At 50.2% G+C, this 144,179-nt stretch overlaps 1 protein-coding gene across 1 annotated transcript; it reads left to right on the top strand.

The window, feature by feature from the left end:
• The first annotated feature begins 51,178 nt into the window (after nt 1-51,178).
• CPAMD8 (C3 and PZP like alpha-2-macroglobulin domain containing 8) lies at nt 51,179-143,120 on the top strand. Its single transcript, XM_063110065.1, is given in 43 exon segments — nt 51,179-51,420; nt 54,920-55,071; nt 56,635-56,657; nt 62,954-63,116; nt 63,194-63,246; nt 67,504-67,521; nt 67,954-68,008; nt 70,473-70,586; nt 71,752-71,836; nt 72,909-73,017; nt 74,748-74,975; nt 77,147-77,317; nt 79,533-79,661; nt 88,416-88,605; nt 90,734-90,906; nt 91,479-91,628; nt 92,036-92,197; nt 93,513-93,655; nt 97,608-97,670; nt 99,218-99,449; nt 104,322-104,475; nt 104,905-105,035; nt 109,688-109,739; nt 115,369-115,667; nt 116,359-116,584; nt 117,461-117,637; nt 120,962-121,043; nt 126,841-126,997; nt 127,111-127,185; nt 132,064-132,229; nt 133,344-133,430; nt 133,538-133,674; nt 134,054-134,209; nt 134,302-134,364; nt 135,121-135,335; nt 136,361-136,448; nt 137,421-137,495; nt 138,215-138,320; nt 138,404-138,514; nt 139,153-139,362; nt 140,076-140,211; nt 142,966-143,062; nt 143,064-143,120. Coding segments are annotated over 43 exon segments (5,712 nt in total).
• The last annotated feature ends 1,059 nt before the right edge of the window (nt 143,121-144,179 follow it).

Below are 144,179 nucleotides of genomic sequence, written 5' to 3'. Positions count from 1 at the left end.
CTCTGCAACCACCCCCATAAAACCAAAACCCTGGGCTTCAGCCACTCACTTGTTGTGGCAGGAGCTTAGATTTGGTGATCTTTTTTATGTGGAGCTGCAAGGCTGCCTTCTCCATTTCCAGGACCTGCAGCTTCCCCTTCAGTAGGGACTGGTGGTGGTTGAGGCTCTCATAGTTGTTTCTATGGCCAGAGGTAGTGGAGAATGGAAAGAATGAGGAACAGAAAGGACCACGTTTGTGATCGATGCACTGACTTTGACACACAACCGGAGGACCACAGCATGGGAAGGGGGCCCCAGGAATCAACAGTCACAAGTGGCAGTCCAAAGAGGGGACGTGAATTGCCTGAGGCCACACATGAGTCATTGGCACAGCTAGGACCAGAGCTTGGCTCTGCACACATCCAAACCTGTGCATCCACCTCATCGTGTTCACCTGTCCCCCCCCACCTCCCACCACATCGCTTGCGCTGAGGCCCCCAGACCTGCCATCCACCTTCCCCTCCTACTTGTTGCACTCCAGCTGCAGGTGCAGAGCCTCTCTCTCTTTCTTCAGGTCATGGCAGAACTACAAATACAGAAAGGTGAAGTCAGGATTCGGCAGGGAGAAGACGTGGTTGAGGCACACTAACACTGACAGTAACCATTCAGCAGTGACATTTCCTCCCCCTGAATCACACTTGGCATCTTTTTCAAGGCATTTCCAAGTTCTCAGTTGGTTTGACTAAGAACTCAATAATAGTGGAAGAGGCAGGGAAAGAGATCTGATGTACAGCTGGCTGACAGAGGCCCAGGGATATCGGGTCATGTTGCCATTGTCATGACTGTCATCACCATCGTTTGACTCTGTATTGAGCACATCACCAGGTGCCATGCTGACAGTCCATCGAATCCTCACAACTACCATAGGAGGCAGTTACTGTTATTATCTCCATTTTGTAGATGAAGTAAAAAGTATTAGAGGTTAAGTGCTGACATCACTTACAGCTGGGATGTGAACGTCCAGGTCTCTCTGAGTCTCTAAGGCCATTTTCCCCTGGGGCTGGAGGCACAAGCATGAGGGCAGGTGCTGGGCTCACCCTCTCGGCCCCCGTCTGCCGTGCGGAGAGGTCAGACAGGCTCTGCCGCAGCTCTTTTAGCAGCTGTTCACGGGAGCGCAGGCAGCTTGCCAGATGCTTACACTCCCCTGGAATGACAGAGGTTGAGATGGAGCCAAAGGACCCCCCAAAGGCCCACCAAGGCACCAGGTTGAGGGAGGAAGGGTGTCCAGATTCACACCTGCTTTTTGCGAGACCGCACGGTTAGCGTTCACCAGCAGGCTCTGTAACTTCGCCTTTTCAAATATCAAGGCATCAGTAGCCCAGATCTGAGCCTTGGGGAGAAAAGCCAAACAGGTGCTGAGAGAGGGAAAGGAAGGTTCTCTAGGGGACATGAGGGATGCCATACAGTCCACTCACCTGCAGTTGTTCGTGCAGGAATTCCATCTGCTGACACCTACTCTCCTGCTATGGGAAGAGGAAAGAAACACCTCTTACTGGGGAGGCAGAGATTCAACAGCAAGGGACAGGCCCCCAGAATGCCACCAATGGCCCAGGAGAAGCCCAGCAGTGAGCACAGATTCTCAGGGACCTTGTGGGGCTGAGGGTGGGGTGCAGGGGGGAGCCTTCTCCAGGTCGGGAGTGGGCAAGACGAGCCTGGGGCCTCTCCACCTGAGTCTTTCTCCAAACCCATCAGCCATGGAATGAGGGAACAAAGAAGTCATGTTCCTCTTTCCACTTGATCCAGAGTTTCCTGGTGCCATGTCCTCCATGTGGATAGGCACAGGAAGGTGACTGAGGTTGTCCCTCTCAGCTCCATTCCCCAGACTGGGAAGCGGTGGGCAGGTGCCAGGAATGGATTCTCAAGGAAAAGCTCTCAGACCCTATGGGGACACAAATTGACAAACTCTCCTCGAACTGCCAAGGAAAGAGAATTTGGGTGTTTGTTGCTTTTCACTCATAGCTACACAGCTGAACATCTGAATCTGGATTCTCTTTAAAGGACACCACAGAAACCTCTAGAAATGGAGGCTGAGAAAAGAAAGACTACCCTTCTTCCAGCGTGCGATTCAGAAGGGTGCATGCATTCACCATGACTCACACACCATGGGACAGGGACTGTTCTTCATAGCAGGGATCCAGGAATGAAAGGGACAGGCAAGATCCCTGTCTCCCTGACATCTCGTGTGCGCCTAGAAATCTTTCATTCTCAGAGCTAAAAGGGACTTTTGCCACCCTCTAATTCTATCTCACGACACTCAAGCCCAGGCAGGAGAGAGGGCTTGTCCAAACCAAAGACAGAGAAAAGCAGGAACTAAGTCGGGGTGGGAACACATGGCTCCTGACAACAGTCAGCCTAGTGTTTCAAGCACGGGGACAGCCCAGGGCACGTGTGGTGAGGACTCGAGCAGGAGTGTCTGGAGAAGAGAGAGCAGGCAGACAGGATAGCAACAGAAAGAGCCATGCTCCGTGGTCTGGGGTCCCTCCCGCTGAGACCCAGGCCCCCCAGCACCCCATTCTCCCTTGGCTCCAGGGGCCCCCAGCCCATTTCTTCAGAGCCCCAAGGGGAAATTGGAGCCCAGGATTGGCAGAATGGAATCAGGGGACACCACGGGACTCTTACCAATTCCTGCATCACACTCCTCAGGTGTTTATTGTGGGTGAAGACGGAGTACCGGGCTTCTGCCAGGTCTAGACACCGGTCCTGAGGTGCATGAGGAGAGGAGGAGTTGGAGGAGGGTTTTGGGGAGAGATCGAGCAATCATTAGGGGTGGCGGTGGGCGCTCAGCTGGCAGCGGGACACCCAGGCCCCAGCATGGGAGGTGGTCGGGGGACTGGCCTGCAGGGGCACTTACCTCCAGCTCCCTCACATAAGCTGCTGATGTGAGGTCCTCCCCATCGGGGTATGATGTGGGCTAGGAGAGATGAGAGCGCACATGGAGATGTTCTGTCCCCCTCAATGACTAAGCCCTCTGATGTCCTTTCTTCCCCGTCAACTGGCAAAAGTCTCTTTCCTGCCTCACCTGGACCAGGCCCTCCTCCTGTAGCCCGTCTGTGCCCACTTCTCAAGGTCTCTCTCCCCCATCATCCCTCCCTCCCGAGCAGCTCTTATGCTGTAGGTTTTTTTGTTTGTTTGTCTTGTTGGGGTCTTTGGTGGTGACCAGTAGAGGGATTGAGCCCTGGCCTTGGTGTTATCAGCATCGTCCAGTGCTTTCTGCAGCAGGACCCGATGGGGTAGCCAAGCTCGTGGTCCATCCTTCATGTGTACAGCATCAAGGGAGAAGCTCAGAGAAGAGGGGACGAGCCCAGCACTACACAGTGAGAAGGCTGGTCCAAGATCTTCCTCTCTCCTATAAATCCCTGCCTCAGTTTCCTTCTATCCTACTTCCCTTCCCCCTCTGTCCCCTTCTGGGCCCCAATTTCTGGGGTATCTTAGACACAAAACCATTCAGCCACCTCTGGATCCCTTGTTCCCAGGAGCCTGACCAGCCAAGACTCACCTCCTGAGGTGACTGGAAACCACCATGTGTGGTTGACTCAGAGCTGCCAGATTTTAGTTTGTTATTGGCTCTGGGGCCAGCAGGGCTGTTCCTTTCTTGGTACTCCCTTAGCTGTGAAAAGGAAAAGCGGTAATATTCAGAGCTCTATAAGCCCCTCTATTCTCATCCTACTTTACAGTGTTTACAAAATATTCTTATTTCTCCCATCTTGTTTAATGCTGCCAGCATCCCTACAAGGTGTTGCAATGATCACCAAGTAGCTGAAGAAATGGACTGAAAATATAACTAAAAAAAGGCAATAATGAAATTTAACTTCAGTCTTCTGGGTTTTCGTCATGAATCAGCAGCTGCCCGGGGGCAAAATACAAATCAGACATCAGGGTCTTCTCCTAAAGAGCTGGGGAGCTGCACACCAGTACTTCTCCAACGTTTATGTCAATGATTCCTAATGGCAGAAGTCAGTGAGGACACACCCCTAGGGATCTGGGGACCCAACAAAAAGAGGAGAACCCAAGCATCAGTTCAGAGAGAAATCCATTAAGATCTTACAAATCTCACCCCTAAGATTAGGTGAATGTCACCCCTAAGTACATTAATAGGCTTTTTCTCTCTCAAAAGAATCAAGAAAATCTGATTCTTCAGAAAGGTGCCCCCTCTGAGTCCTGTGGCCCCCCAGATTGAGATGATGTGGGCAAGAGTCAAGCTGTGAAGCTCAGTTGCCCAGGATCTGTTCCACAGGAGATAAGCACATCTCCCTCCACAGAGCACAGACCGAAAGGCGCTGTGATCCCGGAATCCTAGGGAATTGGAATGTCAGATACAGACTCAGAAATAAATTGTAAAGTGTGTCTGGAGAGTAGAAACCCGGGAGAAAACGAGACCAAACCCTTTCTCCCAATTGTCACCCAGAGATATTGTCAACACTTTGAGTTCCCTGGTGAAGTGTAGGCTTTTCAGATCGTCAATGTCTAAGTGAAGGGAGTAGGGAGCCAGAAACCTCTCGGTCCTGGGTCCCCTAGTCCCCAGTATCCTTGCAAGTGGAAATTTGTGTCATGACCAGAGAAGCCAGAAAGGGGGTGAAAACACTTAGAGGCCAGGGCCAAACCCAGGGTGGGGAATCCCAGGAGTCACCCTACCAGCCCAAAGTCACCCAGGAGCACCTGGCAAGGGCAGAGGCTGGGCTGCTGAGGGGGCAGGGATAGCTGAGAAGACTTTGGTGGGGGGAGTCAAGAGGCACAGAGGGGCACTCCCCGTGTGCCTCAGAAGTGACACAGACTCTGGCCACTGTCCCACCATAGGAAGGGCCTCGGGCTGTGCCCAGGGCCACGATCCAACATGTTATACCTTCTTCTCGGCCCTAGCCAATTTCTCCCGTCGGATTTCCTCCGACATCTCGGGACAGGGAAAAGGAAAGGAGAACCGCCGCCTCATCACCGTCCAAGCACTAGAGAATCACTCCCTTCAGCTAAAGTGCGCATGAGAGACTGAGCCTGACCAGCTGGGAGCAGGCAACAGTGATGTGGGCGTTTCCTCAATGCTCAGAGCCCATTGGTAGATGCGAAAAATGAAAGGAGTGGGGGCGTGGCCAGAACATAGGGAAGGGTGGAGTCACAGTGAAAGCCCACCCCAGGGGGGCCCCTTGGGGATAGAGGTGGGGCTCTTGCTTGTCTGCTTGTAATGTAACTGGACTTGCCTTTCACCTGAATGCCTGTACAGGGACCCCTCCAATTGAAGAAAAATGTCTGGTGCCTTCAAAGACACAGGTGACAAAGGTGACCCAGGGCAGTCCTGCAAGTCAAAATGCCTGGCTGGGCCAAGAAGCCCCCAGCCTCGGTAACTCTTATTTAACTCTCAGCTTAAACACCTTCCATGATCCTGCTGATCTCGCTTAGGGTCTGGTGGTTTTATACTCTCTTGGCACTCTGCAGGTTCCCAAACTTCCAAAAACGCATCATATGCTCACCACACGATGAATGGGTAAATAAAATACGGTTCATGAACACACTGGACTATGACTCAGCTGTGGAAAGGAACAAGGCTCTGACACACGCTACCACATGCATGAACCTTGAACACATCACGCTCAGTGAAAGACACCAGGCACAAAAGGCCACACAGTGTATGACTCTGTCATCTCTCCCCCACGGTGACAGAGATGCAAAAAGGATTACTCAATGCCCATTTCTTCTGAGCAGTGAGAAGCCCTGTAGGGGTTAGTTTCCATAAACCCTCACGAAAGAGGCGTTCCTTGAAAAAAGAACAACTAACTGTGGTCTTCTCTCAGTATTTATTCTCCAGGCCAGAAAGTTACAGAAGAGGAACATAGGTGGTTACAAAAAGAACAGTAAGATAATTGTCATGGCAACAGTCATTAGGTTTAGTTGCACCAAGGACATCTGCCCTTGGAGCCAGCAATTTTGCTGTGTTACAACTTTTTATCTACAACAGAGACTTTAGCCTAGGGAAATTTCCTGTCTTTTGCAAGCTCAGCACCACACCCTCCCAAGTGAGCCATGGGCCGGCCCCCATAAAGGCAGAATTTAAAAGGGAAGCAGAGTGTAAAATTTTAGAAAATTTGCAGCCTGGCCATGTAGTAAAGAAACAGAGAGCATGCAATGGTGCAGCCCAGTGACCCTTAGCTAAGAAGACTAGTGCAAAAGAAAGGGATTATCAGGAGAAGGGGGAAAAGGCCCTGAAGGCATTGCAGAAGCCTCTGGGGGTAACTCTTCCTTTTCAGGCCCAAAGGCCTAGGGAGACAAAATGGTCTTGGGGAACAGGCCAGAGGCACCCTCCATGGGCTCACTGCCCAGGACCACCTTGGGAAGCTACGTCCAGCACCAGCACCCCAGCAGCTTCGGCTGCTCCAGCCATGGCTAAATTGTTCCCAGGTATGGCTGGACCTGCGGCTCTGTAAGATGCAAGCTGGAAGGCTTGGCGGAGTTCACACGGTGTTAGGTCTTCAGGCTCACAGAATGCCAGAGCTGTGGAGTCTTGGGAATCTCCACCCCGATTTCAAAGGATGTATGGAAAAGTCTGGGGGCCCAGGAAGAGATCTGTCACAGGGACGGAGTCACCACAGACAACCTTCCCTAGACCAATGCCGAGCAGAAATGTGGGGTCAGAGTTGCAGCAGAGGAACCCCAACAGCGCCATGCCTCGTAGAGCCATGAGAGGGGGACCACCATGGAGACCCCAGACCTGTGGAGCTACCAGCGTGCAATGCCAGCCCCGGGGAGGAGTGAGATGTGAGAGTGAGAGGGCCCAGAGCTGAGCTGGGGAGCGGAGAGTCTGAGCGCTCTGCACACCAGTCGTGAGAGGTGGCGCCTCCGGAGACAGCTGAGGCCTGTCCTCGGGTGGCAGGTGGGGGAAGCTCAGGACTCTTGTCCATCTTTCTAGCTCCCCAGGCTCCCAGGTACGTGTGTGGGAGGGAAGGGTGGCTCTTTGGGGAAGCCCTTGTCACTGGGCTTTGGGCAGTTCTGGGGAAGGTGAGGGGTGAGGTTCTTATGCAGACCCTGTTGGGAACTGCCGCCAGGGGGGAAGCTCCTGCACTCATCTCTTGAGAATTCATCTCTGTCTCTTTTAAAGGGTTTAATTTCTACAAGCTCCAAACGCTTTATTCTGTAAAGTTATTCAGTAAAAAAAAATAATAATAATCCTCATTGGTGATTGCTTTATTTCTTCCTTTTCTCCCACAGGGACAAGAACTATCCAGCTAAGGGATCTGTTCCCTCCGTCCCTTCTCACTTTCCTCCTTCATTCACACATCATTTAGGTTACATTTGCTACATACCAAGGGCTGTTTACAAGTGAGTTCTTCCTTCCTGATGGATGCCTTTGCTTGCAAGTCCCCTCTGGCTGGCTGCCCTGTCCCCCACTGTTGCTGCTCACCCACCCCAACAGGGAACACCTTGGACACCTCTGGGGAAATACCCCCACCCCCACCCTGGCACAGGCATGGCCTGCCTGGCATTCCTTTTGGCCCTGGCCATGTGTAGGACCTGCCCTCCTGGTAGCAGGGGTGACCTCAGGCCTCCTCCTTTCCTTTCTGTACCTCTTCCTTGAGGATGTTTCCCCAGTTGCTTCAGCTGGTTCAGCCCTGCCTTCACACCACCAGTCCACTCGTTGAGGCCTGCTGCTCTGCAGGGTGTGTGTGTGCACACATGGGCATGTGTGTGTGTGCATGTCTGTGCATGTGTGTGTGTACATGCATATGTGCAGTGTGCATGTGTGTGCACATGTGCACTTGTGTGTGGTGTGTTCGTGTGCCCACATATATATGTGTGTGCAGTGTGTGCACGTGTACTTTGCATATGCAGTATGTGCACACATACGTGTGTGTGGTGTGTGGATGTGTGTGCGTGTGCGCAGTGTGCGTGTGTGTGTGGGTTTGTGCACATACACCCTCCCCATCAGATGGGGAACTCCCCAAAGGCAGGAGTCATTTCTCCTTCTCCCTTTGCACACTTGATCTACGGTCCTCACCAACTCTCCTAGAGTCACAGGTGAAGGGACACCATGGGCCCCAGGCAGGATTTCTGCAGGAGAAGAATCAGAAAGCTGCCCCCACCTCACTTCCTGCCTCCCTGTCATTCTCCCACTGCAGCCTGGCTTGTCCAGGGAGGCCACCTCAAATGAGATTGCAGGAACTCATTGGCACAGAGGGGTTGCTGAGCTAGACAAGGCTCCCCCAAGGCAAGGAACATGCGACCAGGAGAGATGTTCTCAAACTGTGCAACCCAGTGACCTAGGGGTTTCTTGCAGGTGACTCCAGGGCCTGGAGAGTGAGGGGTTCCCTTGGCAGGGCGGAGGAGGCAGGGCCCAGCCCCAAACCCATGTCACCCAGGTAGGTCCTCTGATTTTATTGGGCTGTGTGCCCAATTGCACTTGAAGAATGTGCTCTGTGGCCTCAAAGGTTAGAACACCTGCAGCCTGTTCTAAACACACAACCTTCTTCTGTTCAAAGCATCCTCACAGTCCACAACCAGAGCCATGGAGTTGGAGGGAGGCGCTGCACAAATCTTCCAGAGGCTGGGTCCCAGGGGCCGCGTCCCTGCAGGAATCCACCCTTGAGCCCTCTGCTCGTTGTCAGTCGGAGAAGGCAGCCCAGGGGCAGCTCAAGGCTGTAAGTGCTCACAGGAGCCACATCAGAAGAGTGGGGAGGGGGACCCTGTGCTTCCCTGGCCTCAGACTCAGGAGACACGGGGATCCCTGATGCATGACCTATGCCAGGAAGTCCCTCTTTCTGATGGAAAGAGCCTTTGCCTGAGCTCCAGGCTGGCTTCCAACACTGGTCATGGGATACTGGGACCCTGCGTAAGTGACTCAGCTTCCTCACTCGTGTAAATGGAGGGGACCCCTCTGCCTGTCCTTCCTCTAGGCTTATGCTGTGAAGCTGTTGGTGTGCTTTGAAAAGTGTTGGGTGCTGTTCACAGGCAAGAAGGTGCTGCTGCAGCTCTGCCACTGTCCCCCAGGTGAGGATGAGGGCCAGGGCTGTCCTGGGGTGTTTGGGGCAGCTCCCGGCCTGGTTCTTCTGAGCTGAACTTGAGAGGAACTGGAGAGTCACCAGCTCAGTCATGAGAAGAGTTCACTCGGGAGGTAACAGCGAGACCCACCATCCTTGGCACTGTATGGGCCTCTAGGGTTTTGTCAGGAATGGGTGGCCCTGGGAATCCTGAGATGGCTCTGGGGACTTTGGGGGCAGCCAGGCTTTTCTGTTGGGCATAACACTGGGCCTTTCAGAGTCTGCCCCAGGCCATGATCTGTTTATTTCCAACTTCTACCGGCTGAGCTGACGTGCCCGCCTTAAGCAGGGCAGGTGCAAGACCCAGGCGTCCTCTCGGGGGAAGCAGAGCAGCATGGCCCGCCTGGCCCCAGGACCGTCAGCTGAGCAGGAGGCCTGGAGGAAGGGAGGCTTCTACGCGGGAGAAGCTCATGTGAGTGGTGGTCTGGAAAATACCCCCTAAGAGATGGAAAAGAAGCAGGTTAGATTGCGAGGACCATGCCCTAGTGAATGGATTAATCCAATTGATGGTTTAATGGTGGTCATGGGCATGGTTGTGAGGGCTTTAAAAGGAGGGTGTGTGAGTGTCTCTCCCTGCTCCTCCATTCCCACCATGTGACACCTGCGTCGCTGTAGAGTCACCTCACAAGATGTGTTTCCTGCACTTTGGACTTCCCAGCCTCTGAAACTGTAAGCAATAAATTTTGTTTTTATAAATTACCCAGTCTCTGGTATTTTGTTCTAAGCAACAGAAAAAGATGGTGGCCTGCCAAAGGAATGTGAAAGAACAGGTTTGCAGGTCACAGGAGGGAGCTGTGGACATGCAGTTCCCCCACTAGCCTCACCTGTCACTAAGAGGCCCCCTCGAATGGCCTGCCCTAGGGCCCCCTTGGCATGCTTTGTGCTAAGGGACCCCTGGCCTGGCCTGACCTGCCTCTAAGACACCCCCCTGGCCTGGCCTGACCTGCTCTGCCACTAAGGCCCTCCCTCAAATAGCTTGCTCCAGGGCCCCCTTGGCCTGCCCTCCCACGAAGAGTGCCCCTGGCCTTTCCTGGCCTGCCACTAAGGGCAGACCTTACCAGGCCTACACAAGGGACCCACTGGCCTGGCCTGACTCAGGGCCCCTGTTTTAGTCCATTTTGTGTTGCTAGAACAGAATACTTGGAACTGGGTAATTTATAAAGAAAACAAAATTTATTGCTTATAGTTTCTGAGGCTAGGAAGTCCAAAGTCCATCTGGTGGTGGTAACAGTGACCCAGGGGTCTCACATTGCAAGATGGTGGAAGCAGAGAGAGCAGAGAGGGAGAGACTCTCATGCGCTCATCTTTTAAAGCCCTCAGAACAACACATCTGACCATCATTTTTAATCCACTCACTATGGCATGGTTTGCCCCTGGCCCCCCAGAACTCATGTCCTTTTCACATGCAAATACATTCGTTTCATCTCCACAGTCTCAACTTGCTTCAGCTCCATAGTCGAAAGAAAGTTCAAAGTCCCATCTGTGAAATCAATACAATTTATCTACTCCCAAGATACAGTGGTGGGACAAACATAGGGTGCATATTCCCATTCCAAAAGGGAGAAATAAGCCAAAAGAAAGGGGCATCGGGTTCTAAGCAAGTCCAAAATCCAGCAGGGTAGGCATTAAATCTCAAAGCTGGTGATCATGTAACTTGACTCCATGTTCAATCTCCTCTGCCCGCTGGTGTGGGGGTTGGGTCCCCAAGTCCTGGAGCAGCTCTGCTCCTATGGCTTTCCTGATCTCAGTTGATGCTTTAGCTCTTACAAGCTGGCGTTGCACTCTGGTAGCTCCACAAGTCTGGGGCCTCCATGGTGGCCCCACTCTCACAGCTCCACTAGGCACGGCGCTGATGGGGTTCCTCTGCTGCAACTCTGACCCCACGTTTCCGTTCGGCATTGCTCTAGCAAAGGCTGTCTGTGGTGACTCTGCCCCTGTGACAGATCTCTTTCTGGGCTCCAGACTTTTCCATACATCCTTTGAAATCGTGGCTGAGTCTCCCAAGCCTTCCCAGCTCTGGCATTCTGTGAGCCTGAAGACTTAACATCACGTGGATTCTGCCAGTGCTTCTGGTTTGTATTTTCCAAAGCTGCAGGTCCAGCCACACCTGGGGCCAAGTTAGCCATGGCTGGAGCAGCCAAGGAAGCTGGGGTGCTGGTGCTAGAAGCAGTTTCCAAATTGGCCCTGTGCAGTGAGCCTGTGAAGGGTGACTCAGGCCTGTTCCACAAAACCATTTTGTCTCCCTAGGCCTTTGGGCCTGAAATGGAAGGGTTGGCCCCAGAGGCTTCTGCAATGCCTTCAGGGCCTTTTCCTCCTTCTCTTGATATTTCCTTTTTTTTGCTCTAATCTTCTTAGCTAAGGATCGCTGGGCTGCACCATTTCATGCTCTCTGCTTGTCTACCACATGGCCAGGCTGCACATTTTCTAAACTTTTATGCTCTGCTTCCCTTTTAAATTCTGGCTTTATGTCATGCCTTTGCTGCCATAACTCAGAGTTGGCTATTGCAAGTAGCCATGCAGGTTTCTTTTTTTTTTTTATCCTATATAAAGATGACCGGTAAAGGGATCTCAACCCTTGGCTTGGTGTTGTGAGCACCACACTCAGCTAGTGAGCCAACAGGCCATCCCTATATAGGATCTGAACCTGTGGCTTTGGTGTTATCAGCAAAGTACTCTCCCGAGTGAGCCACTGGCCGGCCCTCAATTACCACAATAGGATTTCCCCACCCTCTTAACAGTCACAGTGGGCGCTAAGTTACTAATACACAAAGCTTGGGGGTCATAATTAAGCTTCAGTGAGTTTTGGGGGACATAATTCTATCCACTACAACCCCCAAAGTACACCCAAGAGCCTAGACCCTACACAACTGCACCCACGGCCCCCACCCCACACCAACTGCAACCATGGGCCCAGCACCCACACAACTGCACCCACAGGCCCACCCCCCACCAACCTGTACCCATGGACACATACCTCTGAAAGTGGACCCTTGGGTCCAGGCCCCCCAAAAGTGCAGCCACGAGCCCAGCCCCACCTCATCTGCACCCACAAGCCCAGTCCCCACCTAACTGCACCCACAAGCCCAGCCTCCACCCAACTGCATCCACTGGCCCAGGCCCACCAACTGCACCTGAGTGTCCAGCACCACCCGACTGCACCCACGGGGCCCTGCCCACCTCACTGCACTCATGGCCCCCACCCCGCCACCCAAATGTGCCCAGAGACACAGAACCCTCTGGCACAGCCCTCCCTCAAAACCACCCATGAGCCCAGTACCCTCCCAAGGATCCCCACGGGCCCAGCCCCTCAAAAGTACACCCAGGAGCCCAGGCCCCCAAAAGTATACCCATGGGCCCAGCCCCCACCCAAGTGCACCCACGGGCCTGGGCCCTACCCAACTGCACCCACAGGCCCAGCCCCACTCAATGGCATCCACAGGACCAGTGCCCCCCAGAGCACACTCATGCGCCCAACCACCACCCAAGTGCATGCATGGGCACAGCTCCAACCCACCTGTAACCACGTGCCCAGCCCTCACAAAGGTTCATCTGTGGGTCCAGCCCCCCACAAGTGCACCTGTGAATCCAGCCCCCCACAAGTGTACCCACAGGTCCAGTCCGCCTCAAAGCACACACACAGATCCTGCCTCCCAAAGCCTCACTGAACAATCAGAGGCCAGAGACCCCCATCTACCTGTGTCAAAAGGCAGTCAGTACAGGAGACGGCAGAGGTCCCTCCGAGCCTTCGTCAGGCTGTGGCCGTGGCCGGGACACCCTCTTTTACCTATGGGAGCCCCTCTCCTGACTCTGATTAGACCCTGTGTGAGTTTCCTGGGGCTGCTATAACAAATTACTTCAAATTGGGTGGCTTAAAACAGGGATTGATTCTTTCACATTTCTGGAGGCCAGAAGTCCCAAATTAAGGTGTCAGCAGGGCCACGTTCCCTCTGGAGGCTCTAGGGGAGGATCCTTCTTGCTTCTTCCAGCTTCTGGTGGCTCCTGGTATTCCTTGGCTTGTGGCCACATCACTCCAGTCTCTGCCTCTGTCTTTGCGTGGCCTTCTCTGATTCTCTGTCTCAAATCTCCCTCTGTCTCTCGTATAAAAACTCTCACCACTGGACATAGGGTCTAACAGATAATCCAGGATGATCTCATCTTGAGACCCCCTCACCAAATCACACCTGCCGAGATTCTTTTCCAAATAAGGTCACTCAGCTTCTGGGAGTCAGAACATGGACGTAACTTTTGGGGGTCACCTTTCACACCACTGCACTCCCCAAGCACACTCTGTCTGAACAGCAGGCTTCTGCCTGAGTCTTACAATTGTTTGGGCAAGTCTCATTCTTTTGTCTCCCTTCCAGATGATGCTCTAATCAGACCCGGCAGCCCCATGATGCAGAATTGTCTTTGAAGACTCACTACTCCACAGTCGAAACCATTGCTCCATATAACTAACGCTTGTGTGTTCACCATTACAGAGTTGGACTGACTTCACCAGACCAGGTGATGGATGGTCCAGAGAGCTGAGCTGAGAACCCAGAAGAGGGTCGGGGAATCACACCCTGCCCCGGAGAACGCCAGCGCAGCCCCTGGCCAGGGACTCAGAAGGGAGGCCACAGACCCACCTTCATGTCCCGCTTATGGTGTCTGTGCAAGATTCACCTCTCTGTTTCTGAAAATGTTAAACGTAGAATTACCATATAACCGCATGATTCCACCCCTAGGTAAAGACACTAAAGAATTGAAAACATGTCCAGACAAAAACCTGTATGCAAACGTTCACAGCGGGACAATTTACAATAGCCAAAAGGTAGAAATAACGCAAATGTCCATCAACAGATGAATGAATAAACACACTGTGGTCTGTCCATACAGTGGAATACTATGCAGCCATGAAAAGGAATGAAGCCCTGACACACGCTACAATGTGGATGAACCTCAAAAACATGCTGCTGAATGATAGAAGCCAGACCCAAAAGGCCACACAGTGTGTGATTCCATTGATATGAAATGTCCAGAATAGGCACATCCATAGAGACAGAAAACAGATTAGTAGTTGCTGAAGGCTGGGGGAGGGGCAGTGACTGCTAATGGGGACGGGGCTTCCTTTGGGGGTAATGAAAATGTTCTAGAACTAGATTGAGGTAGTGGTTGACCACTCACATGCTACCTCATAAGGAGCGATGACATTTGGCAATATCTAACATAAAAAGATGCCATGACATTGCAGATGAAAGACAGGAACAAATGTATATTCCCCTATTTTTGCCCAAAATTCGATCACAGTCATGTGCTCCAAAATGTGAATTGTGCTGATCTCTCAGTGAGGGCAATTCTGGATGATTTGTAAGTCTCCTCGTTTGATTATCTCAATTTTCTACAATGAGCCCATCCAAAGAGATCCGATAAAACATAAGAAATGCTGAAGTGCTGATGTGATCTGTGGGCATCGATACTTTATTTTTTGAAAAAGAGAGAGAGACTGCAAAGACATTAGCATTGCATCTACATGGATGGGGACGGTCGCTGGCATGGCAGAGACCAGAGGGGAATTGGCCAGAGGACGGGACACTGGTGAGCCTGGGGTTTGCTGCCGCCTAGAGTCCTCTGGGAGAATCTCCACTAGGGCCAGGAAGCTGCTTCCCACCTCCCAGCACCAGGACCCCACCATAGAGCATCAGAAAACCCAGACACGCAGCCTGGGTAAGTCTGCTCTGTGCAGCAGCCTGATCTCTGCAAGCCCCTCTTCGTCATCCCCTCCATGAATCCCTGGCCCCTCCAGAATTCTCTCTTCGCCCACCCCCAGCCACTTGGAGGTGACTATCCACATTGGGTCCCCAGCTCAACCGGGGTGAGAACACTTCTGAAAAGTGACTTTTTCAGAGGGCAAAGGCCCCATTTCACCTCTCAGTCCAGCGGGTGCCTGGTCTGGGGTGGGCACATCACAGATATTTTGAGGAACAAGGGACCTCAGGCCCAGGTCTCTCTCTCTTTCACCTCTTTCTTCTTGTCTCATCTGCCCTGCCTGCTTCAATCCACTCTCTGCAGATTAGGGGATCCAACATACAATCTTCATCGTGCTCCCCGATACTCCCCTAGGCCACATATTGGGCCTGAAAAAGAGAGTTCTGGCTTCACTCAGTGGGAATTACCTTAAACCAGGAGTTCTCAAGCTGGTCACTGTGTACCTCTGGGACCAGATCGTTTTTGCTGTGGGGTATGCGACTGTCCTGTACATCACAAGACTCTGTGCAGCATCCCTGGGCTGACCCACTAGGTGCCAGTCACACCCCCCCACCCCTGAGTCATGACAAAGCAACATGTCCCCAGACATTGTCAGTATCTCCCTGGTCATCGCCCCCAGTTGAGAAGCTCAGCCCTAAACGAACGCAGAACCTGCAGATTTCAGAGCAGAGGACTTCTGGCACCCCAAACAGCAGAGAACATAGAACAGAGGAGACCACAAAATGTTTGCTGGTGATTACCTCTGACATGGTAGATTACAGGTGACTGGGTTTCTGTACACTTTCCAGTATTTGCCAATTTTCTAAAGAGAATATATTACTTTGCTGGTCAGGAAAAACAAAGTTTTCATACAGGTATTAATCTTCAAAATTTACAAAAAATCAAGCAACACAGAGAGCAAGCACTGCCCTGACAAATATAATAACTAAAAGCAAAAGTAAAACCCCATCAAGAATAAGAATATTATGATGTAAAGACACCATTGCTATTCAACATCATGTTTCTCCTGCTTATGACAGAATACCTGAAACTGGGTCATTTGTACAGAAACAATATTTATTGCTTGCAGTTTTGGAGGCTGGGAAGTCCAAAGTCCAGCGAACACATCTGGTGAGAGCCTTGTTGTTCTTGGGTGGTGAGTCTTCACAGCAATGCAGGGTGTCACATGGCAAGAGTGGAAGAGAGGGGAGAGAGAGACTAACTCACTCTCCTTTTATTTATTTATTTAATTTTAATTTAATTTAATTTTTTTGCTGGCTGGCGGGTATGGGGATCCGAACCCTTGATCTTGGTGTTATAACACTGCTCTCTAACCAACTGAGCTAACTGGCCAGCCTCACTTTCCTTTTAAAGTCATCGGAACTATACCCATGACCACCATTAAATTATCAATGGATAATATGCCTGAAGGTCAAAGCAGCAAGTGCATTTAGTGGTGGGGGAGGGAAAGGGAGAGAGAACTTTCACTGAGAGGGAAGGGGTTGCTAATGCAGACGGGGCTTTTTGGGGGGGTAATGAATTGTCCTGGAATTGGATAGAGGTGATGGATGTGCAACCCTGTGAATGGACTAAAAACCACTTGAGTGTGTTAAATTGTACCTTCCCCCCTGAAGTATGTGTACCCGGAACCTCAGAATGTGCCCTCATTTAGAATAAGGGTCTTTGCAGATTTCATTAAGGTAAGGATCTTGAGAGATGAGATCATCTTGGATTTATAGTGGGTCCTAAATCCAATGGCTGGTGTCCTTATAAGAAAAGAAAAGGGAAAACAAACAGTGACAGAGAAGAAAGCCATGTCATGACAGAGGCAGAGATTGGAGTGATGTAGCCACAAGCCAAGGATTGCCAGCAGCCACCAGAAGCCAGGAGAGAGGCCTGTGACCGATTCTCCCTCAGAGTCTCAGAAGGAGCCAGCCCTGCAGACACCTAGATTTTGTACATCTGGCCTCCAGAACTGTGAGAGAACAAATTTCTGTTGTTTAAGCCACCTAGTTTCTATTAGTTGGTTACAACAGCCTTAGGAAACAAATATACCACTGAATGGTACACTTTACAGTGGTGAACACACGTGTGTGCACACGCACACACAACCTGCTTTTCGTGCAGGCTTCTCCGTCTCCACCAATGACAATCCAAACTTCTAGGACTCATTTCAATAAAATAAAAATAAAAGAAAAGAAACTGTAAAAGTAAAAACAAAAAACAAGCCAATTTCAACTCTATATTCAGAACACAAGAGTCTGATATTCCGTCATATATTTGTTTTGTTTTTCTGCTCTTTTCCTTCTCTCTGGCAGCTTTTGGGCAATTCATTTTCCCTAGAGTTCCTCCGTCTTTTAGCTTCCACTTATGATTGTGAAATTACACCTCACGCTGTCTAAAAATGGGCACTGGGATACTGCGGGCTTCAGTTCAGTCTGCAGAGTACTGCAGTGCCAACAAACGGTGAGTGCCATACACTGTCGTGTTGGGGACTAAACTTGAAACTTTTTCATGAACAGCTATGCATCGTGAAAATCAATGACATCGAAAGATTGTCATAATTTTCATTTAAATGAAAACAGGAAGGTCAAAATGTATAGAGAATGGAATGATTTGTGTTATAATTTTAAAAATTTTTTATTTATTCATTTATTGAGGTGGCTGGCCAGTGTGGGGATCCAAACCCTTAACCTTGGTGTTATAACACTGCTCTCTACCCAGCTGAGCCAACCAGCCAGTCTGTGTCACAATTAAAAAAAAAACCAACCTGGAAAGATAAACAAACACGTATTGAGAGAAGCCATCTCTAGGGTGGGGGTCTGGGGATCCTCAGGTGGTAGGGACATGCACTCATCATTTCTGGTGTGCTTGGTCTTTTTGGAACATTTTGGTCAAATATTTTTCTCATCTGTATGTATCACATTTCCACTAAGAAAACTAATGTTTTATAAATCCACACAACAGAACTCAAGCAAACAGGACTTCTAAATTATGATGCTTATGTGTAAGTTGTGGTTTCTCAACCTCGGCACCATTGATGTTGGGAGCCAGGTCATTCTTTGCTCTGGGGCTGTCCTGTGCATTGAAGGATATTGAACAGCATGCCTGGCCTCACCCGCCAGATGCCGGTAGCACCCCTCAAATCAAAACTCCAGGCGTGGCCCAGTGACTGGGGGCTGGAATGTCTCCATGTGAGAACCTCTATGAGGTGGCACTCCCACTCTCTCGTCCCCTTCGCCACTAGCTTTCTGATAGCTCTGTGTGGCTCCGTCTCAACCATGACTGGACTGAGAATTAGCACAAATTCTGACAAAAATTGAAGCCAGTGTTGCCAAACTACAGACTGCAGGCCAAATGCAGACTGGCTCCTGTGTTTGCACATAAAGTTTTTTTTTTTTTTTTTTTTTTTACCTTTTTGCTATTGTATTTTATTTTTATTTTATTTTATTTTTTATTGAATCGTAATTGATTATTCATATTTTTGGGATTCAATGTTGACTTCTGTTGATCAAATCAATATTACTAGTATGTACATTATTACAAATTGCACTTATTCTTTATGCCCCTTGTCCAATCTCTCCCATCCCCCTCTCCCTTCCCCTCCCCCCTCTGATAACCCTAGATTTCTTCTCTCCTTCTGAAAGAGTACTGGTTACCCTGTTGATTTGTTGCCTAGATGATCTGTCCAATGCTGAGAGGTGTGATCAGGTCCCCCAATATCATAGAGCAGATGCTTCTTCTGTCACTCTGGAATGGGTTTTGTGGAGAGAGACATCCTCTTCTTCCCTTTGGCCTCCACTGGTGACTCTCCTTGTGTCAATGCACCGCAGTGGCTGGTGGACCATCCGCGTGGCATCTAGCCACTTTTGCGGCAGCCACGGTTACTGTGGCGGCTGTGGTGGGCCACCCACATAGAGGTGATGTTTTTGGCATGCTCCTTGGCACTGGTGGTGTGCCTAGTTGTGGGCAGGGGGTCCGGTCCCCAGCTCCCTACCCCAGGCGGGGCCCTGCGGTGCTGGTAGTGTGCCTGTGCACATAAAGTTTTATTGGAACTTAGCCATTTCCATTTCCGTCTGGTAGTCTATGTCTGCTTTTGCACTACAACAGCAGAGTTGAATCTTTGTGGCAGAACCGTCTAGCCTGTGATGCCTAAAAGATTTACCATCTGGGGCTGGCTAGTTAGCTCAGCTGGCTAGAGCACAGAATTACAATGCAAAGTCATGGGTCCGGATCCCCTTACTGGCCAGCTTCCCCAGAACAAAACAATAACAACAACAGAAAAGGTGTACCGTCTGGCTCAGGAAAGGTTTGCTGACCCCAATTTAAACAGTAAAGTAGAAAATCTTTGTTGTAAAGAACATCCTTTTTTTCACAGTTGCCACCATTTTGAACAGAGGGAAGAAACCAGCAAATTCTTTTGCTTTTTCTCAACCGGCTATTGTGCAAAAGCAGCGTTGCCCACTATTGCTGGAAAAGCAGCCAGCTGGGGAGTTTGACAGAGAACCAGGGCAAAACACTGTGCTGTGAGAAGGCCACACAGACTTATTCTAGAACGAGCGCAATGACTAGGATTGAACACCAAATACACCAGTAGTGATGGTTTGAGGGGTGGATCATGAGTGAGTGTCCCCCCTCCTTGGCTACGTTTTCCATTTTTAAAATGATGAATACATATCACTTTCACACTCAGAAAAACTGAGGTTTCCATATCAATTTGCTGGCAACTTCTAGAAGGAGGGAGTAGGGGAGACCATGACAACTGCCAGTGCAGAAGACAGGAGAGGAGGAACCCAGCCCGAGGTGGGAGGATGAGTCCTCACATCCTCTTCAAGAGTCCTGTTCTCAGAATGCCAGTGGGGAAAACGTCATGGAAACAAGGAACAGACGCTGTGCTGGTTAATTTTATGTGTCAACTTGACAGGGCTAAAGGTTGCCCAGATGGTTGGTAAAATATTATTCCTGGGTGTTTCTGACAGAGAATAGCATTGGAATTGGTGGACTTAGTAAAGAAGATCCACCCTGCCCAATATGGGTGGGCATGATACAACCTCTTCAGGGTCTGAATAGAACAAAATGGTAGAGGAAGGACTTATCCACTTCCTGGAGCTGGTACATCCATTTTCTCCTGCCCTTGGGACATCGTCATTCCTGGTTCTTATGCCTTCAGACTCAGACTGCGAATTATACCATTGGCTCCCGATGCTTTTCAGCCCTTCAGACTTGGGTTGAATTACACTATCAGGTTTCCTGGTTCTCCAGCTTGTAGATGGCAGATTGCAGGACTTCTCAGCCTCTGCAATTTCATCAGCCAATTACCCATAATCAATCTCTCTCTATATGTAGTCATCCCTTGCTATCTGTGAGGGATTGGTTCCAGGACTCCCCATGGATACCAAATTTGTGGATGCTCAAGTCCTTGATATAAAATGGCATAGTGTATTAGTCTGTTCCTGCTGCTTATAACATAAATACCTGAAACTGGGTGATTTATAAAGAAAACAAACTTTATTGCTTACAGTTTCAGAGGCTGGGAAGTCCAAAGTTCAGGGAACACATGCGGTGAAGACCTTGGTGGTGGTGAGTGGTGACAGTGACCTAGGGGTCTCACATGGCAGAAACAGTGTAGCAGACAGAGACTCTCATGTGCTCTCCTTTTAAAGCCCTCAGAACCACACCCCTGACCACCGTTATTAATCCATTCACTATGGCATGGTCCTACAATCTAATCACCTCTTCAATGACCCACCTTTCAATCATCACAATAGGATTTCCCGTTCTCTCAACACTGTCATGGTGGAGGCCAAGTTGCCAACACCTGGAACTTTGGGGTATGCAATTTAATCTTCAATGAGTTTGGGGGGACAATTCAATCCTCAGCACATAGTATTTGCATATAACCTATGAACATCCTCTGTATACTTTAAATCATCTCTAGATTACTTGTAATACCTAATAGAATTTAAATCCTGTATAAGTAGTGGTTATGTTTACTGTTTGTTATGTTATTCTATTTTGTTTGTATTTTTTTTATTATTGTGTTGTTCCTTTTTTTTTTTTTTTTTTTTTTTTTTTTTAGTATTTTTGATCCGCAGTTGATTGCATCTGTGGACGCAGAGCCTGTGGATACGGAACACCAACAGTATATGTATCTCCTATTGGTTCTGTTTCTCTGGAAAGCCCAAAAGGCAGTGCCATCATAGGGGGACTCTTCTCTGGAGGCACATGGGGAAGGCAGTGACTGACTCTGTGGGGACAGGACAGGTTATTATAACATCCCCCCACTTCTTTTTCATCCTCCCTAACCCCCCCAACACACCCCACATCTGCTATTACAACCAAAATTCTTTGCTAGCTCCTCCTTGTGACTCTTCCCAGTAAGGAAGGAGAGTTTTAACTTTGCATAACCGGAAACAAAATTTACCACCATGTGCATCATTTCCTCGGGATCAGAGCTGTCTTGCTTCCTCACTTTATCATTCCATCCTTTTGCAATTTCCCTTGCAGATGTATACTTGAAGGAATTGAAGACAGGACCTCACACAGACACTTGTACACCAATGTTCATAGCTGCACTATTCACAATCACCCAAGGGAGGAAAGAACCGAAGTGTCCATCAAGGGTTGGATGGAGAGATACAACGTGGTCCATTCATACAGTGGAATATTACTCAGCCATAAAAAGGAATAAAGGTCTGATCCATGCTACAACTCTTAGGCCTCACAATCAGCTGAGCAGAAGCACAGCCATGTTAACCGCTTCCTCACCCTGCCCCCTGCCCCCTCCCTTTCTCTTAAGCAGGTGCTTTCCAAGAAAAACTGGATTTTGTGCCAAACAGAATTTTGTGCAGAACAGGAAAACCGCAGAGCCGTTACAAAGTGCTGAATGCTCAGAATAGCTACCAACCCCCTTCTAATAACTTCTGCTCTCCACCCAAACCCCTTCCCCTAATTCAAACCCTACAAAACCTCTACTAGTCTGCACTGGGGTGGAAACTGATCTTTCAGTCTCCTCTCCAGGTTTTCTAGAAATAAACTCCCTAAGGTAGTAAACGTTTGGCTCAGATTCCTTTGATCCCTTTGTCTCGCCAACCTAACAACAACATAGATGAATCTTGAAACTATTTTGCTGAGTGAAAGAAGCCAGGCACAAAAGGCCACTTAAAGTATGATTCCATTTATATGTGGTACCAAGAATAGGCAAATCCACAGAGATAGAAAGTAGAATAGAGGTTTCCAGGAGCTGAGGAGAGGGATGCTGGGAAGTTATCGCTTAATGAGGATAGAGTTTCTGTTTGGGATGATGAACATTTTTGGAACTAGATAGTGGTGGTCACTGAACAACATTGTGGGTATAGTAAATGTCACTGAATCATACACTTTGGTGAAAATGGGGTGGACCAGTTAGCTGAATTGGTTAGAGCATGATGTTATAACACCAGGGTCAAAGGTTTGGAGCCCCTTACCGGCTGGCTGCCAAAAAACAAAACAAAATGAAAGGTTAAAGTGGCGAATGTCATATATATTTTACCACAATAGATAACATACTTTTAAACTTGAAGTGAGTGTGGTTGGTGGAAACTGTGTTCCTCTGACGTCAGGAAGTGGAGACAGCAGCGGTTGGTTACTAATGTGCAGCTGGCAGTTAGTCAGGGACCCAGGGTGGCTCCAGGAGGGTGGGCTCTGTGTGCAACGACATGTCAGAGATGGTTAGAAGGGCTGAGAAAGGGGAAATAAGTGGAGATTCGAAAGTAGGTTCACTGTGCTCTGGTTACCAATTTGTCTGAGTCAAGTGAGACAGAACACCCATGCACACAACACATTACACGAAGTGGGCATATTACTTATAGACAGGCACCAAGGGTCCATAGAAGCAGAGGGTAAATTGCAGGCTGGTTCCGTGAGGTTTGGGACAGCTGCCTGGGGTGTTTGGAGTCTTGACTGCGTGTGTCTCACTTGCACCGCAGAGGGAATGCAGGAAGCAGCCTGCCCTGGCTTTCATACCTCAGGGCACTGAGAGTCACTGAACTAAAATATTGAAAGACATTCTCTTTCTAGAGGGAACTGAGACAGAGCCTGGGCTATCCCAGCTTGTCCCCCTTATCTCAGGATGTTGCATTCCCAGCACATTCTATAGTTATTCTTGAGAACTACAAGCAAGAAATGGGGGAGAACTGGATCGGTCCAAGGGCACCCAGAGAACTGTCCTGCATGCCTTTGGGCCGTGCTGTCAGACGCCTGTCCCTCCTCCTCCTCTACAAGTAATACAGCTCTTCGTCCAGAGAAATTTACACAGACAACAGGGGTGGATGCACGAAGCTGAAATCAGGGATTTGGTTAAAGTCTCCACCTCGGATTATGCAGCCTGCAAGCCCCATAGGGCCCCCTGCTTCCAGAATGACAGCAGCCAGCTTTCTGTCCCACTCCCAGGATTGAGACTGGAGTGTTTTTCCCTTGAGAAACTGGCCCCCGAGCAAAGGATTCCACCTACCATCCTGTGGGGTGTTCTCAGTGAAAATACCCACGTGCCGCTTCACTCCAAGCTACCCCTGGTTCATGCCTGTGCCCACACATAGAGCTTCTCATCAGCACGTTAGTGTCTCATTGTCAAGTATAGACTAATCGCCTGGGATCTCTGGGTCTCTGAAGGAAAGCCCCATGAAAGTTAAACAGAAAATGAGAAAGACATTCTCAGAGACATGGAAATATGTTTTGCATTTATAAAATAAGAACAGGATAATATGGGCCAAAAAAAGATGATAAATCTTGGAAATTTAAAAAAATGACCAAAACAAACAATTCAATAGTAGGGTTGGAGGAAAAAAATCACGAAAATCTCCCAGAATGTAAAATAAATAGGGTATAAATGGAAAATAGGGGAGAAAGATTTTTTTAAAAAAATTAAGATTCCATACAGGAGATTCTATAGCCAACCAATGGGAGTTCTGGACAGAGAAAACAGAGGAGGAAAGTACAAAAGAAATAGTACTAGAAAACTTACTAGAGTGGAAGGACACACATTTCTTTTTTAAAAAATTAATTAATTAATTATTATTATTATTTTCACATTCTAAGATGCAGAGCTGTTGGTGTGGAGGGAGAGAGGGGAATAGGGTGGGAGGATGAGGAAGGGGAAGGGGCGTGGTCAAGGCCTGTGGCACCTCCCTCTTTCCTGCAGAGGAGCCCAGGGGGCTTCTGGTGGCAGCTTGGTCATGGCTGGGCTGGATGTGGACATCAGGGGCTGGGGGCCATGGCTGAGGCCCTCGGCCCCTTTCACCCAGGCTCAGGAGACTGGGGCACTTCTGGTGGCTGCCTGGAAGGACGCACATTTCTAAGACTGAAAAGGGCCCACCAATGGCACATCCCAGTGAATTTAAAAAGGTTCACATCAGGTGTAGTAGCTACTTATTACTATGTAATTTACCTCCAAATTTACCAGATTAAAATAATACATGTTTATTACCTTACAGATTCTCTGGATTAGCAATCTGGGTGCAGCTTACCTGAGTCCCCTGTTTCACAGCATCATGAGGCTGCATCATGGTGTATGCCAGGGCTAGGTTTCATCTGAAGGCTCGACTGGGAATGATCTTCCTCCAAGCTCATTTATTTTTGTTGTTGGCAAGTGTCTTAGTCCATTCAAGCTGCTATAGCAAAATACTGTAAACTGGGTGGCTTATGAACAGCAGGAAATTATTCCTCACAGTTCTGGAGGCTAGAAGTTCGAGATCAAGGCACTGGCAGTTTTGGTTTCTGGTTAGGACCTACTGTCTGTTTATAGATAACGTCTTCTTGCTGTGTCCTCACACAGCAGCAGGGGTGAGGGAGCTCTGTATGGCCAAGGGCATTAATTCCATTCATGAGGGCTCTGTCTGCATAACCTAATCAATTCCCAAAGGCCCCACCTCCTAATAACATCACCTTCAGGGTTAGGATTTCCTTTTTGGGGGGTGGGTGGGTAGGTGGCAAGGCTGGCTTATACGGGGATCCAAACCCCTGACCTTGGTGTTATCACCACTGTGCTCTAACCAGCTGAGCTAACTGGCCAGTCCAGGGAGTTAGGATTTCAACATATGAATTTTGGAGGGACACACACATTCAGACCATAGCAGCAGGATTCAGTTCCTCAAGGGCTGTTTGGCTGAGGGCTACAGTTCCACACAGGCTGCTGCTGGAGGTTACCCTCAGCTCCTTGTCTCTCCAACACGGAAGCTTATTTAACTAAAGTCAGCAAGGGACGGAGTCTGATAGCAAGATGGACTGACAGTTTTTTGGAACCTGATCATAGAAGTGACAACCCCTCGAAGTATTCTTTTGCTTAGAAGCAAGCTCTTTGAGGGGAGGGGATAACACAAGGCCTAGAAAACCAGGAGGTGGAGTCAATGGGGGCTGCTTTGGGTCCAATGTGTCCCCCAAAAGTTCATGTATTGGAACTTAATCTCCATTGTAATACTGTTAAGTGGGTAGGAAATCCAATTACGATCATTAAAGGTGGAGCCTGTTAAGAGGTGATTAGATTGTGAGGACTGTACCCTCATGAATGGACTAATTCATTGATGGTTTAATGGGTGGTCCTAGGTATGGGGCTTTAAAAGGAGAGCAAGTGACCATGTTAGCTGTCTTGCTCAGCCCATTCACCATGTGATACCCTGCGTTTCTGTGGAGAGTCACCACCAAGGAAAAGGCCATCACCAGATGCACCTGCTGGACCTTGGACTTCCCAGCCTCCAAAACTGTAAGAGATAAAATTACCCAGTTTCAGATATTCTATTATAAGCAATAGAAATGGGCTAATATGGGGGCCATCATAGAAGCCATCTGTCACACTGGGACACGTCACCATTCATCTCAGAACACTAGGCATTAAAGGAAAGATTTTCAAACATGCAGAGAGAAAAATCAGGAATAAAAGTCAACAGACTCCAAATTCTCAGTAGCAACATTGAGAGCTGGAACCAGGCCTTATGCGGCTGCCATTTAGTTTTTCAAAAAATATCATGAGGGCTATACACATAGGTGGTGAAACTAATGAAAAACAGGACCACAATTTCTACACTCAAACTTACGGTTACTTTTAGAAAAGAAGTTAGGAAATAAAGTCAGGGAACAGCCCATCCCTTAATTTGGGTGGTGGATACATGGTAGTGGGTTTATTATTACTTTCTGAATTTTACCTATGTGGGATTTTTTTTTCTTTAATGGATTTATTGAGATATAATCCACCCACTTAAAGTGTATAATTCTGACCTGGCTAGTTAGTTCAGTTGGTTAGAGTGCAGCCTTATAACACCAGGGTCACGGGTTCAGATCCCTACCAGCCAGAAGCCAAAAAAGAAAAAAAAGAGAAAGTATATAATTCAATGATTCATACACCTCCCAATGATGTTTCAGTCAATGATGGATGGCATATACAACGGTGGTTCCATAAGATTATCATGGAGCTGAAAAATTTCTGTCTCCTAGAGACGTCATAGTAGCTGTTATAACGTCACAGGGCAACACAATATGTCTTCTATGTTTAGATACACAAATATTTACCATTGTGTTACAGTTGCCTGCAGTATTCACTACGGTGACAGGCTGTACAGGTTTGTAGCCAGGAGCCACAGGCTATGCCCTATAGCCCAGGCGTGTAGCGGGCTACACCATCTAGAATTGTCTACGTTCACTCTGTGATGTTCGCACAACAATGAAATCACCTAATGATGCACTTCTGAGAACATATACCTGTTAGTAAGCGACACATGACTCTATATCCAAAGAGTTATGCAGCCATCACCATAATCAAATTTAGAGCATTTTTATCACCCCCCAAAGCACACACACAAGCAGTCATCCACATTTTCCCTACTCACACAACCCAGGCCTAGGCAAGCAATATGTACCTTCTGTAGGTGTGAATTTGCCTATTTTGGACATTTTGTATAAATGGAATCATATGGTATTTGTCATTTTGCATCTGGCTTCTTTCAGCATGGCGTTTTCAAGTTTCATCCACTTTTTTTTTTTTTTTTTGGCAGCTGGCCAGTAGGGGGATCCGAACCCTCGACCATCGTGTTCCAAGGCTAGGCTCTAATCAACTGAGCTAACTGGCCGGTACCATGCATGTTGCAGCTCGGGTCAGGGCTTCATTCCTTTTCGTGGTTGACTAGTATTCCACTGTGTGGATGCACCACATTGTGTGTCTCCACTTATCCACTGACAGACATTTGAGTTGTTTCCATGTTTGGGCTGCTATAAATAAGGTTGCAATGGACATTCAAAAGTAAACTTTCATGTGGCTGTATGTTTACATTCCATTTGGGTGTATACACTTAGGAGTGGACTTGCTGGGTCATGACCTTTGTCAGGAACCGCCAGACTGTTTTCCAAAGACACTGCATCTTTTTTACATTCCTGCCAGCGATGCTGGAGAGCGCCAATTTTGATCCATCCTCGCTGAAACCTGGTACTCCCTGACTTTTTCATCATAGCTATTCTATTGGTTTCCAGGTGGTATCTCATCGTGAGTTTGGCTTGCATTTCCCTGATGATTAGTGATGTTGAGGATATTTTCATGTATCTTGTTGTCCAGTTGTATGTCTTCTTTGGAGAAATGATATCTTAGTTCAAGCTGCTAATCACAAATACACCATACACTGGGTGGCTTAAACGACCAGTGTTTATTTCTCACAGTTCTAGAGGCTGGAAGTCCAAGATCATGGTTGGGTTCTTGGTGAAGGTCCTCTTCCTGATTTACAGGTGGCTGTCTTCTAATTATAACCTCATGTGGCAGAGAGAGAGAGAGAAAGATTAGTGGGACTGGTGCTTTTTCTACGGGTATTATTCCCACTCATGGGGGCTCCACTCTCATGACCTAATCACCTCCCAAAGGCCCCACCCTCCAAATACCATCACATCGGGGAGTTTGGCTTCAACATGTGAATTTGGAGGGGACACAAATATTTAGTTTATAGCAAATATCTCTTCAGATCCTTAGTCCATTTTAAAAGGGCGTTGTCTTCTGATTACTGAGTTGTTAAGAGTTCATTACATATCCTAGCTAGTAGTCCCTTATCCGATATATGATTTGCAAATATTTTCTTCCGTTCTGTGGATTTTCTTTTCACTTTCTTGATGGTGTGCTTTGAAGCAAGGAGTGTTTAAGTGTGATGAAGTCGCATGTCCTATTACTTACGTGTTTTGTACAATCTGGGGTATGTATGATACATTTCACAATAAAGACAAGGAGAGGCCGTCGAGACCTCAGTATTTAGAATGGCCGGGCACACTCAGCCCGTGCGTGAATAATCAACAACTGGCATTTGGACTTGGCGCCTGGAGAGCAGACGTGCTACTCAAAAATGTGACCTAAGCACCAGGTCTCTGTGTTAATGAGATCTTCCATGTGGGAAAATTCTGGAATGCCACCAGCCTGGGAATGCCAGCACAGCCAGGCTGCATGGTCACCTCCGTCCTGGGCCAGGTCAGAGTGAACATTCAGGAAGGGTTTGCTGGACCAAGTGCCTTCCCACCCCCTGCTGATCCTTTCTCCTTTTATTTCAGAAGCAAAGAGAATGAGCAGTGAAAGCTGAGTCTTGGCCACAGGTTTACCATAAGCTCTTAGAAACCATGTGCTCACGACATACACCTCCCCGAATGTCCTCTAACCATCAAAGGCCTGCCTTCTCTGAATATGTGGGGAAAGGAACATTTCAGCTGTCACATCTTCTGATTCCAACGTGATGGAGAGGAGCCGTGTGCACTGCTGTAGGCTCGGGGTTCTGTCGTGAGTTCCCAGGGAGCTGCCCTCCCTGTGCGACCAAGTCTCACTCAGGAGTGGAAGATCCCCCAGTGCTGTCTGGAGTCAACATGTCCATTCAAATTCCTCCATCACCTCCCTGGTGTGGAAACAGAGCTCCAGGCGGGGCTTGCTCAGAGGTGCTGCCCCAAAGCAAGTATCACCTCCCGAGCCAGAGGCTGATGGTGTTTCTGGGGGGCCATTTGGAGGGCAGTGCTCTGCTCCGAAGTCTGTGTGTTTTGTATGATTAAAACAAGGAGATGATCAAAGTATGATTTCACAACCACATGGTTTATGGCCATACAAAGAGATTTTTTTCCTTCTTTTCCAGCACTTAAAGAGGTGGAGGATAAGGGCAAATCTTGCAGGAAATACACCCGATAGACGAGGTACCTTAAGCACAGAGTGAGTGACTTCCAATCTCATTAGAGCCTAATGACTGAAGTCCAGTTGCTCAATTAAGATAGAAGCAGGGCTCTGTGGATGTCAAGGCTAGTTGAAGTTTGCGTACCTTATACGAGAGGTTGGGAGAGATCGACTGACTGGCACAAGGGATCTGATGACACCTAAGGTCCCTCGGCAGTGGGGGACACTGCAGGTGTTGGCCGGCGAGGCTTTGGAGATTAGCGCAAGGGCTACAGGGTATGGAGCTGTCACAGCCTAATCTCAAAGTGTCTGTCAAACTCTTGGGTTTATATGTCTTTTGAAGACCAGTAATTGAGATCAAAAACTCACATATGGGGCCTGACAAGCTGTGGACGTCACATTCTCCAGAGGAGGGGGAGTTGACTCCAAGTTCTTGACACAGCAAACATGTCACTCACATAGCAAACTAGGAAAGTGTTTGGAATCATTTCACAGCTCCATAACACCATGCATAGCCCCCATCCAATTAGGGATGCGGTTCTCACCTGGGGGGATTCTTTTCCCCAGGCCAGGGGACATTGGCAATGTCTGGGGACATTTTGGCTTGTCATGACTCAGGGGTGGGGGGTGCAACTGGCATCTAGCGGGTCAGCCCAGGGATGCTGCACAAAGTCCTACAATGCACAGGACAGTCCCACACCCTACGGCAAAAAATGATCTGGTCCCAGAGGTACACAGTGACCAGCTTGGTAATTTAAGGTAATTCCAACTGAGTGAAGCTGGAACTTTCTTTTTTAGGCCCAATATTAGGATACGGTAGTATCAGGGGGGCATGATGAAGACAGTATGTTGGATCCCCTAATCTTCAGAGAGTGGATTGAACCGGGGCCGGGGGGGGTGGGGGGGAGACAAGACCAGAAGGAAGAAGTCACAGAGAGAGACCCAGGCCTGAGGTCCCTTGTTCCTCAAATAATCTGTGAGGTGCCCACCCCAGGCCAGGCACCCGCAAGACTGAGAGGTGGGATGGAGCCCCTGTCCTCTGCAAAGTCACTTTTCAGAAGTGTTCTCACCCCGGTTGAGCTGGGGACCCAATGTGGATAGTCACCTCCAAGTGGCTGGGGGTGGGTGAAGAGAGCATTCTGGAGGGGCCAGGGATTCATGGAGGGGATGACGAAGAGGGGCTTGCAGAGATCAGGCTGCTGCACAGAGCAGACTTACCCAGGCTGCGTGTCTGGGTTTTCTGATGCTCCATGGTGGGGTCCTGGTGCTGGGAAGTGGGAAGCAGCTTCCTGGCCCTGGTGGAGATTCTCCCAGCGGACTCTAGGGGGCAGCAAACCCCAGGCTCACCAGTGTCCGCATCCATCAGGGGCCGAGCCTTCTGGCCAATTCCCCTCTGGTCTCTGCCATGCCAGCGACCGTCCCCATCCATGTAGATGCAATTGCTAATATCTTTGCCTTCTCTCTCTCTTTTTTGAAAAATATTGATGACCACAGATCATATCAACACTTCAGCATTTCTTATATTTTATCAGATTTTGGATTGGCACATTGTTGAAAATTGCAAATCAAAACAGGAGATTTGCAAATCATCCAGAATTGCCTCCACTAAGAGATCAGCACGATTCATATTTTGGAGCATATGATTGTGATTGAATTTCAGGCAAAATGGAGGCGGGTGGAATGTACGTTTGTACCTGTTTGGTTTTCATCTGCAACATCATAGCCTCTTTTTGTGTTGAATATTGTCAAATGTCATCACTCCTTATGGTGTAGCTAGCTTTGATTCACATTTTGGTTGTTTCAAATATTCGCTACTGCAAAGAATGATCCAATGAACATCTTGCAGCCAAACGTATTATCAAAATTTCAGGGTTGCTTCTTTGGATAAGAAACTCAGAGCCCCCAGATGATGAGCTGTGTTGATGATGTAAAAAGCTGCATGAGGTTGGGAGTCAGGTCCGTTTGTGGGGCTTGGGTGGAGGGTGGCACAGAGGGGCTGGGCAAAAAAAAGGAAAAAAAAAAGAACAAAAACAAACAAAAAATGGCAAAAAAAAAAATGTACTCAACTTACTGAGTACATTCTCTGGACTGGAAATGCTGAGCATCTGCCATAATTTCATAAGACATGTTTATTATGCTGGTTTTATAAATCAAGAGACTGTGGCTTAGAGAAGTATATCTTTTCTTTTTTTTCCCCCAGAGATGAAATCCAAATAATATAACATTAGGTATTTTAAAGTATATGAAGCAGTGGCATTTAGTACATTGACAATGTTGTGCAACCACCACCTTTATCTAGTTCCAGAACATTTTCATTATCTCCCAAAGGAAACCCCATCCCATCAGTAGTCACTCCCCCTCCCCCAGCCCTTGGCAACCACTGTCTGCTATGACCTCTTGTGTCTTCCTTCTTCCACTGGGCATGATGTTTCCAAGTTGTAGCGTGTGTCAGAGTTTCATTCCCTTTTTGGGCTTTATAATATTCCATTGCATGAACAGACCACATATGTTTATCTATTCACCAGTGGACATGTAGATTATTTCTACCTTTTGGCTATTGCACATAGTGCTGCTGTTAACATTCACGTGCAAGTTTTTGTTTAAGTCCCTGTTTTCAATTCTTTTGGGTCTATCCCTAGTAGGAGAATCGTGGGGTCATATGGTAATTCTGTGTTTACATTTTGGAAGAACAGAGAGGTGGACCTTGCACAAAGTCTTAATCTAAGCAGTAGGATGTAAAAGCGGGGTGTAGCCCAAGACTTGAGCCCCTGGCCAGGGGCTGCACCCAAGTCCTCCAGGGCAGGGTGGGAGCCCCACTCCTCTCGGATCAGCACTCTGGACCATCACCTTGTCTGGTGAAGTCAGTCCAACTCTGTAATGGTGAACATGTAAGTGTTGGTTATCTGTGTCAATTTATTTTTAAATTGACAAATAAAAAGTGTATTTATTTATGGTGTACATGTTGTTATTAAATATATTTACATTGTGCAATGGATAAATGGAGCTAATTAACATGTGCATTATCTCACATATTAATCATTTTTTGTGATGAGAATGCTTAAACTCTACTCTCAGGGATTTTCAAGAATACAATACATTGTTATTAACTATAGTCACTATTAAGCCTCACAATCAGCTTAGCATAAGTACAGCCATGTTATCCCCTGCCCCCTGCCCCCTCCCTTTCTCTTAAGCAAAGTGCTTTCTGAGAAAAAACAGATTCTGTGCAGAACAGAATCTTGTGCAAAACAGGAAAATCGCAAAGTAGATAGAAAGTGCTAAATGCTCAAAATATCTACCAAACCCCTTCCCCTTTATTCAAACCCTATAAAATCTATTAGTTTGTATGGGGGTGGGAACTGATCTTTTAGTCTCCCCTCCAGGTTTGCTGGAAATAAACTCCCTGACTTGGTAAGCATTTGGGTCGGAGTCCTTTAATCCCTTCGTCTTGCCGACCGAACAGTCACCATGCTGTAAACAGATCTCTTGAACTGATGCCTCCTGTCAAATTGAAATGTTGTGTCCTTTGGCCAACATCTCCCCAACTTCCAACCATCCAGCCTCTGGTAACCCCATTCTACTCTCTACTTCTATGAGTTCAGCTGTTCTAGATTCCACACGTAAGTGAGATTGTGTGGTATTTGTCTTTCTGTGCCCGCTTATTTCACTTAACATAATGTCCTCCAGGTTTATCCACGTTGTCAAAACGACAGAATTTCCTCCTTTTTAAAAGCCAAATAGTATTCCATTGTGTATATATACTGCCTTTTCTTTATCCATTCATCTGTGGATGGACACTTAGGTTGGCTCCACATTTTGGCTATTGTGAATTGTGCTCGGGTGAACATGGGAATGCAGGTGTCTCTTCGACATATTGACTTCATTTTCTTTGAATATATACCCAGTAGTGGGATCGGTGGGTCCTATGGTAGTTCTATTTTTAGATTTTGAGGAACTTTCACACTGTTTTCCAAAATGGCTGTATTAATTTACATCGCTGCCACAACATACAAGGGTTCCCTTTTCTCAGTCTTCACCAACAGCTCTTACCTTTTGTCTCACATTTTATTTTGGCAGTTGGCCAGTATGGGAATCTGAACCCTTGACCTTGGTGTGACCTGCATCATGCTCTAACCTCCGGAGCTAACTGGCCAGACCCCCCCACCGCACCCCCGGCTTTTGTCTTTTTGCTGCTGGCCATTCTACAAAGCGTGAGATAATACCTCATTGTGCTATGACTTGGGGGTTTTTTTTCCCTCCATTAAATGAGGTCAGCGTGATGGACTCTTGGAGCCCTCAAGTGGGGCAGGAGGGAATTTTGTCGAAAAGGTTGGAAATCCCGCTGGAGTAGACAGACGGAGTTTCTCTGTCCTTCCTGTCCTGAGATGGAGCTTGCTTTGTTGGAGGCTCAGTTTATTAAGTGTTTATATCTGTTGAGCACATTTTCCCAAATGTTTAAACATTGTTCTGCAATGAACACATCAAACTACACATTTCATGAATCAATTTCCTCGAATGGTTACATGTTGACTTCAGACTTAGTCAAAATCTTTTTTTTTTCCGTTGTGGTAAAACATACATAACATTTATCATTTTAACCCTGTGTGAGCATACAATTCCATGACATTAAATGCACTCACAGTGTGTGTACCCATCACCACTGTCTGTACCCCCAATTTTCATCACCCCCACATAAACTCCAGGCCTGTTAAACACTTGCTCCCACACCCTGGGAACCTCTGTTCAACTTTCTGTCTCTGAACTGCCGAATCTAGGCAGCTCACATCAGCACCATCACACAATATGTTCCTTCTCCATCTGTCTTACCGAAATGTGGCTTTTTAATGATCTTGCCTCTGTGAGCGGAACCTCAAATTAACCGGGAAGTGTCGTGTCACTAGATCCCACAGCCCCGCAGCCCCCCTGACCAGAGAGACCCCACTGACCCGAGCCTGGGTCCCTCCCTTCCTGCCCTGGATGCCGCCGGTGCCCATGGCCCCTGCATGAGTGACGCGGTCCCTGGGCCAGGCCCGTCTGTCTCCTGCCGAGAAGCCCTGCGGCCCTGCTCCGGCCCTGCCCACATTCCTGCCTTTTCGGCTAATTGGACTTGACTGGGTTGCAGGGAGTCCCGGAAGCCCCCCTAGGCGATGGCAGAGACCCCTGATGTTGTCCGGAGGATTAGCTCAGCGACCCACTGACTGGAGCAATTAGGAGCATTGGCTGGGACTGTGAGCTCTCCCGCGGTGGACCCCGAAATCAGCCCAGGACGCCCCTGGCTGCAGCCCCCATGGGATTTGGCTGTGTCTGGTGTGTCCTGGCATCCGGCTCCTTCTCAGCACAAGGGGCCAGGCCAGCGTTCATCTTCCCTCGTGCTTGGTGGTTCTTTTTCTCCTGTGGGCTGAGTTGGAAGGTTCTGGTTCCCATTTGCCTGAAAGACCCAGTTAGTTTTCTCTCCCTTTTCACTTGTGAGCAAAATAGGTCTCCCCAAGAGGATCGCTATCATCCCCCTTAACCCCCTGTAACCTTTGCAGGTGCCCTTCTGTGCCAGGCGAGGTGGCCCCTGTCTCAGCGGGTGAAAGGCAGAAAGATTTTATTCACAGCAGAAGCCTATTCTTCACCTACGTCTTTCATTGTGTTCTAACTGAGATGAAATTCAAATAACATAAAATTAACCATTGTAAAGTGAACAACTCAATGGCATTTAGACATTCACTACATTGGGGAACCACCACGTCTCTAGTTCTAGAACATTCTCGACATCCCGAGCAACCCACTCGTTTTGTTTCTAATGCTGGTTCTTACTGAGGTATAATTTATGTAAAATGAAGTGCACATGTTTTAGTGCACAGTTCAACGAGATTTGAAAATGGCTACACCTGTGGGAGCCCCCCATCAAGATCTAGAACAATCCCATCATTCCAGAAAGTTCTCTCGTGCTTTCCCAGCCAACACCCACCTTCTGAAGAGGTAACTTCTGTCTGATTTCCATCACCATAAGTCAGCTTTTCCTATTCTAGAAACCATTGACAAGGACTCATATAATGCCAGCCCACCCACTTTTAATCCTTCTGCCTGCACCCGTGAACTCCTCCTCACTATGTGGCCATCTTGGGACTCGGTGAGTCTTTCCCGGCAGTGGTTTGCTAGCTCTCTTACTTGCCTCTGCACTAAGCCTTTCAACATGTTGCCCTGGACTCTGTTTCTCTCTCTGGCTCCTGAATCCAGCAGGTTAATCCACCTGGCCAGACATACAGAACAAAAGCAAAAATTTCCCAGGCATTTGCTGCAGCAGGCGAGGCCCCAGCTCAGGTGACAGTCCCCATGGCTGGCCCGGGGCACACAGCCTTCTCACCATGAATCTTCTGCTTGCCCTGCAAGGAAGACATGGCCTCTGTGATGGGTTGAGTTGTGTCCCCCACACACCCCAAAATAAATTTTGGAATCCTACACCCCAAGAAATACGGTCTTTGCAGATGGTGGGCCCTAATCTAATATGACCGGTATCCTTATAAAAAGGGGAAATTTAGACACAGAGACACACATAAGGGGAAGACGATGTGAAGAGATGGAGGGAGAAGCCATGTAAAGATACAGGTAGGGATTGGAGTGATATGGCCACAAGCCAAGGAGCTCCTGGAGCCACCAGCAGCTGGAGGAGGCAGGAAGGATCATCCCCTAGAGCCTTCAGAGGGCATGTGGCCCTGCAGATACCTTGGTTTCGGACTCCTGGCCTCCAGGACCATAAGAGAATAAATTCCTATTGGTTTATGCCACCCACTTTGTAACACTCTATCATGGCAGCCACAGGTAAAAGTCAAGTACACCTGAAGTCTCTGACCTTTCAGTTCCCACCTGTGCCGTCCCCTCCCCATTGGAGGTGCCACCCTGACTAATGATAGCGTCCCTCAGCCCAGGGACTGCCCCACAGAAAGGGGGACTTTGAGCATGCCGATTCCATCTCCCACTCTGAGATCTGCCCCTTGGGTTAGCCAGGGCGTTTTGATGCAGGCTGCATCGCTACGTGAACACTGACACTGAGAACAGGCTATGAAGAGATGCTGGCTATTATGTCCATTTTTCATGTCCTCAGGGATCTAACTAAAATATACATCCAAATTTAAGTGTGCCCTTCACGTACAATTTTTCTTTCTCTTTTTTTTGCTGTTGGCCGGTATGGGGATCCAAACCCTTGACCTTGGTGTTATAACACCACAATCTAAACAACTATGCTGACCGGCCAGCCTCACATGCAAATTTGTTATTGGTTCCAGACTCTTATAAAATATTTTATGCCTTTAGGAAACATTCTTGCCTTTTAGTTTTTATTGGAACACAAAACATGCTCATTGCAAAAAGTGTGTGAGATAAAAAGAGAGAAAATCTCTAGTTTTTCTCCAACAGTTTGGTGTGAATTCTTCCTGATATGTGTATAGACCTTTCCACGGACACTGGCACACACAGAGCACAGAGAACCGTCCTTCATTTAACCAAAAGGTAGTTAGCGATGCTCTAACATATGTAGAGAAAGATCACAAAGAGTCCTGTCCTGGTGGGGTTTATCTTGCGGTGAGGGAAGATAGACAGTAGATGATAAATGAACACAATAAAAAAGTTATATCATATATTAGAAGGTGATATGTATTATGAAAAAAGAAAAAACCTGAGAAAGTAGGAGGGTGAAGACAATGAGAGGAGGGCAGATATTCCAGGGTTAAGTAGAGCCAGAGTATGTCTTACTGAGAAGACGACGTCATGACGGTATCAGGCAGAGGGAAAAGGGAGTGCAAAGGCCCTGGGGCAGCAGTCCCCGGGGAGACGGGAGCCTTCAGGGGGTTTGCAACAGAGATGTGAGTACTCTGCCTTTGTTTGCTAGGGCAGGGGCTGGAAGACCTTGGGAGACATGTCATTCTCACAGGCGATGGCGAGGCTCATCTGGGCAGGGTAGTGGAGGTGTGGACAATCAGTCATATTCTGGAAGCTTCTGAAAGGTGGAGGCAGCATGTCCACCATAGCCACAGCAGGGAGCTGCTGTGCTCCAGTGTAACTCTGTGGCTTTTGTCTAGCTCTTTAAATTCCATACAAAAATAGTATGCTCATGTACAAATGGTGGGGTGTAACCAGGAGTTGGCAAACCACAAGCTCTGGGCCAAATCCAGCCTGCGGCCTGTTTTTGTAAATAAAGTTTTATTGGCAGGGCCATGCTTATTCATTTACATATTGTCTGTGGCTGTTTTCAGGCTATCATGGCAGAGTTGAATCATGTGAATCTCCTGGATTCAACTCCTTTCTGTTAAAAGACCTTGTATCAGTCTACTTCTGTTGCTTATAAGAATACCTGAAACTGAGTAATTTATTAAAAATGAAATTTATTTCTTACAGTTTCAGAGGCTGGAAAGTCCATGATCCAATGGGTACATCTGGTGAGGGAACTCGCCTTCTGGGTGGGAGCTCTCTGCAGGGTCCTGTGGCAATGCAGGGTATCACATGGTGAGAACGGCATGAGCAAGAGAGCTGACCATCTCACTGGCTCTCCTTATAAAGCCACCAGAACCATGCCTGTGACAATATTAAACCATCAACTCATGACTCCACGAATGGGTCAGTCCATTCATGAGGGCACAGTCCTCACAATCTGGTCACCTCTCAAAGGCCCCACTTTTCATTTTATTTATTTATTTATTTATTTGGGAGGGCCCCACTTTTCAAATACCATAATCGGATTTCCCACCCTCTTGACACTGTTACAATGGGGATCAAGTTTCCAGTACATGAACTTTTGGGGGACACATTTAGTTTCCCACCTTGATCCCTGGCTGATACATTACATTATGATACATAATAAATTGATACGTCCATAGAACCAGCCACGATCGCAGCCACGCTGAAGGATGAATGTGGTAGGCTGAATAATGTCCCCTGAAGATGTCCACTTTCTAGTCTTTGGAACTTGTGAATGTTACCTTATATGGCAAAGTGACTTTGCAGATGTGATCGTTAAGGATCTCGAAATAATGAGGAGATCATCCTGGATTATCAGGGTGAGTCCTAAATACCATCACAAGGGTTCTTATCAGAGACAAACAGAGACATCTGGCACAGAATTAGGAGATGTGACAACAAAACTAAGTGATTGGAACAGAAAGGAGTCACGAGCAAGGGGACCCGGGCAGACTCCAGATACTGGGAAAGTCAAAGACACAGATTTTCCCCTAAAGCCTCTCAAGGAAACCAGCCCAGCTAACACCTTGACTTTAGCGCGGTGACACTGATTTTGGACTTCTGGTCTCCAGAACCGTGAGAGATCGAATCTGTGTTGTTTAAGCCACCAAGTTGGTGGTGATTTGTTACAGCAGCCACAGGAAACGAATGCGGTTTCCTGACATCTCACCGTGCAGAGGTTCCATGATTTACTGAGCCCTTCTTGTCCCTGATGGGCGGTCATCTCCAAGGTTTCTCTGTCATCCCGTGTGACTTTTAAAGGCATTTCTTCACAGCGTGGCATGACAGCGTTCATTAACTGCATTTTGTCTCTTTCCTCTTTTTGATTGATTAAAAATGACTCATGTGTGTTCCTGCTGAGGAGGACCCTGGAGACAATCTGAGCACAGGCGGCTGAGGCAGAGGCCCAGCCAGAGCCCTGTCCTTCCCCGCTTCCTTGACACCCAGCCTGGGACGGTTCCCAAAAGGCTCCGGGAAGCAGCTCACTCAGCAGATGTTTGATGACTTAAAAAACAAAAGGGTCGGCAGGTCACATCCATCAGCTCCCCAAAGAGCCCCCCAGGACCGTGCTGCTGTGTCGCCTAGCACAGTCACCACCACGACAACACGACAACAGGGGCTTACTCTCCTCATTGTCTTTTTCATCAGTTCTGCAGTGAGTTAGCTCAACTTACAAACTGCGCAAACATTTCCCTCTCGGCACCAGACTTTCCCCTGGGGAGCTGCAAACCCAGCTGTGGTCTCTGCGCTTCTGACCTCTGGGTCCACAGCTGACCTGGTTGGGGGCCTGTGGCCACCCCAGCCTCCCAGAGCTGCAGCCAGAGGCACGGGGACCCGAGGCCCTTAGGACTGTCAACGTCCACACGTTTGGTGGGAAGGACCAGTGGGTTGGGAGGGGGCAGATATGTGGCTTTCCAAGGGGACCTGGGCAGTTGCCAAGGCAAAGAACAATGGTAAACCCAAATAAAATGTTTATAAAGAGCTACGAGGATATTTTAGGCAAGACAGTTTGTGAAATAACGTGGTGTCCCTTGCATGGAAGGACAAAGGTGTTTTCTCCTTTTGAGCCTCCTGTGATCTAATCGCTGGAGGGAAGATCTAGTCCTGGGGAGACGTTATTTGGGATGGGATGAGAAAGTGGATACACTCGATCCAGCGTCTCGGTGCTCTGAGGTGACCGTGGTCCTCCCTGCAGTCCTTCCTCACCCCAATGTCTTTTCATCTTATGTCCCCAGGGCTGAGTACTGTCCGGTCGCCGTGCATTCACACTTGACAGTGAGGCATCCAGGTGAGACTTGGGCCCTGGAAACTGAAGACCTTATTTCCAAATAAGGTCACATTCATAGATTCCAGGTAGAACTTGGATGTATCTTTTTAGAGGACACAATATAACCCACTGCAAAGCCCAAGCTCTCTGCTGGTGCTACTGTCACCCTGGAGAGCCACCGGGGAGGAACCAGGCTGAGAGGGCAGAGACAGGGCAGAGGGGAGGTTCATGGCTGCAGGGCGTGGGTGTGGGAGGACTGGGTTGGGCAGCAGTCGGGTGGCTGTGTCCGGTGGCATGGACTCCAGTCGGGCTGTACAATGCAATAGAGGTCACCAGCCAATATTCAATGAGTAGTGACGTGTGTGGACCCCGGGGTGGGAGAGGAGGCTGAGCAAGCTGAAGAATATCTCCCCCGGAGCTGGCTGACCTGCATTCAGATCCTAGCTCTGTCCCTGGGCGGGGAGTGTCTCTGGGCGGCAGACTCTTCATCTGAGGACTAGGGACAATAGTGGCCCCTGCTCAAGGTGGTTATGAGAAAAAAAAAACAACAACAACATGATTCATGCCTGCTAAGTGGTAAGTGGTGCTCATTGTAAAGGCTGACCGTTGTTATCAGTACTGATAATTGCTGTCGAGAGCCTTTTCCACATCAGAGACTTTGGGATCCTTTCCTGTGGTCTGCAGAGCCACAGGCTGGTTCTCTCCATCTGCTCCTTGCCCCTCACACAACCAAGTTTGATAAACAATGAGAGGTTCCAGAATGAACTTCAAAGACAACCGCTGATAGGGGAGGTTTAAGCCATGAGGAGGAGGGACCAGACTCAGGCCCCTTCAGTTTTAAAGTCAGAGAGAAATCAAGGATGCTGCAAGAGACCAAGGAGCAAGTCCAGCGAGGTGGGAGAAAAACCAAGTCTTCAGGCCTGGAAGTCAAGTGCGGAACGTCATCTCAAGGAGGAGGGCGCTGTGACCGGTGCTTCTCACAAATAAGATTGCCATTGGATTTTGGAGACGGTACGTCATGGATGACATTAATGAAATCAGATTTAGGGGAGTGCGGAAGAAAGGGCATGAGCCTGATCGGGATGGAATTAAGAGAGAATGGGAGGAGAGAAATTGGAGACCTCAAATTCATTACCAGAAAAACAAAGAAGACAAATAAACACACACACACGAAAACACAATGCTCAGTGAAAGAAGCCAGACACAAAAGGCCACGTGGTGTGTGATCCCACTGATATGAAATGTCCAGGACAGACGCATCCACAGAGACAGACAGCAGATGGGTGGTTACCAAGGGCTGGGAGAGAGGATGGGGAATGACTGCTAATAGGGACAGGGTTTCCTTTTGGGGTGATGAGAATGTTCTGGAACTAGACAGAGGTGCTGGTTGCACAACTCTGTAAATGTACTAAAACCATTGAACTGGACAATTTAAATAAGTGAAGTTTGTGGTATGTAAATCATATCTCAAAACAGCTATAAAACAATGAACAGAGTGCCTCAGGAGGGGCAGGGGGCAAGGCGTGGGCTCTGCCCTCCCGAGCTGAAGCCTGTGGGAGCCAGGGCAGGTGAGGAACTGAAGGGGTGGGATTGAGCCAGCCGGGTGGTCACATCTGGGGTGGAGCAGGGGTGGGAGAGGCCGTGGGCTGGACAGTGGCCTGGGGAGCCAGGATGACAAGGGAGCCTCGGAAGGTTGGCATGAACAAGCAACAAAGGGTCTCCTCCTGCAAAGTGTCCCCTATGGGGGTAGCCCCTCCCGTCCTAGGCCACCTGGCTCTTGCGTCCCTGAGCTGCCCTTTATGGAGCATTGACTACCTCCTGGGCTCAGAGTTGGCCTTACATTTGTAGGGGCTGGTCCCTACTGGTGGCTGGTGAGGTGAGTGCTGCTGTGGGAAGCTCGGGGATCCACCTGTTCAGAACCGATCTGCCTAAATACTGTGAGCCGGGGAGGGCCACCCAGCCTTGAGTGCCTGGTTTGCTGACCTGGTAGGCAGTTTCTGGAGATGCTGGGTGAGGGAAGGAAAGCAGGGAAGGAAATAGTCACCTCACCTGGGGACCATGTTCCTGTCCACCTTACCTGGGGGCCTGTGAACCCACCCCCCTTACCTGGGGGACCCTGCACCTACTCACTTCACTGGGGTCTGTCTACCCCCCCACCTGGGGACCATGCACCCACCCTCCTCACCTAGGGGCCATGCAAACCCCCCTCACCTGGGGGCTGTCTGCACCTGGGTTGGACAGGTGGTCCCATGCTCTGTTCCAGCAGACATCCAGCCTCCTGCAGGGCTGATGAGCGCCCCCAGGGGGACCAGAGTGTGGCAAGCCACCTCCTCAACCCCAGTATGTGCTTGGAGCTGTGGGCAGCCTGCTGGCTCTTCAGTTCCTTCCTGGCCCAGGATGTGTCTGGAACATTCCTGGCACTGAGCTGGAGTCTTACCCGGGACAGACACAGCTGGTGAAGCCGAGACAGGCCAGGGCAGCACTGTGGTGCTTTTATTTCCAGCCTGTTTGCCCAGAAGGCAGGACCCGCCAGGGTGCCTATTTGGGGTCAAATTGTCTGGCCCTCGGTTTTTCTCACCTGAGTGTCGGCGGAGGCCTTGTCCTGGCTGTAATCTCACAGGAGCCTCCAAGACAGAATGGTCAGCCCAGGATGGAGCCTAAGGGATAGAAGAAATTGCCATCCAGCAGCCCCCAGAGCCTGGAAGGGTCTGATTCCAAGCCGGGCTGAGGGCTCCAGTGCTAGACAGCCTCCAACCTCCTGCCAAGATGGATGCACCCCCCCCCCATATTGCTTCCTGCTCTCTACCTGTGCTTGCCCTGCAGGTGCATGCCCCCCAGGTGAGGTGGGCAGGTGTAGACAGCCCCCTGGTGAGGTAGGCAGGTGCAGACAGTCCCTAGGTAAGGTGGGTGGGTGCATGGCCCCCCTAGTGAGGTAGGCAGGTATAGACAGCCCCCAGGTAAGGTGAGTGGGTACATGGTGCCCCCAGGTGAGGTGGGCAGGTGCAGACAGTCCCTAGGTAAGGTGAGTGGGTACATGGTGCCCCCAGGTGAGGTGGGCAGGTGTAGACAGCTCCCAGGTGAGGCAAACAGGTATAGACAGCCCCCTGGTGAGGTGGGCAGGTGCAGACAATCCCCAGGTGAGGTGGGCAGGTGCAGACATCACACATTACAAGGATCCATTTGGAGGCATAGTCACCCAGCTGAGAAAGCCCCCAGAAGGGGCTTTGCAATGACAAAGCATCTAAAGGAGACCAGAAAGATAGGAGCGAGCCTCCTGGGTGCAGAGGATGTCAGTGAGTGGTCTCCAAAGGGTGGCCTTCAGGGAGACATCTGGGGTCCACCCCAGTGACAATGGGGCTGACGAGCAGGCTGGGCTGACTGTCACAGAAGGCGTTGTCTAGGCAGGACAGAGCCATCCCAGGCCCATGAGGTAAAACCTCGGCAAACTGGGGTCTTAGAGAAGTGATTCTGGAGACACCCAGTCGGACGTTTCTGCAAACAAGTCTAGATTAGTGAGGCTGCTGTGTGTTTTGAGAAGTGCAGGAGGGGACGGGACAGGCTGTGAGTCCATCTTCTATGACCAACTGCACACCCTGAGGCCACTGTGACACTGCCCCAGGCACACACACCTGACCCAAGAGTTGATGTGCTGTCTGCCCATGGCTGTCCTCCCAGCCCTGAGGAGATGACACAGGTAACATGAGGCCAAAAAAGGAACCTGGCTTGATCTCTGGGTACCCCAACCCCAAGAGGGACGGTGGCAGCCAGAGTCTCCCTCACGCTCCTCTGGTTCACAGTGCTATTTGGAGTGGGCACAGCTCCTTCCCATCAGTGGGGCTGTGTGTCACATTGATTGTGCTCAGAGCAGCATTTGGGGTCTGCTGTCTTCTCTAACACCCAGAGGGAGCTGAGTGCAAGAGGTTGGGGTCCCAAGGGCACTTCAGAACCCTTTGTCCCAGACACAGGGCCCTCTGAGGCTTCTTCATCTGCAGAAAGCCCCATCCCTGTGTCCTCATCCCTTGACTTATCTCTTGAATCTTTTTTTTAATATACATTTTTTGTTATTTTTTTAAACATATGTATTGAGGTAGAGCCATGTCTATTTGGATTGCTATGACAAAATAGCTTAGGCTGAGTATTTTTTTTGTTTGTTTTGCTTTGTTTTGGGCAGCTGGCTGGTAAGGGGATTTGAACCTTAGACCTTGGTGTTGTCAGCACCATACTCTACCATCTGAGCTAACCGGCCAGCCCTAGGCTGAGTAATTTATAAACAATAGAAATTTATTGCTCACAGTTCTGGAGGCTGGGAAGTCCAAGGTCAAGGTGCCAGCATCTGCTGTCTGGTGAGGGCTTCTCTCTCCTTCCAAGATGGCATCTTGTGGTTGGGTCCTCACATGGTAGAAGGGACAAATGCTATGTCCCCTCATGGTAGAAGGGCTAAAAAGAGACTAGCTAGCTCCCTTCAATCTCTTTTATAAGGGCACTGGTAATAATCACCTCCTAAAGGCCCCACCCATTAATACCATCACAATGGGGATTAAGTTTCAACATGAGTTTTGGAGGGACACATTCAAACCATAGCAAACTGACATACAATAAAGTCCACATATTTAAAATATTCAATTTGGTACGTTTTGACATGTGCATGCCCATGAAACCATGACCACAATCAAGGTAATGAATACACCCATCTCCCCAGAAGTCCCCTCAGGATCTTTCCTAATCCTGCCTGCCTGTCCCTCTCCCATGAGCAGCCACCAATGAGCTTTCAGCCATTCTAGATTAGTTTGCATTTTCTAGAGTTTTCTGGAAGTGGAATCATGAAGTATGGACATTTTTTGTTTGGCTTCTTTCACTCAGCATCATTATTTTGAGACCCACCCATGTTCTTGCAGGTATCATTAGTTTACTCTTTTCCCATTGCTCAAGGGTGGTTGGTATTTCACTGGATGAGCATAACCCCCTTTTTATCAGGTGCTTTTTATATGCCAGGCACCGTCCAAATGTGTTTACACACATTATCTCTTTTAATCCCTAAATCGGTCCACAAGAGAGTGTTGTGATCCCCACGTTACAGCTGAGGCGATTAAAAGGCTCAGAGAAGTCAAGCAACTTCCCGCAGCTCACACGGCTGGTGAGTGCAAGAGTCAGAATGTGAACTTACGTCTGGCTCCAGAGTTCACTCTGCTGGACTGTACTGCCCTGCTCCAGCGTTCTCTCTCTGAGGTCTGGCCACTTCGGGTGCCCTGGGCTTAGCAGCAGCAAGACATGTCCCTTGACCCCTTTCTTTTCTTGTATTGAGGTGAAACTCACATGCCTTAAAATTAACTATTTTGAAGTGCACAATTCAGTGGCATTTAGATGTTGTGCTATCTACATTTTACAGAAGGGCAAAAAAGGGACTAGCTAGCCCTATTTAGTTCCAGAGCATTCTCATCACCCCAAATAGAAACCCCGTCCCCATTAGCAATCACTCCGCATTTCTCATAGAAGAAGGCAGCAGTCAGATTCGAGCATCACCAAGATGACTCTTCAAATACATGGCTCTTGCCAAGAGCTGGGGTGCTCCGAGATGGGGCAGAAGAAGGTGACCAAGCTCTGTGTGTGGAGAACACTCCCTGCCCCTCACATGACCCGAGCTGGGGAGGAACGCCCAGCTTCTTTCCCAAGGTTTCCTCTTCTGAGTGGCTCTGGGGTCTGTAGGACCCGCTGGCTCCGAGCCAGCTCTGCCACTCAGCACAGACCGGCACTGTCCCCTGTGGCCTGTCCAGGTTCATACAATGCCAAGCATCCCAGCGTACTTCCCTGCTGAGCCAAGCGAGCTTGTCACTCCAGGATGGGGAGCTGCGCCAAGCCCAAGGCCCTGGAGCCAGGTTGGACTCACCAGATGCACAATTCCAAAGCATATTGAAAAGCTCGCACTTGGACTTGAGGTTGCTGCTAGGAAGGGTGAGCGGGGTCTGGTGCGGGGTCCGGTGCGGCCGTCAACACTGGGCTCTCTGTGCCAGCCTTGCTCCTGCCAGCGAGCCCTCCCTGGGGCTTCTTTATAATTCCTTTTTTCTTTCTTTTTCTTCTTTTCTCTCTTTTTAAAAAAACAGCTTTATTGAGATTCAATTCACACACTGTATTAGTCCATTTCTGTTGCTTATAACAAACTACACGGAGCTGGGTAATTTGTAAGAAAATGAAATTTATTGCCCACCGTTTCAGAGGCTGAGAAGTCCGTTAGACTGACAGCTGATAAAACAGGCCATGAGGTATATATCATAGGATATGAAATCAGATGTTGAAGAGACATCTGCCCCACCATGTTCATGGTGGTACTATTCACAATAGCCAAGATATGGAATCAGCCTAAGTCTCCATCAGCGGTTGAATGGAGAAAGGAAATGTGGTATATACACACGACGGAATACTATCAGCCATAAAAAAGAAGGAAAAATTTTTTAACGTTTACTGGTTTATTATAAAGGATATTACAAAGGATATAGATGAAGAGACACGCAGGGCGAGGTGTGGGGGAAGGGACACAGAGCTTCCATGCCCTCCCCGGGTGCGCCACCCTGCAGGAACCGCCACGTGTTCAGCTATCTGGAAGCTCCAAAAGAAGGAAATTCTGTCATTTGTGACAACACGGATGAACCTGGAGGACATATGTTAAGTGAAATGTCAGGCACAGAAAAACAAATACCACACTATTTCACTCAGAGGTGAAATCTGAAAGAGTTGAACTCATAGAAGCAGAAAGGAGCAGGCTGGTTAGCAGGGGCTGAGGGTGGGGAGGACTGGGGTGATGTGGGTCAAAGGATACAAAATTTCAGTTCAACAGGAGAAATAAGTTCAAAGATCTGTTGTACAAGATGATGATGATAGTTAACTATGTATTGTGTTCTTGGAAATCACTAAGACAGTAGATTTTGAATGTTCTCACCACAAGTAAATGGCATGGGAGTTAATATATATGTTAATTAGCTTGATTTAGCCATTCAGCAATGTGCAGGGGGACTTCAAAAGTTCATGTCGAGATTCTTTCAATCCTATTTTTCCATGAGCTTTTGGAAGTACCCTTTGTATATGAAAACATCATGTTGTACACCGTCAATGCATACAATTTTTATTTGTCAATTTGAAAAAAAGGGCCATGAATCATTACTTAACAGGACTCAAGTGTGTGACAACATCTCTCCAAACATGGATTTCTTTGGGTGGGGCAGGGGGTGGTGTGTGCAAAAACCAAGGATTTTGTTTGCAAAGTGAAAGATTGGGATCCCCTAAACCAGTGGTTCTCAGCTGGGTGTGATTTTACCCCCAGGGGATATTGGTAAATGTTTGGAGATGTTTTTAGTTGACACAGCTGTGTGTTGGGGGGAGATCTACTGGCATCTAGTGGGTGAAGGCCAGGGACACTGTTCAGCACTCTAAAATGCACAGGATGCCCTCACAGCCAAGACTGATCTGGCCCCAAATGTCAGCTGTGCTGATGGTGAGCATCCCTGGAATAAAGGCTCTGGCTTCCTACAACCACGCAGATCTGCTTCCTTCCAGGTCTGAATGGGAACTCCGTGCCTATGTTTATAGGTGATGCATAAACATGCCCCTGCAGTCACCACGCTGATGAATGGCAGCAAGTCCTGGCTGGTCAGGCTTGTCCATCTCCCTGGCCTTCTGCTTGGTCTCACACAAAGGTGGCCAGGCCTCTAGCATGTTTGGAGAGATACAAAATGCTGCAAAGCTGTGTTGGCCTCTCTCCTCTCTCTTATGATTCTCTAAGGTCTTTTCTCTTTCCAGAGCTGGGGAAGTCTCACAGAAACACAACCAGATGGTCATGTTCCTGCCTGCAACTCTCCCCTCCCCTGCCCCTTGCTCTTAGATAAAATCCACATCCTCTGCATGCAAAGATTCTCAACATCGTTAACCATCAGGAAAATGCGAATCAAAACAACACACCTACTAGGATGGATACAATAAAATAGTTAAACACTAACAAGCCTTGGTGAGGATGTGGAGAAATTGGGGTCCTTGTACATTGCTGGTGGGGATGTAAAATGTTGCAGCTGTTGTGGAAAACAGTTTGGAAATTCCTCAAAAAGCTAAACCTAGAGTTAGCACATGACCTAGCAATTTCACTCCTAGGTAGAGACCTAAATTGAAAACAGGGACTCAAACAAAAACATGCAGACGATTATTTATAGCAACCCTACTTGCAATAGCCAAAAAGTGGAAATAACCCAAGTGTCCATCAACAGATGAATGGATAAACAACATGTGGTAAGCCATGCAATGGAATACTATGCACCCACGAAAAGGAATGAAGCACTCACACATGCTACAACGTGGATGAACCTCAAAAACATGATGCTGAATGAAAGAAGCCAGACACCAAAGGCCACACAGTGTGTGATTCCACTTATATGAAATGTCCTGTGGATAGGCTCTGTTCTCCTTCTGGTACTTGGGGCCCTGCCAGAGGGTGGCTGTGCTATAAGGCGCTGGCTCCTATGGGCAGTGAGGCTGCACATCTGTAGCTCCCCACCATGTCCAAACTTCTGGGCACCTGGCAGGCCCAGCAGCATGCTGGCTACACAGGCCAACAAACGCTCCTTGACAATAGGACTGTCTTCCTAGTCCTCCACCGAGACTGTGATGCTTGCTGCTCATCGCCAGCGTGCTAGGAAATACTTAACACCACGCACTACGGGGCTGATGCATTCAGTTCTGTCCTGACACAATATGTGCCTTCCTAAAAATCACCATGCTCTACAAAGTCACACAGTCAGACCACAGGGATTTCATGGGACATGACGGCAGTCAGAATTTCACTGGTGACACCTAAAAAAAGATAGGCAACTACTCAAAACATTAGCACCATTGTGCACTGAAGTGGCTGAGAATTACATGACTACTACAGCAAATGCGCTACTGACCTTGGAAAAGACATCTGTGGCCATGGGTGTGGGAAGGTGGCAGCCTGTGAGTTGTATGAGCTGGGAGGAGGTCGTCTGAAATTGGATGGGTCATTATAATCTCAGACGGGGATAGGGGTGACGCCTAGCACAGTGGGGCACCGAGGGAGTCATAGGTGTTGGAGGGCGTACAGGTGTGGTTTTGTGTATTCTATGTGGCTTGGGTCAGCCAGGTACAGTTTTCTGCAATTCACTTAGTGTTTCTTGAAAACAAAATCCCACATAGCAAACACAACAGTCAACTGCATTATGCTTAAATCCTTCTTAATGTCCATCACGTTGGAACAAATTTGCATTTTCAAAACAAGCATTAGAGCAGAGTTGACTGTACTCTGTTCTAGGCCAATTTCAAGCTACCAGCATGACGTCACTAAATGCAGAGTTGGGAAGAGATGTGCGTCATTATATTTTCACCATCAGGTGCAAAAGTCACGAACAACCTCAAGAGTGCACAGAATACCAAGATGCAGTAAAATGTGGAAGCAATGCGTTTTGAATACTTCCAACACCTTTGCTTTTAATATAATGTGTTTAATTGCAAGTTTGTATAATTTAATTTTTAGCAATGGCTCTGTTAAACCCCAACTCACATAATTCACGGAAAATTATCAACCGACTTCCATGTGGTGAGTTTTCTGCTGTGTGCTGAGTGACCACTTTGAACTGGGGGCCACAGGTCCTGCAGCAAACAGGGCTCACTCACATCCCCATGGAGACAGATGGAAGCTTGTGTGCACGAGACAAGAAGATCCCATCCCTGGAGACAGTTAAACTGGATGATGGGGGCATGGCAGTGCTCTCCTTGCCTCCTATTCACCCCATTGGTGAAGGAGGGATCCCCTACCCTAAATAGTAGAAGACGGCCAAACACACAACACCTGACCCTGGACAGATATGACTGACAACAGCTCATTCCTTGCATAAAATCACAACCTGGGGGAAGAGGATGCCACATGTACGGGTTGCACTCAGGAGCAGAGTGAGCCAGTGGGGGCTGTGGGAGGAGGCTTTTTAGTAACAAAAGGGTACAGTGGCCCCTGGTTCCTGCAGGAGGGTGTGATTGGCTTATTTGAATCATTTCTCAGCTGGTAAGGACATGAAATCTGTTTGGCTAAGGACAAGGTGGGGTGCAGCTGGTCTGGCTGCTAGGGGAAATAGCTGGGTAGGGAGCAGCTTCTCCTATTGGGTGGGTGGGGGGCATGTCTGACCAGAGCAGGGAAATGCACCGTTAGGCTTTCATGGTCCCGTAAGGTTCAATGATGTCCAGGTGGCCTTTGAAATTTTAGGCCTTACAATATAGGCAGTCCCAGAAGAGGTCTCTGGGGAGGGATAGTTGAGCTAACCCTGGAGGTAGAGATGAGGGGGCCAGCCTTGGGATGCCAGGGGGATGAGCACCCCAGGCAGAGGAATAGCCAGCACCTGGCCTTGGGGTGGTGGTGGGTGGAGGTGGATGGAGCCCTGTAGGCCAGTGTGGCCAGAGCCCAGTGTGCAGAAGCTGTCCTGAAGCTCACCACGAGTGGAGACAGGGGCTTATGTAGGAACAAGGGCTGGCCTGGAGGGGCAGGGCTGGGCAGGGCAAAGGCTGATTGTGAGGATGACACTAGAGGTTGCTGCTTGGTGCTCCTCCATGTTGGTTTTGCAGCCTGCTCAGGGCTGGCTTAGGCTGGGCTTGTTGGCTGGCAACTCCTCTGGTCTCTCAGCAGGAGTGACCGCAGCCCTGGCTGAACTCCCCACCCCCCATCCACTTTGGCCCCTACACACTCCCGCCATCGTCTGCTACATCCCTTACAGGCTGCATGCTCAGTGGTGGCAGAAGTCAGAGTTTAGTGGGGTGGGGACAGGGTGCTTGAGAAACTAGGCTGAGGTCCTGGCCATCAAAGCCAGAGTTTGGGCTAGTTCTCAATAAACAGGGAGCCCAGAGGATTTGGGGCAGGAGAGTAGTGTATGGTTGGTGGCTGGTAGCTGGGAGGTGGGGTACTCACCGAGGGAGGGAGGACAGGACTTGGATGTGAATAGAAGGATGTACCCCTGCAAGAGAAACCTACACAGCAGGGCCATCGCTGAGGGGGAGACGGGGGAGGTGCAGGAGAGGACACCCTGCTCTCAGAGAAAAAAGGGGTGCCCACCCCCCCTGCTGTATGCTGGAGGAGAAGGAGGATACTGAGGCCTGGAGGAGAGGCCTGGCTGCAGGGATGTGGGGACAGTCGGGGTGGGGAGAGGGTGGAAGTAAGGACAGGCAGGGGCTTGGGCACCTGGGGGTCTGGAAGGTCCGACCCTTGTCCCGATTCAGTTTCCCCGAAGGGTCGGCCCGTCCTCTGGCCGTGCGCTCTGCACAGGGCACCAGGTCCAGGCCCGGGATGGAGACACGGTGCCCTGCGAGGTCTGGAGAGAAGGCGGCGCCCAGACGCAGCGGCCCCAGGGCGGGACAAGGCCAGGCGGGCCAGGGGAGGGGGCCGCGAGGGGGCGGCCCGAGAGGCGAATGGGGGTGGCAGCCGGGGAAGTGGGCAGGCTGGGCAAATGCGGAGGGAGGCCTGGGAGGGGGCGGGCCCAGGGAGGGTGCCGGCGGGGACTGGGGGGCTGGTGCTAGGGTGGTCCGGGGAGTGGGTGGGGGGAGAGTCCGCGGAGGGGACGAGCTCCGGGAAGGGAGCGGGGGGCGGGGCGGGGTCCGGCGATGGGCGGAGCGGGCGTCCGGGGAAGGGCGCGTCCAGGAGGGGGCGAGCGGGGCGGGTCCGGGACGGGGCGGGCCCGGAGAGGGGGCTGGTCCCGGGGCTGCCCCAGCTCGGCCGGGCGCGGAGCGGGGCGCATGGCGCCGGGTGCACGGCGCGGGGGCTACGAACAAAGGGTCCCCAGCGGCGGCGCGGGGACGGTCGCGCTCGGACCCTGGCCCTGGCCCGGCCCCGGCCAGGCCCCCTCCCCGGGTGCCGCGCCCCCACGGAGCCGAAAAATGAGGCGCGCCCAGCACGGGCCGCTGCTCTGGCTCCTGTCGCTGCTGCTGCTGCTGCTGTCGCCGCAGGACGGCGTGCGCGCCGCGCAGTCCCAGGTCCCGTGAGTATTCTCAGTCGACAGAGGAAGCGGGTCGCCCTCTGGGGTGAGGATCGTGGGGACTGGCCCGGAGAGTCGCAAGGACCTGTCCAAGGCCACACTGTCTCGGCGTTGGGCGGGACCTGGAGTCTTGTCCCCAGAATCGAACGGGGGAGGGGGCGCCCTGAGGCTTCCGAAGTGGCCCCGTGGAGGTACAGGGACTCCCTAAAGCTAAAGGCTGCCAGGCCAGCCCCGCCCCTCCGCCACCTCGCCCCCTTGGTGCGACCGGGACTGTCGTCCTGGGTGGCGATCTCCGGTAGTCCAAGGCATGAAGGTAAGAGGCGGGTGTCTTGCCTAAGACATGGGGGGACGTGGGAGGTTCTGTCTCCCTTGGGTGGGCGTGGTAAAGGGGGGGGAGAAATGTTCGTTTTGCTTCCACGTATCCCCCAGTTTGCTTACACAGCGTCTGGTGGTGGCCACAGCAGGAGGCGAATTAACCAGCTGCTGGGGAGAGTTTCCCATTCGTTGGCGTCATAGGGAGTATTTCCAGAGCTGCCAAATTCAGGGGAGCCCTGCAGGGCTGTGGATTAGGGGGGCTGCCCTGGGCTGCACAAGCTCAGGCTTTTAGTCCAGCTGGGTGTTTAGGGAGATGGCTAGAAGCAGCCCTTGTTTAGGAGTTTCCAGAAAACAGGTAAACAGTGAGACTAGGTGGGTGTCGTCACTTCCAGCTGCTCTCCTTTCTGGTCACTGAAAAGTAAAACGACATATTGCTCTCTGAGCATGGGCATTTTCCTACCCTGGGCTTTGTGAAATTGGAACCTTGCAAACTTTTGTCTTGATGCTTCTTTCCAAGCTGGCACCCCTTAGAAGAGCGGTTCTCAGCCCCGGGGCGATTTTTGTCTCCCTGAGTTCATTCGCCAGTGTCTGGAGGCTTGTCGTGGAATCTCCCCTGCGGAGGCCAGGGATGTTGGTAAACTCCTGCAATGCACAGGACAGTCTCCCGCCCTCAGCACCACAAAGGATTTGGCCCCCAGTGAGAGACCCTGCCTTACTCGTGTAAGGGCCACATTCAGAGTCCCTGTGTTGCAGAGTTTTAAACAGTTCTTGGAAGTGTTAGCCTCTTACTAAAGTTGCCCTGGGATCTTAACATCTGTTGAGTGAAATGGAATCCCCGAGCTGGGAGGCACAGTGGGGAAGAGTCCCCAAATGGCTGACCCAGGGTCCCAGGTTAGCCAACCTCTAAATCAGAGACATGGTCCATCCTGCCCAAAGAATCCCGTTTTAGGAATAGCCCCAGATACGCACCTGCGTAACCCGAGTGACTTGCGTAAGGAATCCCTGGCCCCAGAATGCAGCATAGATTTGCACACTGTTGTAAGACCAGTTCTGTCTATACTTAACCAAACACCACCTTCCCCAGTCTGGGACCTTCCATGACCAGAAGAATGAGGAGCCACTCTCAGCTTAATTGCTGGAGGGTGGGTCAGGGGTGACAGTGATCGGCTGGCAAGCATCCCAACAGCTTCAAACAGCTGCAACTTCTGAATTTGGTTACATCTGGGAAGTTGGATGAGGATTTTAACACACATCTGGGTTAGGACTTTAAAAGGTGACCAAGGAAAGTGAACACATAACTTGTATATTCCTCAAATGTTCTTCTGCACTCAGCAGGAGCTATATGCAAGACCCATCTAAACTCTAGGGGTCAGCTGGGGGCTGGACATTAAGACTCTGTCCTAAAGGAGACCACATTCTGTGCTGGAGTGGGACAGGACACCTACGAGCCTGGGTCATTGCACGTGCTGGGCAGTGCAGGAGTTAGATGGCACACAACATGTACCTAGGGTCATCACAAGCTGCAGTAACTCGGTCCTGGAGTCAGACAGTACACACATCTCCCAGGGGACTGAACTCTGGTCATTTTTCATTTTGGACAGTGCACAGTGTGGTACCAAAGTCAGTGCACAATGTAGCCAGTGCTGCAGCCAGGCAGCAAACAACATGAGTCCACTGTGTCTTTGAAAATGCAAAATTTTTTATGACATCTTCATGAAGTCACGAAGTCCAGTTTATCAATGATTTATTTATTTATTCATTTATTTTGGCAGCTGGATGGTATGGGGATCTGAACACTTGACCTTGGTGTTACAAGGCTGTGCTCCAGCCAGCTGAGCTAACCAGCCAGCCCTATCAATGATTCTTTTATGGGTCATGCTTTTGGTATCTTATCCAAGAAATCTTTGCCTAACTCAAGCTCACGAACACTTTCTCCTACGTTTTCTTCCAGTGCTCCTATAGTTTTCCTCTTGCATTTAGATCTGTGACCCACTATGAGTTAATCTTAGTGTATGGTGTGAGGTAAGGGTCTAAATTCACCTTTTTATACGTTGTTTGGCTTTTTTTTTTTTAGCAGTTGGCTGGTACGGGGATCCAAACTCTTGACCTTGGTGCTATCAGCAACATGTTCTCCCAAGTGAGCGAACCAGCCAGCCCCTAAATTCATCTTTTTGCATGTGGATGTGAGGTTGTCCAAGAGAAGATTTTGAGGAAATGCAAACCTCTCCTAATCTCAGTGCCTGGTCCAGTTTTTCCCTTCAGCCTATCTCTTTCCGGTGCCCATAGTTCTGTATGGTCAGAATTGTGGTGCCTTTGTTGCCAGGGTTCTTGGTATGTGCTGATGCATCATAAGCATTTCATGTGATTACAGAGCCTTTGTGATTTTCTGCAGAAGGTTGAGGATACTGGGAGTCAGGAGCTCCAGTGGGAAGGACCTGGGCATCCAGATCAGGTGCCCTAAGAGAGAGCCCTCTCCTGCCTGGCTGTGCGATCTTGTGCATGTTCCTTATCCTTCTGGAGCATCAGTTTCCAATCGGGAAAGAAGGATAAAGACACCTCCCTTCTGGAGGTGGAAAGAGAGGGCTGCCTCATGCAGTTGTTCATGGAACTTTTCCTGTTTTGGGCCATTCAGTTTGGTTTCAGTTCTTAAAATGAATTCTGCTTCTTTCCCTTGGGTTTTGGGGTCTGGCAGCCTGGGTAAGAATCCTGGTCCTTCATGGACGGGGGCCCATGACTTGGCTTCTCTGAGCCTTATTTTCTGACTCTGGAAATAGGGGTGATTTTAGCACTTCTCACAGGGTGGCTGTGAGGATGAAGTGGGATCCTGCTGGTTACCTGGTTTATGAAGGAGAGTATTTCAGACTGGGTGCAGCATGTGCCAAGGTCCTGTGGCAGAAGGAAGTAGCTGAGAAAAGAGGCTGGAGACTGGAATGCAGAGAGCAAGGCAGGGTGTAGTGCTGGCTGGATCCAATGAGGCCAGACTCATACTCAACATGGGGGCTTCAGAGATGAATAAGCCAACCCTGGGTCTCAAGGATTGGTGGGGGACGTGGGCACATAGAGCGACATGCTAGGCAGGTGTGACCAGGAAAAGGCGAGAGTCTGCCTGGGAAGAGTCCTGACCTAGCCGGGGTGATGCGAGGCCAAGGGTGGGTCAGACCTTCACCTTGGTTCTCGTTTCCTGCAGGGGCTATCTGATTGCTGCTCCCTCTGTCTTCCGCTCGGGAGTGGAGGAAGCCATCAGCGTGACCATCTTTAACTCCCCAAGGGAAGTCACAGTCCAGGCTCAGCTGGTGGCCCAGGGTGAGGCGGTGGCGCAGAGCCAGGGAGCCATCCTGGGTAGGTCCCCGGGTGCCTGACCAGGGCTTCCTCTCCCTTTGCAAAGTGGAGCCACTCGCTGGCCTTCAGGGCTGGGGCATCGTGGGCACTGCTTTGCTTCTCTTCCATCTCACATCCCAAGATGGAGGGAGGGAGGGCACATTGCATTCTCCCCATTTTACAGATGGAGAGAGGAAGGCCCAGAAGGGGCAGCTACCTACCCAGTCTTGGAAAGCAGAGCACATTGTTCCTCGGTGGTCCTGGTTCTGTGGGTGCAGATCAGGATAGAGTCAGGGCACTCTCCAGTGTCAGCTTTGGTGGGACAGGGGGCCTGGAGGGGATCTCATGACCACTTCAGACCTTTTGTTGGGCTCCCAGAACCCCTGAGCTGTTAGACCCAGACCTGCCCTCACAGGTCTGTCACTGAGTGGAGCTGAGGCCCTGTAGCCAGTCTCTCCCCCATCTCCTTGGTCAAATCAGATGACATTCCTCATGCAGAGCCTGATCAGGCCACAGGAGACACAGAGACAATGTCAGGGTCTCCAAGGCCAGTGAGGCAGCATCTGTCCCCTGGGAATGTGGGGAAATGTGTTTGGAAGGGATAGGAATGTGGAAGCTAGGAGGACTTCAGCAGACAGTCCCAACTTGGGTGGCCAGCCCTGAAATGCAGCTCAGGTTGGGCTCTCAGAACTAGGAAGAAAGTCCACTGGCATTGCTGGCTGGCTCCTTGCCCCACATTCTGATGGGAACTGCATCTCCCACCAAGATCAGAGGGACTGCCAGTTTCCCAGGACTGCTGCATAAAGTCCTAGGATTCCCTCTGATTGGCCCATCTTGGGTCATTTGCCCAATCCTGATCTAACCACTGTGACCAGAGGGAATGGAGTGTACCAATTGGCTCATCTTGGGTCATGTGCTCAACTCCAAACCAATCACTGTCACCAGTGGGAAGGCCTATGCAGATTAGCACAGAATCCCAAGGGAGGTGGGTGGAGCCCTTCTGAGCCACATGGATTGGGAGCTGGGCAGGTAGCTCCTCCAAGGAAATTGGGGTTCTGTTAGCAGGAAATGGGGAATGAATGCTGGGAGGCAAAAATAGTAGATGCCTAATCAAGTTCTGGAGGCCAGAATGACCCAGACAGGTGTCACAACCACAAATGACCCAGTGTGGATAGAAGCATGAGGTGATGGGAGACCAGTCAGGTCCACTGGGGACCTCAGTCTCCTCTTCTTTTTCTCCACCCTTCTCCTTGTTCCTCTCCTCTGGTGTTTTCCCTTCACACCCCTCACAGTTTACTTTGGGCGGGGGCCAGGGGTGACATGAATGAAGTATGCAGGCAGGCCAGCTCTCTCCTGAACAGCTCAGCTTTGTCCATCCCCTCTGGCCTTCGGCTTGTGCCAGCTTGGAGGAAACCTCATACTTCTGCCAGTTCCAGCCCAGCCCATGCCAGCATGACCTAGGGTGTATTTGTTCAAAGAAAACCCCTCTGGGTTGAGAAAGTCCCTGTTTGTAAGGCTGCAGCTCAGGGAGACAGAAAAACACAGCTCCCAGTGTAACCTTTTTCATTTTATTTTCACTTTTAGATAAAGGGACGATCAAACTCAAGGTAAGCTGTGAATGTTTCCTGCAAATCCTTGTTCACATAAAGACTTTTTTCATAGTTTCAATTAAAGGGTACACGCCATGGTGTTTCCTGCTATTTTCTCCTAACACGTCATAAACACACCTCCATGTTTTTAAGTGTTGACAATTATAATTTGCATCTTATTGTAAACAACAGCCTATCGCACCTCTCTTAGTGGGGGTTAATTTACTAACCCCCCACCTTGGATGTGGTTAGATTTTTGTTTTATTTTGTTTTCAGGGTTTCGATGTTGTAATCCAAACATTGCCAGCATTTTTATGCTGTCTTAGCATTCTGGATGCCTCTTTAGGGTAAACCACCCACAAGAATTACTGGGTCAGGATCCAAGCCTGTCGTTGGGTCATGCTTTGTCTTAGGAGACACAGCAGTACCCATTCACAGCATCAACTGCAATATGTTAGGGACCAAATTGCCCACAGCCTCTTCAGCATTGAACGTTGTTATTTTAAAGTTATTTTACGTACCAAACTATGCTGTAAGTCATTCTCGGACATGGGTTTTTAAACGAGTCCTTGGATTTCAGGGAGTTCGGAAGCCCTGAAATTGTGGGGTTTTTTTGTTTGTTTGTTTGTTTTGGTTTTTTTTTTTTGGATTAGCTATTCCTTAACTTTTCTCAGATTCTCAAGGGAGTCCATGGAAGAATGGACCAATTTGAGATTGATTGTAAATTATAACGTGCCCACCCCCAGTGATCAGAACGAAGACTGAGGTGGTTCCTTGTCCAAGGGGTGTGTCATTCATGTCTAATTGCTGGGGGGGGTGGTCTTCCTGCCTTATTTTCAATGATAGAACCCTTTCTCTAAGGCAGTGGGTCTCGCCCCGAGGTGGTTTTGCCCCCTAGGGGACATTTGGTAATGTCTGGACATTTTTGGTTGGAAGGGGGATGGTGATCCCGGCATCTGGAGGTTAGTACCAGAGACGCAGCTCAACACCCTGCAATGCACAGGACAACCCCCACAGCACAGAATAATCCAGCCACGGATGTCAACAGTTGGGAAAGCCTAAATAAAGACCCTAGAGCTGCCCTTGCCGGCTTCCTATGATTATTTCTGCTTTCTTGTGAATCAGAAAGCCAGGCTCCCTGGAATGATGTTAAGATTATGTGTCGTCCCTGGCAACCACGTGTAAGAAGGCTCTCTTTGCAGTGTAGGTGCTGGGGATTTGTCTAAGAGACCAATGAAAGTGTTGTGTGATTTTGCTTAGGACTAGAGACTCCCAAGAAAGGAGCTTGGGATCTTTAGCACTTGGCATAGCTCTGAATGAGCGTTTCTCAACTTGGGGTGGGGCGATGGGATTCAGACACTGGCAGTGTCTGGAGACATTTGTGATAGTCATAGCTGGGGAGGGGGTACTGCTACTGGTACCTAGTGGGTGGAGGCCAGGGGTGCTGCTTAGCATCCTGCAATGCACAGGACAGCATTCATGACAAAGAACGATCTGGCCCCAGATGCTGATAGTGCCGAGGCTGAGAAACTGCTCTATGGAATCATGGCGCTGGCACTGGGTGTGAACATCAGGTGTGGCTTTGGGTAGAAGGGAAGCTGCACTTACAGGTGCAGGACCCCGTCCTCACTCCCCTGCCCACTCCCCAGCCCTGCCAGTCCTGGGAGCTTCTCCAGGGATGTGAAAGTTTTGGGGTACGCAGTTTGGAAGCCAGTGCTGTAGGAACCCAACACTGGCATTGGCTACCATGGGCAGGCCCTGCCCAATCTGAGACTCACCTTCTCACCTCTGCAGCAAGGATGCTGCTTAGCGGTCCTTGGTGGAACTTTCTAGAAAGTGTTTCTAAAACCTTGTGAGCCTTGCCTTATTCCCAGTTTTCAGGCTTACCCGTGCATCTGTGTAACAAATGTCTCTTAAGTATCTATTAAAGTCCTGAACTCAAAATTGGACATGTTCCCTGTTGTTTCAGTCACCAGATTTGTCGGTGGCAGTCGAGGGGGTGGACCAGACAATCAACACCCAATAACATAAATATGATCACGTCAGAGAACAGAAGAATTTGATTTTATTTTAAAATATATCAGAGAAGGAGAGAGTGCTGGGAAGGCTGGACAGAGCCACATTTAAAAAAAAAATATTTTGGGGGCAGCTGGCCCCTTGACCTTGGTGTTATCAACACCATGCTCTAACCAGCTGAACTAACCAGCCAGCCCATAGAGCTGCATTTTATATGGCAGGGAGGGCCCCTCTGAGGAGGTGACTTCTGAGCTGAGACCAAAAGGAAACAATGTGCAGGGACCTGGGGAAAGGTGTTCCAGGCAGAGGGAACAGCTAGTGCAAAGGTCCTGTGGCAGGAAAGAGGAAAAGTGAGGCAGCCAGTGGCCTGGAATGGAGCAAGCCGAGAGGTCCCATACCCCGTAGAAGGGATGGTTTCCAATCTGTGGAATCAGCGTGGCCTGAATTTCTTTGGATAGTCTGATAAATTTTGAAAAGTTTTGAGAGAAATAACGATACCTCAGTGCCACTGTCTGCAGTTGTCTATTGCACGCGGCAGGCTTTATGCTCGTAATTGCCATCGTTACAGCCGTGCTTCAAAGTGGACATTATCATCACTGTTTTACAGAAGGGAGATCGGAGGCTCAGAGGGGCCAGTCACTCCTCTCTTGGGCACACTTGAAGGACGCCCATGGAGCTAGGGCTCCCCTGCTGTGGGTCTGAGTATCTAGGGAGTTTCAGGCCTCAGGGGCCTGGACTGGTGGCTGGGGCTGGGCTTCCGGCTCTCTGCTCACCTAGGCCCATATCCAAGAAAGGCATCAGGTCACTGGGCTGCATCCTGGGCTTCCAGGAGGACAGGAAGGGTCCTGCAGCCTGAGGGGTCTCCCTGGCCTGGCGGGACAGGGTGCCGGTTCAGGGTGAAGCCAGCTGCCTCTGGACATTCATCGAGGTGGGGGACAGGCCTGAGGGACTGGCCACTTCACACAGCCTTCCCCAGAGGGGAGCTGGCCCCAGGGAGCCTCCTGCCTTAGCTGGGCCTGGCCACCACCCTCGCTCTGGCCACCACCCTCGCTCCGGCCTCCCGCGATGCCGGCCTTTCCTCGGTGCCTCCCTTACGCCCTTCATGTCTCTCCTGCTTGGATCTCAGCCCCCGAGCCCTTGGCTGTCACTGATGTTAAGCGAGTTGACTTGGATCACTGAGGTTGGGGATGGGGGAGGGGTTGCTCAGTCTAGAATGTTCTGTAAACACCTCTGGGGGTCTGCAGGTGCAGGACCAGGCAGGGCCTCCACTTTGAGCAGAGGAGACTTGGAGCTCTGCAGCCTCCGTGACCTGGAACATGTCACTTCATGTCCCTAAAGGCCATGTGTGATCTGGGCTTACTGCTTCCCAGCACCCCATGCTGGAGGCATCTTGTCACCCGCTACCTGGACTCGGACAGAAGCTCTGATGTGCCTGGGGACCCACCAGGGGAAGCGGTACAGCCTCCCTGACCTCCAGACTCTGAACCTCAGCTTCCTTGTGTGAAACGAAGATCCCATTCCCCCCACATCGTCATTGTCAACCACAGAAGGCAGGAGAAGCCCAGAGCCCACCAGGGGGTCCTTCCTGTCTTCTCCCCCTGTGGGAGAAACCCCTCCCTGGGAAGGAGTGAAGTTCTTCTGGGGGCTGCGGATTTGGGTCTGCATTCCTTTCTGTCTGCAGGGGAAGTCTCGTCCCCCCAGCCCCCCAGTCCCTTCAGCATACAGCCCCCGTCCCCTCCAATATCTCCCTCCTACCTCTCTACCCCCTGCTCCCAGGTCACTGAGACCTTTTCTCCCTTCTGCATTCAACCTTTGGCTAATGCTGAGAGGTTTCCAGAAACAGGGGCAGGTGGGGATATTTACATCAGAGTAGGGGGTGAGGTTTACCCCTAGGTTGCTCCTGAAAGGAAACCACAGTCAGAAAGAGCCCCCTCGGGTCGCAGAAGGCTGGTCCCGAGGACAGCAGTCAGGGCAGGTCCCTCTGATGCTATTCACAGCAGACAGGAGGGGGACAGCAGGAGAGAGGGCGGGACTGACCCTGTGTGGTCGCAGGATGACCCCCAACCTCATCCATACAATGGGCATGATGTTGCAGAACACTGTGAGGATCCATTGGGTGATTTGGCAGAATGCTTCGTGCATTTCTCCACACTTGTGAACAGGGTCCTTCCAACCTTCGGGGGCCCACACCGGTGGATGCCGACAAATGATCCCCGGGAAGGGAACACCCCACATGTGGGTGGTCTTAGGCACAGGCGGTCCACAGGTTCCCCGTGTGAACTGGTCAGAGATAATGTCCACCCCCTGGGTGCCCAGGGATGGCCACAAGTGTCGCAGGGGTTGCATATGGATCCCATGGAGGGACGCGTGAGTTTTGTTTGCTTCAAGCAGGAGAGGTGCCTTTATGGAGTGTGCTCATAAGCTGCATGTTCTGCTAATTGCTTTAAAAAAAATAAGAGGGGATTGTACAGGGCAGGCTCCAGACCCTGAATAATGGAAATTTTGTCCTAGCAAAGCTTCCACTCCAGGACAGATCCTTATGACTCTGCAGTGGCTTTTTGTCATTGTTGTTTTTGTTTTCCATCTATGTGGAAAAAATACAGATATATGTATATTTACCATTTTAATCATTTTGTTTTATTTATTTTGGGGAGGCAGCTGGCCAGTACGGGGTTCTGAACCCATGACCTTGGTGTTAGGAGGCTGCGCTCTAACCGGTGGAGCTAACTGGCAAGCCCTGTTTGAACATTTGAAAGTGTACAGTTCAGTGGCATTTGGCACATTTACAAGATTGTTCAACCACCACTTCTGTCGAGTTCCAGAACATTTTCATCACCCCAAAAGGAGATCTTGTCCCCAGCAGCAGTCTCTTCTCATTCCCCTCCCCCAGCCCCTGGCAGCCACTGACCTGCTTTCGGTCTCTGTGGATGAGCCTGTCCTGTTTGTTCCATATCACTGGGATCACACACCGTGCACGCAGTGTGTTTAGAGTGAGGCAAAGCACAGACGCATATCGAGTGGAAAAAATACTCTCACACCGCGCTCAATACAGAAGACTTCTGTGACCAAATGTGTGGGGCTTTCTCCCCACCAGTAAGCAAGCCAGCAATTCCGCAGCGGACACCAGCGGGGCGTCCTTTAATTCAATTCAATTCTACAGATAGTGTCAGATCCCACAGGCTGAGGGCTCATTCCCTTGCTACTGTCCCCATTTCAGACACCAGTTGTAAATCCCAGCCTTCAGAACTTCTGATCTGCGGGTGTCAAGTTGGGGTTCCCACAACCCACTCCTTGGGTTTGACTAATTTGCTAGAGCAGCTCACAGAACTCAGGGAAACATATGCTTAGGTTTACCCATTTATTATAAGGGATATTACAAAGGATATAGATGAAGAGACACATAGGGGGAGGAGTGGGGGAAGGGGCGCGGAGCTTCCGTGCCCTCCCTGGGCGCACCACCCTCCAGGAACCGCCACGTGTTCAGCTATCTGGAAGCTCCCTGAACCAGGCCTTTTGTTTTTTTATGGAGCCTCATTACATAGGCATGATTGATTAAATCATTGGCCATTGGTGATCAACTTAACCTTTAGCGGCCCCCCCCTCCCCGGAGGTGAAAGTTTCAACCCTCTAGCCCTGCCTTGGTCTTTTCTGTGACCAGCCGCCATCCTAGGGCTGCCAGCCACCAGTCAACAGTTTGGAGAGTCTAAGGATTTTAGGAGTTGTATGCCACAAAAGGGACTGGGATGAAGATCAAATATATGTTTCAAAATATCACACGTATGCATAATACAAAATATATATGATATATACATACACATATGCACATGTGTATATATGTATGTATATGAGGGGGCTGGGGGCTGTCTCTCACTCACCAGCTGTGAATTGCTCTTAGGCAAGGTGGTAAATAAGTTTTCTAACTGTACTAGGGTGATCAGTGAAAATAGCTTTGCAACTTTGTAACAGCAGAAGAGAAGGCTCCATGACATTCAGCTAGACCAGCATTTCTCAGCTCAGTGCTGTTGATATTTGGAGCTGGATCATTCTTTGCTGTAGGGGCGTCCCGTGCACTGTAGGATATTGAGCAGCATCCCTGTCCTCCAATTATTAGATGACAGTAGCATCCCCCCAACAGCCATGACACCCTAAAACATCTCCAGAAACTGCCAAGTGTCCCGTGGGGGACACAGTCACCCCTGGTGATCGTTCCCCATTTTAGATCTCCAAACTGTTTTCCCAACATCTCAGCCCCTCCCAGGGTGACCCTCTAGTCCCAAAGCTCTGTGCTTTGCCTGCAGGTGCCCATGGGTCTCCGGGGCCAGGCACTCCTGAAGGTGTGGGGACATGGCCGGTGGGTGGAGGGCCCCCTCTTCCACAACCAGACCTCGGTGACCGTGGACAGCCGGGGAGCCTCTGTGTTCATCCAGACGGACAAGCCGGTGTACAAGCCCCAGCACCGAGGTGGGCAGTCAGCACTGGCCAGGGGGGAGGGCCAGCCCCAGCCTGGAAGTGCCACATGTGTATGTCCTCTCTTCTAGTGCTCATAAGCGTCTTCACCGTCTCCCCAGACCTGAGGCCTGTCAACGAGAAGGTGAGATCGGCTTCTGAAACTGTATGCCTGGACCATACCCACCTGGGACCACCTGGTCAGCACCACCATCAGCAACCAGTCTTTCTCTCTAGCCCCTTCTATTTTCTACCTCCTTTCCTGGTTCCTTCCTGGGGCCCCATGCCCCCTGGAGGGTCCTAGGGAAGGTCTGTGTGACAGAGGGAGGCTGGTGGGCACACCTGGCTGGCTGCTCCTCAAAGCTTTGGGGGGCTTTAGGTAGCCATGGGCTACATCTTTCAAATCTTGATAGTTGGGGGCTGGCTGGTTAGCTCAGTTGGTTAGAGTGTGGCCTTTTTACACCAAAGTCAAGGGTTTAAATATACAAAAATAAATAAATCCTAATAGGCATGCATTTTTTTAACATTATTTTGCCACCTCAAACCCATCATTTCTCCTTCAAAATAAATACATTTGCACAGAAAAGGCATGGATTTTCTTTAACTTTTTGTTTGAAAATAGCTTCAAACTTACAGAAATGTGGGAAGAACAGTGCAGAGAGCTCCCGAATGTCCTTTATCCAGCCTGGGGATGGGCGAACTTTCCATAAGAGGCCAGATAGTAAATACGTTTGGGTCTTCGGACAAGAGGGTTTCTGTCGTAATTAACTCAGATCTGCTACAGAAAAGAGCCATAGACAATATGTAAATGAATGGGTATGGCTGAGTGCCAATAAAGCTTTATTAAAAAAAAAAAAAAAGTGGAGGGCCAGACTTGGCTGAGGGATTTAGTTTGGCAAGACTTGGCCTGGAGTAGTAGTTTGAGAACTTGAATGTACATCAGAATCACTGATGGGTCTGTTCACACAGATTGCTGCATCCCTCTCCATAGTTTTTGATTTGGGAAGTCTGGGGAGGGGCCAAAGGATTTGTGTTTCTAATTTTCCCAGTTGATGCTGCTTCTGGTGGTGGTATAGGGAACACACTTTGAGAACCATGGATCTTGATTCACCGATTACAAATCTGCAAATGTAATGGAGCAAAATCTACATTTATACACGCTCTCTCCCTCTCTGTGTATGTGTATACATACATGTATGCTCACATACATATATATGTATATGCATATGTATGTATATATACCTATGTGTATCTCTACTTATAAAATTATTTTAATGATAAATCACTTGAGGATAAGTTACAGCTACCATGTCTCTTTACTCCTGAACACTTCTGCCTGTATCCTTTAAGAACAAAGACATTCTCTTATACAATCAAATGACAGTTATCATATTTAAGAATTTTGACATTGATACAATAATACTATCTAATATAAAATCCATGTTGTTCCAATAATATCCTTTATAGCACATTTCTTTGCTGGTCCAGGATCTAATCCCAGGTAATTTGCTGTGTTTAATCGTCATGTCTCTTGGTCTCCTCTAATTAGAATCAGTTCCTCATATCCTTTGTGTCTTTCATGACATTGACATTTTTGGAGAGTCTAGGCAGTTGTTTTGCAGAATGTCCCTCAGCAGGCTGTCCTGCTGATTCCTTGTGACCCAGTTCAGGTTGTGAATCTTGGACGGGATCCACAGAAATGATGCCGGGTCCTCCCCAGTGCCTCGTATCGGGAGGCACCCGATGTGAATGTGTCTCATTACTGGGGATGTTTACTGCGGCCGGTGGTTCAAGCAGGGTCTGCCTGGTTTCTCCCCTGCAAAGTCACCATTTCCCTTTTGTAATCAATAAGTAATACATGGGGGACACTTGAGATGGTGTGGACATCCTGTTACTCCTCAAATGCTCACCTGATCGTTGTAGCTTCCACAGACAATTAAAGAATCACGTGAACCAAAACTTACTATAGTGATTGCAAAGGTGGTGACTTTTCTAACTCTCTAGTTTCTCCTACATTTATTAGCTAGTGTTCTGCTGCAAGGAGCTTTCGAAAGACATTGATTGTAAAGAAAGAGATTTATATCAACTGTACATATATATAGCTGTCCCTCGGTATACTCAGGGGATTGATTCCAGGACCCCTCCATGGATACCAAAATCTGCAGATGTTCAGGTCCCTTATATAAAATGGTGTAGCATTTGCATATAACCTGTGCACATCCTCTTGTATACTTTAAATCATCTCTAGATTACTTATAATACTAAACTCAATGTAAATGCTATGAAATAGTTGCTATACTATATTGTTATTTGTATTTTTTATTATTGTAGCATTATTCTTAATTAGTTTTTTCCCGAATACAGTCATGGCTGTATAATGATGTTTCACATATATGACTGTGGCTATACCGTACAACCTAGGTGTAGTAAGCTATGCTGTCTAGGTTTGTGTAAGTATACTTAAAGTTCGCACAATGATGAAATCACCTAAAAACACATTTCACAGAACGTGTCGCTGTCATGCAGTGACGCATGACTGTATTTTCGATCCAAGGTTGGTTGGATCCTTGGTTGTGGCACTCACAGATACAGGGGGCCAACAGTACCTGGATAGCAAAGATAAGAAGGTGGTTGGCAGGCAACTTCCATTTAGAAAACCATGAGCGGACCCATATAAGGTGCCTACTATGTGCCGGCCTCCTTTCTAGCAAATGGGGCACATCACTGAGCAGAGCAGACACTGACCCCACCCCTGTGGGGCTCATATGCTAGAAATTAATCCTGAAAAGTTCCCTGGGGACATGGGTGACCAGCCTGGAAACAGTTCTGTGGGCACATGCAGCTTTCTCTTGACTGTTCTCACCTCCAAGTTACCGTGCCACTTTTTCTTTCCTTTTTAAATTTAAGTGGCAAAGATTTGCTTAGGGTAGATAGCAATAGTTCTGTGCCCGTCAATCCATCACATCTCACTATTCAATTGCATATTTTTATCCAGTTGCCCACATTTTTGATGTCGCCTTGCAAACTCACCTCTGTGCCTGAGTTCATTTTACCAAAGGAAGACTTTGTACCTAACCACCTTCTCCTGGTGGACGTTTGCTTGTTTCTGGGTTTTGCTGTTGTCAGAAATGCTGCCGTGATTGTCTTTTGCTAAAACCTGGGGCTCCTGGCTAGGGTGGTGTTGAAAGCCCTGGATATGTGTGTTTTGCTGTCTGAGTGGATGGCACTGAATCCTGCTCCTGGATGTCTAAGAGGGCCATGTGCCCACAGACCTGCTACCAGGGCTTCCATCACTTGAGATCAGCTCCTGCCCAACATGCAGTTATGGCCAGAGAGGGCTTCATACCTATGATGCAAGGAAAGAGACTTGGATGTTTGCAGCTGTATGGTTGGTGGAGAGCCTGCAATAAGGGTAAAGTCACAAGAAATTGAATCCAAAGTGCAAAGCTTCCAGGTGTGTCTGGGCTCTCAACAAGGACATCCCTGGACACATAGGCAGCCCTGAGCTGATGGGACAGATCCACGTGCCCAGGGTCAGCCACATGTAGAGACCAGGTGTGCTGCGGAGTTCAGTAAGCACAGGGCATGTGTAAACGGAACTCAACCAGAGAGTTCTACAACTTGGAGGCAGCATGGACTGTTTAGTAAGATGTTGATGGGCATCAGTTCGCTGCCAGGCTCTGGGCAGGCGCTGGGGGTGCCGAGATGAAAACCTTCTGGGCCTTTGGGGAACATTCCAGGACTTCGAGGAACCTGGCGTGGGCCACCTGGGAAAACACCCCGATGGCACACCTAGGAGGGCTGCCTGGAGGAGCTGCCCCTGGGGCAAAGTCTGGAAGAGAGAGGGAGTAGAGGTCCTGCCCTCCCCTTTCCAGACTCCACCTCCAGGCAGCCCTCCTAGGTGTGCCATTGGGGCTCTGCCACCTGTGTTGCTGCATTACTGTACAAGTTTGCTAGGGCTGCCTTAGCAGAGCACCACGAAGTGGGTGGATTAAACAACAGAAAGTTATTGTCTCTCAGTTCCAGAGGCCAGAAGTCTGAGGTCAAGGTGTCAGCAGGGTGGTTCCTCCTGAGGCCTCTGTCCTTGGCTTGTAGATGGCGTCTTCTCCCTTTGTCTTCCCGTGGTCATCTGTCTGTGCGTGTCTGTGTCCGAATTTTCCCCCTTTTCTTAGGTCCATCCTAATGACCTCATTTTAACTCAATGGTCTCTCTAGGGACCCTGTCTCCAAATACAGTCCCGTTCTGAAGTACGGGGGTTAGGACTTCAACATATATATCGGGGGAGGGGGAGACACAATTCAGCCAGTAGCAGCGACTATGCCGAGGGACTCAGGCCACATGTGGATGAAGATGGAGTGCGAGCGGGGGGTTCGCTCACTGTCTCTGTCTGTCTCTGTTGCAGCTGGAAGCCTACGTGCTGGTGAGTGGCTTCTGCCTCCTCTGCTCTGACTTGGGGCCCAGTTAACCTGCCATCTGCAAGATCTGGTCTGTCTTCGTCCACCAGCCACCTTCTGGGTCACTCCCCACCAGCCCAGTGCCTCGCAAGGCTGGGATCCAGCTTCTCCTGCCCGGCCTGGTCCACCCTAGGACAGGCTGAGCATGTGTCTGTCCCTCTCTGTGTAGATTTGCACACAGCTTCCTGAACGAGGAGGCAGGCCTGGCCCCTTCTGCCCTCATGTCCTTAGACAAGTCCTTTGTCCATCTGGAGCTTCCTTTTGCTCCCACGTTAATGATTAATCTTGGGGACTGCCCTCCATGGTTGTCACGCCTGAGAGAGAGCTGGGGAATGTCCTCTCGTTGGGCATGTGCTGGGATGCCCTGAGTTCACTATGCGTGTCTGTCTCCGCTGCAGGACCCCCGGGGCTCTCGAATGATGGAGTGGAGACACTTGAAGCCCCTCTGCTGCGGTAAGTTTTTCTTTTCCTCTCTCCTTCTTGCCCTGAGGTTTGGGGTCTGAAACTTTTGGGCTGCAGATGTGATCAGCCTCCTGGGAAACAGAAGGTGCCCTGTCTGGGGTTCTCTCCCTGACATACCCTCAGTGCTGCCCCAGCTGGAGGGGACCAAGGAGGAGCAGAGGGCAGGCCTTACCTGCCCAGGAGTCAGCAGCGCTTTGGGGTCGGGTCTGGGAAGGTCAGCCCAGCCCACTGCCCCTTCCCTGCCTTCCCTGCAGTGTTTGGATCCTCTGCCCCTGTTTTTCTGTGCCTGGGATCCAGCTGTGGTGCAGAGCTGCATGACTGACGTACCCCCTCTTTGTTGTTGCCATGAGGGATGTGGTGCCCATTAGACGGCAGTTGATGGGTAGGATTTGGGGAGTCTGAGGACAGCCGTGCACATATCAGGGCTGTCCAGAAATGAGGTGATGTTGGAGCCCAGGGCCAGGACTCACGGGGGTCTCTTGGTGACCCCCCACTCCTTCTGCCTCCTCCCCTAGTGCTCGGCATCCGTTTCTCTGCTCCATCCTTCCTCCCTCCCTGTCTCCCTCCCTCTTATTCACTCACTCTCTTTATACCAGCAGATCCGTATTTGCTGGACACCACCGTAGATACTGATGCCGGGTGAGCTTTTAGCCTGGTGGGAGAAACAAACATTAACTCAGCAGCCTGGATATTATCAGCTGTGATGAGTGTCAGAAAGGAGAAGTCTAAACTCAGAGAGTGCAGAATGGGGCTTTATTCCAGCCTCGGTGGTGGTGGGGGGTGGGGTGGGGGCACAGCAGAGGCAATCCTGGAAGACTGCCTGGAGGAGGAGCCTTGTCAGCAACAAAGCAAAGGAACAGGAGATTGCCAGGCAAAGTGAGGGGCCAGGAGGCATGTTCTAGGCAGGGACCCAGCATGTGGGAAGGGCTGTGGATGGCAGAGGGAGTGAGATCAGGGGCAGGAAGGAGGCCCAGTTGTCAGGAGTGCTGAGAGCAGAGGTGAGGTTGGCAGCAGCAAGGGCGGTGGGAAAGAGTGTGGACTTGCTCTTCAGAGCACAGAGGAGGGGAGATCAACTCCTGTTTTTTTGTTTTGTTTTGTTTTGTTTTTTAAATGAACACTTTTTGGATATGTGTAGACCAGGGATTCTCAACCAGGGTGATTTTGTCCTTCTATCAGGGGGCATTTTGTGATGTTGGTCATGGGCTTACACTAGCCCTGCAGAATCGTATGCACACAACACACATCCCTAAATGTCCTCTAACCATCAAAGTTCTACCTTCTCTGAATATGTGGGGTAAGGAACGTTTCAGAGTCCCGAGGGAGCTTCCCTCCCTGTACAACCATTGGGGACAGTGGAGCAAGTCACACTCAGGAGTGATCCCCCAGCACTGCCTGGAGTCAATGCTCCCATTATGTGTCATTCGGCTGCCAGGAGTCAAATCGCCTCCCAGCGTGGAAACAGAGCTTCAGGTGAGGCTCGAAGGCACTGCCCCAAAGTAAATGGCACTCCTGTGTCAAAGGCCGATGGTGTTTCTGGGGGATCTTAGGGAAGAGAGCGCTCTGCTCTGAATCTTTTGCACAGCCCTGGTTCATTTAGGGGTGTGGTTTTCACCTGGGGGGGGGGATTCTGCCCCCAGGGGACATTGGCAATGTGTCGGGACTTTTAAGGTTATCATGACTTGGGGGAGGGGGTGCTACTGGCTTCTGGTGGGTAGATGTTACTCAATATCCTGCAGTGTACAGTACAGTCCCCCATCACAATGAATGATCTGGCTCCAATGGCAGTAACCCTGAGGTTCAGAAACCCTGCCATAGCATGAGACCCTGCCTTTCTGTCTGGCCATCTGTATCTATGTATCCACCCATCCATCCATCCACCACCCACCCTCCCATCCATCCCTCCCCCCTCCATCTACTATCTATCTCTCAATCTATGTATCTATCTCAGTGAATATCATTCAGGGTGACTTCACCCCTAAGGATGTTGGTAATGTCTGGAGACTTTTTAAGTTGTCATTCTGTGGGGTGGGGGTGCTTCTGGAATCTGGCGGGTGGAGGCCAGGGACGCTGCTTAACACCCTGCAGTGCACAGGACACCCCCACCCCAGAGAATGATCCAGCCCCGGACATCAGTAGTTTCAGGGCTGAGAATGATTCTGCCGGGGAGCACTTGGCCTTGGCTGCGGGGCTTCCCCAGGTATCTGAGTTGCAGCCTCTCCCCCATCCCCCCACTGCCCCCTGCCATCCTGCTGGGGTCTTGCTCCTGTTCCAGCTGGCTATCCTGTAGTGCCCTGCTCTATGCAGAGCCCTCCAGCCTCTGTGTGGTCTCCAGCTCCCCTGAGGGGCTGCCTAGACCAGGGAGAGGTGCAGGGTCCTGGGTCCCTCTTTCCCGACCTCAGCGCTGGACGCCGGGGCTGAGCCCTCGCACGAGCGTGAAGGATGTCTCTTTACACAGGCATCACCCACATGAGCTTTCCCTTGTCTGACCAGCCTGTGTTGGGAGAATGGTTCATTTTTGTTGAAATGCAAGGCCACGTCTACAACAGGTCCTTTGAAGTTCAGAAGTACGGTAAGTTAGAGAATCTTAGGCTCCTGGGATTTCAGATCTGGGAGAAACCTCAGCCCTAGTGAGGGTGCTGATGGGGACAGGGAGGACGAAAAGAGTCCCCATCCGCTGAGGGCTCATTATGGCCGGGCTTAATACTGCAGGCTTGATTATTGTCTTTTTAAAAATTATTTTTGGAGAATATGCATAATTTTCCATCTTTTCTTTTTTTTGGCAGCTGGCCAGTCCAGGGATCCGAACCCTTGACGCTGGTGTTCTGACACTATGCTCTAACCGAGATAACTGGCTAGCCCCAAATTCACCATCTTAACCATTTCCTAGTGCACAGTTCAGCGGCATTAAATACATTCATAGTCTTGTGCAGCCATCACTACTGTCCGTCTCCAGAACTTTCTCATCTCCCACACTGAAACTCTGTCCACATTAAACCCTCACTCCCCATCCCCCTTTCCCAGCCCCTGGCACCCACCATTCTACTTCTTTCTCTGTGCATGTGACAACTCTACATACCTCATATAAGTGGGATCACACAGTACCTGTCCTTTTGTGACTGGCTTATTTCACTTGGCACAATGTCCTCCAGGTTTAGCCTGGCTTCCACTGTCATGGGGGCAGGGAGGCTCCACCTGACAGCTTGTCCACCCCTGGGACAGGCTGGAACTGGCGGCACTCAAAGCATGCGGGGGAAAAACAGGACTGGGCTGGCTGGTTGGTTAGAGCGCAGCCTTGTAACACCAAGGTCACGGGTTCGGATCCCCTTACCAGCCAGCCACCAAAAAAACAAAACAAAAATAAAATTAAAAAGTGCAAAAACAGGGCCGGCCCGTGGCTCACTCAGGAGAGTGCGGTGCTGATAGCACCAAGGCCATGGGTTCGGATCCCATATAGGGATGGCTGGTTCACTCACTGGCTGAGCGTGGTGCTGACAACACCAAGTCAAGGGTTAAGATCCCCTTACCGGTCATCTTTAAGAAAAAAAAAAAAAAAAGTGCAAAAACGAGGTCCTGGTCCTCCAAACATGGGAAATAGATGCAGACTGGCAAAATCCCCAGAGAGCTGCTCAGCAAGGGGTGGTGTGGACGCGTGCGGTGTCAGCCTCAGCAGTGGCCGGGGCACGGCATGTGCTCCTGAGGCCACCTCAGTGATAGAAGCCATTCCCCCCCCGCAGTGTTGCCTAAGTTTGAGCTCCTCATTGACCCGCCCCGGTTCATCCGAGACTTGGACACATGTGAGACCGGCACCGTGCAGGCCAGGTGAGAAAGGGGACTGTTCCGCCCTGCGTCCCCCTCCCCCACTGCCGCCCTCTATTCCCCGGGCGTGCCCCTCCATGGGGCATCCCCCATTCCTGTGGGCATGCCCCTTCCCCACTGCCGACCCCCTTCTCCTGTCGGCGTCCCCCTCCCCAGAACATGGCCCATCCCTCACTGGTGTCCTCCTTCCCCAAGGTCATCCCCCCACCGTGGGTGTTCCCTCTCCACCATGGCCTTCCCCCAGGTGTCCCTCTCCCTGAAGGTGCCCCCCTTCCCTGAGGGCGCCCCTACCCCACAGGTCTCCGTGGCATCTGCTCAGTGTGCTGACCAGAGAGAGGGGTTTCTGGAGGGAACCACCCGCCTAATGACCAGGTTGCTGACCAAGCCCTCTCCAAGGTCAACTGAAGGGTGTCAAGAGACACTGGCACTCTCTTTGGGGGGCACCAGGAGAACCCTTAGAGGCCCCCATTCCCACCCCAGCTCTGCCGCCTGCTCTGAGGCTGAGGCGGGACTCCATCCTGTGTCTCCTCCAGCTGTGTGTTGTTTCAAATCCAGTGATGTGCTGGGCACACACACGTTTTACAATCTAGAAAATTCTATTGAAATGCCCGATGTTATTTTTTAACTCTCTGCATTCTCCCATTTTGCTCCTGTTCCCCATGAACAGGTGTGCCCTCTGTGTCAGGCATAACATACACACATTTAAGCTTCACCAGCACCCCTGAGAGCATGGTTTTACTCCCAATCTCTGAATGAGAAAACTGAGGCTCAGAGAAGTCTGGTCCTTGGTTCAAGGTCAAACCCACTGGGGCATTTAGGCCCAGGCCTCGCAGGTGCCCACAGTTGCTGGTGCCTCTGAACTGCCATGCTCCATCGGTGTTACCAACCTGGTGTTCTCACATCCAGAGTTCCTCTCTGACCGTCAGTCTCTTTTTCTGTCAAACATGAGGCTTGGCGCAGAGGATTGCGCTGTACTAGTGGCCACATTGAGCAAGCCCAGCCTTCCTGAGACTGTCTCCCCGCATCTAGGGTCTCTTGGCTGTGAAATTAAGTCCTCTTTATCCTTTTGTTCCAGGTATACCTTTGGAAAACCAGTGTCGGGGACCTTAACAATCAACATGACCGTAAATGGCGTGGGGTACTACAGCCACGAGGTGGGGCGCTCTGTCCTCAGAACCATGAAGGTGAGGAGCAGGGACCACCCCCCACCGCCACCCTCGGCTTCAGCTCTGCCATCACGCATTTTATCTTACTTTGCAAAACAGTTATGTGGTGGGGATGTTTCCGATGATAAAATTCCTGCAGGCTGAAAGCAGACACTTAGAAAATACAAAAAGAAAGAAAATAAAGATAGCTTGTCCTCTGACAGGCAGACACAACCACTACTGATATTTTGATGTGTTTTCTCCCAGAATACTGTAAGTAAAGTTTAAAAAAAAATTATTTTGAGATATAATTCGCATACTATACAATTCACTCACACAGAGTTACACAATTCAATGATTTTTCCCATAATCACAGAGTTGAGCAACCATCACCACTATCTGGTTTTGGAATATTTCCATCATCCACCAAAATTCCTCAGGTCCCTTTGCAGTCACTCCACATTCCCCTCCCCCAGCCCCTGGCAACCACTAGTCTGCTTTCTGTCTCTATAGGTTTGTCTGTGCTGGACATTTCTAGAAATGGAATCATATACTCTGTGGCTTTCAGTGTCTGGCTTCTTTCAGTCAGCATCGTGGTTGTTTTAATTTTCATTTTTTGGTGGCTGGATGGTACCGGGATCTGAATCCTTGACCTTGGTGTCATGACACCGCGCTCTGACCAGCCGAGCTAACCAGCCAGCCCAGGGTCATGTTCTTGAGGTTCGTCCACATTGTGGCACATATCAGTGCTTCATTCCTCTTTATGGCCAAATAATATTCCATCACATGGATATGTCACAATTTATCCATTCATCCACTGCCGAACATTTGCGTTGTTCCCCCTTTTTGGCTAATATGAATCATGCTGAATTGTTTGACATTTATGTGCAAGTTTTTGTGTGGACATGTGTTTTCGTTTCTATTGGATCTATACCTGGGAGTGGAATTGCTGGGTCACCTGATAATTCTGCTTAACTTTTTAAGGAACCGTCAGACTGTCAAAGCAGCTGCACTGTTTTACACTCCCATGGATTTAAAGTTTTGTAACCTGTTTTTGTTTTTGTTTCTCAACATAATGCTACATTGTGAGTAGCACCACCTTCCCCGGGATTCCTGTCTCTGCAGGTGCCTCCGACATTAACTCTTTCAGTGCTGGCTCCTCCCCATGCCAACCAAAGCTCCTTCCCCGTCCCTTTCCCTCCCAAGACCCTTCTGCTCTGATGTGTCCTCTCTCTTTTTGAGGCATCCACTCCACGGAGTCCACTGTCCCCTCACCTCTTTCATACCCGATGCCCGTGGTACCCCAGCCGTTCTCCCCCAAGGCTGCTGGCGGGTGGCCCTGTCTTAGTTCTCTCTACTGAGTTATTTACTGCATAGCTGTTTCTGGAGGTGGATTATTTGCCAGGCTCCAGGGTGGATCCTGAGATGGGGGGTGCATTGGGGGAGTTCTCTGCTCCAAAGTGGGACTGATCGCGTTCAAATGTCCATCCTGCTGTCTGGGCTGAGGGAGCTGTGTCACCATGGGAACCTCTCTCTTCTGCCCTTTGGAGCTGACACCCACCCTCCCTGGGACATTGTGCAGATCCAGCAAGGGGCCACATGCATAGTCCCCACGCAGTGACCTGTGGCATAGTTTGGGTGTGTCACCAAGAGTCCCCTGGCCATCCACATAGCCGGAGAGTTCAGGGCCTCGGATGTGTGTTTGGGAGACATCCCCCAAAGCCACTTCAATTCCATATGAGCATAGCATGTGGTTTTCCTCCCTCTAGATCCTTGGCTCCCAGGACTTTGACATCTGTGTGAGGGACATGATCCCGGCTGACGTCCCTGAGCACTTCCGGGGCAGGGTCAGCATCTGGGCCACAGTGACCAGCGCAGACGGGAGTCAGCAGGTCGCGTTTGATGACTCCACCCCTGTCCAGAGGCAGCTGGTGGACATCCGGTACTCCAGGGACAGGAGGAAGCAGTTCAAGCCGGGCCTGGCCTACGTGGGGAAAGTAAGTTTGGGGCCAGTGTCCTGTGCCACCTCTTGCCCCAGCTCCCACCAGAGGAACACTGTGAAACCACTGCCACCAGCGGGTGCCACCAGCCCTGCAATGGTGATGAAATATCCTCTGGCTACCCAAGGTCCTCTGGTTACCCTGGAATAATCTTTGACCTCTTGAGATCAGGGGGCTGCTTTTCAGAGAGTGGTGAGAGTTGGTTCTCCAGGGAGAGAGGCACAGGACATTTTCCTCCACCTGAAAGAGCCATCTATGGTCGGACCTCTATATCTGTGGTTCCACATCTGCAATTCAACCAACCGCAGATCCAAAATATTCAGAAAAACGACGATGACAAAAAAATACAAATAAAAAATACAGTATAACAATAGCATTTACATTGTATTAGGTATTATCAGTAATAGGAGGGTGTGTGCAGGTTATCTGCAAATACTACACCATTTTATATAAGGGACTTGATGGGCTGGCCAGTTAGTTCAGTCGGTTAGAGCCTGTGTTACAACACCAGGGTCAAGAGTTTGGATCCCTGTATCGGCCAGCTGCCCCCCAAAAAAAGAGAGAGAGAAGAGTGTATCAGGGAACTTGAGCACCCATGGATTTTGGTATCTACAGTGGTCCTGGATCAATCCCCCATGGATACTGAGGGACAACCGTACTGTATTCCATGTAGACAGACATTCCTGCACCTACAGTGTTAAACCAAGGTGATGAGTAACCATTTATTAGACCAGTTCCTCTAAGGCAGTGTTGCTTCTTAATTGGGTTGATTTTTATCCCCTGATGACCTAACATCAGAATCCCCCAAAGGCAATTCCACATTTTTAGGACCGATTCTGACCCCTTGGGGGAAAGCAGCATTTTGAACAAAACCCTACCTCCTGCCCACCATGCAACGCTTATGCACAGTAAAGTTTGAGGTGACCAGAAACTGTGATCCTTACTTTGCTAAACTTGGGTGTCTCCTCCCAATTGCAGCTGTGGGGGCAGGGCAAGGCCAGCAGAGCCCAGTGTCATCACAGGGGAAAGCTGGCCACACCCTCTGACACCTGCCTCTGCCCACATCTTGGTTCCCTCTTGCCGTCTGTGGGTCACCCATGTGATCTGGTGGTCTGTCCTCACACTGAGTTCCATCCCTTCTGCTCTGCTTTGGGACCTGCTTTCTCTCCTCTGCACCAGGGTCTGAGCTCCCATGGTCTCAAGCACAGAGACAGCTCAGGAGCCCCTTGCTTTGAGGGTCCCAGCTTGAGTAGAAACTAAAATACTCTTGCAGGGTCAGGACACATATGAAGAAGGGGCTTGGGGCTGTCGATTTGGAGAAAGGGGAGCATTTTACACATGAATGAGAAAATACCCATCATCTGCATTAAAGAACAGAGCACTTGATGAGGACCATGTGGGCTGAAGCCAAGGTCACTCTGTGACCAAAAACCTGGTCATCTGAAGAGCTGTTCCAAGGTCTTTCATAGCCACGATGCATGCTCCTTTCAAAATATCTATGTCTTCCTCATGCCCCCTCATTCTGAACACCTTCCTACCAGTCTGAGCAAGTGAGCTCTAAGGGTCACACAGACCTGTCCATAGCACTGCCTGCTTGTCCCTACCCTGGTATGGCATCAGACTCACATCTGGTACATGATAATTTGTACTTTGTGGCTTCTTTGCCAAATTCAAGGGCATAAAGTTTTACCCTTATTTTTTCTTCTAAGAGTTTTGTAGTTTTAGCTGTTAACATTTAGGCCCATTATTAGTTTTGAGTTAATTTTTGTATATGGTGTGAGGTTGGGGTTCAACTTCATTCTTCTGCATGTGGAGATCCAGTTGTCCCAGCACTGATTGTTCTTTCCCCATTGAATGATCCTGGTACCCTCGCAGAAGACCAATTGACCACAAATCTATGGGTTTACTTTTGGTCTCTCAGTTCTAATCCATAGATCTCCATATCTATCCTTATGCCAATATCTTGATTACTGTAGCTTTTCATGTTCTTCTTTGTTCTTTTTCAAGATCATTTTGGCAATTTGGGGTTCCTGGCAATTTTGGGACTGATTTGTGAATTTCTGCAAAGAAGTCAGCTGGTATTCCAGTGGAGATTGCATTGAGTGTGTAGATCGGTTTGGGGAGTGTTTTCACCTTAACCATGTTGAATCTTTGGTGACCTCTTCCAGGTGGAGCTATCTTACCCAGATGGCAGCCCAGCTGAGGGGGTGACAGTCCAGATTAAGGCAGAGCTGACGCCAAAGGACAACATCTATACCAGCGAATCTGTGTCCCAGGGTGGTCTGGTGGGGTTTGAAATACCCTCCATACCTACGTCAGCCCAGCATGTGTGGCTGGAGGTGGGTGAGTCCCCTAGACCCTTGTCATTCAGGAGGCTAGCACAGACTTGGTGCTTCCCCTGGGATGGGCTCAGGTACTGGGTCAAGGGGCCTAAAGCCTGTCCCTGCCCCAAGGGAGTTCACAATCTGATGGAGACACCAGACAGAGGGACGGATGACCTAGCGGTCCCAGGGTAGGGTGGGAGAAAGGAGGGGTGAAGGCACTTGGCCCAGTCATACCAAAGGAGGCTTATTACCCAAGGGGATCTCACCACGTGGACTCCTGACCTTGGAGGGGGTCATCCAGGCTGCTTCTGGGAGGGTGGAACAGCATGTGTGGACACTCAGAAGCAGCCCATGATCATACAGTAATAGGGTCCTGCAATGCCCAGCCAGGCTGAGCCATTTCAAAAAGAGATGGGGGAGGGAGCCAGGGAGGGTGTCCCCTACTTCATGGGGGTGCTCAGGGATTCCCTGGAAGGCAGTGTCAGGGGGATAGAGTGATCTGATTTTTGATACTTAGTGGTCATTTCAGAGACTGTAGTGAGAAGTGGCTGGTGGGGGGCACAGGCAGGCAAGCTGGAGGTCAGGACAGCGAGGCCACCAAACTGGAGCATTGAGGAGGCAGAATTGGCAGGACTTGGTGTTGCATCAGCAGGGTAGGGAAGAACCTGAACAATAGAAGAGGATGTCCAAGCGCCAGACTCTGTGACCAAGCAGTGGCAGGGACAGGGGAACGGCTGAGAGTAAATGTGCAGGTGGGAACTGGGACACTTCTGGTCACTTTGTCTTCTGTGGGCAGCATGTCTTTAAGGATTTTTAACCACTGGCATCACTGCATTTACCAAGTGACAGTCACAGCAAGATGTGCCCATGTCTTGGGTCCACTTTGCTACTCAGCTCATAGTAGAGGTGTTTGGTCACCTGAGCTGCGTCTTGCAGGGGTTTTTGAGTGAGTAGCCATAACCCAGTGCCTCTCAGATCCCTGGAGGAACCACAGACCCCCCCACATAGGAGATTGCAATGACTTCTGACATGAGCTACCCGAAGTTGGGCCACGCTTCACATGTGACTGGCACAACTCTCCATAAGACTGCCCTCACTTCAGACACCAGCTGCAACCTGGGGGTCCCCAGGCCACCCACACTTGTGACCCACTGGCTATAAATTCAGGCATTTCCACTATCCTACTACTTTACAGTTACGGTTTTATCATAGCAAAATGATACAAATTAGGACCAGCTGGGGAGAGAGATGCACAGGTCAGGTCTGGGAAGGTCACAGATTTGAAGCTTCATGTGTGGTCTGCAAGGAGCCAGGATGCATTACCCTCCCAGCACAGCAATGTATGACAGTGCATAAGGAGTATTGTCAAGCAGAGAAGTTCCCGTGAGCTTTGATGTCCACAGTTTTTATTGGGGTTTCATTACAATTGCAAGACTGACTGAATCACGGAACTCCGTCTCCAGCTACCTTCCTTTCCAGGAGGTCAGGGTGATATCACATGGCTCAAAGCCTCAACTCTCTCCTCTGATCATGTGGTTGGTCCTTTGGATGTGGCTGATCCCCATCCTGAGTCATCTCGTTAGCCTATATTATCAGGACCCGTCATGAACAACAGAGACTCCCATTGCTTGGGGAATTCCAAGGGGTTAGAGGCTACCTCCCAGGATCCAGGGATGAAAGCTGGCCAGCTTCTTGATTACACAGAGGTCTTAGACCCCTTGTGGGCTCTCCATTGCATCAGCCACATTTTTTCACAGCAGGTGGAGGGGGCCAGCTCCCATCCCCTAAAAAGCAACAGTGACATAACTCCCCAGGGTCTGGAGCGTGCAGGGCAGAGCCACAAGCTCCCAGTGGAGCTGGGTCCTGAGTCCAGGGGATGCTGTTGAACACGGCTGCTCCCTCTCCTCTGTGTCTATTTCCCAGGCAGGTTATCCCTCCAAGAAGCCACCTGCTGGCAAGCCCAAGGGGAGTCAGAGGGGTTTTCTAAATATACCCCATGATGGAGCTGCCTTTGGTGGTCAGAAGGGTCACATGTCCCTGCCAGAGCCACTTGCTTTTTGGAGCTGAGGAAGAACAGGCTAGCCACACTGGATCCTAGTCCCTGAGGATTGGGGAGGGAAACTCAGGCATAAGAGAGTCTTGCTGCTGGGCAGGGCAGGCAGAAGCATCCCTAAGACTCCGTTCCTATATCAGGTGCCCAGACCCTGACCAAGTGTCTTCTGTTCTTCAGACCAAGGTGACGGCACTGAACGGGAAGCCCGTGGGGGCCCAGTACCTGCCCAGCTATCTCTCCCTCGGCAGCTGGTACTCCCCCAGCCAGTGCTACCTGCAGGTGCAGCCACCCTCCCGCCCCCTGCAGGTAAGGTTTGCAGGTGCTGCCCTTCCTGGGTGGGCGGGGCCCAGGAAACAGTGTGTGGGAGCCTCCAGGGAACCTGATGCTCATCCCTCCGGCAGGGTGGGTATTCCATGGGACGGATGCACCGTCATTTATTTATGACGGACATGTAGGCTGTGGCCCCGGGCTTACTGCGATGATCGCCACTTGTGTCCCAGGGTGTTGATGCTCCCAGGCTGAGTCAGGGCTGCTGCTATCGGGCTGGGTTCCCCACTGTCTGGAGCTTTCCTGTTCTTGTGCAAAAGTCCCAAGACTCTCTCAGCCCAGACAATTCCAGACACACTGAGTGCAAGGACAAGATGAACTTGGAGCTGTGACTCACGTTGGTTTTAACTGCGTCTGTTATTTTGCTATCCTGATTAAGTAAGACATGTGTAGGGGTGTGTGTGTGTGTGTGTGTGTGTGTGTATTTAATTAATAGGCTTTATTTTTTAGGGCAGTTTTAGGTTTACAAAGATACTGAAAAACGAGTACAGAGAGGTCCCATACACCCGTCCCCCTCCCTCTTCATTTCCCCCTACTATTAACATCTTGCATTAGTTCAGTACTGTCACCTCTCCCCCAGGGTGATGGAGACGCAAAGGATTACTCAAAGCCCATTTCTTCTGAGCAGTGAGAGGCCCAGAAGGGTTAATTCTAGACAAATCCTTCAAAGGAGAAGAATTCTGGAAACCAACCTCGAATCAGGGTTTTTTTCTCTCAGTATTTATTGTCCAGTCAAGAAAGTTACAGAAAAGGAACATAGGTGGTTACAAAAAGAACAATAAGATATTTGTCATGGCAACAATCATTAAGTTTAACTGCACCGAGGACATCTGCCCTTAGAGCCAGCATTTTTGCTGTGTTACAATTCTTTATCTACAACAGAGACTTTAGCCCTGGGAAAAGTTTTCTGTCTTTCCCAAGCTTAATATTTCTATGTGCAATTCTAAAAAGTTAGGCCCTGTAAAATACATGTGCTTTATTAATGTTAGTACCCTCCACACAGTACATTTGCTACAATGAGTGAATGAATAGTGATACATTATTAGCAACTAAAGTTCATTGTTTAGTTAGGTTTTGCTCTTGCTGTAAATCTTCTGTAGGTTTTAATAAATGCATAATGCCCTGTATCTGCTCTTACAGAATCATGTAGAATAGTTTCCCTGCCCTAAAAATCCCCTGTGCTCCACCTGTCATCCCTCCCTCCCTGCAGCCCCTGGCAACCACTGATCTTTTTACTGTCTCCGTAGTTTTGTCTTTTCTAGAATGTCATACAGTTGAAATCACACACGTAGCCTTTTCAGATTGGTTTCTTTCACTTAGCAATATGCCTTTAAGGTTCCTCCATGTCTTTTCATGGCTTGGGAGCTCATTTCTTTTTATCACTGAATAATATTGCCTTGCATGGATGTTCCACAATTTATCCATCATCTATTGATCTATTGAGTGATATATGTATGTGTGTATATGTATGTTCATATGTGCATACATGCACGTGTACATATATACGTATATTGTACAGATGCTCCTCAACTTACGATGGGGTTATGTCCTGACAAACCCATAGGAAGTCAAATAATTATGTTCAAATGAAAGCACATTTAATACCCCAATAAGCCCATTGTAAGGTAAAAAAATCATTAAGTTGAAATATTATAAATTAAAATGCTTCTCAACTTCCAATGGGGTTACGTCCTGATGAACCCATCATAAAGTTGAAAAGTTGTAAGCCAAACCATTATAAGTCTGTATGTAAGTATGCATAGATACATGTACGCATATATGTGTATGTATGTATATACAGTCATGCACCATATAACATTTTGATCAAAAACGGACTATATGTATACAGTGGTCAGAGTAATAGCCTAGGTGTGTAGCTGGCTCTACGTCTAGGTGTGTGTGTGTGCACTCTTGAAGTTTGCACAGTGACCAAATTGCTTAACAATGCATTTTTTAGAAAGAATCTCCATCGTTAAGTGACTCATGACTGTATGTGTATGGCTGTGTGTGTGTGTGTGTATGTATATACACACACACACACATATATGAGGGCACTTCAACAAGTGAAAATAGAATTAAAAGATAAAAGGAATCGTTCCATGAATTTTCTGAAGACCCCTTGTATGTATGTATATATATATAGCATATATGTATACACACGTAATAAGTATATATAATATGTGTATATATATATATATATATCATATGTACATATATATGCATACTAGTCCCCCTTATCTGTGATGTCGTTTTCCACGGTCTTGGTTACCTGTGGTCAACTGCAGTCTGCAAATACTAAATGGAAAATTTCAGAAATAAGTGATTCATAAGTTTTGAATTGCGTGCCATGCTGAGTAGCGTGATGAAATCTGTGCCATCCATCTCCGTCCTGCTGGGGACATGAATCATCCCTTTGTCCAGCTTCTCCACACTGTACACCTGCCCGTTCTTCATCGACATTATCTGCCCCTGACATCCAACCGTCAACATTGTCATGGCTCAGCGATCCAGGATCCCCCAACACAGATAATCCTCTTCTGAGGTATTGTCAGAAGGACAATAGCAGCCTAAGTGCATGTGACAGCACCTAAGCCATCCCCTCCCCTCATCGCTAGGCGTTTTCTGCTCTCACATCATCACAGGAGGAAGGGCAAGACGCTCTGAGGACGAGAGAGAGAGGCCCCTTTCACATGACTTTTTTTATTATGTATTGTTACAGCTGTTCTATGCTGTTATTACTTATTATTAATTTTTTTATTTTAAACATGATAATTCTATTTTTGGTATCCACTTGCATTTCTTTAATTATTTATTTTATTATTTTATTTTAAATTTTAATTTATTATTAGCGTATTCGTTCTTACAAATCTTAATATTTCTTGATGCCCATTGCCTGACCTATCACCTCCCCAACCCCCTCCGCCCCCCGCCCATCTCTAGCATCCTTAGGTTTGTTTTCTCCTTCTGAAAGTTCAACATGTTGTTGTAATCTTTTCTTTCATTCCCTAATTCCTTCCTTCTTCCCTCCTTCCCTCCCGCCCTCCCTCCCTTCCTTCCCAGTAGCCAGTTATGAGTGAGAACATGTGGTATTTCTGTTTCTTTGTCTGGCTTATTCACTAAATATAATTTTCTGCAGACTCATCCATGTTGCTGCAAGTGGCAGAATTTCATTCTTTATTATGGCTGTGTTGTGAATTTTTTACTGTGCCTCTTTATAAATTAAACTTTATCATAGGTATGCCTGTATAGGAAAAAACAGTATATATAGGGTTTGGTACTGTCTGTGGTCTCAGGCACCCACTGGGGGTCTTGGAACATATCTACCACGGATAAGGGGACTTCTGTATAAATATGTATATTTATTTATATATTTTGTATGTTAACTTATTTATATATGTATACAGCATATATACTATACAGTAGAACATATATTATAAATATATATTTACACTTATACTCTACTCACCTATTAAGGGATGTACATACATACCACTCGCCTTCAGTGGGTGGGTGGATAAATATATATCCACATACACATGCTCGTGTATGTGCAAGAGTACAATAAAAAGTTTGTGGAAAAATGGTATTGAAAGATAGTATGACTCTTTCCATAAATGTCTCATGTGTTCATATATGCGTGTGTATATATGTATGCACATGTTGTGTGTACATTGATGTATACACACAAGTTGCTCCTCTGGTAGCTCCCACAGGTTGATGACAGGTGCACAGCCCTGCCCTTTGCACCTGGCTGCATTCCTGGTGGGACCTCAGCTCAGGCGACAGCCCCTGCATTGCGCGAGTCTTGCTCCTCATGGAAGCCACTTGTCACCATAGCTCTCGGTGCCCTCCCAGTCCATAAACCTCCCACGCTCCTTCTGTGAATGTGAAGGGCTGTGGGTACAGCTTAGAGGAATCGCGGTGCCGTGGCTGCCTGTTCCCTGGGATGAATGGCCCTGCGCAGGGGGCTGTAAGGAGACGCTCAGACAGGCTGGTGCCCGGCTTGGCTGGACACGCTACTCCTGTGCTGTCATTAAACCAGTGGTGCGGTGTGGGGACGCTGGTGTCAGCCTCCTTTTTCAGGGGACAGGAAGGAGCCGTGTGTTCTCAGCTGGCTATGCTGTTGCCTGATTAGGCGATGACTTGGCTATCGGGGTGGTATCTCCGTCCTGCCTGGGTCAGGTCAGCGTGCTCCAGCTCCCACTCCCCACCAGACTGTCATTGAGGGACCTGGGACGCAACCTCAGGGCACTGAGGGGAGATGTGCTGATGCTCGGTCCAGATGGGGCTCTCTCTGCATTGGGAACTTTCCCCCTTCCTCTGGCACCAGCACACATGCGGGGACGAGCAGAAGGGCCCCAAACCACTTCTCGGCTCCTGCCCTTCTGAGCCCATTTCACTTTGTAAATGGGAGCTGTCACCCCACTCTTTTGGGATTGCTGTGATGCCACGGAGTTAGTGCACAAGGACAGGAGGCTCGTGCTCTTTATTTTTCCCCTAAGATCTCAAACAGAAGGGGACTTTTGTTTAGGCATCTTTTTGTAAGGGGGACATTTATAAATTTAGAGAGAAATTTAAAAAAATAGTGTAATAAACAACCATTTGCCTTTCACCTGGATTTATAAATTAATGTTTTGCTTCTATCCTTCCATTCATCCATCTACCCTCCATCCACCCTTAATTCATCCATCCATCCAGTCTACGTCCATCCATCCACCCTCCATCCATCTACCCATTCTTCCATTTCGCTACACATTTTTTGGCTGCAACATTTGAAAGCAAGTTACAGACATGATAATACTTCACTCCATTTAAGACTATAATGTATCCTAAGATATATTAATATATATATCCTAAGAACCATAGTATATCCTAAGTCTTGATCATAATATGTCCTAAGGCATTCTTCTACGTGACCTCAAGGCCATCATCATACCTAGGAAAATTACATTAACTCAGTCGTTTTATCTAGTTCACAGGTGACACTCAGATTTGCAAAGGGTGTCCTCAAAATGTAATTTATGTTTAGTGTTTGTGTACGCTCACATGTGACTGCGCAATTGTACGCCACCCACGTGACTGTGTGTGTATGTGCATGTGTTACGTAGGTGCGAGTGCATGTGTGCCTGTGCGAGTGTGTGTGCATGTGCACGTGTGTGTGCTTTTTCTTTCAGGATCAATTCACCTGTTGCATTGGGCTCTTTTGTTTCTGTAGTTGCTCTCGGATCTGGAACAGTTCCCCAGCCTGTTCATCATGGTGACCGTTGTGAAGCATCCGGTCCTGTTTATCTTGTAGATGATCCCACATTCTGAATTATTTAGATTATAAAGAATTTTTGGCAAAATGACCACAGAGGTGCTGTTCTTGTGACAACCCATCAGGAGGCACAGATGCAGACAAACCCACCCCTGCTGATGCCGGTCTTATCTCTGGTTTGCATTTGGTTCCTACGAGCTCTTTCCCTCTACAGGTGAAACTAATAAATAATCTGCAGTGACACACTGAGGCTCCCCAGCCACTTCCCCCCAGTGACGATTCATTGATGATTCTTGTTGCAGTTATCACACTGGGGCTGCATGATGGTAAATTCTGAATTCCCTCATTCCTTTACATTATTAGCTGACATTCCTCTGTAAGAAAAAAAGAATTTTCCCTCCCTCCCCCATTAATTATGTTGTTTGCTGTTAATATTGTCATTGTTGTTTTCTGTGTGCCTATGGGATTGAAGATTTTTAAAAATTATCTCATATCTTATAACCCATTACATCGTGTTTCTGTTTTTAGGTTTTTTATTTTGGAATAATTTTAGATTTACAGAAGAGTTGCTCAGACATTACCCAGAGTTACTGTATACAGTAGTCCTCCTTTACCCACAGGGGCTATATTCCAAGATTCCCCAATGGATGCCTGAAACCATGATAATACTATATATACTATATATATATATACTATATATACTATATATACTATGCTTTTTTGATCTAGTAACTAAGTGACTAATAGGCGAGTTGTGTATTCAACCTGGATACACTTGACAAAGGGATAATTCACATCCCAGGCAGGACAGAGCAGGATGGAGTGAGATTTCATCACGCTGCTCAGAATGGCATGCAATTTGAAGCTTATGAAATGTATATTTTAGAATTTTTCATTTAATACTTTTGGACTGTGGTGGACTGTCAGTAATGGGAACTATGGACAGTGAAACTGTGGTTAAGGGTGGGACGACTGAACCTTTGATCCTGCTCCCCTACTGTTTATAATTGGATTGTTTGTCTTTTGTTGTTGAGTTGTAGGAGTTCTTTATAAATTCTGGATACTAGGCACTCATCAGATGTATGATTTGCAAATATTTTCTCCCATTCTCTGGGTTATCTTTTCACCTTCCTGATAGTGTCCACTGATCCAACAAAAATTTTTAATTTTGGTGAAATCTGATTAATCTAATATTTTTTCTTCTGTTGCTTGTGCTTTTGATGCTATATCTAAAAGAAACTATTGCCAAATCCAAGGTCATGAAGAGTTACCCTATGTTTTCTTCTAAGAGTTTTATAGTTTTAGCTATTATTTTTAGGTCTTCCATCCATTTTGACTTAACTTTTGAATATGGTGTGAGGTAGGGGTTCAACTTCATCCTTTGGCATGTGGATGTCCAGTTGTCCCAGCACCATTTGTTGAAGAGACTGTCCTTTCTCTGATGAATGGTCTTGGCACCCTTGTTGAAAATCAATTGGCCATAGCTTCATGGTTTTATTCTGGACTCTCAGTTATATTCCACTGATCTATATGTGTCTGCTTGTGCCAGTACCACACTGTCTTGATTACTGTAGGTTTGTAGTAAGTTTTGAAACTGGGAAATATGTGTCCTCCAACTTGTTTCTTCTTTTTCAGTAATGTTGTGGTTATCCTGGATCCTTTGTGTTTCCATACAAATTTTAGGATCAGCCCTTCGTTTTATGCAAAAAATGCCATCAGGATTTCCATAGGCTTCCCCTATGTAACATTGTACAAAACCATGATACATTTGTCAGAATGAAGAAACCAACACTGGACATTCCTATTAACTAACTAATAATTAATTCTAAACTTTATTTGGATTTCCCCAGTTTTTCCACTTGTGCCCTTGTTCTGGTCCAGTTTTCTATTCAGGATCCCACATTGCATTTAATTGTCATGTCTCTTTAGTCTCCTCCAATCTGATGATTTCTCTGTCTTGACACCCTTAAAAAGTTTACCCTTCTTTTTGCTGTCTGAGTTCTCCAAACTCAGGCCATGGGAATTCCTTTAGGTCAACTCCTTAATCAGGCATTTTCTTGCTTCGGGGAAAGATAGAATGACATTTATTTACCACCTACAGGTGCACAGGAGTGATGGTGAGCAAGATACATTCCTTATCTCATTCTCATATGTTCAGGAGATTATTTTACAGATGGGGAAACTGAGGCTTGGAGAGGTGAAATTACTTGCCTAGTGCCCATAGCAAGAATGAGACTCTTCCTCTATGCCCATTCCCCTCCTCTGGTCTTTCAGGGTGGTCTAGACATTTAAGGAGAGTCATGGACTGCAAGACATGGGGCACAGGAGCGGGCGTCTAGAGCAAAGACCCAGAGGGTGACCCCCTACACAGCCTGTGGCCTCATTGTTGGACATGATCACACCCCAATCCCGCAGGGAGGCCATATCACCTGGGCAGCATCAGCTGTAATGCAGAGAATGGGGGCAGCTTCAGGGTTAAGCATGAGTATCTGGTATCAGTCCTCCTGGGTTTGAATCCTGCCATCCTGCTCCTGCACTCACTGACTTTGGTCAAGGGGCCTAGCCTCAGTGTCCCCCACCCCGTAAACTTGGGGATAATGATAGGACCCAACTCACTGAGTGCACATCCAATGAGAAGCCGCAGCCTGTTGCTGGCACTGGCACCTGTGAAGTTAGGAAATAGTTCCCAAGTCCATCCTCCCTCCTGACATTAATTGCAGAGTACAGGGGTCCTCAAACCACCCTCAGTTTCTTTAGTTCTCTAGAAGGATTCAGAGAACTTACAGTCAGTTACAGTTTGTTACAATAAAGGATGCAGTTCAAAATCAGCCAAGACAAGAGGCAGCTGGCTCAGTGTCCAGGAGAGTTCTGAACATGAACTTCCATTTGTTCTGTCTGCGTTGAGTTGTGGACAGTATTACCTTCCCAAAAGAGATGTGTGACAACACTCATGGTGTACTGCCAAGCAGGGAAGCTCCCCTGAGCCTCAGTGTCCAGAGTTTTTATTGGGGCTTGATCACATAGACACGATGATCACCTTCATGACTGACCCAGTCTCCACTCCCTCCAGAGGTTGAGATGATACCATATGGCCCAAGGCCCTCACTCTGACCCAAGACTCCAGATAAACAAAGACACCCTTATCAGGCAGGACATTCCAAGGGCTTAGAGGTCACCTCCCAGGAGTCATAGCCAAAGGCCAGACCTCTCTTTGGGACACATTGAATTCCTTACTTCACAACATCTCATCAAGAGCTTCCACACCATCATCACATTTTATCTGCACCACAGCCCTGTGGGGAGGTGAACATCACCCCGTTTACAGATGAGGGGCCAGGACCAGATGCTCAGTGCTCTTCTCCAAGGCCAGCACTCCTTCCTCAGCCATCCAACCTCCCTCTGGCCCCAGAGCAGCCATCCCCCTGGGCTGTGACATTAGTGGCAGGTGTAATTCCCTTGCTTCATGTCTTCCACAGGTTGGGGAGGAAGCCTATTTCCCTGTGAAGTCCACATGTCCCTGCAACTTCACCCTGTACTACGAGGTGGCTGCAAGGGGCAACATCGTGCTCTCGGGCCAGCAGCCTGCCCACATAACCCAGCAGCGGAGTAAGCGGGCAGCCTCTGCCCCGGAGAAACCAATTCGCTTAACACACCTTTCTGAGACAGGTGAGCTGGGCAGTGGGGAGAAAGTTCCTGTTCTTCCTTCTGAGCCATTGAGAAAGGAATGGGTGGCCCAGCCAGGAGGGACAGGTAAGACCCAGTCGATAGGAGAGCCCACCTCAGGGCAGAGGGGACACATCCCTAGCAAGACCAGGCCAGGGCCAGGAAGGTGGCCAATGATCTGCTGTTGCAGGTGGAAAGGCTCAGGCCCCAGGTTATTCCTACTGCGTGTCTGCAGGGGACAGGGGCAGCCTCGCTCAAGCTGTCCCCCTGACTATAAGTCCTCCTCCTTCTCCTCCCCATGAGATTCACCTCTTCTCCAGGGTCCTCTCCAGGTCCCTCCTCTTCACAGCCCTTCTTCCCAAAGTAGTGTCCCCAACCTGGGCACTGTGGACATTTGGGGCTAGATCCCATCCGCCAGGTGCCAATGGTACCAACCCCTCCCCACCACAATATGACAACCTAAAACCAGATATTACCAATATCCCTAGAGTGCAAAGTCACCCCTGGGTGAGAATCACTGACATAGATAGATAGATGGACAGACAGACAGAATGATGGATGGGTGGATAGATAGAACAATGGACAGATGGAATGATGAATGGATGGATGGGTACTTAGAAGGATGGATGGATGGATAGACAGACAGAATGATGGATGGATAGATGGATAGATGGAATGATGGATGGATAGAAGGATGGATGGATAGATAGAAAGATGGATAGATGGACAGAACAATGGATGGATGGACGGATGGACAGACAGTCAGACAGACAGACACACACACAGGGTCTCTCATGCTAAGGCAGGGTTTCTCAACCTGAGCACTACTGACATTCGGGCAGAGTTGTTTTCTGTGGTGCGGGTGTCCTGTGCATTGTAGGATGTTTAGCAGCGTCCGTGGCCTCCACCCACTACAGACAATCCCTGACCTATGGTGGTTCAACTTATAATTTTTCAACTTTACGATGGGTTTATTGGGGTAGTCAATGCATTTCTGACTTATGATATTTTCGACTTTCGACGGGCTTATTGGGACGTAACCCCTTCATAAGTCAAGGAACGTCTGTAGATGCCAGTAGTATGCGCCCCAGTGGTGACAATCAACAACATCTCCAGACATTGCCCATGTCCCCAGGGGGTGCAGATTGGTTTTGGTTGAGAACTGCTGGCCTGAATCATGCTCTGGGCATGATGGACCTGTGTCCTGTTGGGCTTCTCTTTTCTGGGTGAAATGACAGGGTCTTTGGGGAGCCCTTGCCTGGGGCCAACTCTGGGTCTGGACCTCCCCACACTCCACCCTGTTTAGTCCCCATGGCAACCTGGGGTGGTGGTTGTCCCACTATATCCACCTACAGATGAAGGGGCCGTGACTCGGGGGGGCTTCAGGAGTTCCCCCAGTGCCTAGCAAGGGACAGAGCCAGGATTTGGACCCTAAGGATGAGGGAGCACCTGCCTCCTGCCATGGCCGTGGGCTTCCCCATGCACCCTATCTGGTGGCTGCTCTGCAGTCTGCACAGAACCCGCTGAGATGCGGCCTGTCCTGGGACCGGGAGCCTTCTTACCCTCATTCTCGTGGGCTAGAGTACTAGGGAGCACCTGAGCAGGCTCATAAATCCTTATAAAATTTGTGCTTTGAGAGTCGTCGGCCCACAGGGAAGAGAGTGTGAGGCCTCGATTCAAGTCAATGAACAATGGCCACTCAGGTCTCTCTGCTGGCCCCAGACCACAAAGGGACAATCGGAGGGAGGGATCGCGGGCCAGGGGTGTCCTGGGGGCCTGGGGTGGTGCTGCGGGGGCAAGCCGAGATGGCTTCACTGCCCACAGAGGAGGCGAGGGGCTGATCTTGGATCAGGGAAGGTGCTCCCCGGCAGAGAGGAGAGAAGGGGAAATCCCTGGCAAAAGTCCAGGGTCCTCTGCGGGAGCTTCAGGTGACCTTAGAGCTGGACCAGTGGAAAGATTCAGTGTTGACCAGAGGCAAAACATGGGAAGGACGTTCCAGAACCAGAGAATGCGAAACGTCTCTGCACGTAGAGACAGGAGCATAGCGTGGGTGAGTTGGAGGCTGAACGCCCGAGGTTGCACAGGGGATGCTGCGAATTCACTGCCTCTCCCCACCCTTGACTCTTCTCAGCGCCCCCTCCAGCCCCAGCAGCCGAGGTCAACGTGTGTGTGACCTCTCTCCGCCTGCCCGTGACCCCCAGCATGGTCCCCCTCGGCCGCCTGCTGGTCTTCTATGTCAGGGAGAACGGAGAAGGGGTCGCCGACAGCCTCCAGTTTGCAGTGAAGACCTTTTTCGAAAACCAGGTAGAGTGTCAGACACCAACAAACCCGGGACACAGGCGCACACCCTCCGGGGCTTCTCCAGGGTGTCAGCATGATGCTGGGGTGGGCTGTGCATATTTGGGACTGAGTCCACGTGGTGGCACAGGCATGGCATGTGAGGGCTGCCTTCAGGAATAATTGGAACATAAGTTGCACCTTTACTGAAGTCACCCAAGTGGAGATGGCCACACAGGGAAAGTGGTCAGGTGTTCTCTGCCCTCGCTGGGCTCCAGACCCAGTGGACAGCATTCATGTCCCCAATGGCAGCCTCAGCCTTCTGTCCCCTGTCCTTGCACCCTTTGAAACAAGCTACAACGTGCCCTCAGCCAGAGCCTACCTCCCTGTCTCTCCCCTGACCTCCCTTTTTCCTTTCTCGTGTCTTCTGCACAACGTCCCCCTGACTGTCATCATATGGAGCATTTCCCCCTGGGCTGCAAGGTCAGGGTCCCAGCTGAACTGGCGAAGACCGAGTCTTCCTGGCAGTAGTGGGTGGGGTGGGAGAGAGGCTGTGGGTTGGACCAAACTCCTGATTTCCCTGCTGCGTGGGTGTCCAGGTTTCAGTGACGTATTCAGCAAATGAGACCCAACCCGGGGAGGTCGTCCACCTGCGTGTCAGGGCTTCAAGGGGCAGCTGCGTGTGTGTCGCTGCTGTGGATAACAGCGTCTACCTGCTCAGGTCTGGGTTTCGCCTGACTCCCGCCCAGGTGAGCGGGGCCCTGAGCTCCGGCATCTTCATGGGGGTCTTTCTCTCACACTCCCTTTCTGATAAATGAAGAGCAGGATGTGAATCCGGATTCACTCTCTCCGTTGGATTCATTTCTCAGGAAACCCCAACGGGTGGCTAATAAATCCTCGTTGCTGTTTTCGTGCAGTTGAAAGATCATGGAGTCAAATTCATCAGACCCTTGCAACATGACATTGCAGGTCCCATCTCCGGCTCCAGTTTGCCCCTCTTAAAATAGGCTAATGCCACCAATACCTATTTCCTGAGATTGTCACAATGTGATATATTTGAAAGGAGGTTGGAATGGGGGCAGGCTAGACCCCCGAGAGCCGTTTGGGTTGAAAGGGAACCCTCAGCTGACCAGTCCCCTTCCCCCTTTGCCTGCAGGTTTTCCAGGAATTGGAAAATTATGATGTTTCCGATGGCTTTGGCGTGTCCAGGGAGGATGGGCCCTTCTGGTGGGCTGGGCTCATGGCCCGACGACGCCGGCGTTCCTCTGTCTTCCCGTGGCCCTGGGCCGTCACCAAGGACTCTGGGTTTGCCTTTGCAGTAAGGAGAGGTGGTCTCAGATCTCTCTGTCCACTTCTGAGCCCCTCTTGCTGGAAACAGCAGGTGTGGAGGATCCAGATATGGGTTGGAGCAGAAGTTTCCAAACTTCTTATTGTAGAATTATTTCTCATTTCTCCCCAATGAAAGCTCATAAGCAGACCCTCCCGATTTGCAAAGCAGATGAGAGCAGAAAGTTATGCTTGTAAATGGTCAGGTTCACATTGATGACTTGAACGGGGCAGTGGCATTTAGGGTGTTTTGCTGCAAGGGAAACCTTCATGTTGGAAGCTGCAGATGCTGGCGGCTCTTGGCTCTACCCCAACTTTGGTGGATCTGGCCAGGCACACACCCATGCATGGCCCATTTGCAGGTGCTTTTCATCCCAGTTTTAAAAGTCATTTCAGAGACATCCTTCCCCCACCCTGCTTTTATTATGAAATTTTCCAAATATACAGAAAACCACCACCTGGTTTCCGCAATTCACATTTGGCCGTATTTGCTTAAAAAAAAAAAAATTGAAAACATGACAATTCAGCTACATGCATGGACTGCCTGGCAGTTTGAACTCCGGGGCTCCCACCAGCTTTTAGAAGTCAGAGATGGCGACTTTGGGTCAAAGCAACGGGGTTTAAGTTCCTTATTTGCAAGTCACAGTCCACCCAGTCTTGAGTGGGTCTTCTCCTTAATTCAGCTGCTCCCAATAATTCTCACAGTGATGAAAATAATAATAAAAGTGATCGTTGTTGTCCACAGTCGACAGTCCTTGGTTTGGGTCAGGCACTGGACAACCTGATTTTTTTTTTTTTCTAGTTGAGGGGAAATTCACATAACATGAAATCAACTATTTTAAAGTGTACAATTCACTGGCGTTCAGCACATTCACAGTGTTGTGCAACCACCACCTCTATCTAGCTCTAGAACATTTTCATCACCGCAAAAGGAGACCCCGTCCCCATGAGCAGTCACCCCCCCTCCCCCTCCCCCAGCCCCTGGCAACCACCAACCTATTGTCTCTGTGAATTTGCCTGTTCTGGACATTTTATATCAATGGAATCACACAACATGTGGCCAAAACCACTTGGCCACAGCTCAACTGTGCTGCCCTCCCCTCTGCTCCACCCTGGATGGTCACTGTGTCCCATGATCTCTTCAGCTCTTGCCACCAACCCAGAGCAGACTGACTCCCAAGGCTACCCAGCAGCAATGTTGGATCAGTGGCCCCAGGGTGATGAGGACAGGTATTCATTCCTATTTGTCTCTGGGACCATCCGCTTCCACTTCCCCATCGTTGGTTTGGGTGTTGTCTGTTGCCTAGGAAACAGGACTGGTTGTGATGACTGACCGAGTAAGCCTGAACCATCGGCAGGACGGAGGTCTGTACACCGATGAAGCTGTCCCCGCCTTCCAGCCCCACACAGGGAGCCTGGTGGCAGCGATGACTTCCAGGCAACCCCCCAGGTAATGGACTGTACCTTGAGCAGGGTTTTCTAAGCTTGGCACTGTTGACACTTGGGACTGTCTTAGTCCGTTCTGGCTGCTATAACACAATACCACAGGCTGGGGGGCTTAAACAACAGACACGGTCATGCATTGTGTAATGATGTCAACCATTGATTGCGTATACAATAGTGGGTCCTATAAGATCATAATACCATATTTTTACTGTACCTTTTCTGTTTTTAGATATGTTTAGATACACAAATGCTTACCATCATATTGCAATTGCCTACAGTTCTCACTCCAGTAACACCCTGTATAGGTTTGTAGCCTGGGAGCAACAGGCTACATCACGCAGCCTGGGTGTGTAGTAGGTACATCATCTAGGTTTGTGTATGTACACTCTGTGATGTTTGTACGATGACAAAGTCACCTAATGACAAATTCTCAGAACATATCCCTGTCATTAAGCAAAGCATGATTGTATTTATTTCTCACAGTTCTGAGGGCTGGAAAGTTCAAGATCAAGGCACTGGCAGATTCGGTGTCTGGTGAAGTTCCTCTTCCTGGTTCATAGACGGCCACTTGATTGTTGTGTCCTCACCTGGCAAAGGAGCAAGGGAGCTGTCTGGAGTCCTTTTTATAAGGGCACTAATCCCATTCACAAGGGCTCCACTTTCATGACCTAATCACCTGCCCAAAGTCCCACCTCCTAATTCCATCACCTTTGAGGTTAGGATTATATGAATTTGGGGGGAGGGGACACAAAAGTTCAGTCCATTGCAGAGCTGGATCATTCTCTGTGATAGGAGCCATCCTGCGCACTGTAGGGGTTGAGCAGCATCCCAGGTCTCCACCCACTTGATGCCAATAGCACTTCCCCAGTTGGGGCAACCAAAATGTCTCCATACATTGCCCAGTGTCCCCTGGGAGGCATTGCCCTTGTGGGTTGGGGCACTGAGCACTGAACCCCTCCCCCCTTACTTCTTGGCTCTGCCCCAGTGCACAGGATTGGGGTATAGGAGAGAGAAAAAGATATATCAAGGTAGCTGACCTATTTGAGGACAGAAGGGTCAGGCAGGGTAAGAAGCTGGGGCGTGACTGTCCCATTCCCAGAGACTCTGCTTCGAAAGTTCTTTATTTTTTCCTTTCTCCTTCCTTCCATCTTCCTTTCTCTTCCCCTTCCCCTCCAACTCTCTGCCTTCTCGAGTTAGACATCTGGCAATTACCTTTCAGTTTTTCTTATTTTAAACATAAGCACTTAAGCCTTTAGAGGATTATGAATTTTCCTCTTACTACTGCTTTGGCTGCAGCCCCATTGTGCTGTGAAGTATTTCCATTATTGCTTGGTTTCAAATAGGTTCTAACTTGTGAAATGATACCCCTTTTTCAGCTATGACTTGTCCAGAAGTGTTGTAATGTTCAAGTGATGTTTTTTCATGATTATTTGTATGTGTTTTGTAAATTTGTGTCAAATGGGCAATGTGGCAAATGAACATGGTCTGTATGCTACCCATCCTCTGGCTTTTATTTTGGAATCTTGCTCTATGGCCAGTTTTAGTAAATGCCCATGTCTGCTTGAAAAGAACGTCTGAGCCCCATCACTGGGTACAGGACTGTCTATGCATGCTTTACATCAAGCCTGTTGATGGTGGCCTTCAAATCTGCACATCCTTGCTCATTGTTTGGTTTGCTTACAAAATCAATTACTGAGAGAGTCGAGTTCAGATCTCCCCCTTAGATTTGTGGTTTTGTCCCTAGAATCACAGAAACCTTTGCTTCACAGGAAGTGATTTGTCCTCCTGTCTCCCCCTTTCTCCCCTCCCTTCTGCTCCCCTGTCTTGCCAGTACCCTGCTGTCCTCTCTTCTCTCTTGCTCCCTTCATTCTTCTGCTTTTCCCACTCATTCCTGAAGCCCAGGTCTTGGCCAGCCAGCTTTGGAAGGGTGTTCTTAGGATCCTGCCTCCCTGTCCTCCCTGGAGGATTTAAGGGTGTGTTGGCTGGGGCAGGGGAGGAGGACTTGACTGCACTCTCTCTAAGGGGGAAAGCCAAGGGTACCAGGGATGTGATCAGTGTGGTCAACAGCATCAACAACCTGGTCTCTCCAGGGACCTTGAGGGTGTGACCTAGGCTCCTCAACCCATTTTCTGAGCCAGAGGTGGTCAAGGGGACCTTCTGCCCTTTTGGCTGTCCCTGATGGGACTGTCCATGAAAGCCCTCTCTGCATGGATTGAGAGCCTTCTTGGCCACCTCCTATCCCTCTACAGTGGTTTCTGGGTGCCTCAGTCTCCCCAACTCATCCTACCTGGGCCACACATTTAGCAGGAGTGTGGCAGGCCCACAGTGTCCTAGTCTCTAAACTCCAAACCAGGACATTGGCAGACCAGGTTCTCTACTGTAGTTTGGATACACATGGAAGCATTTCTGGGATGTGGTTGGATGAGGAGGTGGAATACTGGCCCCCTGGCCTCCTCCAGCAGCAACCTTGAGGGTCCTGATTCATCCATGTACAAGACCCCTGGAAGCTTGGCCTGGAGTGGGTATGAAAGCAACTTTCTGAAACTTGAAACTGTGAAGGCAATTGTGAATCCCAATGCAGAAAGGCATGAAAAATGCCTTCAAAAGCAAGTGTCCATGATTTTTCGTAATTGGATAATACATCCTTATTCTGAGGACAAGCATGTGTTTTAATTTTTTCAAACACTATGAAAGGATATAAATGAAATTGTCTCCTTTCCACCCCCAGACCCTCCATCCCCTTTTTCAGAAGCAACCGTAGTGAATCATCTCTTTAGATATCCTTCTTCTGTGCATATACAAGGACTTTTTTTTGCAACAGTAATACAATTCTACAGTACTGATCTGTACTTTCCATTTATAAGTTAACAATAAGTCTTGGAGACCATACCATATCAGTGCATACATGCCTACCTCACTCTTTTTCACTGACATATAATATTCCATCATTATATATAATATTTCATCAAATGAAATATACTATCATTTGATGAGCCAGTCTCCTGATTGATAGAGATTTCTTTTTTGTTTATTTTTTGGTGGCTGACCAGTAAGAGGATCCAAACCCGTGACCTTAGTGTTACAAGGCTGCGCTTTAACCAACTGAGCTCACCAGCCAACCCCTGACTGATGGAGATTTTAACTCTTTGCTAATTCTCACCATGCTGCCATGAACTACTCTGTCTTTGCATTTGTCTCTGGGTATTATTTCCAGGATGCATTCCTAGGAGAGGTATTGCAGGTGGAAAGGATTTCTAATTTTGAGAGGTTTTGCAAAATTTTGAGAAGGGCTTATATTTATTTTCAAGAAAAGGTGCAGTCCTTGAAGAAAGTGAGCTGCAAGCTTTTGAGGCTCAAACAAGAATGAATGAAAGGGGCTGGCCGGTTAGCTCAGTTGGTTACAGTGCAGTGTTATAACACCAAGGTCAAGGGTACGGATCCCCTTACCAGCCAGCCACCAAAAAATGAAGGGCAGTCTATAGGAAACACAAAAGGGGGTGAGGGGAGGTGGATAGCTCAGTGTCATGATGACAAGAACCTGAACCATAGAGGGACATTAGCCAAGGGAGGGATGGGGGGCAGTCCCTGGGGTCCTTCTTACCTTCCATATCTGGATGAGGACGCTGCCAAACATTTGAGGTCTCATCTATTTGTAATTGAGTAAAACATTAACCACCCCCATCAGGTAAAAGAATAAACATGTCCCGTCCTAATTCAGTAGAATGTGAACCCTTAATTCTTCCAGGTAAGAGAATTAACACATTTTATCTCATGGAGTAGAATGTTAACCCTTTTAAGTAAAGGAATTAACATGTTATGTCCTTATCAAGTAGAGCATTAATCTTGTCAGGTAAAAGAATGAACACGTATATCTAAACAAGTAGAATGTTAACCTGCCAAGTAAAAGATTTGTTATGTCCCTAAAACTTTAATTGTTTCTTTTTTTATTTCCATAGAGCAGAGAAGAGAAAAAGGACCTTCTTTCCTGAAACATGGATTTGGCATTGTCTCAACATCAGGTACAGGAAGATTCCTTTTCTGTGCTGTCTTTGTGGGTTGACTCGAAGCACTCATGCAAGTCTCGAGAGTTCCTGGTGGGTTTGCCTGAGTGAGACGTTGTGCATAAAACCCAAAGCCGTGAAGTCAGCCTCGCCTTGGACCTTGGACATCTGCCCATGAAAGATGAAATGCAAGGGATTTGTGCCTTTCTCAACTCCCTGCTGGGGTAACTCTATCTGCTCTGTTTGCATAACAAGCTCATTAAAACAATTACACTTCCCTGAAACATGAACTTGACCCCACCCGCCCCCTTCCTCGCTCCTCCGGGGACTCAGGCTCCTGCCACAAAACAAGCTGCTTTTCTCAGCACATTTTCCTTCTGAACTTTTTTTTCCCTTTTAGTTCTCCTGGAAGCAGGAGTTCAGGCACCAAACTTCTGCTGGATGCAATTGGGTTTTTTGTTTCAGTGCTCAGTGTCAGAGCACCAGTGGCACTAGTGGAAAGTGAAAGTTCTCTGGCAGGAAAGTTCTGACCCCTGGTCCAGTGTGGGGGGAGCAGCTGGGCTGACTGCACAGCCAGGTCCCCCTTTTAGGCACGAGGCACTGTGACACGTGCTCAGCAGAGTCGGGCACATGCCTGGGCTTCCTCAGGCTGCCTTCATGGGTGTGTATGTCCTCATGATGGGCAGGCTTAACTCCTGGTCAGAACAGATCCAGGTTATTGCATTTTGTTCTGGGAGGGCAGTTGTAAGACGGACTGTCTGTCCATCATCGTTCAAATGTACCTACCTTCTGGGTGCCAGATAATGCTTTTGGTGCCAAGGATGGCCTTCAAGTAAGGCAGAAAGGCTCCCCATGCTCATGAAATTTACCTTTTAGCCCAAAGAGTCATCACACTATGATATTCGGTAGGTTAGGTGTATTAAATGCATTTTCGACTTAGGATAGTTTTGACTTAGGATGGGCTTATTGAGACGGAACCCCGTTGTAAGTCAAGGAGCATCTCTATATTAAATAAGGTGTCTTTAAACAGAAACACGCATAAAACTTGGTTATGTATTGATCTGTGGACAAAAATGTGATCCAAGGCTTGCAGGAACCTAACCATGTATTTCCTCTAGGAGCCTTGGTCCAGTACTTGCTAATTCAGAGTCTGCAGCAACTTCATAGAACATACTACTGTGAATAACAAGAAGCCACTGTATTTAAAGCATCTCTTTAAACCTGCCCAGTGTCCGTCCAGCACCCCTAAGTGACCAGTCCCATTCATTCAGTGGCTTTCTCCCCTAAACTGGGCAGAGCTGAAGTTGTCGTCTCTGACCCATGTTTTCGTTAGTCCTAAGTGCACGGTCACGTTGAGAGCCATTCATGTCTCCTGTCAGAGTGAGTCCATGCAGAGGGACGGCTTTGTTTTGTCACATGCTCCTGTAGTGCCTTAAATTCTTGTTTCTAAGCTCCCAGGGCACCTCCCTGCGGCCTCTGAGTGGTGAGGCCTGAGTGGTTCATTCCCACCTGGCCTCCGAGGCAGGGCCCCCAGGAAAGGCCCATGGTTGTCTGTCTCTCCGCAGTGACCCGTCTGGTGAGGAGACTCTCAGCGTGCAGGTCCCTGACTCCATCACCAGCTGGGTGGCCGAGGCTGTGGGCCTGTCCCCCTTGAGGGGCCTGGGCATTGCCGAGCCTGTGCTGCTGAAGACTTTCAAGCCCTTCTTCATAGACTTCACGCTGCCGCCTCTTGTTGTGCGTGGGGAACAGGTCAAGGTCCCTCTCAGTGTCTACAACTACGTGGGTGTCTGCATCGAGGTACTGACCCTGCCAAATACCGGTCTTTCCCGTTGGGGGGGGTGGCGAAGACCCTGCATCTTTGCTGTCGGGGAGGCAGGGTGGATGGGGTCAGTTTTTAATTCACCAGCCATCTAAGCGGGGCTGGGTGGAGACAGGGGTGATTGGGGTGGAGGGAGGGGCAGAGGTTGAAGCCTTGACTTCAGGTGTTGAAGCCGCCATCCCTGACGCCCGGGCCTAGCCGGGCTGTGCAGGGACTGACACTATATATCATGACATGGAGTATTTCTGTAAAGGGCCAGATAGTAAATAATTCACTCTTCGCCAGCCAGACGGTCTCTGCTGCAGTGACTCAACTCAGCCGTTGTATCTCAAAAACAGCCATAGACAATCAGTACACGAATCCTAACAAAACTTTATCTCTGGACACTGACATCTGAATTCCATAGAATTTTCATGTGTCACAAAATATCACTCTTCTTTCGATTTTCCTCCCTGCCATCACTGAAAAATGTAAAGACCATTCTTAGCTTGTGGGCCCTGCAGAAACAGGTGGCAGGTTGTGTTTGGCAGTGTCAGGAAATCCTGGCGGTCAACAGACTGAGCGCTCAGAATCCCAGTTTCTATTTACAGAGTTGCCAACCTTGGCAGGTTGTTCAGTCTGGGGGGGTGTAAACTGCAGCAAAGTGTGTGGGCGGGGCAGGGGTGGGGGGTTCCAGCCTCACCAGTGGTTAAAGGGTTAAATGAATGAGCCCAGGTAGGTGCTAACAACAGTTTCTGCCACTCTTACTGATGCCATTATCTGGGTTCTGGTGCCTGCCAGGGTGTGTGGTGCGGACCACAGCTCCCTGCAGCAGGAAGTAGGAAAGGCTACTTAGAATCCTAGGGCTGCTGTAACAGGGGAAACAAACAGAGGGGCTTAAAACAACAGACATTTATGGTCTGCAGTTCAGGAGACCAGAATCTGAAATCAAGGTGTTGGCAGGGTTGGTTCCTTCTGAGGTGGTGAGGACGAATCTGTCCCATGCCTCTGTCCTGGCTTCTGGTGGCTCTTGGCATTCCTTGGCTCGTGACTGCCTCACCCCATCCCTGCCTCTGTCTTCACGTGGCCTTTCCCCCGCTCTCTGTGGGTCTCTCTGTGTGTCTCGTCTCCTCTTCTTGTAAGGACACTGGTCATATTGGATTAGGTCACATGACCTCGTCGTAACTTGAATATGTCGGCAAAGACCCTATTTCCAAATAAGGCCACATTCGCAAGTACCCAGGCTTAGGATGCCAACATATATTTTGGAGGGGGGCACACAATTATCCCGAGGCTGCGGGCTTGGGGCTGACGTTGAAGGCTGGGGAAAATTCCAGTACTTGATGAGGACCAAGGACAATGGGAGGGGTGGAGGAAGCTGCAAGGACCGGGAGGGGACATGGTGAGGCGCTGATGTTTGGGGGCCAGTGGAACATTGTGGCTGGGGGAGGGCAGGTGCATCTGTCCTTCTCCACTTTTCTAATCCTTGAGAGCCATCTGAGCCTGGCTGTCAGCCCGGTGGATGTGGATGAGGGGACGGTCCTAAGACGGGCTGGCCTCAGCCTGGCCAGCTGGACGCTGGGGATGCCTCTGACCATCTTCTCCGGGCCCTCGCTGTGCGCAGGGGGACCCTCAAGCATTGAGGCACATTTCACGCCAATTGCAAATGTGAGCTGCAACCTCAGGCAAATGACACCGTGGAAACCAAGAGATTTTACCCCCCAGAAAACAGATTTCTGGCTTCTGAGAAATGGGGCCATCTGGCCAGGGAGTGGCTGAATTTGCAACCCAAAGGGCACCTGAGGCTTCTGGGGCGAGGGTGGGGGGGTCCTGAATGGGGGTGGCAGAGCCAGCACTGCGATCCCAGGGCATCACCTCCTTGCTGCCTCCAGGAGATCTCTTGAGTTTTGCTGGATGTTTCCATTTAACAGTTCGTTTTGCCTCAGTTTCCCCATCTGTAAACTGGGCGTGATACTCAAGTATGGCCTCGTCTCCCTGCCCCCCTGCAGGCAGCTCGGGGGCAGGAGGGAGAAAGCGGATGTGAACAGCCCCTTGGGAGCCGTGAAGGGGACGGCTGTAGGTTGTCATCTTTTCTTTTCTGAGTCTGTCCTGGAGTTGGGACCAGCTGCTCCCTGAGTCCCGATGTGCTCAGAGGGTGATCTTGAACTTACGAGAGACACTTTAGAACTGTTTTCCTTGGCAAATTCTATAATTCCACGGAGGGATTACGTCCACCGAAGGACACATTACGTGTAACCCTGTATGGCAGTCTCAACACGAGGAAAAGAAATCCAGCTGCGCTATGACCAGCGACAGGACGAGTTCGATGCTGGTGTGAACATTTGACTCCCCGATGTCTATTTTACTCTACAGAAGAGACACAGGCAATGTATCATCACATCGAAGCTTCCTGTCTTGTCCCTTGGGTCTCTAATTAGAAGAAATTTTCAACTGAAAAATCCAAAAACCAGCTGTCATGGCAGGTTCCTGAGTATAAATGATATATCAAGAGGCCACCAGAAAGGGAGTCCTGGATGTAAAATATGGTGATTCTAATTTCTCCTGTCATTCAGAAGTGATCTCCCAAGTCCTCTTTGTGCCAGGGCTTGTGCCGGTCTCAGAGGACTCACTGGGACACTGGGGATGCCTCTGATCGTCTGCTCTGGGCTCGGTGCCCAGGATGTGGGATCCACTGGGCTCAGTCTCGGAGTGAGGATGTTGGTGCTTGGAACCCACCAGCTTTCTTGGCCATGTACCTCTGTGGCCAGAGCTGGGCTGACGGTTTTACTTCCTTCGTCTTGTCAAACTCCCAAGTGAGCCGAGGAAGGGGCTCTGCGATAGGATCATTCACAGATGGGAAGCTCGGAGAAGCATCTTCAGTTGTCTGAGGGCCCCCGGGAAGTGTGGCCAAGCTGTGTCAGAATTGGTGTCTCCAGGAGCCAGGGAAGCCCTGAGAAGGGGCAGCTCCCCTGACCTTGAGATTCTGCGGGTGAGGCTTGAGCCGGGTGCCGGGGCTGGAAGGGCATTCCAGGCAGAGGGAACAGCATACATAAGCAACAGAAGCAAGAGGCAGCGTGGCCTGTCTCAGACACTGCCTGTGACAGTCTGGCTGGCCTTTGGGGCTGGTGGGGGAAAGTGGGAAAGCAGGAGAGGAGGAAGAGATGGGAGTCTCCTGCAATTTGTGGCTCGGGGTGGCTTTCAGGGAGAACAAAGGGAATATGTTAGACTCAGAACAATCAGCCAGGTCACGATGCCCGGATGCCCTTCTCAGCCTTCAGCTTTATGATGTACCCTCTTTGCCATTCTTTTCATATAGATTATGGCCAGGAGGAATAGATCTCAGTTTCATAAGGACAGCCTAAGTGCAGGCTCGGTCCCCGATGTGTAGGGTGGCCCCCAAGGGAGGCTCTTCCTCAAACCTGCAGGCAGGATCCCCAGGTGTGTGGGCTCTGTGCACACACTGGCAGCTGGCTTGTCGGGCAGAAAGGAGGACGCCCGGCGGGGCAGCATGTGTACTTTAGGAACCCCTCCCACGCCCAGGCACCAGGAAAACAGCCCCATCCAGACTCCCACAGCAAGGATCCTGGCCTTTCCATCAGAACCCAGAAATGTGGCTCACCAGCACTTGGCTGTTGAGTTTCCTCTTCTTCCCTGGAAGAACCTTGTGGAAGAAAGAACGCCATCTAAAGGGACGTGGGAGCCACGGACACGCCCTGCACCAGCCACTGGTGCTTGGGTCTGGCTGGCCTTGCCTTCGGCAGAATCCAGACACACTGTCACAGTCACCACTTTAGATTTTCTTTATACTCCTCCCTCCATGTCACACTGTGGGCCCAACCTTCAGGGCCAATCCTCTAGGCCCAGGGATCGCTCATGTCTTGCTCAGCTGTTTCTTTAATTCCGAGCAGGGCACCTGCACCCACTGGGCGCTTTGGATGTGTTGGTTGGATTAATGGAAGTGGAGCAGAGAGCCCCTCGGAGATCGGCGGAGGATATAAACACACTCACAAATGCACATGCAGGCACAAAGGCACGTGTGTGCACACACGTACACACACAGCACAAACGCTCACATTGCAAAGTGCACATGCATGCACACATGGCACAAACATGCCCACATGCAAAGTGCAATGCGTGCGCACAAAGACTAGCATGCACATGAGCACACACATACATGCACACGCCCATTCACAGTGCACACATGCGAACATAATGCATGCATACATCATGTTTCCACACTAATACACGAGTACATGGAGACACGTGTATGTGCCACAACACATGCACGTACATGCACACACGTGCGCACACACTAGCATGCACATGCACACACGTGCTTTCACCCAGTGTGCACACATACATGCAGTGCTTGCACACGTGTACGCACCCTGTGCTCACATACATGCACGTGGGTATGCACGCAGGACACACATGCATTCACAGCACGCACATGCGTGCACAGAGTGTATACTGACACCGTAGGGCTCCGTGGTTGGAGAGAGGGTCAGGGGAAGTGCTCTGGGGTCCCGTGTGGGAGTGGTTGCTTCCACCTGGAGCCCTAGGGTGGATATGGAAGGAGAGGCAGCCCTGCAACCGGCCTTGGTACTGAGGGGATCTGGACCTGTGGGTGTGTGGGGGGCTGGGAACAGGAGGGGAGTCCAAGTAAGGCAGATGGACAAAAGCGAGGCCTCAGATGGCGGTGGATAACTTGTTTTGATTGGAATGGAAAGGGGGCCTTCCAAGGGGAGCACGGCCTTTGGAGAGGGCTGACGGGTTGGCCATGTGCATGGGCAATGGGGTGCTCGGGGAATGACGAGCACCAGGAGCATGGTCTGGATGCAGGTGCCGTGAGCACACACCACCCCCTGCAGGTGTACATGAAGATCTCGGTTCCCAAGGGCATCCAGTTTGTCGGGCATCCTGGCAGACACCATCTGACCAAGAAGACATGCGTGGCCCCTGGAGAGACTGAGCCCACGTGGGTCGTTCTGTCCTTCAGCGACTTGGGGCTCAGCAACATCACAGGTAAGGGCCCCCTGCTTCTGTGGGCATTCCCCCCTCTCCAGGCCACCAAGGGGTCCAGGTGCTGACCCCAGTTGGGGCGAGTGGTGGATGGGGCAGCAGGGGAGATCAGGACCATCTCAAAGGACAGTACAGCATCTGGGACAGGCAGGACAGAGGGAAAAGTCTCAGGAGGAGGGGAAATAGGGGAACAGGGGGTGGGGGCCTGGGGCCTCACTTGGAGAGGGGAGCTGACTCTTAAAATGCCAACCCAATGTAGCACACACCTACACACATGCGCATACAATGCATAGATGCAAACATGCACAAATGCACACACATGCCTATGCACGCACATATACTCACACACGCACGCCTGGGGCAAGGGTGGGACAGGACAGCCAACCCCTGCGTAGGGACCTGTTCTTAGAGCAGATAGTCAAATCTCTGCAGCCAAAGCCCTCGCTTACGGAGACACGAGCTGCTGCCGGGATGGGAAGTCCACCAAACACCCGGAGGAGAATTACATGGACAGAAGGGTCCCCGTTGGGACGGACCACGTCAGGCGCAGTGTGAAGGTCGAGGTAAGACCACATCCTCACCAGCCTCGCTTGGCCGGGTCCTGATTCTCTCACCCATGAGGCTGGACCAGCTGGAGGGTGTGGTTTGAGCCCAAGCCAGGGACTGGGCAGCCTTCCTGGGTTCTGCTCAAGTGCTGGGGATAGCCTGAGGTGTGGGGACTTCCTTGCTGGAGGATGGCAGGGTCTGATCCCTCCCCACAGTGCAGAGCAGGCTTTTATGAAGCAGCCTGAGACCCTTGAGGGGTGCAGGAAGTGAAATCCTGACACCTGGGTTGACCATCTTAAAGAGTCACATGCCTTGTCTCTTGGTTACATTCTTATTTTATGCATTGTGGGGACTGTGACTCAACATTTGAGGCATTGTCCTTGCAATGCCCATATAGGAAGGACTCAGAGCCTGCAGCTGGGGGGCACCAGGCATGGGGGTCTTGCAGACTCCCTGGCTCTGAATTCAGGATCTGCCCCTTACTCGGGGGCTCGGCAAGTGTCCCAGCTTTAGGTCCCTGCTGCATAAGACAGGGGCACTCCCTCATCCTCTGCAGTGTGGGGAGGTGGAGATGACACACACAGATGCCTCACAGAGCTGGGTGTACACTTGCTGTGACGCCCCATCTTTTTGGGGCCTCTTGGATGCATCAGAGCCCTGGTGAGGTTCCATTGGTGTCACACGGAGAGCCCGTGGTGGTCCCTGAGGAAACCCCTGACAGTGTCCCAAGGGTCTCATGCACCCCGGAGGCCCAGCTGCAGACAGCTGCCCTCCCTCCAGCCTGAACCTTGGTGGTCCTGAGCACAAATGGCTTCCATCAGCACTGGGAGTCACACATGCACGGGACGGAACTCCTGGTGGCTGGTGGTGGACGGGACATTGCTGGGGCATTGTTGATGTTCAACAATGGGTTCCTTTGGGACAAGTGCCATCAAATGAAGAATGAGATCTCTGTGAGCCAGCAGGATGGGATGGTCTCAGGGAATGCAGAGACCCCTGGCCACCCCCTGTTCAGCCCAAGCACGCTCCCTGGGACACAGCCTGCCCTCCACGGCCCAAGGAGGTGCCCCCCCCCACTTTCCTTCTAACCCCCTCCACCACGTGGCTCGTCCTAGCCCCCTTCCCTCACAGAGGGATTTCCAAATGCACATGGAGGATTCTTGAAGGCCTCCTCCCCCTTTCCTCCAATCCATGCTGCTGAGCAATCTCCATCCGCAGTATCTGCTCATCCAGCTTTGTGCAGGCAGCTCTGGGGGACAGTAAGATTTAAGCATCAGAAGTCCCGAAATGTCTATGCAAAAAAGTAAAGCTTCAACTAGAAAAGCAACTGAGAAGAAGGAGGAGCTGGCACCTATGGCTCGATAAAGCAGCAAAACGCTTCTCCTGCCTCTTCCCACCGGAGAGCTCGGGGTTCATGGTTTGTGTGCTATTATTTGGTGGACACTCACAGAGTGTCACTGAGCGCCACCTGCTGGACCCTGGAACAGGAAGCTGAATTTGACAGAAGTGCCGTCCCCAAAAGGTTCATAAGCCAGTGGGGACACGGGCACTGTACCAGAGTGGAGATGGCTGTCCAGGGGGACCCAGGGCTGGCACCATCGCTCCTGCTGCCCTGCAGGCCCGGGGGGCTGTGACCCTCTGTATGTGTGCTGGAAGGCTGAGAGCTTTGATCGGCTCCATGTGTCTCAGGAGCAACAAGGAAGCTGATGTAATTCAGAGCCACAAGGATAGCCCAGTCGTGTCACCAGAGCAACAGGTGGCCTGGCCAGTCATAGGTGGGCTCTGGAGTGAGAGACCCAGATTCAAACGAAGTTGCTCAATGGTTAAATGATGCTGCGCATTCCCACCGTGCCTTTCCTGTGTGCTGATGACCTGTGAGCTGTTGTCGTGCAGGCATTTATAAGGGTCAACTGGGGACTTCTGGACATAGCTGGGGATACACTTTCCATTTAGGACATGTCCATTAGCTGATGAATGGGATGAACAATTCTGGTGCAGTGGAATAGAATTCCCCAATACACTGGAATATTATGCAGCCATGAAAAGGAATGCAGCTCTGACACACAGTGCAACATGGATGCACCTCAAAAGCATCATGCCGAGTGAAGGAAGCCAGACACGAAAGGCCACGTGGTGTATGATTCCATTTATATGAAATGTCCAGAACAGGCACATCCATGGGCACGTGCTACAAGGCTGCAGAAAAGCCCAGCTGGAGCTAGTAATAGCATCACGTAGGGACCATGGTCTTAGACCCGGCCCCGAGCCATCACAGGAACAGAGGCAGAGGAGATTGGAGTCAGGAAGAAACAGTGCAACCCAGGATGAGCTAACCCATGAGGGCAAAGCCAAGGCAGATGGGCAGAGTGGAGGGGGTGGGTGCCGGGACCCTCTGTGAGCCGAGTCCACAGAGGAAACAGGGCCCAGCAGCCATGAGCAGCCCTGCTGGCCATTTCTGGGGCTGGGGATGTGTGTCCAGGATCCACCAGAGTCGAGGGGCATGCTCACCACTAGCAGAAGGGCCCTGGTTTGTCTCTATGGATGTGCCTGTTTTGGACATTTCATGTTAATGGAATCACACACTGTGTGGCCTTTTATGTCTGGCTTCTCTCATTCAGTGCATTCACATTGTAGTGTGTGTCAGGGCTTCATTCCTTTTCATGGCTGTGTAATATTCCACTGTGTGGATGGACCACATTGTGTTTATCCAGTCACCTGATAGTGGACATGCTGTTTACAAATCATTTTTATGATTGTGCAGTCATCAAAAGCCACCATGGGCTTACAACAGCCAGGCCCTGCCCGATGCCCCCAACCCTTTCCCCAACAAGGGGCTGGGCTGGTAGATTGCAGGGTGCTGAGGCCAGAAAATGCCTCAGGGCTCTCCCTCATGCCTCTGGCTAAGCGAATGTACCGATTGGGCTTGCTGGGTGTGAAATGAAATCCTGGCAGGCAGACAGCCCATGTAGTCTGGAGCAGTGTCCTTGGCCTCTCATCACAGACACTGGACAGTTTGCTAAAGGTTTTTCAGCAAGGGGCTCCATGTGGGTGTTGGGTGGTGGCCCATGTGCATGGGACAGGAACCTGGTGCAGATCCCCAAGAGGCATCCCGGGCTGATAGCAGGAAGTGGACATGAGTTGGGACAGATGCCTCCTGGATTGATCAGTATGGACACAGGATAGTTTCAAAAGAAGGCCTGGGAGTGGGGGGAGGTGAGGATGAGAAAATATAATGCCAAGAGCTGACCATTCACTGCACTGAGAAGAAGCCAGGCCTCATCTGAAGCACAATAACCCCACAACAAGGTGAAATCACTGCCTTGTTCACCCCCGTCTTAAAGATGACAAAATAGAGGCCCAGAGAGGTGGAGTGAGTGTCTCTGAGTCACCCAGCAGAGTGGGTATATTGGGGTTCTGCAGAGAAACAGAACCAATAGAACACACACACACGTGTGCGTGCACTTGTGTGCAGAATAAGATTTATTAGAAGGTATGGGCTCATGGGCCGGCCCCGTGGCTCACTCGGGAGAGTGCGGCGCTGGGAGCGCTGAAGGCCACGGGTTCGGATCCTATATAGGGATGGTGTGGGCTCATGCAATTATAGAGACTAAGTCCCATGATCCACTGTCTGCAAGCTGGAGACCTAGGAAAGCTGGTAGTGTATTTTGAAGGCCTGAGAACCAGGAGGGCCATTGGCAGGAGAATGTTGTTCCAGCTCAGCCGTCAGGCAGAGAGCAGCTTTCCTCCAGCTTTATGTTCCATTCTGACCCTCTATGGACTGGGTGGTGCCCGCGCACATTGGGGAGGGTCATCTGCTTTACTCAGTCTACCAATGCAAATGCTAATCTCTTCTAGAAACACCCTTACAGACACATCCATGAGTAGCATTTAACCAGCCATCTGGGCATTCCTTAGCCAAGTCAAGTTGACACCTAAAATTGACCATTCCAGTGGGGGAGTGGGGACTCCAGGCTGCCTGGCTGCAGCTGCCACACATTAACCCGTTGAGGTCTGATCTGAGGACAGGCTGGCCTGAGTCTCCTAGTCTGGTGAGGTCATGAAAAGAGGTTGTGAAAATCAAGAGTCCCATGGGGGCCATACTGGTCGGACCAAATCCTGCAAGGCATATCAGGTTAAATTCTGGGTGCCCCCTTTTAAGAGAACAAGACAGCTGCCTTCCAGTGTTTGAGGGATATTTGTAGGAGGGGTAGAAGCAGGAGCCTGGATGGAAGAGACAGGAGACAGGGATGCATCAGACAGGCAGTGGGACAGAGACTCGTCCTTGCAAACCCAGGTGTCCCACATTGCTCACAGATGTTGAATGGGACCTCGGATCCTGACAGCCTTAGCTTCACAGGGGTCCTTGCCCAGAAGGAGACAGGAAGGCAGGGTGGGGGTGTGGGAAGCATGGTAAGACTAGAAACACCTGGTGTGTTTCATTTGGCTGGAGCCCCAGCGTGGGGGAGTGGCCTCAGTTTCCCTGCCGGGTCTGGGAGGTGGGTGGTCCAGTCCTACTCTGTGAACCTGTGACCTTGGCATCATTGTGCAGGTACCATGCAAGCCCTGGACATGGAGCTGCTGCCATGGGAGAGCTGGCTGCTGCCCTGAGCTGACTGTCTCTCACCCCCCATGTCCCCAGCACTCAGTCCTTACTGTTTCTCTGTTTCAGCCTGAAGGAGCCCCCAGGGCGTACACCTACAGCGCTTTCTTCTGTCCCAACGGTGAGTCCCGCACACCCACCTGCCAAGGAGGGGCCACCTGGCCGGGTCAGGACTTTGGTCCTTACCCCTGTGCTGTGGCAGCTCTCCCACTGCAGAGTGAGCACCCACCCTCCCTGGGGGTGGAGGGCACAGCCATTAGGAAGTGAGATGTCCCTACCTGGGACAGTCATAAGTCAGAATGATTTACACCTCGCAGGAGTGAACACACATGAATGTAGACAATAGGCACCAAGCAAGAAAAGAGAGGAGGGGCTGCGGTCAGGAGTAGGGCTTTCCTTGGGGACCCTGGGAGGAGGAGCCCAGGATCCAGGGAAGGAAGGTGTTAGAGTCACAACAGGGAAAAGCTGTGGGAATGACAGTGACGCAGAACCGTGGAGCAGCAGAGGAGGACGTGCGGATTAAGGTGGGTTCCAGAAAGTGTGCAATCTGGGATCTGTTCCTCCCTCCACCTTTATCCCCTAAGATCTGCATTATACCTATACCTGTTCTGTAAAGAGAAAATGGGTACAGAAAGAACATGTCCAGAGAAGGGCTTGTCCAAGCCTCTGCCTGGCGGGGTCAGGGGAATGCTGACTGAACATGAGCCTGGGATGCCTGTAGGAGGGTTCACCCCTTCCCCTTGCAGCCCCTCCCCAAGGAGCCGTCTGGCTTGGAGCTCGGCTAGAACAGGCACTGAGCAGTCACCTGGCCAGCTTTGTCATGGAGCAGGACTGAGAATCTAAGCTGGCATCCCTGGGCAATCCTGACCCTGCCCCCCACCCCCCAGGTAATCTATCTCCGCATTGCCACGGTGTTCAACATGCTGGGTCCCCAGAGCCACAGCACACTCTGGATGCAAGCTTCCCCTTGACAGTTTTCCCCCTTTTTTCTTTAAATAGCATTATGTCACATTGTGCTCAAGTGATTTTTTTTGTTTTGGGGTTTCTTTCTTGTTTTTTGTTTTTTTTATTTTTTGTTTTTGTTTTTTGCTGCTGGCCAGTACAGGCATCCAAACCCTTGACCTTGGTGTTATAATACCACTCTAACCAACTGATGTTTTTGTTTTTGCTTTTTGTCGGCCCATATGGGAATGAATCAAATGATTTTTGATAAAGGCACAAAAGCAATTCATTAGAGAAAGCATAGCCTGTTCAGCAAATGGTGCTGGAGCGACTGGCTATCCTTCAGCAAAAACATAAAGCTCAACTCCAAAATCATGCCTTACACAAAAATGAACTCAAAATGGATCATAGACTTACATGTAAAACTGTAAAGTGTTTAGGAAAAAAAAAATCCCTGGGATCTAGGAGTAGGCAACGATTTCTTAGATTTGACACTAAAAGGTGTGATCTATAAAAGGAAACACTGATGAATAGAGCTTGTCAAAATAAAAAGGTTTGCTCTGCAAAAGACCCTGTTAAAAGAAGGAAATACAAGCTACAGTCTGGGAGAAAATATTTGCAAACCTGTATCTGACAAAGGACTAGTATCTTGAATATATAAAGAGCAGTGAATAAAACAAACAACCAATTAGAAAGTGGGCAAAAGAAGTAAACAAACATTTCACCAGAGAAGATATGCAGATGGCAAATAAACACATAAAAATGTGTCCAACATCAATAGTCATTAGGGAAATGCAAGTTAAAGCACAATGAGATATCCCTACATGCTTATAAGAATAGCTCAAATAAAAAATAGCAACACCAAATGCTGGCAAGGATGTGGAGAAAGACCACTTATACATTGCTGGTGGGAATGTAAAATAGTACAACCACTTTTGGTGGTTTCTTTAAAAGCTAAACTTAAAACTACCACACCACCCAGCAATTGCACTCCTGAGCATTTATCCCAGAGAAACATAAAATTACGTTCATGAAAAAATCTTTACACAGGTGTTTTTATCAATTTTATTTGTAATAGCTCAAAACTGGAAACAGCGCAGATGTCCTTTGGTGGGTGAATTATTAAACAAACTCTGGTTCATTCATATCTTGGAATATTACTCACCAATAAAAAAGAACAAACTATTGATAAACACAGAAACTTGGATAAATCTTGGATGAAGGGAATTGAGTTTGTAAACAAATCCCAAAAGGGTGCATAAAGGATTCCATTTTTAGAACATCTTTGAAATGACAATATTTTATAAATGGAGGTCATATTAGTGGTTGCTAAGGGTTAGGGAGAGGGCAGGGGAAGGAGGGGATGTATATGTTCATAACAGGATCAGTACCTTGACTGGTAGTGGATACACAAACTTACATATGTGATAAATTGTATGGCACACACACACACACACACATACAGAAGTAAAAATAAAATTGGAGAAATTTAAATAAAATTGGTGGATTGTATCAATGTCAATATCCCGATCATGATGTTGTACTAGAATTTTGCAAGATGTTACCATTGCAGGAAACTGGTACACAGATTTCTTTGAATTATTTCTTATAATCCCATGTGAACATTTCAGTAAAACTTTAAAGATATTTTTTAAAAGCAAGACATATGTACAAACACAGTATGATTTCACTTATATGAGGTACTTAGAGTAGTCAAAAGTCATAGAGACAGAAAGTAGAACGGTAGGTGCCAGAGGCTGGGAGAGAAGGGGGATGGGGAGTAAATGTTTAAAAGGGGACACAGTTTCAGTTTGGGAAGATGAAAGAGTTCTGGAGATGGATGATGGTGATGGTTGCACAATAATGTGAGTGTGTTTAATGCCATTGAAGTTTACACTTAAAAATGGTTAAGATGGTAAATTTTATGTTATGTGTATTTTATCACAAAAAATTTGGGGGGGAGGGCAAAAGCAATATATATGTATTAGAGGAAATTTGGAAAGATTGAAAGAAGGAAAAAATATCTCCTCCAGGTCACACCCAAAGATGACCTTTGACATTTTGTATTTGCTTCCATAGGGTTGGTTATTGTTGGTTTTAACATAGTTATGAGCTCATGTGCAATATAATTTTATATCCTGCCTTTTTCATTCAACACATCCTGAGCACTTTCTCTTATTATAAAGTCTTTATGAACAGCATTTTCAAACATCTTTAGTATGTTTCTTTTAGACTGCTCCATAATTTGACCATTATGGAATGTTTTGGACCTCACTGTTGGTCATTAATATAGTGTTTTAATTTTTTTATATCATAACTAACACTGGGATGAACACATTTGAACTCAAAGTAAAGCCAATAAAAATTTCTCTCTCTCTCTCTCTCTCCCCCCCCTCCTTCCCTCCCTCCCTCTCTTTCTTTCTTTCTTTTTTGGTGGCTGGCCAGTATAGGGATCCAAATCCATGACCTGGTGTTATAAGGCTGCACTCTAAACAACTGAGCTAACTGGCCAGCTTTTTTTTTTTTTTTTTTTTTTTTTTACTTTTTTCCTTCACTTTTAACATGTTTATTGGAGAATAATTGACATCAATAAATTGCTCATATTTTAAGTGTAGAATTTGTTAAGCTTTGACATGTGCACTTGTGAACCCATCACCACAATTAAGATAATGAACATTTCCATCACCCCCCCCAAAAGTCATGCCCCTTTGTAATCTCTCACCCCTGTCTGCCTTGTCACTAGGTATCACTCATCTGCTTTCTGTCTCTATAGATTGGTTTGCACTTTCTAGAATTTTATATGGATGGGGTCAGACAGCATGTACTCTTTATGTCTTGTTTCTTTCACTCAGCATAATAATTTTGAGATTCACGCATATTGCATGTATCAATAATTCAATCATTTTAAGGCTGAGTAGGATTCCATTGAATGAATTATCACGATTTATTTATTCATTTATTTTGTCAATGGAAATTCAAGTTGTCTCCAGTTTGGGGCCATTTCAAATAAAGCTGTTATGAACATTCTTGTGCAAGTCTTTGTATGGGTAATACACTTTCTTTTCTCTTGAGTCAATACCTAGGAGTAGAATAGCTAAATTGCAATAGTAAATAGCTAATTGCTAAAACCATTTTTGCATTTTCACCTACAGAGTGTGAGAGTTCCAGTTCTTCCCCATTCTCATCAACACTTAGTATTGTCAGTCTTTTTAATTTTAGCCATTCTAATAGATGTCTAGTGGCATCGCACCATGGTTTCAATTTTTATTTCCATCATACTAATGATGTTAAGCATATTTTCATGCACTTATTTACTATTAGCATATCTTTTTTTTTTTTTTTTTTTGGTGAAATGTCTGCTGAGATCTTTCGGCTTTTTTTAATTGAGTTGTTTATTGAACTTTGGGAATTTAAAAAATATATTCTGGATAAATGCTTTGCAAAGATGTTTCTCCCAGTCTGTGGCTTGTCTTCAATCTCTTCATATAGTGTCTTTCAAGAAGCAGATGTTTTTCATTTTGATGAGGTCCAGTTTATCATTTTTTCCTTTTATGGATTATGCTTTTGTTGTGTCTAAGAAATCTTTGCCTAATCTTGTTTTCATCTTGATGTTTCATAGTTTTAGATTTTACATTCATAAAATGGTTATGATCCATTTTGAGTTAAGTTTGGGTACCATGCAAAGTATGGATCAAAATTCACTTTTCTACATATGGGTAACCAATAGTTCCAGCACCATTTACTTAAAAGACTTTCCTTTCTCTATAAAATTGCCTTCGGACCTTTTTTTGATCTCCCTATTCTGTTTCATGGATGCAACTGTCTTTCTTGACACCAACATCACATTGTGGTGATTGCCACAACTTTACAGTAAGTCAGTGTCAGATGGTGTGAGTCCTTCAGCTTTGTTCTTCTTTATCAAAGTTGTTTGGGCTCTTCTAGGTCCTTTACACTTTCATATAAATTTTGGAATCAGTTCAGTGATTTCTCCAAAAGAGACTGCTGGAATTTTGATGGAGATTGCATTGAGTCTGTAGGCCCTACAGACTCAATTGATGGGAAAGATTGATGTCTTCACAATATTGTCTTTTGATGCTGAGAAAAGTCTAGATCTACACTGAACTGGATCTTGCTTAGTTTCTTTCAGGAGAGTTTTTGTTTGTGTTAGCAAAACTTTTAAAAAAAATTTTTTTAGGGTTTAACTTTTTAAAAAATTTTTTAAATTTTATAATTGCACAATGTAAATTTTATTTGTGGCCCTTTACAATTTCTCTCTAACCCCCCTCCCTTTTCCACCTCTGGTGTCCCCAGTTCCATTCTCTCCTTTTGAGGAGCTTATTTTGATTGTTCTTTTTTTTTATTATTTTCCTTTCCTTTTCTCTCTCTCTTTCTTTCTTTCTTTTCTTTCTTCTTCTCTCGTCATTTCTTTGTTTGTCTTTTCTTTTCAGCTCCCACTTATGAGTGAGGACATGCAGTATTTCTTTTTCTGTACCTGGGTTATTTCACTTAACATAATTTTTTCTAAGTTCACCCATGCTGCTGTGAATTTCGGTGGCATTTTGCAGTTTTCAGCATCTTCACATCTTTGGTTGGATTTATCCTTGTGGGCTGTCTTTTGCATCCTTTGTATGCTGTTGGCAATGTTGTTGTTCACCCAGCACCATTCCATCATGCTTCCTGCAGCTGTGTGCCCAGCCACAGTGACACCTGCCCCCTGTGGTCCTGATGTTCACCTCCGAGTACAGGCAGGGGGAGGTGAGATGCCTCCAGGTGCCCTCTCAACACCCCACCTCCTTTCCTCCATCCAGAGAGAGTCCACATCTCCACCCCAAACAAGTACGAGTTCCAGTATGTGCAGCGTCCACCACGCCTCACCCATTTTGACGTGGCTGTGCGAGCCCACAATGATGCCCACGTGGCCTTGTCCTCTGGGCCCCAGGACACAGCGGGCATGATTGAGATCGTCCTTGGGGGCCACCAGAACACCAGGTCATGGATCTCCACCAGCAAGATGGGCGAGCCTGTAGCCAGCGCACACACGGCCAAGATCCTCTCCTGGGATGAATTCAGAACATTCTGGATCAGCTGGCACGGTGGGCTCATCCAGGTACAGTGGGACTGGCTGGGGTGGGAATGAAAACCTCATGTGTCTCTGGTATTTCTTGCTTCCTGTTCTGTGCCAGGCTCTGATGGGGAGGAGAGTGTGGGGAAAAGCAAGGGGAAACAGGATGGACCACATCAAATTGTTCACAGCCTGGAGGTACTTACAAAAAAAAATGTAGTAACAGCTGTGGCAGAGGAAGCACCCGGGGATCTGGGAGTAGATGGGCACTGGGTGGTCAGGGAGAAAGACACTGTGGGTGCAAGCAGGTGGAATGGGGGCTGGGGGTGCTTTTTGGACCCGAGAAAGTGTATATGGAAAAGGAGCAGCTAACACAGCTTCCTAGAGGAGGGACATAGCCAAACTGGGTGTTGAAGTATGAATTGGAGATCACCAGGCAAGACAGGGAGGAGAGAATGTTCCAGGCAGAGGGAATAGCATGTGCAAAGGCCTAGAGGTTCCAGAGAGCCCGGAACCTCTGGGCCTTTGGGTGATTTTGGAATCTGCAGATGCCACACTTGTGTCTCCGTTGGCAATTTGATGGACATGGCCACCTCTAGTTTCTCTCACCTCTGACTCCCTGAGAACCCCGCCTTGCACTATGAGCATGGCTGAAGCCTGGGACCTTGGCCTGGTAGCCGGTGTCCCTCTGCCTGAGCAGCAGTGTGCTTCCTGCCAACGTTGGTCCTTTTTCCAGGTTGGTCATGGTCCAGAACCATCCAACAAGTCTGTCATTGTGGCTTGGACCCTCCTGAGGCCGCCAGAGGTCCAGTTCATTGGCTTCTCCACCGGCTGGGGCTCCATGGGCGAGTTCCGCATCTGGAGGAAAATGGAGGCGGACGAGAGCTACGGGGAGGCCTTCACTCTGGGGGTCCCGCACGGTGCCATCCCTGGGTCCGAGCGGGCTGCTGCCTCCGTTATAGGTGCGTCTGCCCCTCAGCCTGTCTTGGGGAGGACTGGGGTGAGCGCTCAGGTCCACCCCAGGTTCAATCTCAAGCTGGGTTTTGCTGAGGACCTGTGCCCCTGGGGTCCACCCATGCACCCACTCGCTCACCTGACATGCAGCTTCTGCTGCCTTCTCTGTGTCCAGCCACGTGCTGAGAACTGAGGGCAGTGCCAGGGCTGATCACAATCCTGCCCCTGAGGGGACAAGAGAGAGAGAGAGAGAGAGAGCTTTTAGAAATGCATCGATATGTTTGGAAACTTTTTAAAAAATCAAAACACTCATGGTTAAAGAGAAGATTACATTTTATTTTGGAAATTAGAAAAAAATTATCTAGGATGGCAAAAGAATGACTGTATTGACATACCAGAGTTGTGGGATACAGCTAAAGACAAACTTAGAGGGCAATGCATAGCCTTACACACACTTATTTTAAAAGCCAGAAAGATGGGGCTGGCCGGTAGCTCAGCTGGTTAGAGCATGGTGCTGATAACACCAAAGTCCAAGGTTCCATCCCTGCACCAGCCAGCTGCCAAATAAATAAATAAATAAATAAAGATAAAAAGCCAGAAAGAAAAAAGCATTCAACCAAATAAAAAACTAGAGAAAGAACTCCCAGCTTAAAACTAAAGAACACAGAAGGAGGCGTGTAGCAGAGGGTGTCACCAAAGCTGAGACACCGGGTGGTCTGAATGAGTAGTGGGTACAATCTGGTCCCAGAGGCCGGCACCAGCAGTCAGAGGTTGGGTGGCTGATGACAGGGCACAGGGGGGCTCCCATCTCTGGGGAAAGCTGCTTCTGTGCTCCATCAGGATAGGACAAGCTCCAGCCCAAACCCTCTTCTCCTTCCCACCAGGAGATGTCATGGGGCCCACCCTGAACCACCTCAACAATCTCCTGCGGCTGCCCTTTGGCTGCGGAGAGCAAAATATGATCCACTTTGCTCCCAACGTCTTTGTCCTGAAGTATCTTCAGAAAACCCGGCAGCTCAGTCCCGAGGTGGAGAAGGAGACCACCGACTACCTGCTGCAAGGTATTGGGGAAGAACTGCCTGGATGGAGGGGGCGGGAGGGAGGCAGCCTTCCGCAGAGGGACATGCTGGGGTGACCCACACACCAGTGGACAAAAGGAGCTGTTCAGGGTGGCCCCAATCTGGTAACTGTCAGCAGGAGCCTGGTGTCCGTGGCTGTTAGAGTCTGAACGCTGGCGCTCGGCCATGCAGATGGGAACAGCAACTTTTCAAAATGTAATTTTTGGTTTATTTTTGTAATGAAAGGACATAAAAAACGTTTTATTATTATTATTTTTTTATGTTTGGCATGAAGATTCGAACCCGTGACCTTGGTGTTATAATGCTCTGCTCTAACAAACTGAGCTAACCACCCAGCCCCCTCTAAAGGGCATTTAAAAAAGAAAAAAGAGAGAGCTGGCCAGTTAGCTCCGCTGGTTAGAGCGCAGTGTTATAACACCAAAGTCACAACTTCAGATCCCCACACTGGCCAGTTGCCAAAAAAATAAATACAAAAAGAAAAGAGAAAATAATTCTGTATCACCCCCATCATTGTTGGCTCTGGATTAGCACAAGTTAGCTTTGCTGCTCTTGGTGCCCTATAACAGGGCATCCTATGGTGCTCCCCCACCCCGAGCTGTGTGTGTAAGACTTGTCCACTGGGCTCTGGGAGCCATCATCCATTTAGCCCCATTGCTGTGCGGAAGGACCATGGTCTGTGTGTCTGTTGATGGGCATTTGAGCAGTTTCCAATTCAGGGCTTTAGAATGGTGCTGCTGTGAATCATCCTATTCACGTGCTTGGCGAAAACACATCTGAATTTCTGGGGGGTGCGTACCAGGAGTGGAATCACTAGGTCTCGGGGTGTTTTCAGTTTGTAATCATTTTTGAGGTTATGCTGTTTGCCCATCAAATATATTTATGGAGTACAACATACTGAATTCTCCCCTTGGACATGTTGGGGTTATTTCCAGTTTTGTTTTTGTTTCTTAAATAATGCAGCACTGAACATCTTCAGAGTAATTAACACAGCATTGAACATCTTCAGAGGCAAATGACAAGATTTGAACATCTTCAGAAATAATTAACATAGCACTTGAATAATTGACGTACCATTCTTCAGAAATAAATAATGCAGCACTGAACATCTTCAGAAATAATTAACAAAGGATTAAACACCTTCTGTTACCATAAATCAGGTCTTCAGGGTAGGGAACAATCCCATGTGTGGAGGGCAGGGCCTCTGAGTGCCTTGTCTGTCCCCTCTGCCCATCTTGGCCCCACAGGGAGGGGACACGGAGGAGGATGCAGCCTTAGTCATGGGCACCTGCTTTGTAACCTCATATAGGGCATGTTCTTCTCAGTGCCTCAGTTTCCCATCTGCTCAATAAGGAAGTTAAATCAACTGATCCCAAGGTCCTGGGGCCTCCCAGGGCTTGCTTCTGGCCTAGGCTGGAGCTGGAATGAAAAAGGAGCTTCAAGGGGGCTCGACCCAGCTACAAAGCTCTCCTGGGCTCCCCTCAGTCCAAGTGTGGGGGACGGCCAGAGTAGTCAGGTCACTGCCCAAGGGAAATGAGAACCTTAGATATCTCCACCACCAGGAAGGACCCGTGGGTGCCCAGCTCAGACAATGCTGGGCCCCTCTCAGATGGGGAAACTGAGACATATGAGCACCTCAATTACTGGGGCCAGTCTGGGGTTCCTGACTCCTGGCTGTTAGGGTTCCCACAGTGACTCTGCTCCTTTATAAGATTTCTGAAGTGGCCCTGATGATCTAGAATCATCCATTCTCATGGATGGGAAAATTAAAAGGAAAACATTTATAATGAGGAAGGTACAAATCTCAGATGGAAAAAGAAATAGTCGGTTTGCCGCAGGCTGAAAATCTGGCTTCGTGAGGCTGAAACATCAACTGTGAACTTGGAAGACCAAGTCCGCTTGGGCTGGGACCTGGGGGCTCAGGCTGTCACTTATGAGGGTGTAGAGGTGGGTGGGCACTAACTGTCTGGGGCTAGGCACACCTTGGTGCACTCATCTGGGCTCAGGGACTTAAATGTCACCCAGAGTCAAAGGAGCCCTGCTTGTGAATGGCAGCCTGGACTCCCGGGGACAGCAGGACCCTGTGTCCCTCCTGGCTTTGGTGGTTGCTGGTGTTCCTTGGCTTGCAGATGCCCCTCCCCATCCTCTGCCTCCGTGGTCACATGGCCACCTTCTCTGTGTCTGATTCCCTTTCTTCTCTCTTACAAGGACACCTGTCATTGGATTTAGGGCTGATCCTAAATCTAGGATGGTCTCATCTTGAAATCCTTTAATTACACCTTCAAAGATCATTATTCCCTATAAGGTCCCATTTTGAGGTTCTGGGTGGATGTGAATTGTGAGTGGGGGGATACTGTCCACCCCGTAGAGAGCTCCTCTTGCCACTTGCCCATCCCTGTGCAAGCAGCTCCATCTTTCCAGAGACTCAGGCCACAGATCCCGGTGCCCTCGGGTCCTTCTTTCTTTCCCTCCTACCTGTGCTCAGCTGGGCAGCTCCACCCACACCACAGAACTACTTCTCACCTCCCGTCCTAGCCGATCCCAGTCCCCACCTTCCCTGCCTCCTGCCCGGACCCTGCAATCCACCCACTATGTCTTCTCCCTCCTGCCCCTCCCCCACTCACCTCCCTCCCACGTCCCCTGCTGCCCTCACATGATAAACTCCCAGCCCAGCCTTGGGGGCCTGTGTGGCCCACCCAGCCAGCCTCCCTGTCCTCCCCCCTTGCTCCTTGCTCCGGCCACTCTGGCACTTTCTGTTCTCCCAGCTCGCCAGGCTCTGGCTGTACCCTAGGGACCAGGAGTCACAAAGGGGCAATGTCAGAAGACAAGAGATAAATAAAGTAAGATATAGCCACCCTAGATGTGGTGTGGGCAGTTCCAAGTACCCCAGATATGGCAGCTTCGGGGACCCCAGATGTGGGTGTGGGGCAGTTTCAAGCACCCCAAATGTGATGTGGGCAGTTTCAGGGGCCACAGATGTGGGTGTGGGACAGTTTCAGACACCCCAAATGTGGTGTGGGCAGTTTCAGGGGTCGCAGATGTGGGTGTGGGACAGTTTCAGACACCCCAAATGTGGTGTGGGCAGTTTCAGGGACCCCAGATGTGGGTGTGGGACAGTTTCAAGCACCCCAGATGTGTGGGGCAGTTTCAGGGATCCCAGATGTGGTGTGGGGCAGTTTCAGGGATCCCAGATGTGGTGTGGCATCATTTGGAGGTCCAGGGGTGGAGGGCTGCAGAGCAGCATGGGACCCCGTGGGCAGGCCTGGCATGAGTCACTCAGCAGGGCTTGGTCCCTCTCTCGCCCTGCAGGCTACCAGAGGCAGCTGACCTACAAGCACCAAGACGGCTCCTACAGCGCATTCGGGGAGCGGGACGCTTCGGGGAGCATGTGGTGAGTCCCCACATCCCCGGACCTGGCTGCAGAGGCTCCCCTACCCAATGCCACAGCCTTGTGTCCAGCACAGTGTGGCCTGATCCCAGGGGGGGACAGGGAACCTGGCTGGAAAGTGGAGACTGTGGTGGTCCCAGCGCTGGGGATTGGGAGGGACAAATGCAGGGGGCGCTGAGGGCGGGCACAGAGCAGGCAATGGTACTGTTACTTTCTCCATGTTGGTGTTGTTGTTGTTACCATGGTGAGTAGGAGCCACTCTCCCGCCCTACCCCTCAGGAGTGAGCCCTGGGCACTCCGGGCCTCCTCTCAACCCACTAGACCTGGAAATGGGGGTGACCCGAGCAGGAGGAGAAGGGCAGGGAGAGGGGGTCAGAGACCACTGTCTGCAGGAGGAGCGGCCTGGGGTCCCATTTCCCTGGTAAGTGGCTCTCCCCAGATGTGGGGGGTCAGCCAGAGCAGGGAGGGCCCAGCTGGGGGCCGGGTGTACCTGCGTCTTGTGCTCTGGGATCCTCAGGCCACCCAATTCCTATGCCCATCCCCGACTTCCCCTCAGAGGGTGCCACCCTGGCAGCACCTACAGCAGCTGTGGGCATGGAAACCACCCTGCCCTTACTCCAACAGTGTCCACTGCTCAGCTGCAGTGCCAGGGCTTGGGGCAGCGGGAGACAAGCCTGGCTGAGCCCTACCCTGTGGTGAACCCAGGCAGGTGACCTGCCCAGTTCCTCACCCCCCAGGCACCCAACAGCCCACCCACTGTCCCAGTTCTGGTCCCAGGGCCCTGTCTTGCTGACAGCCATGACACAAGGGCCCATTCACGCCCCAGAAAGCAGAGGCCCCCGCTCACCCTGGAGGACAAATAAAGCTGCTGACTCATTCCCCGAAAGCTGGCAGAGCCCTGGCAGCCACAGGAAACCTCTACTGGCCAGAATTAGTGACTCGTGATTCCCTGTACATGCTCCTACTGTGCGTCCGCACAGACAGCAGCTGGCAGTGGGACTAAACCCACAGCGTGAGTAAGAAAAATCAGATTGCACCGTGTTCATGGAAATGTAATACCCAGCAGCTCCCGCTCCCCCTTTCCCTGTGAAACGTTCCTGTTGGTCTCCGAGCATGGACCTCTTCCTGGGGACCCTCTAGGACATGGGTGCAGTAAGAACAAGGCAGTGGGAGTGGCGCCCACCCTGAAGCTGGGCAGCTGGGCTCTGTCTCATGTGAGCTGTGTGGCTTTAGACCTGACGCTCAGCCTCTCTGAGCCGTGTTTCTTCAATGCACATCCTCTCAGGACCCAGATTCAGGAGGCCATGGGATAAGCATGTGGCATGCTCAGCGCAGTACTGGGTACCCAGCACAACTGCTTCCTCTAAATACTTGGCTGGGAGGTCCAAAATCCATCCTGGAAGCCTCAAAATTCAGGATCTGTTATACATGGATTCCTGTGTATCCAATGTACAGTAGTCCCCGCTTATCTGGGGGTGAGGAGAGAGCTTCCCAAGACCCCCAGTGGGTGCCTGAAACCATGGATAGTACCAAACTCTATATACACGATGTTTTTCCTACACATACATACCTATGATGAAGTTTAATTTATAAATTCAATTTGGCACAGTAAGATTAACAATAATAACAAATAATAAAAAAGAACAATTATAACAATACACTGTAACAATAGTTATGTGAATGTGCATTCTCTCTCTCTCAATATCTCACGGTATTGTGCTCACCTATTTTTGGACTGTAGTTAAAACCATGGAAAGCAAAACCGTGGATAAGGAGGGACTACTGTACATTCATACATTCATTCATTTAGTTTTTTGCTTGACAATGAATGCCTACTACGTTCCTGGTCCTGTTCTTGTCCTGGAAAAAGAAGGAAGCCATGGTTTCTGCTTCCAGGTGCTCACTGTCCAGCAAGGGCGAGACTCTGTACAAGATGTAATAGTTATCTACTGCTGTGTAACAAGTTACCTCCAAACATAGCCATTTAGAAACAACATTTATTATCTCAGTTCTTGTAGGTCAGGAATTCAGAAGTGGCTTAGCTGGATGTTCCTGGCTTAAGATCTTTTTGAAGTTGCAGTCAAGGTGTTGGCTGGGGCCATAGTCATCTGAAGATTCAATTGGGTCTGGAAGACTTGTTTCCAAGCTGGGTCACTCACACGGCTGTTGGTGGGAGGCCTCAGTTTCTCACCATGTGGACTTCTCCAGAGGGCTGGCTTGAGCATCCTCACAACATGGCGGTTAGTTTCCCCTCCATGAGCAATCTAAGAGCAAAAGCAAGGAAGCTACCCCAATGCCTCTGGTCATTTGGTCTCACAGGTCACACTCTCTTCTGCCACATTCTGTTCTTTAGAAGCGAGTCACTAAGAACACCCTATGCCCAAGGAGAGGGGAATTAGGCTCTACCTCTTGAAAGGAGGAGTACTGAGGCATTTGTGGATATATTTATATGTGACTGCACAAGGTGTGTAATTTCCTATACCTACAAAACAAAGCAAGCAGGGTAAGGGATGGAGAGGGATGGGGAGGCCACATTTATATGGGGTAGTCAGGAAAGGTCTCCTGGAGGAGGTGAGGGAGGAGCCATGTGAAAATCCAATGTCAGAGGGAATAGGCAGTGCAAAGGCCCTGAGGCAGGACCGAGCCTGATGAGTTGGAGCCACAGAAGGGAGGCCAGTGTGGCTGGAGCAGTGCAGGCCAGGAGGAGAGTGGCCCAGCACTCAGGAGGAGAAGGCGGCAGGGCCAGACTGAGCAGGGCGAGGAGTTTGGATTTGATTCTGGGTGGAACCAGATGCCACTGGAGGGCTTGGAGCAGAGCATGGCTGAGATCCACGCCATGGTGGGTCCTGTGCATGTGTGTGTTTAATTGATACAAATAGACTTTACTTTTTAGAATGGTTTTAAGCTTATCAAAAAACTGAGCAGGTAAAACAGAGTTCCCATACAGCCCTTCTCCCCCATGCACTGTTCCCCTATTATGGACTTTTTGCATTCCGTGGGGTACATTTGTTACAACACTGATACATTATTGTTAACTGAGGTCTGTAGTTACATTAGGGCTCACTCTCAGTGTTGTACACTCTATGGGTTTGGACAAATGTGCAGTGTCATATAGCTACCATTGTAAATTGTAGAAAATATTTTCACTGCCCCCAAAATCCCCTTTGCTCTTTGTTCCACCTCTTCATCCCTTCCCTCCTCCACTCGGAACCCCTGCCAACCAGTGATCGCTTTACTATCTCTGTAGTTTTCCCTTTTCCAGAGTGTCATAGAATTGGAATCATACAGTGCATGCCTTCTCCATTTCCGTGGTTGACCAGTGTGGGGATCCAAACCCTTGACCTTGGTGTTCAGGCTGGCTTCCTTAGCTCAGCAACATGCATTTAAGTTTCCTCCATGTCTGCGTGCCTCCAGAGCTCATTTGTTTTTGTCACTGGGTGACACTCCATGGTGTGGATGTAGCACAATGTCTTTATCCCTGTTTGTGTTTTTAAAATGGTAAAGTAGAGAGCATGGTGTGGCAGAATGTGGGAATTCCACGATTCCCAGCGTGCGGGTGGCCAAGTCCCAGCTTTGCCTCATGTCCCTGCAATGCATGCAAGCTTGGAGTTTCCTCTGGCTGCTGCGTACAGAGCAGGAGATGGGGCAGGGGCAGCCCCAGGAGACGGGAGCCATGGGGTGGCCTGGTTGGTTCAGGGACCACAGGAGTAGAGAGAAGGGGATGGGTTCTAGGTATTTGGGAGGGAGGGTGGCCAGGACAAGCTGACTCCTGGGGTGAGTACATGTGAGCTTTAGGTATACAGATAGTCCCTGACTTAACAATGGTTTGGCTTACGATTTTTTGACTTTGCAATGATGCAAAAGTGATACCCTGTGTCAGTCCACTTTTGTGTTACTATAACAGAATACCTGAGACTGGGTAATTTATAAAGAGCAGAAGTTTATTTGGCTCACGATTCTGGGACAGCTGCATCTGGCATGGGCCTCAGGGTGCTTCTACTCATGGCAGAAAGCAGCAGGCAGCCGGCGGGTACAAGCAGATCACATGGCGAGAAGAAGCAAGAGAGAGAGAGAGAGAGATGCCGGTGTCTTTAAAACAACCAGCTCTTGCGGGAACTAATAGAGCAAGAACTCACTACCTCCACCTCACACCGGCCATTAATCTATTCATGAGGAATCCGGCCCCATAACCCAAACTGCTCCCAACATTGCCAAGTTGGGGATCAGATTTTGACATGCGCTTTGGGGGCACAACACATCCAAATTCTATTGTATGTGTTCAGTAGAAACTGTACTTTAGTACAGCTCTCAATAAATTACGTGAGCTATTCAACACTTTAGTATAAAGCAGGCTTTGCATTGGATGATTTTGCCCAACCGCAGGCTAAGACAAGTGTTCTGAGCATGTTTAAGGCAGGCTAGGCTAAGCTGTGATGTTTGGTATGTTGGGTATATTAAGTATATTTTCAACTTACGGCTTTTCCAACTTATGATGGGTTTATCAGGATGTCACCCCATCATAAGTCGAGGAGCATCTGTATTTCAAAGCTAATGTTTCAGGTTTTGATGATTCATGTAAACAGAGCCTAGAGCCACTTGGTTTTGAAGAGAATGGAGTTCTCTTTGATCCTGGGTTTAGGGAGTTTCCTCTGCTGACAGTTTTGTTTTTCATCCCTCTGGGCTCCCTGGTTTCCATCCAGAGGTTCTCTCCTTCATGTGTCCACTCATTCATTCTCTGGCCTGCCAAATCTTACTCAGGCACCAGCTTGGGGAGGAGTGATGGATGAGGGACAGGCTGCAGAGCAGGGGTGGACAATGACATGCAGGCAGGGCTGTGGGGAGGGCAGTGGCAGTTGTGGGGATCCAGAGGCAGTGAGCCCATTCTGGAGTGATGGTGCCTGGGAGGCTCCCCCTGGGGAGGGACACCTGGGCTCAACATTGAGAGACAAATGCACCCAGATCCTGTGAAGAAAGGGGGTGGGGCACGATGCATTCTGGGCCCCAGTGGAGTTGGAAGTAACCAAAGCTAGTGAGTCACTGGCATGTTTTCAGCTGAGAGCAACAGAAAACCAACCAAAAATCAATTCTGAACATCAGTTCACACCACAGGGCTGGGGAGGCACCATGGTTGGCTAATCCAGCAGCCCCACAGTGCATCAGGCTCCTGGTTCTTCCTTCTATCCCTGTGGATCCCTACACACGGCAGCTGGCCCTTCATGGTGCAGAAATGGCTGCAGTTGCTCCGGAGAAATGGTCATGGGGGCTCCACCCTCCTGACCTCATTGCCCATTCCAAAACCATTCACCTCACATGCCCATTCCAAAAGCATTCCCAGGCACAGGAACTGGAGTGCCCGTGACTGTAGCTGGCTGGGGCCACAGAGGGGCCCAACCCCTAAGGCACATGGCTGCTGGCTCCTGAACGAGACCAGGGGTCTCTTGGCAAAGAGCTAGCAGCAATGGCTGTTGGGTAGGCAACCAGAAGGGTCTCCATCACATGGCAGGGAAGGCAGGGCTGGACCTCTGACAGAAAGATCTTGAGTAGGATGAGGAGCAGACCAGGCAGGGAGGGCAGGGCTCTGTCATCAGGTCCTGCTGGGTGCTGGGCACCAAGCACCGCCCTTCCATCAAGTGCTCACAACAGCCCTGCAGGGGTGGACTGGACCCCTCCCCTGTTACGGATGAGGATGTGGAGGCTGGGTGGTACAGGGAGCTTGCTGTAATCCCTGCACCAGCACATGTTGGGGATGGGGTTGACTCTATTCTGCAACCCCCTCAACCCCCACCTTGTCCCCTTTCAGGCTCACAGCCTTTGTCTTGAAGTCCTTTGCCCAGGCTCGCAGCTTTATCTTCATCGACCCTCGGGAGCTGGCAGCTGCCAAGGGCTGGATAGTCCAGCAGCAGCGGGCAGATGGCTCCTTCCCAGCTGTGGGCAGGATCCTGAACAAGGACATCCAGGTACACAGCTCCTTGGCCCTGGCCTGCCTGCTCCTGCTCCCTGGAACTATCTGGGGGAGGAGAGGTGGGCTCTCCCATCTGGCTTGGGGTGAGGCCTGTTAGTCCCCTTGCAGGGTGGGATCCACGGCACAGTCCCGCTGACAGCCTACGTGGTGGCTGCCCTGCTGGAGTCCGGCACAGCCTCAGAGGTGAGCCCAGGTGGGGTCCGGGGGGACGTGGGGCTGGGGGCTGGAGAAGTGAGTGGGTGGTTCCCTCCGCTTATGACAGGATTCATTTCTTCTTCACTGCCCTCTTTCCGCTCATTAATGAGGCTCTTTCGTGCTTTTCCATCAACAATAGTCACAGAACATCCAACTTCCCATAGTCTGAGCATAGGAGAAATTCCCATGATAACCATGTGAAGCGGGCAGAGTGGGGGGCGATCAGGCACATGTCGTGGGGGGTGTCCCGAGTATAAAACCTTCCAGGACTGTCCACAGCCCCCAGGCCCATTCAGAGAATCATTGTGGGCTAGTTGAGGTTCCTGGCCAGTGATCCATGGCTTTGGGGAGCCGTATACAAAATGTTTGGCTCATGAATGTTTTGGGGGAGGAAGGATCTAGAACATTCAGGAATAGTTGGGACTGGACCTAGGTGGGGCTTAGGTGTCTCAGGCCATAGTCACTTTTATGAGGCTATCCTGGGATGGGGTGGCATGGTCCCCACAGGGAGGGGTCCCACAGTGGATCTCAGCCCAGGGTGGGAAGGACTTGGCCATCCCTAATACCCGCATCAATTCTATAATCTCTGATGATGAATTGTGAGTTGTGGTGCTTCTCAGAATTCTTGGCCTCAAAATCCAGATTTAACTATTGAGTCTAGGGTTTGCTGTGACCTAAGAAGACCCTCTGTGTCCCATACACTATGCCCATACAGCCTCTTGCCCTGTGTTATGGGCTGAATTGTGTCCCCTGCCCAAACTTAACTGCTGAAGTCCTAATATCCTGTGTTAGCTTGAGCTGCTATAACAAAATACCATAGACTGGGAGGGCTTAAATATCAGACATCTATTTCTCATAGTTCTAGAGACTGGAAAGTCTAAGATCAAGGTGCAGGCAGATTCAGTTCTTGGTGAGGGTTCTCTTGCTGGCTTGTACACTGCTGCCTTCTGTGTGCTCACATGGCCTTTCCTTAGTGCTTGCAGGTGGAGAGAGAACTCTGGTGTTTCTTCCCCTTCTTATAAGAACACTAATCTCATTATGGGGGCTTCACCCTCCTGACCTCATCTAAACCTAATTATCTCCCAAAGGCCCCAACTCTTTATACCACCACATTAGAGGTTAGAGCTTCAACATGTAAATTCAGGTGGGTGGGGGGACACAAATAGTTCATAATACCCCCAGTACCTCAGCAGTCGTTCCCCAAATCTCCCACAGAAGTGGTCAAACATATCCAGTCATCTCCTAAGTGTATTTTTTTAGAGAATTCCCTTCCAGAGCCCTTGACTTTGGGGAAGAATCCAGCCAGAATGAGCAGCACTCAGGCTGCTGCACAATAACCACCTATTTCCTGGCCCCTTTCCTCTGTTTCTTTCTCCAGTGATTTACTGAGAAAGAGTATTGGGAGGTAAATTATTTGAGGCCTTTCATGTCTGAAAATATTCTTATTCTGCATCTACATTTGAATGATAGTTTGGACTGGATACAGAATTCCACATTAGAAATTACTTTCCTGTAGAATACTAGGTAATGTTCCATCGTCTTCTAGTTTCCAGTGTTCTGTGGAGAAGTCTGTCATCATTCTAGCACTTATTCTTTGCATGTGGCCTGTTCTTTTCTCTGGAAGATGTCAGATCTTCTCTTTGTCCTCAGTGATCTACACTTTTATGATACTTAATCTTGAGGTGAGGCTTTTTTTGCTTACTATCCTGGGCATGCAGGGAGCCCTTTTTCAGTAAGAAATGTATGGGTACTAAAAGTTGCTGTGAAGAAAATAAAAAAGGATATTGTGAGTGATTGAGAGTCAACACCTCAGTCAAAGTGGTCAGGGAAGAGCTCTCTGAGGAGGTGGCATCTCCTATCCTGATAAAATATGAGTTCCAGGAAGGCCAGTGTTTTTGTCTCTTTTGTTACTGTTTTATACTCAGCACTTAGAATATTGCCTTGCACAGAGTAGATGTTCAATAAATGTTTTGTTGAAGGAATGAAAAAGCTGATACCTAAATAATGAGAAGATAATGGCCAAATCTGAAGAAAGTGTGTTCCCAGTAGAAGAAATAGCACGTGCAAAGGCCCTGGGGTGAACCAAACTTAGCACATTTAAAGAAGAGCAAGGAGGCAGGATGGCTGAAATGGAATGAGTGGGAGAATGGGAGGAGAGGAGGTCAGAGGGATGACAGAAGCAGATTGCAGCAGACCTTGTGAGGGGACACCAGGGAACTGGAATTTATTCTAAATGTTGGCAGAGAGTATGCTACGTGAGATAGGATTTTGGTCATCCTGTTTAAACCAATACAAAATGGTGTCCTCTGGACATGACTCATTTCCACCCTGTTTAAATTCCCTGGTTCCCATTCAGAGGAGTTGATGGGGATTGGGTGTTGCTGCTGCTTTCCAGGGATGACATGTGCATATACATGAGCATGCATGCAGTATACATACACACTGATCTTCGCTGTACATTTATTACTGAGCACTATCCCAGGTGCTCCCCAGCATGTGTTTCCCATGCTATCACTGTAGCTTAATTTAAATCACTGGGCTTCCCACTGTGGGAAGTTTAGGTTATTTGCAGTCTTTGGCTATTACAGACAGCAGCTCTGCAGGGAACATCCTTGCACACATTTTTGTGCCCAGAGCCATCACTTCTTAAAGTTGAGCTGCCTTGAGTCTTTGATGGGCACTCTGCAGGTCTTTCCAATTCCTTCCCATCCCCTGAGGTCACCTTATTTCCCCCAAGAATCTTTCTCTAGTTTCCTCCAACTTGTTCCTCCTCTGAAGTTGAAGATCTTCCCCCCAAGGAAACAGTTGATTCTCCCCTGTCTTCTGGGTTCTGTGTCTCTGAAGGCAAAATCTACTGTCTTACTTTCCTGGGGCTGCCATAACAAATTGCCAGAAACTGGGTAGCTTAGAACAATAGAACTGTATTCTCACAGCTTTAGGGACCAGAAGTCTGAAATCAAGGCGTTGGCAGGGCCACACCCTGTGTGAAGGCTCAAGAGAAAATCCTTCTTTGTTTCTTCCAGTTTCTGGTGGCTTCTGGCATTCCTTGGCTTGTGGCCACATCACTCCAGTCCCTGCCTCCATCTTCACATGGCTTCTCCTCTGTGTCTTCTCCCCTTCTCTTATAAAGACACTTATCATTGGATTTAGGGCCACCTTAATTCAGAATGATCTCATCTAAAGATTCTTAACTTAGTTATATCTGCAAACACCCTTTTTCCAAATAAGATCACATTTACAGGTTCTGTGGGGATGTATCTTTTTTGGGGGACCACCATTTAACCCACTACACTGGCACTGGAATCAGACGGACTGGGGGGTATCCAGCAAAACGACCTCAACCTTTTTGATCCCTGTCTTGGACACTTGTTTGCATATAAGGAAGATCTCAGCAACATCTGAGCAAACAGGACAGGGCAGGGTTTTTCCCAGGTTGGTGTGGTCTTCATGGCATCCTTGAGACTTTTTCTGACCCACATGGCCTGGGGTAATTCCCACTACACTCTACCTGCCCCTGTGTTGGTATCCAGCCCCCTCACTCCATCCCCCAGCACTGGACTTGTATGGGCCAGGCCTGGGGTCCGGTTAATCTGCTCTGTTCATCCCTGGCACAGTGCCCCAAGGAGGTACACCTCACTGCTGCATCTTAGGGACAGTTCCCACTCTTTGTCCTGCCCTGAAGATCAAAAGCTTCGGGAAGCCCTAATTCTACGATTGCAACAAACACTAAAGCAGAGTTATTTTAACTCCACAGTCCACCAGATGTCACCAGAACACCTCTGCTCATTTGCTAAATTCATTAATGCTGCTAGTCACTCATTTCTTCAATTTAACCTCTATCACTGTGCGACATCTCTGCACCAAGGCTGTTGTGGCTGGTAAACACTGTAGGTCCTTGTCTTTTGTGTACACTGAAGGAAACACAAAGACTGCACGTGGGCTGAGCCTTGTCACAGAAAGGAATTTTAGTATGGATTGCACAAATCAGGAGCGAGGCCAGTCTCACCACCCCTACCAAGCCCCTAAAGCAGGCAGGAATTATAACTTTTAAGGGTTAGCTATAGGAATTTATACATATTCAATAAGGGCCGGGTTATTTCTATGCATATTGAAGTGGGGATGAGCATGCATATGTTACATGCCACCGTGTTCTCTTGGAGGTGGAGATTTAAACGTTAAAATAAAGGAGGGTTGGATTTGTGTTGTCAGAAGGTGAAGTTAGGGGCAGAGTAGAGACCCATGCACAGGCTCCCGGATCTGGCCAAAACTGGTTTGGAGTAATTGGCTATTCCACCTCAGCTGCTATGACAGAGTTGCTTTCTTGACAGTGAGAATTTTTGAATGAAGGGGAGTAAAGGACACAGACTGATTATAGAGAAAAATGCATGAAGCGCGAAGCTCTTAATCAAAGAGGAATGAGGGGTTGGTAGCTCTCAAGCCCACGGCTAAATGATGGACTCAGTCCCCGCCTTCCAGCAGCACATTCTGCCCGGTGTGAGCAGGGTCGGTGGGCTTCTCAGAGGAGGGGACACTTGAAGCTAGCTGTCTTAACAAAGACCTGGCCATAGGGCAGGGTGGGGCAAGGTGGCAGGTCTCTTCCTGTTTCCCCTAGAGTGTTTCTGTGTTGATTTGCTGTATACTCGGGTGTCCCGGCCAGACTTCATTTGGAAAAAGGGGCATCAACCCTTTTGGAAGGAGATGAGATTTGAAAGCCAGGTCTGCAGGCAGCGGGAGCCACAGAGGGATGCAGAGTAAGGGGCTATGAGCCATCCAGGACTCTCTCTAGGGACACCCCCGGGAGCCCGTGGGTGGTGGACGGGATGGGGCAGAGCAGCCTTCCAGTCCCCTCTCCACCCCACCCCACAGGAGGAGAGGGGCGCTATCGTCAAAGCAAGGCACTTCCTGGAGTCCAGCACACCCCTGGCAGTGGACCCCTACAGCTGTGCGCTGACCGCCTACGCGCTGACCCTGCTGCGCAGCCCGGGAGCCCCCGCGGTGCTGCGCAAGCTCCGCAGCCTGGCCATCACGCACAGTAGGTGTCACCCCCAGCCCCGGTGGCCACGGTACACAAGTTCGATGGACACATGCATCAAACTCAGGAAGCGCCCTTTGGCTCACTTGTTAATTACAGTCCAGTCGGCCCTTGGTGTCTGCAGGGGATTGGTTCTGGGACCCTTGAGGATACCAAAATCTGCCATGCCCAAGTCCCACAGTGGCTCTGTGGAACCCGCGGATACGGAATTATTGTAGTACTCATTTATTACTGCATCTCCTAGTGGCTTCATTTGATGAAGTGGCTTGTCCAAGGTCACACCAGCCTAACCATCGTTTTCCTCGCCTGTGAAATAAGAGAATCCCAACCCCCGAGGGAGGGGGTGCACAAGGGTCACCCACAGAAGATCCCTTAGGCTTCATGGAAACCATTCCTAGACAGGGGTGCTGGGAGGCAGGAAAGGAGGTCTTTGGCCTGCACCCTGCCCCTGACACACTGGGGAGCCTGGAAAGGAAGCCTTTTCCATCTTTGGGGTGTCAGTCTACCCCTCTAGGAAATGACCACTCACTGTCTTCAGGGAGCTCCAATCGCCAAGTTGCATTTCGACTTCTCAGAATGCCCCCAAATCCCCCACAGCAGCTGCACTGGGGCCCAGCTTCCCATCAGGCTTCTCTGCTTAAGCCATCATCTGAAGAATTGCTTTCACCACTTAAGAAAAAAAAAAAGTTAAAAAAGCAAAATTCTAGAGCCGTCCAACTGGATGACGGTGTCTGTCAGGACTAAATGCTCAGGATCAGGGGTGGGGTGGGGAGGTGGGCAGGAGGGCATGTACACCTCAGGGGAGCTCCTGCAAGTGGGGAGTGGCTGTCAGGTGCTGGGCTGCCTGGGGCCACTTCAGGACCTGGCCAGGAGGGAGGCTGTTGATTAGTGATGTCTGCCAGGGCACAGGAATGGCTGGTGCTGTCATTGTGTTTGCAGGTCTGAGATGGAGTCCTGAGGCCCTTCCTGTCTCAGCTCTCTCCCCCCTGGCACTTTCCTCTCGAGTCCAGTCCCCGATGCCTCTTCTCCAGACCACATGCACAAACGCCCACCACGGGTTGCCAGGCTGAGCACTGGGTGGGCTTGTTACCCCTGACCAGTCCTGTTCTTGCAGGTGGGGTCACCCACTGGAGTCTGACAGGTTCTCGGGACATGGACAAGGATGCTTTTCTGAGCTTCGGCGATGGGGTCTCTCAGTCAGGTACTGGCTGCCCTGGTCCCCCAGTGCCTGCCTTGACCACTGCCTCCATGGCACTAAGTCCCAAGTCCCAGGATTGAAAGGGCCCCAGCCGGCCTCTTCCGTTGCAGTGGTCTCGGCTGAGGTGGAAATGACGGCCTACGCCCTGTTGACCTACACTCTCCTGGGTGACAAGGCCGCCGCCCTGCCCATGGTGAAGTGGCTGTCCCAGCAGCGGAACGCACTCGGGGGCTTCTCTTCCACTCAGGCGAGCTGGGCAGGGCCAGAGGGAAGGTCTTACATCCAGGCGGGTGCACCATCATCCAGGTTCAGGGCTCTGAGCTGGCCAGGAGAGCCTGTCCCCTTCCCACCTGAAGGGCACAGAGCCCAAGAAAGGGCAGGATGGGGGGGCAAGGGACAGGTGCATCTGGCCCCTCCTTGGGACCCAGTCCCTGCCTCTGTGGAGACACCGATCTGGCTGTCCTGGGGCTCCCATCTCCATAGGTGTCTGCACCGGGTTCAGTCTGTGCCAGCCTGGCCTCCAGCCCCGTGGTGCCCATTTCTAGCCAGGCTTCCCCAGACAGGGACAGGGGACCACTGGCCAACTTGCACTTAGGTCTGACAGCAGCCTCTCCCTCTGTCCCCAGGACACCTGTGTGGCTCTGCAGGCATTGGCAGAATATGCCATCTTGTCCTATGCTGGTGGCATCAACCTCACAGTCTCCCTGGCTTCTACCAACCTGGACTACCAAGAGACCTTCGAGCTGCACAGGGCCAACCAGAAGGTTCTGCAGACGGCGGTGGTGCGTGTTCTGGGACCTGGGGGGTGGGGAGGGGAGGAGGCATATCTGGGGGTAGAGGGTCGGCAGGGCCTCACGGTGTCTTCTCTCTCCAGATCCCCAGCCTCCCCACGGGGCTGTTTGTGAGCGCCAAGGGGGATGGGTGCTGCCTGATGCAGGTGAGGCTTTGGGGAAAACAGGGCGCTCTGGGGCTTGCCCTCTTCTGCTCTCCTGCAGCAGCATCTGGAACCCCAGGACCTCCAGAGGGGGCAGGCTGGGGGCTCTAAGCTCAGTGTCGAGCCAGGTTGCATGGGGTGGGTGTGTGTGTGTGTGTGACAGAGTCCCCCAGTACTGCAGCCCACCACTCCAGGAAAATCCATTTGACACAGAGTCCCCCAGTACTGCAGCCCACCACTCCAGGAAAATCCATTTGACCCTCAGTCCAGTGGGACAACAGTCTGACCGCACTCTCGTCCACCCACGGTGGGGTTTGTGCAGTGGCGGGAGCTCAGTCCCTCTGCTGTGGCCTGAACAGGGGACCCAGCCTGAATTCCACCTAGCCCTTCCCTTGACTCATCAGTCACCATGTTCTGGGAGTTAGCCTCAAACTGGGATGGGGCAGGTGGGTCCCGTGGGATCTGGCTGGCGGTGGGAGGGAGAGTTGCTCTCAGTGAACCTCACTGTCCTCAGTTTTCTCCTGAGCTCAGCTCTGTGCCTGAGACGTGTAAGACTGGGCTGGCAATGATACCTACATACACTTTGGTGGTTTCAAGGCCACATGGAATAATGGTAGTCCCTGGAACTGCCGTCGATGTCCTTGTCATCATAATTCTGGCTGTCCCCACCTTCCCGGTGTCCCACGTTCTCCTCCCCGGTGCCAAACCTGTTGTGCTGGGTTGGGGGGCCCCTAAGCCTTGGTCCTCCAACACCCCCAGATTGACGTCACCTACAACGTGCCCGACCCGGTAGCCAAGCCGGCTTTCCAGCTGCTCGTGAGCCTCCAGGAGCCGGAGCCAGAGGGCCGCCCGCTCCCCGCGCCTGCCTCCTCGGCAGAGGGCCCCCGTGGGGACCGACGCCCAGCCGATGATGACGACCCAGCGGCCGACCAGCATCACCAGGAATATAAGGTGACGCTGGAGGTGTGTACCAGGTAAGGCTGCCTGCCCTGCTGGCTGGCACCCCAAGGCCACCAAGGAGGGAAATGTGGGAAGAGGGTGGCCTCCCGGGACCAGGAGGACCTTCCGGCTCTTGCCTCTCACCAGGCAGGTGCTCAGTGGTGGCTTCTGAAGTGAATGAAAGAAAACGAAATGCTTTTGAACTGGCAAAGCAGAGCCCAAGGACAGTCAGGGCAGGGAGGCCAGGGAGGGACAGCCATGTGTAGCTGGCATGGTGGCCCCTGCCTTGATACAACAGCTCCAGGCCCCTTGGTTTCCAAGGGTGAGCCTGAGACCCAGCCACAGTAGGTCCTCACCCTAAGAGGGTGCTTGCTGCCATGGCGACAGGATGCTGGTCACCATGGCAACAATCTGGGAGCCCAAAAGGAGATGAGTGAGTGGTTGCCATAGTCACCCACAGTCCATCAGAGCTGCCCAAGCACCTGCTGTGACCTTGACCCTCAGCCACACAGGTACAGGGTCTCCATCTTAGGAAGTTCTGGAGGACAGAGTCCGGCCTGGCCCAAGCCTCTAAGCAGTGGGTTCTAGATCAAGTGGCACCCAGCAGGAGGGGCCTGGCATGCAGCAAGCCCCAGAGAGAGCCCACTTACCTGCACCCCATGTTACAGAAAGAGAAACTGAGGACAGGAGCTAGGAAGTGACTTACCTGGGGTTTCCTGCCAGGGAGGCAGTGGGCAAGCACCTCTGTGGGTTCCTGCTGAGGCCACCAGCTGCTTCCCATGCTGGAGGCACAGGGTGGTGTTTGGGACAAAACATGGCTCCCAGTTGAGAGACCTGGGTCAGACCCGGAGCCCTAGGCAAGGCCCTTTCCTTCTGGCCTCAGTGTCCTGTCTGTAAAAAGGGCTAGCTGAGCTGATGTTTGTGCAAATGGCCCATCGGTCAAGTCCAGGGCAGACTTCCCCAGGACATTGGCTGTGGGGGCTACAGGGGGTAGAGGGGGCCATGAATTCCATCTCAGAGCTGGAGTTCCAGGACCACTCTGTCTCTCCTCCCTTGGAAGGTGGCTGCACGCGGGGTCCTCCAACATGGCTGTCCTCGAGGTGCCCCTCCTGTCGGGCTTCAGGGCCGATATCGAGAGCCTGGAGCAGGTGAGGGGGCGCTGGCAGTGCCCAGGTGAGGTCTCAGCAGTGGGCGGGGCTTGGCTACCCAGGGTCTGCCTGGCCAGCAGCCCAGCCCTTTGTAAAATGTTGTGGGGTTATTTTGGGTTTTTTTTTTTGTCTTTTTGGGCAAAAATGGGCCATTGGAATACTGAGGGGCAGGTGGGGCCATGTGTGGGCTGTTCCAGCTTCACTTTGTAAAGTCACGGAGGGCTTCAGCGAGGTGCCCGTGCTTTGGGCTGGTGCGGGGTGCCATAGGGTGACCTTGGCCCACCTTCTCCCAAGAACAGCTGTCACCCTCACCACCTCAGGAGAGACCAGTGCCGCATCTCCATTGTACAGGGGAGAAAAGAGGGGTGCAGAGGGGGAGCTGTCTTACCTGAGGCCACAGTTGGGCTCAGGCTGGAAGGGAACAGGAGGTCTGTGGCACGGCTCTGTCCTGGGGGTGGGGGTGACGTGGGAGGCTGGGGGGAGCCCCACAGGAAGGGGAAGGGCCAGCTCAGAGGCCCTGGGAGGGGAGTGGGTTTTTGTATCAAACACTGAGAAGTCCCAGGCTGGGGCTGGAGGCAGGTTGAATGGTGCAGGTGAGGTGAGAGCCAGGTGGCAGGGTTCAGCCTGGTGCCTCATGTATGACAGAGAAGCCTGACCTAGGCCTGGCATGGATTGGGGAAGGTTGTAGGGAGGTAAGATGGGCGCTCTGGGCAGAGACACCCAAACTTGAGCGCCCTCTCCCAAGTGCTCAGCAGGGCCTGGGGGCCACCGGCCATCATCCCCTGACCCCAACCAGGCCCACCCAGCCCTGTCCACGGGGACCTGATGAAGGTGGGTAAGCCCCCAAACTTGTTATGGCCTTGGCTTCCTCTCCGGCCGGCCTCTCTCCCACTGACCAGTGTGGGCCCCAAGGAGATCAGGGAAGGAGGGGCAGAGGGTCAGGCCGACCTTGACCTCTGGCTTCCTCTCCAGCTGCTCCTTGACAAGCATGTGGGGATGAAGAGGTACGAAGTGGCTGGACGCAGAGTGCTCTTCTACTTTGAGGAGGTACAGCCTGCTGGGCTTGGTGGAGGAGGCTTCCCAGTACCCAAAAGACACTGGGAGAATAAATTCTGGGCTGAGTTGGTGATGCTGACAGCTCTGTGCCCTGGACGGATCCCTCTTCGTGGAAAAAGTGGGGAGCAGGGTGCTGCAGCAGGATATTATGCAGCCATAAAAAGGAATGAAACACTGACACGCTACAATGTGAATAAACCTAGAAAACATTATGCTCAATGAAAGGAACCGGGCACAAGAGGTCACATATTGTATTGTTCCACTTATATGACATGTCCAGAACAGGCAAAAACACAGAGACAGAAAGCAGATTGGCGGTTGCCAGGGGATGGGGGGGGGATGGGGAGTGACTGCGGATGGGGACGGGGTTTCCTCTTGGGTGATGCAGATGATCTGGAACTCGATAGAAGGGACGGTTGCACAACGTTGTGAGGGTACTGAATGCCACAGGCGCACACATAAAGTGAGGACGGCCCATGCAGGCAGTGGGTGGTGGGGGTGATAGACCAAACAGGTCCAGCTGCACTTTTTCCCAGGTGGGATGGAAGGACCCACAGAATTGAAGATGGGATCAAGTTTCAGTGTTTCACGCCTCCCGGGTACCCCAAAGTCAGCCAGTTTTGCGCCCACGCTTTGGGGCATCACAGAATACAGGGGTCCGAGCCCCGTGGGTCTGCTGGCCCCGACCGAGCCCGCCCGCTGCCCCGCAGGTCCCCAGCCGCTGCCTGACGTGTGTGAGGTTCCAGTCGCTCCGTGAGTACGTGGTGGGCAGGACGTCGGCGCTGCCGGTCTCCGTGTACGACTACTACGAGCCTGGTAGGCCCCGTCCGCCCGCGCCCCAGCCCGGCCCCTCGCAGTGTCACCCCTCCACACGGTCACCGTCGCCCCTCGTCCCGCAGCCTTCGAGGCCACGCGCTTCTACAACGTCAGTGCGCGCAGCCCGCTCGCCCGGGAGCTGTGCGCAGGGACCGCGTGCAACGAGGTGGAGCGCGCCCCGGCCCCGGGTCCCGGTGAGTGCGCGGGGCCGTCGCCGCCCCGCCCCCCGCCCCCCAGCGCCAGGGAGGGCGTCGCCATGAGCCGAGATCAGAGGGGAAAGTGGCTGTCGCTAGGCAGGGGAGGGGGCAGCATAGTAAAGGCCAGGGCACATGGCACAGCCAAGGGCGGGCGCACGGCCATGCGGAGGGGCCGGGCTGAGGGTGGCGGAGAGCGCGGGGGGGGGGGGGGGCGGGGCTGAGAGCGCGGGGGGGGGTTGGAGGGGGCGGGGCTGAATGGGGCAGTGAGCTCAGGGGGCGGGGCCTAGTGGGCGGGGCGGGGCCGCGCGGGCGAGGCAGGAGCGCGCCCCTCGTTTCTCCCCAACCGGAGGGTGACCGGGCGCAGGGTGGCCGGGGCAAAGGTTTGCTGCGGGGATGAAGGCGGATCCCTCAGGGTCCTTTTAAAAAGTATTTCCGGGCTTCATGGAACGGGATTAGATTGTGATTTAGAGTTTTTAGTTACCTGCTTGCGGGTTCGGGCTCACAACCTCCCATCAATGGTCTTGTCCCGGGTGGTCCCGGCCCCCAGGGACTTCCCCATCCCAGACCCGGCGGGGGCGCGGGCGGGGGGCGGGGTGGGGTCCCCCGTGCCTCGCCGACCCCGCCTCGCTCCCCAGGCTGGTCCCCCGGTGAGCCGGGCCCCGCGGCGGCCCCGGAGGAGGGGGCGGCGGCGACGCGCTGCGGCTGCGCCCGCGGCTGCGGCGGCCGCGGGGACCCAGCGTGCGGCTCCGACGGCGTTGTCCACGCCAGCGCCTGCCGCCTGCAGGAGGCCGCCTGCCGCCGCCGCGCACGCCTGGAGCCCGCGCCGCCGGGCCGCTGCGCCCTCGGTGAGGACCCCACCCCCGCCTGGCCGCGGGGACCCAGCCTTGCGCGCCACCCCGTCTGCATCGACCCCCCCCTCCACCTGCCCTTCCCTCCCTCCCCCACCCCCTGCCCCTACCTCGCCCCTCCCACACTCCTCCCACCGCCCTCCCACCCTCCTCTCCGTCTTCACCCTCTCCTCCTCTCGCCCCTCCTCCACTCCCAGGTTCTGGTCGCCCCTCCCTGCCTGCGCAGCCCTGCCCGTGGCCGGGGCATGGGCCTCTCTTTCCCTGAGGCTCCTGGCTCCCCGCTACCCGCATGTTCCCCCACCTCTCTCAGTCCCTGGCTGCCTGCCCCTGCCCCGTAGGCCTGTCTCTCTCTTCCCCCTGCTGAGCCGGGGCTCCCTCCGTCTCCCCCAGCTCTGTCACCCCTTATTGGGGCCCCTGCACCTCTCTCTTGTCTTCATCTGTCTTCTGACTCCAGATCGTGGCTCTCTGTCCTCCCCATCTTCGTGTCTTTGCGTCCTCTCCTCACCTTCACTCCTTTTTTTTACCTTTCTGCGTCCCTGATGTCTGTCCTTCTGTGTCCCCTCTCTCCGTCCTGTGACCTCTCACCTGGTCATTGTTCATCTGGGCCGCATATCTTCTCCCCTCCCCTCGCCCACTGGGCCCCTCTGGGCTGCCAGCATCCCAGGTCTCCTCCCGCAGCGCCCTCCCGACCGAGTCCCCCTTCCTTCCAGAGCAGCCGCCGCCAGCCTCCCCTTCCTACACCTACGACGATGACCCGGTTTCCCTGGATTCGGGGCACCCGCAGCAGGATGTGAAGCCGAGTGCTGTGGACTTGGACCCTGAGCCTGAAGGGGAGGCCGAGGACAGGTGAGACCTGGGCTGCTCCCAACCTGCCCCACCCAGGCAGTGGGAGTGACTCAAATAAAGGGGTTACCCTGCGAGTTTCTGGGGACAAGGTAGGGGGCTCCATTATCCTCCACCCCCTGTCCACCCCACACACGTGGGAGAACAGCCCTGTAAGTGCAGGGTGAGGCCGAGCCCTCCAAAGGACTCAACCCCGGGACACACTCACCCCAGGACCCAGAGGGAGGGGCAGAGAAGGTGCTGGTTCTCCAGGGGTCTGGAGACAGGAAGCCCCGTGGGCGGGGCTGGGAGGGGCTGCTGGGCAGACTTCCTGGAGGAGGCAAATCTTTGGGGTGTAAGTGGTTAAGAACAAACAAATAAAAACAACAAAAATACAAGATTTAAGCAAAACGTTGAAAACACCAGCTGTCTCTCCTCCTGTGCTCTCTTTTGAATTAATTGAGTATTTTTTAGAATTTCATTTTAACTTAGCTATTGTCTTTTAGCATCTTCTTTTTTTTTTAGTGGTGGCTTTGGGTATTACAGGATACACCCTTAACTTTTTCAGTCTACTTAGCATTAATATTGTACCCACTTCTAAAATGTAGAAACTTTGAGGCTGTATATAATAACCATTTGTTGTCCCCACCCATCCTTTATGATATAGTTGTCGTATGTAAGTTTTTGAACTATCTCAAGTGTTGCTCATCCGCCTCAAGTGTCTTCCAGCTGCCTTCAGACAGTTTGGGGGTGTTTTTGGAGGGCGGATTTTTATTCAACTTACTAGTTTGAGATAAGCATAGGTCACATGTAGTTTGTAAGAAATAATACAGGGAGATGTCAGTACTCTTTACCTGGCTTCCACCCAGGGGTAGCATCTTGCAAAACCAGCGTCACACCAGGAAATTGACATTGTTATGACCCAACAATCTGATTTGTATTTCACCAGTTTTATGCCCACTCACCTGTGTGTGTATTTAGCAGTGTGCGGTTTTTTGCACGTGTGTGGATTTATGTAATCACAGCTACAGTGGACACACGGAACAGCCCCTCGGCCCAAGAATCCCTCCCACTGCCCTTTTATAAACCTATCCACCTCCCTCGGTCCCTAACCACTGGCAGCCACTAAGCTGTTTTCCCTCTCGGTAATGTGGTCATTTCAAGCACTAGAGAGCTGGCTGTTCAGCTCAGCTGGTAAGAGCGTGGTGCTAACACCAAGGTCATGGGTTCAGATCCCCGTGCTAGGTAAGTGGAATCAGAGAGCACGTGACTTCTGAAAGTGGGTTTTCTCCCTTGTGTTCACTGGTGGCGTTGGGAATATGAACAGTTTGTTCCTTTTTATTGCTGAGCAGCATCTGTGGGTGGTTTTTCTGTTTGGTCAGTGGTCCTACACAGCTGCTCCACCCTGAACCACAATGAACACCTGGGACCCATTTGTGGGGTGGGGGGTGCAGGGCTGTGAGGGACTGGGCCTGGGCTATGTGTCCCCCCCACCCCAGGTTCTGCTGTCTTAATGGGGATGTGGCAGTGAGGCCTGAGCCACATAGTTCATGGAAGGGGTGCAGGGACCCCCACAAGGCCTCACAGCCCACCAGGATCTTTCTCCTTCTCTCCTGGCCAGTCAGAGCGGCTTCTCTTCTTAACGGCTTTCCCGCTCCGAGCAGGACAACACGATCTGGCTGCATCCTGTCCCTGTCAGGCTGTGACTCTGCCTGGTGGGTGGGCACACCCCGTCCCAGGTGACCAACAACTGCCTCTAAACGAACCTGATGCACAGAATGGCAGAGAACCGCCCATCCTAGGATGGGCCTCCTGGGCCCCAAGTGTGGATGCAGCAGTGGGTGTGCGTGCTGGGGGAACAGCTGGAGTGGCTGGAGGTCCCTCAGCTCTTGCCCCTACTGCCCCAGCTGCACCTAGAGCTCCAGGTGCCCACCCCCAGTCCTGGGGCCAGGCATCCCTTTCCTGGAGCAAAGGCAGCTCCCACGGACTGACATTCTTCCCAGAGAAGGGACATTCCCAGGAGAGACTCATGGCCAAAGGCCTCTTTCTGAGGAGACACAATGTCAGTCTCCTTGCCAGCATATTTGAAACTAAACAGGCCACCTTTCTCTGAAACACAAAAGCCCTGATGTCCCTTTGGGGCACCGGGGCCACTGCCTCTCCCACCTCTGACTAGGACGCCAAGTTGTTCCAGGACTGTCATCAGTCACCACACCCTCTGCTTTCACCAGGGGACCCTGAATGTCTGGTCCTGACAGCACAAGGCCCTGCAGGCAAAGCCCATGCACCAGAGAAATGGACCTTCAGCGTCATGCTTTCTAGCCTGGCCACTCCTGGGCTCCCCACCCTGAGCCCCCAATCTGGCACCTGGGAGACTGTCCCCCTCCCAGCAGCCCAGAGGGTACCTGACCTCCGGGATGGAAGCTGCCTGCCTCTGAGGACCCTCACAGCTGCTGCCAGCACCACGCCCGCCTTTGATTGCTTTTGGTGATCCTCAGAGGGTGCCTAATTCTGTTCCCTCACATGCATTCACCAGTCATCTCCCAGGAGGTATTTATTTCACCCAACACCGCTCATCTCTGATCTCTTCCCAGGGGCAACACAGACCCCTCAGCTGCCCCAGCCTGTGGGGTCCGCATCTTCCAGCACCAGCCAAGTCTCTGGCCCCTGAACCCCGCCAGCCTACAAAGGATAGGCCCCGAGGCTTCTTCCTCAGGCCAAGGCCCTGCACCCACTCGCTGTAGAGGCTGTTGACAAAATAAAAGCTCGTTTCCACAGGGTCACGGATGGGCTGCAGCCTCCTGCTGGCAGCGGGAACCTGGGGAGTTGGGGGAGTGGTACTGAGGGTGCAAACCCTATTCACAGGCAGGGAAGATACCCCAGCCCCTCGGAGACACAGCGGCTGGGTGGTGGGTCCCACGGGCCCGGGCTGAGTCCCAGCTCCCACCCAGCAGCTGGGGGCCCCCAGCCTGCATTTCCTAACCCGTAGCCCAGCCTTCCAGAGCAAGGTGGGGAGAGGGTTGTGGATGTGGAACACCCAGACCTGGAGAAAATCAGATTCATGTACATCTGGAAGAAATAATATGGAGAGGCCTTGGGCACCCTTCACAACCAGATTCCTGCCACGTGGTACATTAGAGAACTCTAGTGCATGATCATACCAGGAAATTAACACCAATACTGTTCACATATCCTGTTTCCCTCGTGTGTGTGTATGTGCACTTGCATATGTACGCATGTGTCCAAGTCCTGGGCACCCGAGACCCCCAGCCCAGGGCTTATGCCCAAAGCTGGGCTAATCAGACACAGGCCCAATGTGGACCCCAGGAATGGCCCCCACTTCCCTCTGCCCTTTTGGGGAGACTTACCCCACAGTTCATGCCTCAGCAGCTCCCCTTCCCCACACACCTGCGGTGTCCCCAGCAGGCATGGGTACAGCCCCTGGTGCCCCTGACATGGCTCAGAGTACACTGCAGACGGCTGAGGTATGGGGTTCCCAGGGCTGCAACGCCCCGACTCCTAGCACACCCTACCCACTCTCCTGGTATCCCACTGTGTCCAAGGGGAAGTTGACATAAAAAATGAAAAAACGTACCGCAGGTTGTGGGGAGAAAGGCCTCTGGTAGCCAGGATGACGGCAGGAGGCTGAGTTGTGCTAGTGATGGATTTTAAGAGACATCAGGCTTTGGGGAGTAGGGGGGCTGCACACTGCTGCAATTGCTCAGGAGACATCCTGAAGCCAGAACCTGGGCTTCTGGGGATGAGAATGGCCAGCCAGGCTCTGGGCCATGCAGGGCCCCAGCATGGGGCACTGGGGATGGAGAACGGGAGCCGCCTCCTGGGCAGGGTCCTGCAGCAGGTCCAGGTCCTGAGCCTCAACCCCGCCTTGGACACAAGGGAGCTCATCAGCTGCAGTGTCCCGGGCTCCATGCAGCCCAGAGAGCTGAGCCAGAGAAGCTGGCTGGGCCCGGGCATCTGTATTTAACCCCTGT

Source organism: Cynocephalus volans, chromosome 10 (assembly GCF_027409185.1).
Source record: "Cynocephalus volans isolate mCynVol1 chromosome 10, mCynVol1.pri, whole genome shotgun sequence".
NCBI classification, from domain to species: Eukaryota; Metazoa; Chordata; class Mammalia; order Dermoptera; family Cynocephalidae; genus Cynocephalus; species Cynocephalus volans.
This window is presented reverse-complemented; position numbering and strand designations above follow the sequence as displayed.